We start from the raw sequence: 144,179 nt of genomic DNA, 5'->3' as shown, positions 1-144,179 counted from the left end.
GAGCTGCTGATTTTCTCTACTTGGCGGTGACTATAACCAATGAACAATCCTTCTAAGTACATAACTTTACTGGGCATTTCTTCCTGGACAGGTGAGCAGCAGCAGCAGGAGAAAAAAAGTATGATGATTGCAACAGTGGCATCTCTTTAATCCTCATCTCCTATCCCATAGTCCAAGAGCCCTGAAAGGTTAAGCCCCTGCCTGCAGACCACTAACGTGGGCATCATTTTGGACCTCAGCCCAAGAATGCCTCGTCTTCTCACTCAGGGAATGAGAATTTTGCTTCATCACGGTGTCACGACACACCACTTTCATCATGTCTTCAAAAATTCTTTAATCTCTCCCAATTTTGCTTTTTTTTCTCATGTGTACTTGTGAGCTCTCCACTTAAGTTTGCCAGAGGCAGCCTGCTGTCCCTAACATGTTTGCAGGAGTCACCACTGTCTGCAAAGACCCACAAGATGTCTAAGTTATAGAATCATAGAGTGGTTTAGATTGGAAGGGACCCTAAAGATCATCTGGTTCCAAACCTCCTGCCATGGGCAAGGACACCTTCAATTAGACCAGGTTGCTCAAAGCTCCATCCAGCCTGGCCTTACCTACATTTGAAGACAGCAGTGGAATGGTTCTCATGCATAGGTTTTGTGCTGGCTCTTCAGGAAGGGGTTTCTTCTCCCCAAGAAGGGTAACAATCAGCTTTGAGAATAAGGCACTATTTCCCAAGAAAGCAAGATTGATGGGAAATTATTCTGTTCTTAAAACAAACATTTTGAGAGGTGGAACAACAGCCAGAGGACTTATGGTGGTGTGCTTGTATGCCCTGACAAAAAACAAATTAAAGATCACAAATGCCAAAACACCATTTCCAGTTCTCCCCCTCTGCTGCATTGGGTCCATGAGCTTGTGTTCAGGGAAATCAGTAACTGGTCCTCATGTTGCAAGACCAGGGTCTGGGAAGCATCCCTCATGAGCAGTCATACCTCAACAGATGGGACTGCTTAGAGATAGATAGCCTCCAGCTGGAGCAGCACACCTCCTTCCAGCCGGGTGGAAGTTTTCCCCATGTTGAAAAGCACTTCTTTACATTATAACAGCATTTTATAATACATTATAACAATGCTTGGAGTCTCAGCCAATGTAAGATCCTGACCATATTGTTTGCATGGGTGGGAGGAGACTACCCTGTGGTGTTTAAAGACTGCATGCAAACAAGACAAAATACATTGGTCAGAGATCAACAAACTTTTCTCATAATATGCTGATAGCAATGGTTTCGCCTGATATTTTGGGTGAAATTATACAGAATTGTATCTGTAAGGATTCCTAATCTGCATCATTAGTTTTCTAAATAGAATCATCCACCGACACCACAAGCTGACTGGAAACTTCTGATAATTTTCCTTGAGAGAAAACAGCTGTTGAACAAAATGGAACCATTTCTGGTTTTGTTTCTAAAACAGACAGAAAAAAAAAAAAAAAGGCTGAAATTTTCATTATACAACTGAAATAACCAAGTCAAAAATTTACTGGTTTGCAAAATAAGGTTTACCAGGAGTTTCATTTTTCTCTTCTTTGTTAAAGCAGAGGAGGAAATGATTGCACATAATTTTTTAAAGGTAAGAATTTTTTAAAAGCTTTGTCTCTGTTCAGACTTATACATGTCCTCATCTGTGTTAATTTTTGGAAAAATATCCATCTGCATGTGATGTATTCCCTAGTGGTGCTTATGACCTTTCTGTAGGGAAGAGCTGGTGCAAACAGGAGCGATACAAGAGCAGACAGACCCTTCTCCACTGCTCACCTCTGTGTTTGCAGTCCTAGCATACAGCACTCAGCCCTGTCTTCCTCAAACCTTGCTGTGCACTGGAGCAGAGCTTCCAGACAGCCTCACAAAGGGCCCGCCGCAGCGTATCCCCATCTGCTGTCAATTATTGCACAGGATGTGCCAGCCTCATGTTGTCAGGGGCCAGCACCCTGGTGCTTCTGCTGCTCAACAATAATACTGACAGATCTCCAAAGCTGCTGAGCATCCTGCCTCCAAAAGGGCTCAGAGGAGTATTTGCTCTTTGAAGATACCATAGGTCCAATGATGGATCCTTGAGAATGGCGCTGGAAGACTTTGTGGTTTCTGATTGACAGTCATTGCCCAGAAGATCCCAGAGTTCACGGCATTATCAAACCGTGTCAAAATATTAGACGAATAAAGGCAGAAGGTGAGTTGGCACATGCACCTGAAATCTACCTGCAGTGTGGCAATGTATTTTAAAGAACCCACGTACACCACGTGGCCCTAGGGAGTGCTATCAATCAGGAACACTGCAAACAGGGTATGCAAACAGGGGTCAAGGGGGCACAGCAGCTTTGATGTAGAGCTCATGAGAAGGGCCATGCACCCTGACTGTAGGTCCACAGCTCAGAGAAGTGCTCTAGGTCTCTGCCAGGATGATGTGCACTCACATAAGACTTAAAACCATTTTTTCTACATAGAAAGCCCCTGAGATGTCTGATGTTTCCACTCACATTGAACAGGTAAGGAAGGAGACTTCATTACAGATGGGAGGTTGCAACAAATGCCCATACACTTCTCTTCAGAAATGGTAAGTCCCTGCAAAAGACATGCACAGGTTGATGATCTGTCGCAGCAGGAAGCCAAGTTGCAGTAAACAGTCAAAAGGCTGTGCAGTATTAGAGAGTCCAAGACAGAGAGATGGAAGTGGTTTCAGAACCATGCTCTTGTGGCACACCACAGAGAATGAGGCACCTTGGACCCTGGTGACCCACAAAAGCAGGACTTTTCTTCAGTCCCCATCCTCCAGCATTAGAACCAAAATCAGATATGAAGCTTCAATGGCTGTGAACACCCATGAGCAAGGTCTGCAAGGAGAAACTGTCCCAGCAGCACACAGTGAATACAGCAAAAAGAAGCAAATGTTTGTAGTGGGTAACTCTTCGTTAAGGGACACTGAGGCACCCACCTGCTGCCTGACAGGGAGGCATGAGAGGCATGCTGCTTCCCAGAACTAAAGTCCAAGGTGTTACTGAGAGGGTGCCACAACTTGTCAAGATCACAGCCTACCATCCATTGCTATCCTTCCTGTGGATTCAAATGACACTGCAAGTCAGAACCTGGGCAGTTTCAAGAAAGACTACAAAGCCTAACAGGCACAAGCGAAAAACATTGGTACCCAGCTTATCTCTTCTTCCATTTTACCAGTTCAAAGAAAAGGTGCAGCCAGAGATAAACATGTAATGTAAAACAACTTCTGGCTTAGTGGCTGGTGCTGTCAAGATGGTTTTGGTTTTTATGATAATGTGACATCCTTCCACGACTATAGCCTGCTAAGTAGGGATAGGGATCTGCCTGTCTAGAAGATGCAAAGGAATCTTTGGCAGCAGGCTGTCCAACCTGATGAGGTTGGTTTTAAACTGAAGGACTTGGGGGACAGGGTCCAAAATGGCAACACTTACACCATTGCAACCAACTGGTGAATAAACCAGGCTAAGCAGGGCAGTGATGTTTTTTAGCTGCGTCACAAGGCGAGAACCAGAAGAAAAACCACCTCAAGTGTATGTATACTGATGTACATAGCCTGGGAACCAATAGGAAAAAATGGAGCTGTGAACCCAATCAGAAAGAATAAGAATAACCAAAAGATGGTGGGACAGCTCACGACTAGATGATTGTGGTGAATAGCTATACAATGTTTGTAAAGACCGGCAGAGAAACAGTAGAGGACATGAGCCACTTCGTATGTTAAGGAGAAGACTGAATGTACAGAAGTCAACTACAGCAATTGTGGAAGTCCTATTGAATGCCTCTGAATGACCCCTCACGTTTAGAGGGGTCATCTCCAGGAGGAATTTTACAGTAGGCATCTGCTATATCCAAACCAAGGCATTAAGGCCAACGAAGTGCTGTTTGGGTCACTTAAGCATCCTTCAGGTCAACAAAACCTGCTTCTTATGGATGACTTCAACTACCCGGATCTTTGTTGGAAGAACAACACAGCAGCTCACACGCCACCTATCAAGTTCCTGGAATGTATAGAGAACTGCTTCCTCATACAAAAGTTAGATGTGGCAACCATGAGCTGGAATTGCTACTCACAAACCAAGACAAGTTTTGTAAGATCTCAGTTAATGAGAACCTTGGCTGCAGTGATCACAGTTTTGTGGAGTTTGGGATTCTGCTGAGTACACTGAAGGTTAGTACTGGGACAAAGGTTTTAGCTTTTAGAAGACCAAACTTCAGCTTGTTCAGATCTGATGGCAGGTGGGAAGGCGAGTCTGCAGGAAATTGCTGTGGAGGATAAAACAGCTAGTGAGTGCTGGGAGTTTTCCAGGAATGCTCTCCTAGAAGCACAAAACCAGTTCATCCCCTTTAAAGATAGGGGAAATAGAACAAGAGATCTCCTTGGCTTAACTATGAGTTTCTGAGTTTGCTCACAACCAAAAAAAGGCATAACAGAGATGAAAAATTGAAAAAATAACTGTTGAGAACTGTAAAGCCATTGTCAGTGTGTGTAGAGATGCAGTTAAAAAAGGAAAAGATGATCACCTACTCAGTGATCCGATGGGCGTCCTGCTCAGTGCTTGTCAGGCCACACCAGGAATAACTGCATCCATTTTTGGTTCCCACTATAGAAAAAAGATGGGGGCAGTCTGGAGAGAGTTCAGAAAAGGACCACAAAGATGATCAAAGGAGTGGGAAGCCTGCCATAAGAGGAAAGGCTGAGAGAACTGGTTTTGCTCAGCATGGAGAAGAGAAGGCTCAAGGGAGACATTATCACCATCTTCCAGAATTTAAAGGGTGACTACAAAAGAAATGGAGACTCCTTTTTACAAGGAATCACAAGGAAAAGATGAGGGGTGGTGGACACAAGTTACTCCTGGGGAGATTCCAGTTGGACATAAAAAGAAAATTTTTCATCATGAGAACAATCAGCCATTGGAATAATCTCCACAGGGAAGTGGTGGATTCCCCACATTTGACACTTTAAAGATTCAGCTGGACATGGTGCTGGGTGCTGGGACATCTTGTCTAGACTGCTTTGTCAAGAAAGTTTGGATCAGATGATCCTTGAGTGTCATCCTTTATATGCAAGCCATTTAACATCACTGGGGTTGGAATGAGAGGGCCTTTGAAGGTCTCTTCCAACCCAAACTATTCTATGATTCTTTGATTGATCATCTGGAGTTATTTGGCAGCAAGGAATGTAAAGAAGAGGAAAAGGAGTATTTCCAGCTTCAGAAAAATTATCTCTAATTACCTGTTTTGAGCCAACTGATCAAGGATAGGAAACATTAATATGGGTGAAAAAGTCTTAGAGAATTGCTTAAACAGTTACATTTACTTGATGAGGATGGGCAGTCATTTGAAGTCCGAGAAAATGTGTAGTGGTGGCTGATCCTGTTATCAGTTGAGTGAGAACCTGGAGCATGACTGATAATAGGCTCAACCATTCTTAAAACACTGTCCATCTTGTCTGGGACACTGACCTGCTTGTGCCTCTCAGTCCTGTTTTTATAGTTGATGAATTGCAAACAATGTCTGGCTTTGCTTAAAGCAACTGGAAATTGCACAGAGCCAGATTCAAGCAGATTACATCGACTTTGCTCCTTGAATTCCTGGCTCCCCACAGCGACCACGGTAGTGCTTGTCAGCAGCACAATTCTGAGGTTCTCCCTAACTTTGCAGAACTGAGAGAATATTAATACTGGAGAGGTCAGGTTACAACAACAAATGAACATTCAAATTCTGTTCAAAAGAATGAGCCAGATCATTAAGAAACACAGGCTGCTGTTATGTAGTCTGAGGATGACATCAGTAGTCAGTGCTGCATCTCATTTGTTGAAAACTGCCTTCATTTACATTTCTGCTAGAATTTCCTGCTTTCAGCAATAGGTGCTATAGTTTTGGTGGTGTTACTGTTGGCAGAGATTTGACAAATTTAAATACAGAAACCTCTTGTCATCCTAATTATTGCAGTTGCCACAATCTAGCTGGTTATGGATAACAAAGATGGGGACATCTCACATGTAAATCTTCAATGGCTGTTGAGTCCTGGGAGCTTGGAAGAATTTGCCTTTTTCTACTGTATCAGCAGAGAATTCCCAAATAAGACCAGTTTCAAAACCTTGAGCACTGTAAGGAAAGCCCAGTTGGCAAAGAAACACACTTAATGTGGCATGATCTCCAGTAACTCATGCTGAGCTCATTTTTAATATTTGTATTTTCAGTCATGTCCAACTTGTCTCAAGTTTTAACTGCTGCTATCAGGCGCAGAATCTACATTCTGAGGCAACATGAAGTAGCTCATAAGCACTGGAGCTAATCTCCAGTAGCCTCCTTTCAGGTGATTTGGTTTTTGTACATTTTGACATTTTGCCTAAATCCTGTCAAAAACACTGTACAGCTTATGCTGTGTGAAATACTAACATCTACATGGAAGACAGGTATTTTGCGTGACTTGTCTTCAGGGAAGCCCAAATATAAGCATAAACCTTGTTAGATACACAAGACTCCACATGACAAAGAACCTATGATAAAATATTTTTCTGCACATGTGGCTCAGAACAACTGTTCACTGATGACTCCCCTCTGTCCAAGGGGTGTGGGAAAGAGGGCAAACTGAATTGCTGCTTCTTATGTTTAAGAGGCAACTGAGTAGTGCTTTTTTTGCTTCTACATGCTGCATCTCTTCATCAAACCTGCAGGAATGGAGAAATAATATTTAATTAAGCTGAGGATGGATGACAGGCTTTAAAGTCATCTAACTGTTCCTGTCATGCACAAAGGGAAAGTATGTGATTGCATACACTCAAACAAGCAGTCAAACAAATGAGTTACTGGTTGCTGATAATACCTTTTATTTGTGCCAGGGTTGACATGTTAGAAGATGGAATTGGGGCTGCTTCTGCCAGTGAGGCCTGTACACTGTGGAAACAGTATTGTTCCTGACCCTTTTTAATGGATATCAAGTGTACACCAGGAACATTTCTTATGATACTTAATAGTATAATACTTAGCTCTTGGTGTCCATTATTCATGCCTGACAATGTGGTTTTAGGCAGCAGTAAGAGCTGAGGACACAGTATAACAAAAGCTCCTCAAGCATTCAGATTTTAAAACAAATTCACTTTGTCTCCAGCTCCCCATTGTACTAGTAAATATTTTAAGCCCAGATTTGGCAAAGGACTCGGGGACAAGCCTAAAGCAAAGAGTGTGTTTACTGCCTAGTATCCTCAGTCTTCTTAAACTTAACATATTTACCATAAAGTATAGGCATGAACTGTCCATGAATGAGGGGCTTAGAACTTTCTGCAAAGCCCTGTGAGTTAACAGAAAGAGTTACACTGACATCCTTGGTTTGAAACCAGACTTTTAAAGAGTGAGCCTTGCTACTTCATTGTGGAAGTTCGCCAGGAGACTTCAAACTGCATAACAAGCAAATTGCAAGTGTCAAACAAATATTTTAGTATGAGTGATTTGCCTGGGTCTGATCAGGGGTATGTTTCAATGAGCATGGTGGACCAGATCCTCATCTGTTTTTTATCAGACAGACTGCATGAACTTGAGAGGAGCTATTCATAACCAGGATAGATGAAGAACTAGTCTATTATGTATAATATTTCTGCTAGAATTAGTTATATTCTTGAGCCTCCTTAGCCAAGTAATCAATGGAAAACTGTCTTTTTGTGTGTAAATATGGACAGCTATGCCTAATCTTTCCCCACTGAACAGCCCAGGACACTACAACAACCAAAATCTCTGAGGTTCTCTGGCGAACGTAGGATAAGGATAATCAATAATCAATAAATAGATTATTTTCCTATAGAGACAATCCACTAGAGTGCAGGCTTTATCCACAACTTGAAGTAAAGGAACAATCAGCACCTATTCCTGCTCCTCTGTTGCATGTAGAGCAGCTAAAATTTATGGAATGACCCTACCTCCACAGAAGAGAACAGAGGACAGAGACACAGTGCACTTCTAGTTTCAGAAAGATGCTGCTGCTGGCAGGTCTTGAGGCTGCACACACGGCTGCATGCCAGAGAAACAGGCATGGTACCAGACCACAGTTCAGCATCCTTCTCCCATGTGTCCTCTCTGATTCAAGCATTTTGTACATTGTGCAGTGGGGTGCAGTTTTTGCAAGGGAATCATTTCTGAGTCCAGCTCATTCATAATTCCCCTGCTCTTGTCACCCTTGACATGGCTCACATGGGAGAGACTGTTAGCTATAGATGTTGAAAGCTTTGATCACTATTAAGGTTTATAAATATTTTTTTTTTTTTTTTTTGTCTCTGGGAAATGCTGCTTTGCCAAAACTCTTTGTTTTATGAAGGCATTTCCAATTCAGGAAAACATTCTTTTTTCCCATTTTAGAAAAAGACAATGTAACCTTTCATTTCTCTTAGCTTTTCAAAATAAGAGAAAAAAAAATTGCTTTTCATCTTTGTTCATGTTTTCCTTCCCCCTTTTTAATATATCTTTCTCAGAAACTGAGTAAAGAGCTTTGAAAACCAAGGAGAGGGACAGAGGTTAATAGAGAAAACTTCTCCTCCCCTCCTTTTACTTTCCACTCCCCTCTGTTTCTTCTGACCTGTGTCCTCCTAGTGGAAAAGTGGCAGAGCATCCTACATGTTTTTAATTTATGTCAGCTTTAAAATGTGAGCTCTCGTCTGCTTGCCCAGACGTGTGGGAGCAGGCAGGGCAGCTGTGTATCCCCTGCCAACTCCTGCCCCCAGGACCAGGGACATGGGAGTGCCAACACACCTGGTGCCCCATCTACCTCCCAGGCACATCAGGGTGCTGCTTCCTCAAACTTATCCTCAGCCAAAGCTCATTTGCTGCCCTGTTCTTACTCTTCCTCATGGAAGGCTACTGAACTAAGCACATCAGGCTTTATGTAATCCTATCAGGCACATATATAGGGTAGTTTGCTTCTGCACCCACTGTCACTGAAAGAAGGATAAATGGTTTTGGACTCACAGGTATGTCAGACTCTTGTGTCTGGCAATTAGTAACCCCAGAAAGAATATAATGTTCTGTGGAGCAAAACACCACATCTCATCTACAATTGTTTCCTGCAACACTGAAGTTCAAGGTGACCAGATTTAACAGAAATTCCCAAGCTCATGGGATTGAAATCTCATTTTTCATTTGACAAGGAACTAAGTACAAATGTGGGGGAAGTACTTAGAGCACAGTGACATGGTAAAATTACCTCTCTGCTTAGGAAAGCAATCGTTAACAGACTATCTTTATGGACAGCTTATAAGCCTGATATTACAAAGTAATTTCATTGGGTGGTGTGGTTTAATCCAACCTGGTAACTAAGTACCATGCAACTGCTCACTTACTAACCAATCCCTGGTGAGACTGGAAGGAGAACAGGAAAAAAGGTAGAACCCAGGAGCTAAGATAAGAACAGTTAAATAATTGAAACAAAATATAAAATTATAATAATATAATACTAATATTTGTAATGAAAAGGGGGAAAACAAAAAGAGAGAGAGAAATGAAACTCAAGAAAGATAAGTGACAAACAATTGCTCACCCCCTGCTGACAAATGCCCAGACAACCTCCAAGCCGTGATCAGCCCCTTCTGTCTAAATCCCCCCCAGTTTATGTACCAAGCATGGTGTCCTGTGGTATGGAATACCCCTTTGGCTAGTGTGGGTCTGGTGTCCTGTCTCTGCTTCCTCCAGACTTCTTGTGACCCTCCTCACCAGCAGAGCATGAGAGACTGAAAAGTTTTTGATCAGGGTAAGTGCTACTGAAAAACAGCTAAACCATCAGTGTGTTTCAGCATTGTTCTCAGACTAAAGCCAAAGCACAGCACTGCACCAGATACAAGAAGAAAAGTAAGAACTTGAAATCCTAGCCTCAAAAAGAGATTATTTGGGAGAAGCCTATACACACCAGTTTGTGGGGGTTTTTTTCTCCTTTATTTCCATGTACAGACTCCAAACATGTATTAGCCATCAGTCAATTTCTTGGATTTTCTATATTTTCTTTTGTTTTTTTTACATCCAAAGCACTTGCAGACCTCACAGTATCTGGAAGTGTCCTGGGACCTCTGGATTCAAGAAGCTATTTTGGGGAGGAAGGAGTTTATTTTTAAAAGAGAGACACGTGGTTGAAGATAAAGGATTAATAAATTACTTGCATCTAGCTTGTTTGTATCATTCATTTCTCAATTGTTTTGCTTCTGGAACATTTTAGTGGTTGCAGATAGTACCACTTACACATCAGACCCATGCGAGTTTGAATCTAGGTGGATAGTAGCACTGAGACATGCAGCAGGCTGATCTGTGGGTGTGGAGCTGGCAGCTAGATGTGAATTGCTACCATTTGTCAGTCATCTCATGGAAACCCCATTAATAAGAAGTATGACTGCACATCTTTTGCGTTAGGAACCATTCTTGGAGTCTTTTGTTAATTTCACACCTTGATTCTTTGAAACGATCAAGATGGCATTCACATTTTGTAAAGTGTGGTCTCTGTTTGGTGGTGCCACTGCTCATTTCAGCCCTGGTAGATAGATTTAAATAATTTATTGGAAAAGTGCCATTACTTTCAGTTTTGACAAAATCCATTCCCCCCATTAAGATTCTCTGAACCCACCTGCTGTTTTTATTTCTCAGTTTCCTCCTAGGTTTCCCTCACCTGGTTTTCAAGACCATAGTTTTATGTTAGACTGTCAATGAGTCTTTATTGTTGTCATTTCGCATAGTTACTGAACTCAAACAACTCTTCTTTGCAGTAGGGTTCTAAAATGAAAACAAGAGTGTTTCTCTTTGGACTAATGGCAGCGCTCACTGACATTTTTTCTGAGGTCCTGTTTGGGTTCAACTTCTCTGCTCAAATCTTCTGGCTTTGCAACTCATTGATACAAGGCAGGGAGAAAAGCTTCTTCTGCTGATGGAAAAGAAAATCATAGGAGTGGACTTTGCCAAAATTTAATGATTTTCTGGCTGTCTCTGATATTTAAATTTATAGGTACAAACAGATGTGACTTACAGCAGTCTTTAGGCTGTTCTAAATAATTTTGTGTCTGGTTCAGATCTCACATACACATAGTGTTAGGAAGAGGCTACAATGAAAATTGCCTTTGGACACCTCTAACTGTATTTGGTGTTCTGGCATAACTGAGGACTTGCAAAAAATAAATGTATCTTAAAATTTACTTTAGACTTAAAGCCCTCTGAGAACGATAATATGAATATTTCTGTCTGCTGTTTCTAAAGAAGTACCCACAGCTACAGTATGTATTGAAATACTCATTTCAAGAATCATAGAATCATAGAATGGTTTGATTTGGAAGGGACCTTAAAAATCCTTTGTTCCAACTCTCCTGTCATGGGAAGGGACACCTTCCACTAGACTACGTTGCTCAAAGCCCTATTCAAACTTGCCTTGAACACTGCCAGGGATGAGGCAGTCACACCTTCTCTGGGCAACCTGCACCAATGTTTCTCCATCTTGATGATGAAGAATTTTTTCCTAATATGTAATCTAAATCTGCCTTCTTTCAGTTTAAAGCCATTCCCTACCTTTGGTCATGGGGAAAAATATTCTAAAAGAATAGTCTGTAAAGACTACCCGTTAGTTGGGGGATTTGTGTATTTTTTTAACAGAAATTGTGGTTCTGTTAAAGTCAATCTGGCTAAAAACGATTTAAACCAGATGTTTTTACTACATCCTGTAACAAGAATTCCATGCAACATCCAGTAGCTGCTTCTCAAATTTGGACTTCCAGTGCTACTTTCTGCTCTGCAGGTTTATATGGGGGGTTCAGAAAAGTTACCAGTTTCATGTTTGCTGTGAACAGAAAATGGATGAATGGCTCTCCAAACCACTCTAGCTGAGTACTGGTGACCAAGCAGAGGAAGCACCACCACTGAGGATGCACTGGGGAATTTACACTGGGCTGTGCTTGGATGTTGGCTGCTACATGAGTATGGACAGGAACAAAGGGGCTGTGTGTCTCTCCCTGCTCCTCCTCCCTGCCTGACCTGCTATAAGTGCTAAGGGGTCTGCGGTGACACGTGCCAGCCAACTCCAACACCACGGCCAGAGCTCTCCCACCTGCCAAACCCGTGCAAATGCTGCGCATGTGCCAGCGCTGGAGTGCTGGGCTGCAAAGAGCTGTGGCAACAGAGGAGACAGACCTTGGGAGAAAAGGACAGGTTGTGTGTGTAGGGGGTCGATGTAAAGGGTTGGGGAACAGAGGGAGAGGACAGAGCAGGAAAGTGGCTGGATGCCTTTTTATTTTACTTCTTCAAATGGAAAACCTTGTCCCTTGCTCCCTCCTGCAGCATAAGAAGGGCCACTGAGGTGCTGAAGGGGAAGAGAGAGGCATAAATAGAATGGCAAAAGGGGCGTTTGAAAAAGAAAATGCAGACCAAGGAGGGTAAACCTGGAACTAGTTCAAAGCAAACTGCCTCCTAACTATGAGAGGGAGGCCTGTGAATCTAAACATGCTCTGCAATTTGCTGTAGGTCGTATCCTTTAATTTAGCCACTAGGTGTGTTTGTACAGAAATACAGAACTAAAAGTAATTCAGAGCATGTAAGGAAGTGAAGCTGAGTATGTGTTTACCGGGAGTCTTTCCCTGGTTGAAGTACTCTTAACTACCTGTTTGAGAAAACAGGTTTGGCAAAAAGCATAGCTAGAAAAAGGAAAAAAGGTTTGGTTTTTTTTTCCTTCAGAGCTCCTCAGTCATTAGTGAGCTGTGCTGGAAGTGTTAATGTATTGCTATTTCAGAAGTTGCTTTAAGGAGCTACCACCACAGTGCAGCAATGGAACTGCTTGAAAAGCTACAGAAAAGAAACTTTTCAATTTAGAAAAAGTCACAGCAATATTGAAATATACCTTGAAATACACCAATACCTATTGAAATGTACCTCTTTCATACTGAAATATGAAAAATATAAAATCTGTGTTTGAGATTTGCATTCATTCGCCGGGGTGGGGGGGAGGGTTTAGGGGTTTAAGGTTGTTTTTTTTTCTCTCTTCAGTGGTAATTCATAGACAACCTCATTGATCCTAGTGTTCATGATGTGGACAGCATCCAGAGACCAGTGAGGCTAAAGGCCTGATTATCCTGCATGAAATTAACCATGGCAGAGATGTGTGTTGGAGTGAGAGCTGAGGGGTCCTCTGGCCTGACGCTGGCTCTTCAGGGCCTGGCAGCATTTTCAGTCATCTGAGATGTGAGTCTTCTGCTGATGTCAGGGATTATTTATATAAAGTCAGTGCCCTGGAAACTCTTTAATGGGTTAGATACACAATGCTGGATGAAGCACATAGTGAAAATTGAGGTCAAGAGATAAAAATGGAAGCAAGGCAAAAGAAGCCAGAAATGAGCACAAGCAGGGGAAGACTGCAAAACAGCAAGACCACATTGGTCAGGACAATAAGCTGTGCTTTTGGCACCAATGACCTAACCCCTCTCAATGCCATTTCATCAAGAGGTCAAACTTCTTCACCTCCTCCTCACAGCATTTCACACACAGGTGCTACTGGTGCTTTTCCTGAAGAATGAAAACATGCTGAGCATTAAAATGAGTTCACACTTACTAGTCATCACAAGTGTGAATTATTAAGCACTATCACTATGTTAAATGTATGTCATTAGAGCTCACATGTGGTTTAAAGAGATGGCCCCTGAATCAGATTTTGAGACAGGCTTTGAATTGGCTTATTAGCTGGGGACAGTTTGTGCAGGAGTGCTGTAGCAGCTTTTCACTTATCTATGCATATAGGCATGGGATTTCTAGTGTATAATAGATGTGGGGTTTTGGTTTGTTGTGGTTAGAGCTATTCTGCCACCTTTTCTATCATTGCGCTGGTGATTGTGAGGGGGCAATGTTAAATGCTGCAGCTTGTGAGAGGTCTTGAGGAATTTAAATGCAAAGCTTTTTGAGGCATTATCTGTTCAGTTTGTCATATCAGACGGAAATGGATATCCAATAGATAATAGTAACATAGTTTGTATATTAATCAGAATGTAATTGTTAATAGTTACAGTATGGTTTATAAACTGTAATTGATACTTCGTATAGTTAATATATTAGTCAATAGTTAATAAATAAATTCCATGGTTACAATACCTGATAGTGCTACAAGAAGATCTGCAAATAATAATGCAATTTATAAAATGTAAAAGCTTTCATTTCTTTCATGTCTGAGCCAACCATAGTCACAAGGCACCTAATAGTCTGGAATGGGGATATCCACAACCTTGTGAACAGGACAGGTGAACAGAAAACTGATGCAGTTTCCTGAGGAACCCATTTCTGGCTGTTGTGCCTAGTTGTCAAAATCTCTCAACATGCTGAAAGGCGATTAGCTGCCATTGGGTATGTCCTGAAAATCCAGGTGGCCTCCTGGACATCAAAGCCACTAATTCATATTCAGAAGAATAAGGTTGCTGCTGTGACTGCTTCCCTGGGCTTTTGAGTAAAATTGTGAGTAGAGTGGGGTTTGCTGCAATGTGATGGATGATTCTGGGCTCCCACGGTGTGGACAAACCTGGCAAACATTATGGTCAGGGGCATGGGGTCTGACTGTTGTTCTCAAAATGTAGCATCCATGCCAGCAACAGAGACTAACAGCAAAAATGTGACACTTTTAGCTTCATTCCTGCTCTAAATGTGGAGACACAAAAGGGAGAAAAAGGATTTATGCCCAGCTGAAGGTATAATAGGCAGTAGCGCATCCAAACAAGCAGAAGTGAGCAGCAGAGCTACTGCTTTTGCTTTTCATCTCCATGATTGTCAATAACCATCAGAGGGTCTGTTTGCTGAAAATCTCCTAATGAAAAGATAATATTGTCATGACAGCAAGCACATATCTCATCCTGAATCTGCACACCTGATGGGAAACAGAGCTCTGTGTTTCCCATATAATACATGGAATACAGCCTGGGAGACACAGTCTCCACCTCTGGTTAAGTGCATGTCAGATGACCCAGTTAAGTATGGTCTCCGCACCAATGCTTTCTTGTCATATTGGTCTGAGGAAGGATTTTCTAGAGTCTCCAGCTACTACACTTTGTTTTGCTTTACTGAGATTAGGGGATTTTTTGTTCTGCTGTGAAACCAATTTTTCTAAATGTAGGTCCCATACTCATTAGAGGGGACACTCAGAATTTAATTCCGTTCTGTCTGAATTTCCCCTCTAACCTGTAGGCTTACAAATGCAGGATGGCATGAGCTGTCTGTGAAGGAATTATACCTGTCTAACCCATCTTTCACTGCTTTTGGTGTTTGCCTCCACCTCCTCTGTATCTGATTATTTGGAGGTGTGTGCCTATGCTTTTGCTTCCCTGAGCTTGTCTCAGGCAGCCAGCCCCTTTTTCTTACCACATTTCACATCCCATGGGCAGGGGGATTCTCATCAGTTCACAGTAGGTCAGCAGGCTGAGTAGCTGCTGCTTGTACTTGTTCATGGTAGCCATGCTTCTACTTTATTGAATAATTCTTCAATAAAACACCTGCAGCTTGGGCAAGAGTATCCTGGTATTCAGTTAGGAACCACTGTAACCTGGCTGCTAAAGTTATTTAGAGTAATGGTGGCTACAGCTAAAGCTTGGATGAGGGTGAATATTTGACATGGCAGACAATAGGAAGGAGCTATCAACCTCATCCCAAGTAAGAGTACCTCACTGGGGGTTGGTGAGGGGATAATTTTTGGCAGGTGTTAACAAAGTTGATCTGGGTATATTCATGAGGAGGGTTCATAGGGGTGACTGAGTTGAAGCTGGAGTCATGATCTGCCTTTTTTCTTTAAAAGATACATTAGTCTTCTCAAAGCCAGGTTTTGGGACTCCTGGCTCAAATGCTGAAAGCAGAGTCACACTGAGACCCTCTTACCCATGTCACATCCACCCCCACAGAGCTGCAAAAGCCAGTTCTCTGTGCATCCTAGTCTATAAGCCACTCTTCCCAACGAGCCCTCATGGAAATTCCTACTGTTGGCACCTTCCCCAAGTTTCCTGAGGTTGAAAGGGGGCTTGATTTACACAGAGTTCCAGACTAAGCACATTGACAACAAAGCAGTGGAAATCAGTCCCCAGTAAGTAGTTTATAAATGCAACCTAAGTTTTTGAATCAAAATATTTCTTTCAGCAATGTTGGAAGGGTATGTCTGTTGTCCTTATCATTGTTAGTTTCTGTCTTAAAAACACTGACAAGTCACTGACACTAAATCCACTGATTAGAAAAAATGTTTCCATTCCTGAAACACCAGTAGGTTTTTCCCATTTGTTTTTCTTTTTTGCATGATATTACTTGAAGAGGATAGTAATCTAAACAAGAAAAGTATGTACAGATTATATGAGAAAGGACCCATGGGTTGTGCTGTATAACATTAGGGGAAGGAACTTCAGCTCGTGCATGTATTTCTTGTCCCAGATGGAGAAGAGAAGGCTTGCTGTGCACAGCCTTTACAAAAGCTTTGGGACTGTTTCATCCCACTGAACAAAGAGCTTATGCAAAGGACCAGATGTCTGACTTTTAAAGTATTTAACTGAAATGACAAAGGTATATGAGTTTGGTGGATGCTTCTTTTAGCAAATGTGCTCATACCTCCAAACTAGCAACGACTACATTTCCTTTACTATCTGGGAGAACAGTGTCTCTTGCAGTACCGGCACATCTATTGGCTGCATCAGTTACAAGGAAGGAAAATTCAAAGGCTTTTGAAATAAACCTTTTGTGTTACTGGGTATCTGAAACTTCTGACATTTCTTGGAGCGCATGTGTATAAACACAGCACAGAAAAAGAGAAATAAGGCTGGAATAGATATTTTGTATTACAATTCATCCAAACAGCAGAACTATTTTAAACCCAGTCTCCATCCAGGTTTGACTTTTACAAATGGATCTTATATAACTGATCAGCCGAACTAAAACAAGCACTGCTATAACACAGGGGCTGATACACTGAGGTGTAAGCCCCGTGCCACAGAGAAATCTTATCTTCTGTCTTCATATGCCTGAAATGGCTGTGCAGGTGCAGTAATGGCATCCTGGCAATGGTGACCAAGACTGGAAGTAAAAAATTTCCCAAATGAAAAGCTTAGACTCAAACTGAGGAAAACAATAACGTCCAAAACCAGGGAGATTCTTCTGCCTTTGTGTACCACTGAAACCATTGGAGCTGGACATCATTTTACTTGATGGATATGAGCCTAAACGCAGAAGGTCATGCTTGCAGCAGAGACCCAATGCCAAACTAGAGGGAAGATGATTGCTGGACGCGTGCAACAATGTGCTTCCTCCAGGGCTGCACAGAAACCTTAATCTCTATTTCACAGGAAGACCTGAGACAGCAATGGTACATACTTACAGACTTATACAGAGTGGAGATAAATTTTCCCACATGCCATGCTAAGAGAAGACTCTTTCCAGATGGATGCTCTTTTCATCCGAAGAAGAAAGACAAGATCTACTCCTCCCAACATTAATGAATGAGCCAGGGAAAGTTTTGTTTCACTCTACCAAACAAACCTAGGTAGAGGCTCACAACAGGAAATCATCAGTTCTGATCCAGAATTATATTTCCTATGTATCTGTTCTCAAAACACTATACATTCGGTAAATTCTCCTTTTCAGTTTCAGCTTAACTTTTAAAAACGTATCATTTAAATAGGCCTTTTCCCTTGAACTTGATTTACAAGAAAGCCTCCAAACTGAAAAAGAGTGAGAAAACCCTCAGTCATCATTGAAAATCTTCCTTTGAGCAATGTTGTTACAAAAAAAAATATCACATTTTTTGTAACAGCTGTAGGCAATACCACAACCTTTTCACTGTGGTTAAAAATGGTTGGTAAAATGTACCTCACCGGTGAAGTAAGTGAAACTGTATAAATATTCTGCAAATTGCTCTTCAGAATGAAACATCTGTCTAAGCAAAAGCTTATGTTATTGTCCAGACAATGTTGGAGAACTTTCTAGCACTGACCTTAGAAAAGACATATTGCGTAGCCCAAATCCAAACATGAGCATGCTAAGTGTAGTAAATGCACGCAAACCAGGGGTGCTTTCCTTTCATTAGACTTTCTCTCTGACCTCCGGATGACAAGGGCATAGGAAAAGGAAGCAATTTTTCTTCTGTCCTGGGGGAAGGAACATTTGAAAGATATTTCCTGTGATTGGACTCCATCATCTTTCTGGTGCCTGATCTGAAAATCTGGAAGACCACCTTTACTTAGTATCCATTACAAACACGTATTTGTTTTTACCCGATGAGGTAACTTGCGTCAGTTTCATAAAGCTTTAAGTGAGTATTGCGTGTAGCTGGATAGGATCACTCAAAATATTTCAGCATTTCAGAGAAATAAGATGCCTTAGTGCAACAACTAATCCAAAGTAAATCCTTCTGATCTCCTTAAGTTTTAAACTATTTTCAATATTTCTCTTGCCAGAGGCTGTAAAGGTCATTTAATAGAGTTGAATGCCATACCCTTCTTCAAGCATTTGGTTGAAAATTTCGAAATAGGATGTCATTTCTACCCTATGATAAGTTCAAAAATACATTTAATACCTTAGTTTGTGTCACTTTAAGTTGTCATAAGCAACACAGAAGTAACTCTTCCTGTGTATTTTCAATCCTTTTGAGTTGTGGCTTGTTTAATTATGTCAGCCCATTATGTCAAACCCTTTGTTCTCAGAGACACAGGTTCCCAGGAGGCAGTTGAGTATGGCCAGCAAGCCAGAAATAGGTGCTGGACCTCTCCAGACTTCTATCTGTGCTGCTGTCCTTCTACGAGCAATTTATGTTTTCACATTTCTTACCAAAACTCCTTCCTGATGTGCAGCAGACCTTTCCTTTTGTTCTAGCTGGATGAATAGGATGCCTTGGTCTTCTTTCTTTGCCTTTTCACTTTGTGCAAGCTCCTGTACTGTAAGAAAGCACCCACCATGAGTATAATTGTTTATATAAATGGTTTACATGGTTATCACAAGCATCACTACATCATATAGAGCCTCGGTTCCGTGAAAAGTGAGGCATTGAGTGAGAATTTAAGGTAAAAGTGTGGGAGAACAATTGACCCCTACACTAAACAATTGATCAATAATACATTGCTGAATTCTTTTAGATTTGGCACTCTCAAATGTTATGAGATTTACTCTGAAGCTAAGGTTGAGGATGCGTTTAATCATCTTTCTCAGAGAAACGAATGTGTCTTACATTTGTAGGTGATGCTGCACTACGAAAGTTTGAGGATGTGTTTAGGCACAGGCCTCAGAGAAACAGGTCTTACATTTATAGGTGATTCTGGACTAGTATCAGGGTAGAATTTGGTATCAGTATTAGGGTTTCAGGGAAGCAAAACAGTGAAGAAATAAAAGCTAATACATTCACAAAAGTAGTATTTTTTTTTTCTTCTGTGCAAATTGGATAGGATAAGCTGAAAGTTTCACATGGTTCAGAGACCTAGTGTTAAGACTAAAACTAGGATGTGCAACATGGGTTGTAGCTCTGATGAGGGATCAAACTGGGAAATATGGATGGGATATAGGGGAAGCAAGGACCTGAGAGCAGATTGCATATGGGGCTGTTGCTTGAAAGTGTCTTAGGAGTACATTAACATTTTAAGTTTTGTATTATCACAAGTCCCTTGAGCTGTTTTTAGGAGTTAGGCAGATCAGGAAAAACTAGAGGTATGGAGAAATGGGGAATTCATGAAGGATCAGCTGTGCTGTAATGAGAGCTGGCATGAGTCTGGGTCCACTTCTTGTTCAGAAAATCACTGGTGCTACAGGACAATGACCAAGCATTTGAATGGGATAGAGGCAGCAAGAAATGAATGGTCACCTGTGATGGGGATGTTCAGGATGAGTTTCCTAATGGAGCTGAGAGGAAATAGGCATCAGTTACAGGCATGGCTTTAGGTCTTCCATTTCAGTGGTCCATAAGGTGTGCCTGGGGGTTATAATTAGGATTCAGGCTTCAAGAAGAGCCAAGGTGAGGTGTTTAGAGTAATCCCACAGTTTTTGTCTGGTTTTCTTTTTTTTTTTCTTTCATGTATAGACTGAGCTGAGGGTTGAGAAAGGGACACAAAAAATAAAAGCAAAAGAGGAGTTTAAAACTGCCAAATAATCTTGCTTTGGGACTGGTAGTAACACTTAGTCAACCAATTACTTTTAAGTCTGTATTTCATGTGTGTTGCTTGACTCTAGATTGAGAACAGTATTAGGTGTTAGTCCAGGTAAATAATTGTATAGAGGAAGAAATTCAAAATTGGAAACAGATATGTTGAAAGTTAGAAAGTTAGTATTATCATTATTCCCAAGCTATTTCAGCCTGAGGTTTATAGGTATCAATGGCCTATGGTTCAGATTTAGAGTATTGCTAGCGTTGGAATTAGTGGTATCATGGTATTTGAAGGAAGAAACAAGCACGGAAGTGTTAAGTTCTGCTTTAATACCACTGAACTAGAGTTTCAGTTTCTAAAAATCCTCAAAGCAGGATGATGTTGAGGTTTGGGTTTCACAGAGGTCACCAGACCAAATCTAAAACTGTAGCTAAAACAAGAGCTATGATTACAGTTGAAGTTCAGGCTGAGATAAATAGAAGAAAGGCTCAGAAAAGCCTAGCATCCTAAGTTAGAAACTTGTGTGGCTTACTGCATATTTTTAGATCTTAGGCTTGTGGTGTGGGTGAGGCAGTGTCCTAGATTATTGGTGATACTCTGTTAGGAAACTGAAAGGGAGAAAGTGAAGTGTGACAAAAGCCAAAATAGAAAAATATGAAGAGAAAAAGTTAAGCAGCTTGTAGGCAGTGCTTGAACCTGGCCTGATGGCTTTTCTTGCTGTATTCTCCTAAGTCTTACCCTGAGTAGACATCACCCTCCCAATCTCCATGGCTCTTCCCAAATCTTTTCTGCTGTCCTAAAGCTGTGCTGGCAGCATTGGCTCCTCCTATGGCGTCTCCAGAAGCCATAGGAGTTTATCCAGTTTATGCCACTCCAAATCCTAGCTACATTTCTAACTTCAGTTTCAGTAACACTCCCTGACTCCAATGACTAAAAGAAAGCTGGAGGTAAATGCTGCAACCAGCTGTGCTTTAAGTCTGGCTGGCTGTCTTGAATATACTCTGGTAGCGTATCCCTCAAGTCTGGACCCTGCTGCTACCCCTGGATCTTAAAAATAACGCTATAAGCTTCTGGCCTAAAAGAAGTAAGTAAATCCACATTAGAAGTTATGCATAAGGTAAAATGGCATCTGTGCTGAACCCACTTATAAACGTAGTTTATGGGTTTCTTTTGGCCCTGACTCTAAGTCCCTCCCAAACCTCAGTTTAGCTCTGCCCTGCTGTGCCTGGAGACCCTGGGGAAGCCTGAGAGCCAGACATGCACCATGGCCTCATATAGGTAGCAGCCTGCAGTGCATGTAGTCTCTGATCCTCTCCATCTTTCCCATAACTATATGGCCTTAATCATAACCAAATGCTAAACTGAGCCTCTTGATCCCCAGAGTTTTGTGGACTGAAGCAGTAAGAGGACTAGCTTTGGCACTATTCCTTAATTCAGCCTAATGACAATTCAGCATAAGATTTTACTTTGATTTCTGACCCTACTTGTAAATTAGGTAGCCCAGCATTAATTTAAACATATGTAAAAAGATCTTAAGACAAGTGCTGAAGGGCTTTTGATTTAATTAAATGCCTTTCAGGTGTGATACTGATGACACTGAAGATTTTTCTTTATCACAGTCTTAAACCAATACATAACATACCCCTAGATACAACTTTAGTCTCAAGACAGCTGGGAATCTCAAGCCTAAAAATACAACAAAGAGCCATTTGGACATTAGACCTCAAACTGTCATTGTAGACAACTTATCACTTTTCATTGCCAGAGCTTTTTAATAAGCAGAGCAACATTCTGATCTCCAGGCTTAATTTAACATAAACAAAAAAATTAATACGTAAAAGGGTTTAAAACAAATGTTAGGAAAAGCACTCCACTGTGCCGTGTGACCCATTTGTCCTTATCAGAGACGTAATTGACACTGAATGCTGGTTATGGATCAAAGCTTTGCCAAATGAATGACAAATTTAAAACTAATGCTGAGGCCCATGTTGTGATCAGTCACAAATTTCACTTCTTAACATCTTTATGTTTTATGGAAATATTAGCCCTTATCTGGACCTCATAACATAAGAAAACAGAAAGGTTAAAGTACTGCAAGCACTCTTGATGGAAACAGCCCCCAAGATATTAATAGCATTTCTATGCAGTATAATGATTTCTGAAAAGCAGACCTCTAATCTGAGGATTTTGTTATTTCTTCCACATTCTAATGTTATCTAGAAATTTTAATACATACAGCTGTTTTGCAAGCATCATTTTTTTTATACAGCAGGTGTGGTACTGTACAGGTAACATAATTTGGGGATTTCTGGTAAGGAGGAATTATTTGTCAGCCTACATTTAAATATAAAACCTGGGAGCTTAAAAAAAATTAAACACATACCAAACTCCATGCATGTGTAAGATCCCCAATTTATCTTTTTTAAACAAAACTTACCAGAACTCTAGTTTCTTTTAGACTAAACCCTAACTCTATTATGAAAGTTAGCTCCTATAACACCAAGCATCTAAAATCTTCAGGTTCAACATTGGCGACATGGACAGTGACATTGAGTGCACCCTCAGCAAGTTTACTGATGACACCAAGCTGTGTGGTGCAGTCAGCACTCTGGAGGGAAAGGATGGGATCCACAGAGAGCTTGACACACGTGAGGATTGGGCCACTGCCAACCTTATGAAGTTCAAAGTGAAGTGCAAAGTCCTGCACCTGGGTCAGAGCAATCCCAGGCACAGCCACAGGTTGGGCAGAGAAGAGATTCAGAGCAGCCCTGTGGAGAAGGACTTGGGGGTGTTGGTCGATGAGAAAATGAGCATGAGCCGGCTTCAGTGTGCGCTTGCAGCCCAGAAAGCCAACCATATCCTGGGCTGCATCAAAAGGAGCGTGACCAGCAGGTCAAAGGAGGTGATCCTGCCCCTCTACTTTGCTCTTGCGAGACCCCACTTGGAGCACTGTGTGAACTTCTGGTGTCCTCAACATAAAAAGGATATGGATCTGCTGGGGCAAGATCAGAGCGACATTGTCTAAGGTGAGGCGCCCCTGCCCATGCCAGGGGGGTTAGAACTTGATGATCTTAACGTCCTTTCCAACCCAAACCATTCTATGATTCTATAATCTTTTTAAAAAGAGAGAAAAAAGAGTGGCTCCTATACTGAGATGACTCCTAAGCCTCAGCCTACTGGACCAGGAGCACCAGCCAACGTGGTAGACCACCTCATGAAGTTGTAACATAACCACCTTACTGAAAATCAGGGGGCCAATGTTTCCTGCTGTAGTCAAACAGCCACCCTTGCTACCTGGACAGGGAGGTGTTAAATGTCACCCTCACTTCTGTCACAGCTGATTGAGATGTCCCACATGGACAGAGAGTGAAAGTTGAGGAAAACTGGTAAAGGATTCCTGTGGCCATGCTATATTACACACCATTTCTGTGACAACAGTCACAAAGAGATCTTTGAACCTCTGCACAAATCATGCAGGTCCTGCAAAAAAATGGGATGTCTGGAAGCAGCTCATCGGCGTGGCTGGGTTTGGCAGCAAAAGAGGTTAGTGTACATGCCCCTAACGAGCTGTCTAGCACTTCATCCTCATGGCAGAAAAATTTGGTAGCAGAGACTAATAATGCTATCTGGCATTAATGTCAAAGTGATTCACTCCAAAAACATACAGACATTTCTCTCTTAATCTTCTCCTCTGCAGGGCACTCAAAAATACTATGCTAATGGACCATGCTGCCAAGATACTGCAGGGTAGTTTTGGGATATTCTTGGTTATTCTTTCGTTGCAACACTGTATTTCTGTACTGTCCGCATGTCTTCTTTAGTTTGGGGTTGTCTGCTTCTTTAAAGTCCTTATTCTAAACTATAGCGTCATTGAAATGGCAGGCTGGATCCCAGGAGCAAGACTATCTAGGAGGATGTGACTGTATGGTTGCAAAAAGCAGGAAAGGCAAGGCTACGACATGCAAGATGAAAGGAGTCTTCTCAAGGTGCAAAAAGGCTGTAAAAAGTGAGATTTCTTTTCATTACAAGTGGTACGAGAGGAGGATCACGGCTGATTCTGGATATCTGAGAACCAAGATGGGTGAAATGTCATTGTCACTTCAATAAGCTTTGAAAGAAGCTTCTACATGCTCAAAGGGGTGAAAAAGCAACTTAAAAAGTCAAACCCACAAGATGCATTGCAGGAAGAGGTGCAGAAGATGAAGGGAAAGAACAGCACCTGGCCTAAGGGGGTTGTACAGCCCCCTGTGCTCCTTGCTCCCACTTTTATCCTACTAAACCATTGCATCCACCACTGGGCCCTGTGTGACAGCCAGCTCTCATCCCACCTCAGCAGGGGAGTCCCACTCTATTGGCTGCTGCTGTGGGTGATGCATGCTGTACTCTGCATCCCTGTAACAAAACACATTCCCGGCTGGATTACTCATACTCCACTGGCTGCTGTTTTTCTCCATGTGCATTCGTTTGCAAGCTGCTAAACATGAGGCACAAAGCCGTCTGTAAAATTAGATCACATGTGTTGCCCTGTCAAGACATTGGGCTTGCCAAAACCAGGATTTTCCTCACAATGGAGTTCTTAAAGCTCCATCCATGATAAAATAAAAAAGAAAAAAAGAAAAAAGGGGAAAAAGAAAACAAACCATCCTCTACACCCCAAAACCTGTGGTACCAGGTAATAAAGATGAAGTTAGTAACCTGTGACACTTTTGTGAAATACTGTCCTTCACCGTGACATTTAATTGCCAGCATAAGCAGATGTTTCTTACCACACTTAACTGTCTTCTCTACCAGCTTAGCTGCACGTGGAAAGGCAACTCTATTTTACACAGAGTATTGGGTTTTGTCCGGCAGCATCTCTTCCTTTCATCTGAACATGAACTGAACCCTGCTATCAGAGAGCAGATAAGCATTGACTCAAAACAGATGCCAAACTGTCCAGATGCTGGCATGTACCCAGGACTTCAGGCTCAGGATACTCAGCACTTCTGCCTTTCCATGAACTGCACATCCTTCCTGAGCTCAGGACTCTGGCTGCCTTTCAGGAAGAGCGTTTCTGGTTCAGTGGGGTGAGAAAGGGTGTGGGGTGAGGCATTCTGGGAGGCAGCCTAATCCTAAAGGTGTGCCAGGGAATGAGAACTTGCAAAAAGGATGTTGTTGGAATGTTTCTGTTAAAAAGCAGAACTTTACACCATGATAATCTCCTGATAATAGAGAAGAGCCAGGCAGTTTGGCTGAGTGCTGCTGGGAAGTAGGCAAGTGCCTCATACTGGGCAGAAGGGGTGAACTGTAGCAAGTCAGAGGCTGTCCTGAGCCATGGCTGGGAGATTTCAGTTTGGATGGAGGCAAAATATCAAGACAAGGACAGCCCTATAATCCCTGTGTATGGATCTAGATTTCATTAGAGTTTGCGGGGAAATCATATGAACCTCTAGTTCAGGTTGCTGTCATCCTGCACCAGGAGACTGAGATGCCAGAGGTGTGGTGAGAGTACCACATCTGGGCAGCAGGACTGGCACCAGTTTTCTCACCCAGGCTAGGATGAGGGCATGCAGTAAAACTCTCAGTCTGGTTTGCTCTGAACTGTTATGTACAGCCTCTGTGCTGACTGTGAATAACATCACAAAATTACTTTTAAGAGCAGTGGTCCAGAGCCTTTGCAATATCAAATGTGCATCTGTTGTGTAGCACTGAAAGCCACTAGTTTTTTGCCTGGCTGCCATGCCTTCTGCAGCACAAGAAGAACAGGAATACCAGCTTGAAACAGACAAGGTCATGAGTGATTTATTCTTCCTTCCTTCCCTCTAAATTTCCTTCTTTCTTTTGCTTGCACAGTACCCTAGCTGCTGGGACCAGAGAGCAAAAACACTGACAAGGTCTGCATTGTGAGCATGCTCTGGATTACCAGAGCTGGCTGTTTCACACTAACCTGGGCCAGATCACAACCACAAGCAGAATTCATCTGCGTGATAGAACTAATTAGGTTGGAAAACACCTTTAAAATCATCAGGTCCAACCATTACCCCAGGACTACCAAGACCACCACTAAATCGTATCAGTGAGGGTCTCATCTGCACAGCTTTTGAATACTTCCAGAGATGGTGAATCCACCACTGCCCTGGGCAGCCTGTTCCAATGCCTGAGCACCCTCTCCCCAAAGAATTTTTTTCTAATATCCAAACCAAACCTCCCATGGTGCTGCTTCAGTCCATTTCCTCTTGTCCTGTCACTTGGTACTTGAGAGAAGAGACCAACCTCCACCTTACTACAACCTCCTTTATGGTAGTGGTAGAAAGCAGCAAGGTGCTCCGTGCTCCTTCTCTTCTCCAGATTAAACAACCCCAGGCCCCTCAGCTGCTCCTCTTCACACTTGTGCTCCAGACCTTTCACCAGCTCTGTTGCCCTTCTCTGGACCAGCTCCAGCATCTCAATGTCTTTCTGGTAGTGAGGGGCCCAGAACTGAACACAGTATTTGAGGTGTAGCCTCACCAGTGCCCAGTACAGGGGGATGATCACTGCCCTGGCCCTGCTGGCCATGCTATTGCTGATACAGGCCAGCATGCTGTTGGCCCTCTTGGCTGCCTGGGCACAAGCTGGCTCTTGTTCTCATGTGCTTAATCAGCACCCCCAGGTCCTTTTCTGCCAAGCAGCTTTCCAGCCACTCTGCCCTAAGCCTGGAGCGCTGCATGGAGTTATTGTGGGCCAAGTGCAGGACCTGGCACTTTGCCTTTTTGACCCTCATACCATTGATCACAGCACATCGATCCAGCTTGTCCTGATCCCTCTGCAGAGCCTTCCACCATCCAGCAGATCAGCACTCCCAGCTAACATGGTTTTGTCTGCAAATTTACTGAAGGTATACTGGGCCCCCTCATACAGATCATCCTTGGAGATACTAAACAGAACTGGCCCTAACACTGAGCCCTGAAGGACACCATTATGGACTGGTTGCAAAATAGATGTGATGCCATTTACTATCACTCTTTGGGCTCAGCCATCCAGCCAGTTTCCAGCCCAGCAAAGAATCCACCTACCCAGGCCATGAGCAGCCAATTTCTCCGGGAGAACGCTGTGGGAGACAGTGTCAAATGCTTTACTTAAGTCCAAATAGACAATGTCCACCTCTTTACCTCATCAACCAGGCAAGTCACCTTATCACAAAAGGAGATCAAGTTGGCCAAGCAGGAGCTGCCCTTCATGAACCCATGCTGACTGGGCCTGATCCCTCCACTTTCCCACACGTGCTTTATGATGATCTGCTTCATGATATTTCCCGTGACTGAGATCAGGCTGACAGGCCTGTCGTAGTCTGGGATCTGAAGTTTGAACGGATATATGCATAATTGTGATGAGAAATACAGCTGCAGCAAAACTGAAGGTCTAACTTGGATCCAGAGTGTGCATGTGAAAACCTTCATTGGTATTAGCTGAGAGCCAGATGAAACAGCACCATCAGTTTAGTTTCACTTCTGCTGGAAGAGCATGGGCTGGTGCACCCATCAACAAGGTCAAGCTGCTCTGAGCAGGCATTTCAGCCCAAGCAGTGGAGTAGTAGTCTGCTTTGAGTACCATTTTAATTAGTATTAATAGTTTTGGCCTTCACTCTATCCATCAGACGTATTTTTTTCTTTTCAAGGTAGGTACATTAGTTCTACCTGCAAGATCCATGTAGTACCACACTCTCTATCATTTCTGGGTTGTAGACATATTATTTTCAGCTATTGTAGCTCTGCCTCCATTGGTTGTGGTGAAGCTATGCCAGGAATTAACTTCAATCAGTGTTTTTACTAGTATCTCAATATTCTGGTATTATTTGGGCGGCTGGGGCTAGAGGGGTGATAGTAGACATTTCATTTTCTTAATGATGATAATTTCATAATGTTCTTTTGCTAGACAGAAGTCTGGGGTGAGTAGCCTCCAGAAGGGCTGGATTACTCTCCCTTTTATCTCTCCATGAGAGATTTTGGAGGGACAACCAAACAGCTAGGCAATGCCACTTTGTCTCCACAATATTCTTGCTATCATCCTGGTTCTTCAGGCAGACAGCTCCTCTGGCTCTGGCACAGATGTGAGTGACCACAGACTCTTCACCATTGCTACTTATGATTCTTGTTTTGCAAAACCAAGCTTTGAATAGCCGTGTTGTTTATTATTAAAAATGTTTAAAGACCCCTTTTGTTTGATGAACTGTTCCACAGCTGCTCTTTCTCCCCAGAGAAGTTTTGCCTTATCTCTAGCATCTATGACAGGAGTCATCTTCCCCTTTCACCAACTAATAGGAAACAATAACTTGTTTTCTAGGAATGGAGGAGTCTGGATGAAGTGCTTCTGTATTTCTTAGAAATCTGGTAGCAGGATTAGGTTCTAACCATGAAAATACATATATAGCCTTAAGTGTCATTGCGGAATATCTCACGGATATTAAGCACAACTGATGACCCCAGCATGCAAATATTCAGAGGGTTACTGATGGGGCATGACCTTTCTTGGGAGAGGTTTTGCAGGTTGTCTTGCAGTTTCTGTGTTGCTCACTGAAGTTTGGATGTGTAACTGAAATATAGCAATATATTATTTGAGGAAAGACAGCATTACCTTATATGAGACCAACCAGTCTCATGAACACAGCTGAAATATCTTTACAAGGGGGAAGACCTTTCCTAAATATCTTACTCTCGTATACATCTTTTTTTTTTTTTTCTGAATAGGTCTGACTACCTGCATGCACACACATATACACACACAAACATTTAATGCTATTTCCTCTTGACATAACAGCAAATGTGTTATTGATGTCAATGGAAGATGATCAAATTTGCTATTAGGAAAAGGAAATGCTTTGCAAGTAGAAAATGCAAAATATACTTGTATATTTCACTTCTCATTTTGGTGTCTGTGAATGTGATGTCTGAGGTAATGAGCTCTGTGACACTGTAGAAATACTTGTCACTTCTACTTAGGGATAAATTGCGTATGTTTAGGTGTACCTGAAATATGCACATTTCCAGGCACATTTTGCTGTCACAGAGAGCAGTAGTGAAACTTCTGTTAATCCGAACAGGAGCAGGATCAGACAGTGATATCTTAATACTTTGCAGTTTACAATGTACAGGGTCTGAAAGAAAATAGCTCTTCATTACTGCTCTGAATCTGTTCATCATGCAAGCAACAGAGGCTTGAAACCACAACCGTCCTCTTGAGTTCAAAATCTGGACACAGACAGTCACCCCAGAAAAAATGCAGCCTTTTTAGGAGAAGATAGAAGTAAAAAGGTTTTGTCTGAAGTTTGTCCTTTGGTCCCCAGAGGATGATTCTGAGAATGGTTATGAGCTTTCGGGTCTTCTTCCAAAACTGGTCCGGAAAAAGGTTGATCATCAGTTGTTTGGATCTGATAGTGTTTGTCTGGCGTTGTGTAAATTCTTGGGCAGCTGACAAAATGCCATGGCTCAGAATAGAAATTAAATGGTCTGACAAGATGGTCTGTTGCCCATAACTTCTTTTGCAGTGCAGTCAGTGATAACCCCTGAAAAACCCACTGAAACCAATTCATTGAACTGACTACGCCTCTGAGAGCCAGTTTACGTTTAGGACTCTGGCCCATGTCTTGCTTACACTTCTTTTAGCAGGACGGTTTACTTGCAAAAACAGAAAAAATGTCTTTAGGGAGATCCAGTGTGACTTTCCAAGCCAGGTTTCCTGAAGCTGCAGAATAATGATGATGCATAAAATATGCCTGTCCATTATTAAGCTCATGTGTGATCTCTGTCTACTGCAAAAGTCTCTTACAGGGAAAGCTAGATGTGGGTGTGTTTGCAGAGCTCAGACACTTGAGCCTGACTGATCCATTCCCTGGGGAGGCTGTCAGGAGCCTCCCAAGGCATCTGAAGCTTCCAGGGGGAAAAAAATACCAAAGTTTTGTAAAAGCAGAAGAAAGGATTGTTATTGCTCTGCTGTTCTTTAGCTTATTTACCATCTGCCAGGGCAGAAAACTTCCTTTTTTTCTTATTTTTCTTATCTTGCAAATCCTCCTGCTATTTTTTTCCTTTCTGTGCTACTTTTTTGCTCTCAGACTTGGCAATTTTTATGGCTGTGGACTATCAAAATCAGTATTCTGTTTCAAACATAAGAAATGATACAGGAAAAAACATGTAGATGTAAAATGGACATTAATTTTTTCCATTGTGAAAACAATGTCAAAGAAATTTTTCAACTCATTAATTTTTGAAAAGGGATTCTCCCATCTTCTACTGACTCTCTCTGTCCAATGCCAAATTCAAGCTAGCCATCCATAAATCTGTATCTTACGTCTGAAAGATCTTCATTTTTGTATGTGAGACAAAAGAAAATTAATGTTGTTCCTTCTGGCTGTTCAGTACATTCCCACATATATTAAACATATGCATGCCATGTCCCACTGGTCAGCTCTCTTTCACAAAATCATGTGTGTTTCTATCCATTGCTGTTAAGTGTGTGTTACCTCAGCATGACTTTGCTGATGATTAAGAATGCAAGGTTTACTGGGAGGGATGTTACCTCCTATTAGACGAACTGATCCTGTACTGACCCAAAAAAAGATCAGGAGACAGGCACACAAACCTTTCTGTATGTCTGCAACAGGAACTGCAGACTGGATGCTAAATATCTGTGGAATTTAATTTAATGAACCTATTTCCACATTTTGTGTCTGTGACACTGGGCGATGTCAATAAGGTTATAGGACCCTTAATGCCTGGGAGAGGACACAGAGACTCTAGACCATCATTTCTGAAGTGGGGAAGGCGGTATTTTGTTGATATTTTTAACACAGCTTTAAGAAGAAAAATAGAGTAATGCACATTCTCCCTAGTTAGCTAGGAAGACAGCTCCCTGACAGCCTTCAAGGCCAGGTTGGACAGAGCTTTGAGCAACCTGGTCCAGTGGAAGATGTTCCTGTTTATTGCTGGAGGTTTGGAACTAGATGATCTTTAAGGTCCCTTTCAACCCAAACCATTCCATGATTCTGTGATTCAAAAAATTGAGAGGTGAAGCCAGCCCCAGGAACAGGGGATCTAGATAAGCTGACAGAGGGTCCCTTAGAAGCAGTAGGAAGGAAAATGTGGTTTCAGCACTTAGTATTAAAGGTACTGTGATGCTGCAGTGACTTCTTGGGGCTTTTAGAGGGTGTTGAAAATGGCCAAGGGTTTTAAAGCAAGTGAGGGTACAGCTGGTGTGGGTGAAACCCTACATCTTGGAAAGGTGGAGAGAAACCCCCAGTCTGAGGGAAGTGGGGTGAAATGCCCAGGAGTGGAGGCAACCTGAGCTGCAGCTAGGAAGCAGGAGGAGGGAAAGTTGGCCAGCATTGCCTTGTCTAAACAGAGGAGAGCACAGTGAGCCTAGGCAGCTCTTGAACACCAGGTTGGGTTCCTCTTTTGCCAGGACTGGACGAGGGACCTGTAGATCGTTTCAGAGTTGGAGAGTGAGAGCTTGTCTGCCTCTGAGGCCACAAAGTTGTGGTTAGCACCATGAAATGCTTGCAGTTACCCAGAGTATAAACCATGAGGTTTTCCAGAGTTGGTCTGTTTGCAGGGTTGCATCCTGCCAGGCATTCTGTGAAGGTGACTCGTCACTTCAATCAGTAGCTCACTATTATGACCTCTTATTTTTTTAGCTGCTTACTCAGTGTCTGTAGAAGCTATTTCAGGGTATAATGAAGAAGCATAACTAGTGTGCAGATTTCTCTAGAATTTTATGGTATTATCAGAGTCCTTAATGTTACAACACCTATTCAGAAATCTCAGGGAACTTCTAGACAAATCTTTCAGTGATGCAGATTTATACCTCAGTTGAACACTGCTAATAGCTTCAAAAATATCTGTCCTTGGCATTTTCAGCAGGTTACAATCAGCAATTACTTCAGTGTTATGATTCCTACCTGTTCAGGTTTCTTATGAGTTTCAGCTCAAATTCTGTTTTAGATAAGCACAAAATCCCCTGAGGAAGCTTTGTAAACACCAAGCCACATCTAATTGGTTCTGTTTTTTCATTTCAACAATGCAAACAGGAGCTTATGCTTATGCTTTGGAAAGACCATAAGCTATGTGTCCAACAAGAAGACTGTTTGACCCAAGTCAGATGCTGCTTGTGAACTTAGCAAAAACATTCATCAACATTAAATTCCATGGCCACCTAAAGTCAGGATATTTTTGTATCATCTCTGTTTTCCCTTAAATATTTCTTATTTATTTACATTGGGCTTTTATATCACTTGCAAATGAACTGCCTAACATTTTAGAATTTCTCTGTTGCTTTTGGGTGTTTCACTTGTAGGATGGGAACAGTTAGCAAAGACCAAATCTGTGTATGTCTTGGATATAATACTTCCATACTTATTAAAAAAGCAAAAGGTGTTTGAGTTATAGAAGGGTAGAGGCCCGCGAATACTATCGGCAATCTAGCAAGGGGTGAAACAAACCAATTATGATCATTGCTAGATGACCTAAATATCTTTTCAATATCATTGTGGTCTGTCCTTATTTTCCCTGCAACAAATTATGAAACCATGGAAAATGATACGAAACTGGAGTACAGGAGTTTGCAAAGTGCTTACATCAAAAAGTGTGTTATTGGAAACAGTGGTCAAAAAAACAGGAGATGCTGACATGGGACTTAAGTGTTACTGCTGAATTAATTATAGTGCCAAGAAATGGAGACTGGACATGAGTAATGCCAATGAAGTCATTAAAAGCATCTGCCAGGCTGACGTAGCCTATATTGATGTAGGTGTATTTTGACGTAGGCTGTATTGACTTAGGCATATTGTCTGTGGTGCCTTGCAGCATGTCTTTTCCTTTGAAGAAAATCTGGAGACTATCTTTGTTGATCTAAAAGATTTATGTCAGAAGCCTTTTGATGCTGAATGAGAGGAAAAATCTTCAGCCTGGTGTCACCTCTATGACATGTCCCACCATAAGATATCCCTTAGGTACTTTATGTTGCAGGTGTGCTCCAGCACAATGGCAGAATGTTGACGATAATGTGCAGTCCTCCCCTGAGACACCAAGATATCTCATCTGCATTAGACTGAGACTTTAAAAGTCTGCCTGATAGCTCTTGAGGAAGGAAACAGGGAAGGAAATAGAGCAAAATGTTCGAGGGGAAAGCACTAGACAGGAATTTTAGAAGCAGCTTAAAGCATGTTCCAACTACAATGGAGGTTTTATAAGGAAGTGAATTAAAGTAATTGCTCAAGCATTCTTTTGATATTCTGCTTTATTTAAGAAAGGATACAGTGAAACTGTTTATTTTAATTAAAAATAATAAGATTTCAGGGAAAGAAAACAAAAAATTTTAGCATCAGCAAAAAATGGAAAGGAGGAAGGAATACGCCCAGCCAAAGTTTATTATACAGCATAGCCTAGGGCTTGATTGCACTCATGGAAGACTGAACATAAGTTAATGTAGTGTATAATAACTGTTTCAGGGTTTCATAAAATAGTGGTTTGGGAATAAAAAATAATGTAAGCGTAGAAAGTGTGATGAAACCTTGGAGATCACTTGCCTTGAATTTTTGAATGCATTGAATTGTTTTTCAAATTTGTGCCCCACTGTACCCCAAATGCCCAAAAATATTTGCCATGTTTTCACTGTTATTACCAGTTTAATCTCCAGTTATGCTTTGTGCTTTCCTGTCCCTCAGATGTTTAGATCATTGCTGCTGACTGACTTGAAACCAGTAGGGAGGTCACACTTCCAGATGGACAGGTGACAGCTCCCAATATTTCTTCACATCAGTCCTTTGGATGAATCATTTCATAAATGAGTAATCAGTGGTAGTCCTCTTCAGGGCTGACACATGACCTTTCTGAAGACAACAGGTGTTATAACACCTGCGTGGGTATGAAGGATGTGATTTTGGGCTGTGTCATGTAGCTAAAACATTTGCCAGTATTTTTTTTCCCAATGTATTGCTAAATACAGTGGAACTGAGAGAGACATTCTTCAGCTCACACAGAAGCCTTTAGTGTCTGGGGTTACTCTTTATCATTCTAATGAGTAATAGTCCCAGTCATGGGAGCAGACCTTTCTGCGCTCAGTGGTAATTTCCTACTAAAGCCAAGTCATTTCTGACACTTTGAAAAAGGAAAACCCCAGACCAGGAGTACCCCTGTAACAGAACAAGCCCTTGGCAAATTATATTGCCCATCATGTCACAAAAGCCTGGGACTAATAAATAAACAAATAAATAAATAAATAAATAGATGATTATAGCAGTTCCCTAGAAACTGGTGTCTTGTCACTGGAGCCTTCACACCTTCTCCACGGAAGCATCTGGCTGCCAACAATGCATGCTGCCTTTCTTGGAAGCAGCCTGGTCTCAGCCTCATACAAAACCCCTCCATTTCTTTCATTAGTGCTGAAGTGGCATGGCGTAAATTGTGCAACAGGCTGTTCCCTTGGCCAGAGTCCTCACTTCACGTCACTTAACCAAGGCTTGTGTGGGTGTGTACCTCTCCAGCCATTTCTGCACTGAAAAGCAAAGAAGCCAACTCTTACCTCACACCAGGAATCTGGAAAGCATCTCTTCCCTCCTCCCCATTAATTGCTTGGAAGAGCTGCAGCTAATAGCTTGAGGGAATTCACCTAATTCACAGCTGACCTGGAGGCATTGTGACTGTGGAAGCTGGAAAATGTGTGTTTGAACCCAAAAGCTGTAAAGGAATCTTTAACTGCATGATTTACATAGAAGACTCTATCGATACTTCCTGGTGCTGATCACAACATCAAAAGCCCCTTAAAATTGCAGGAAAAAAATACAGCCTTCAGGCTGGGTGACTCAAAGCATCTTTGCAGACTGAACCCACAAAACGCATATTGTGTAGTCTGAGCTGTATAGGAATATACTGTAGCCTCACAGAAAAGACCCTCTTAACTGAATGAAAACAAGCAGGGACACTAGAGGGCAGGTAAAGCAAGTTATCAGTTGATCTGTTCCCTTAGTCTCCCCAGATTTTTCAAGTGCCACCCCATCTGACCTCCTGCAGTAGTCATCATTCTAAAATACCCCAAATCCATCACGAGAGCCTCAGGATGACTTGATTCAGCTTAGGAGAAAACATCCTGAACAACTTTTGGTACTCTTTATTTTACAGTTGCTAACCCTGTAGCATTCACTTCCCTCACATTTTTAATCTTTTCCCACTACTGTGAACAATAGAAACCCCAGGAAAATGCATTTCCTGAAGCTTTATTCAGGTCCATTTGTTCAATATAGCCTTGAGCAAACAGCTCAATAAGACACAGGATAAGCAAGAGAAATACAACTGTCAAATGGAAAAATCACAGAAAAAAAAACCAGCATCCATGTCAACTTGATATTTCTCTTTCCATTTTCAACCTGAATTTTAGAGCTAATTTATTAACCACTTTAGCACACTGCTGCGTGTCTTTAAAAAGGCTACAGTGGCAGCAGCAATACATGGTCTTGCTCTACAGCTGTCTGTGGAGTTAAAAAAACAACTTCATGGGCAGAGAGAGGCTCACAGCTGAGTATTTTGCTACACAAAAGGTGGCAAACTTACCATTTGTGATGATGGACAATGAGCTCAGGGTCATAGTGCACCATTGTACTTGTTGTGAAATTACACCAATTTAACCAAATGTATTTCATACTGTATGAAAATCAATGTAATGCTTTTGTGAGATATGTAGCTTTCCTTAAGAAAAGTGGTTCAAATAGACTTGGATCTAAAATAAGCTCTAAAAAGGATGTATTCTTGATTGGGATTGTTTTTTAGGATGTGATGTAAGAACTGCTGAATTTTCTGTAAAGGCTTCTTATTGACTCTGTTAAGTTTCAATCAAATAGTTTCAAAACTAATGTGCTGTGGGTTTTGGTGCCTCTATTAGTTTGTATTTAGCATATGATAGTTAAAGTGTGAAATTGATAAAGTGCTCTAGTTCCACGTGCAAAATTCAAGGACACTTTTTGGAATGTTGAATTTGGTGATAAATTCCTCTGAAAGCTTTGGCTTACACAAGGACTATCATGATTATTTTATTACTCAATGCCAGGTTTGCTATTCCCATAGCCCATTTGATCTTAATGAGATCCATGTTGCACAACCCCCATGCAGTCTGAAGGAAATACATACAACCTTGCATGTTTATTTAATGTTGCTTACTTCAAGACCACTTAGGATGAGGAGAAAGAAGAAGGCTTGGTTTCTGCATGTGCAAAAGTAAAGGCAGATATGAGCTGTGTCAGGAAATTAGGAACACACTTGGAATTAATTAGTTTCTGTATTGCTTTGAGAATATTATATGCTGGGCTTGAGGACTGCTGCTGATGTCATCTGCCATGAAAGCACAGCTAGAGCACAGCATGAGAGCAGCAAATCCCTGAGACAGTCACACTCTTGGTATTTCAGGCACAGCCACGTGCAGTTTTCTGGGAACTGATGCTGTCTTACAGACAAAGAAGTCAGTCTGGAAGCAGAGTTGTAGATAAGTCCCTATAGACAGGAGGGATTCCTGGCCGAAGGCAAGGTCGCCTTCAGAGCTGGTGTGGTAAGGCCGTCCACTGGCTTTCGCACTCAGCCAAACTGTGGTCATGCAGGCCTGCCTGCACTTACACAGTGATATCTGCATAGAAAATGATGAATACTTCCTGCATCAGGGTTATGGAGATGTCTCCATACCTCAGTGGTATGGAGGACCCTGCAAAGCAATGGGATGAGATCCAGGAATAATAGGATGAGGCTGTCAAAAGGTGAGAAGAAGGTGAGAAATCTTGTTCATGAACAGAATACACTTTTCCACTAGCTCCCTTCTATTGTGACACTGCTGTTTCCTGGGTCATTGTTGCATGAATCCCATCTGTGTAAGACTGGTTTTCTTCTAACTCCAATGCAAAGAGTTCTTTCTCAGGAGTCAATCCAGAATGAAGTGGTCTTTGCAGAACTGGGGGGCAGTTTCCTCCTGCTTCAGACCCTTTGTCTTCTGGATCTTGAGCTAAGCATTTTTTCATACTATAATGCAAAATACTGTTAAATTCATGATATTGCAGCTGTCTTTACTCATGTTGAGAGATGTACTTTTTCCCCATTCTTTAGTAAAAGGGCAACATTTCATCTGCATTTACAGCTCACTAAATGCAGTGTCATCTTTCAGTTGAAATTTGGCTGCACTGTGAATTGTTTTGCTCTCTTTCTTTTCTTGCACAGCTGGAAATGAATCTCTCACCAGTGCTTTTTGGGATAGGGTGTAGATGGAAGAGAGAGAAAAAAGAAAGTGGCAAAGAAAATGCTTGTTCTAGATAAAGTGAAATAAGTTGAAGTTAAACAAGGCAGTGTCACCTCTTCAGGGATAAGCTGACACTTGCGTCAACATTAGACTGTGATGCAGCAGCTAAACTGAGGGGAGCAAAAGCTAAAAAAGCTCAGCAGCTTGGGGAGTGACTGAGAACCGGTGTTTTGGGCACACACCCTGTGTTGGTCTGTGAAACATGCACATGCTCTCAATGCCCTTAAGTGGGGGGACAAAGAGAAACTATCCTAGTGTTTCATACAAACTATGCTGTTCCCTTGTTCACATTTAATAGATGTGGTGAAGCTGTGTCTGGGTGTAGTAATGCAGTCACTTTCCTCCCTCCTTGGGAACATGGAAAAAATTATAGCCCTCATAAGGCGTTTGACACAACTGCAAATGATGAGAGCACACTACTTGAAGTGAAGCCATGATGCACGAAACTCCTGAACCACAGCTTGATACTGCAAACAACTCAGAGTGTGACTCCAAGCCGGGTCTCCTCCTCATCAACATCATTAAAACTGTAGGATACCTCTGCAGGCAGTGGTAGGCAGATTCACCTTCTCCCCTGTATTTTATGCTGCTTGCAGAGGAATAAAGGTCAGACTGGGAAGCCAGTGAGATTTTATTGGGGTTTTGCTTCTGGAAAGTATGCTGTGGGTTTCTGTCAAGCTTGAAGCTTTCCCAGTCATCTCAACAGCTTGCCTGCTCCCTACTTCCACCAGGCTACTTACTGCAGACATCAGCTTCGACAGGTATTCTGCTACCAGCTTAGGAAACCTAAAGCTTCTTCCTAGAAAGATTTTAAACCTACAAGCATCAAAACCCAAACCAGAAAGCCAGAAGTACTGGCCTGATGATGCTGAAGATGTTTAGAGTAAATGCTATGTGACACCATTTGTGAAGCTTCATGAAGATTAACCATTGCTTTGAAATTCGTAACTCTCCCTACAGGGGAATTCAGCTCTGAAAAGGCTGATAGAAGGAAATGTGAGGATCCACAAAGCAGAAAAGGCAAGCTGAGCCTTGTTTCTCTTTAGACAACAAAATGGGGAAACCTTGTAGTTTGTGGAAGAAAGGATACATTACTCAACCAGAAATCCCTAAGGCTCTAGAGAACCCCCAAAATACCGACTCAGACTGTCAGATACAAAACCATGCTGTTTTCTTCTGTTTGGGAAGAAAATTCTTATCTACATTCTTATTCTGCATTCTTATCAGGGCAAATATCATATATGTAAATAACAATAATGTTGACTTGAAGCCTAATAAGAAAGTGTATTACAGCTGTTCACTCATACAGCAGCTGTTTAGACTGGGACAGTTTTGCTTCCAGTGAATACTTGCTCTTGGATCAGACACTCTTGCTCTGAGTGTATGATGCTTCCTAAGCCTGTTGGGAGAGAAATGGCACAAGAAAAGACGAGCAACCTAGTCTAGCGGAAGATGTCCCTGCCTGCCACAGGGTGGGTTGGAACTAGGTGATCTTTAATGTCCCTTCCAACCAAAACCATTCTATTTTTCTATTTCCAATAATGCAAAATCCTTTAATGGTCAAAACAGAGGTGGAATCAGGGAGGTCTTGAAAGAGACTGACATTTCCTCTTGAGTTTACTAGGCTACCAGGATGTATTGCACTATACAATACTTTCATAACCTTCATTAGAGAATTTAGACTCATAGAACCATAGAACAGTTAGGGCTGGAAAGGACCTTAAGATCATCAAGTTCCAACCCCCCCTGCCATGGGCAGGGACACCTCACACTAAACCATATCACCCAAGGCTTCGTCCAACCTGGCTTTGAACACTTCCAGGGATGGAGCGTTCACAACATCCCTGAGCAACCCATTCCAGTGCCTCACCACCCTTACAGTAGAGAATTTCTTCCTTATATCCAGTCTAAACTTCCCCTGTTTAAGTTTTAACCCGTTACCCCTTGTCCTGTCACTACAGTCCCTAATGAAGAGTCCCTCCCCAGCATCCCTATAGCACCCCTTCAGATACTGGAAGGCTGCTATGAGGTCTCCAAGAAGCCTTCTCTTCTCTAGGCTGAACAGCCCCAACTTTCTCAGCCTGTCTTCATACGGGAGGTGCTCCAGTCCCCTGATCATCCTCGTGGCCCTTCTCTGGACTTGTTCCAACAGTTCCATGTCCTTTCTATGTTGAGGACACCAGAACTGCACACAATACTCCAGGTGAGGTCTCACAAGAGCAGAGTAGAGGGGCAGGATCACCTCCTTCGACCTGCTGGTCACACTCCTTTTGATGCAGCCCAGGATACTTTTGGCCTTCTAGGCTGTGAGCGCACACTGAACACGGCTCATGTTCATTTTCTCATCAACCAACACCCCCAAGTCCTCCTCCACAGGGCTGCTCTGAATCTTTTCTCTGCCCAACCTGTAGCTGTGCCTGGGATTGCCCCTACCCAGGTGTAGGACCTTGCACTTGGCATGGTTAAACTTCGTGAGGTTGGCATCAGCCCATCTCACAAGCGTGTCGAGGTCCCTCTGAGTGGCATTTCTTCTCTCCAGCGTATCAACCAAACCACACAGCTTGGTGTCATCGGCAAATTTGCTGAGGGCACACTCAATCCCACTGTCCATGTCAGCGACAAAGATGTTGAACAAGACAGGTCCCAACACCGATCCCTGAGGGACACCACTCGTTACTGGTCTCCAGCTGGACATTGAGCCATTGACCACAACTCTTGTGTGCGGCCAGCCAGCCAGTTCTTTATCCACTTAGTGGTCCACCTATCAAATTGATGTCTTTCTAATTTAGAGACAAGGACGTAATGTGGGACAGCGTCGAACGTTTTGCAAAAGTCCAGGTAGATGGACTTGTGCAAAGTAGATAAACTGCTCTACCCCTGTCCATCAGTTCCGTAGCCCCACCATAGAAGGCCACCAAATTGGTCAGGCAGGATTTCCCCTTAGTGAAGCCATGCTGGCTGTCACCAAGCACCTTGTTGTTTTTTGTGCGGCTTAGCATGCCTTCTAGGAGAATCTGCTCCAAGATTTTGCCAGGCACAGAGGTGAGACTGACTGGTCTGTAGTTCCCCCGGTCATCCATTTTCCCCTTCTTGAAAATGGGGGTTATATTTCCCTTTTTCCAGTCATCGGGAACTTCACCTGGCTGCCATGATTTCTCAAATATGATGGACAGTGGCTTCCCAAATTCATTTGCCAGCTCCTTCAGGACCTGCAGATGGATTTCATCAGGTCCTATGGACTTGTGTACGTTTAGGTTTTTAAGATGGTCTCGAGCCAGATCCTTTCCTATGGTGGGCCTAGGGTCTTCATTCTCACAGTTCTGCTTCTGCCTTCCAAGGCTTGGGTGGTGTGGTCAGAGCCTTTGCCAGTGAAGACAGGCAAAGAAGTCATTCAGAACCTCAGCCTTCTCCAAATCCTGTGTAGCCAGTGCTCCTGAGAGCTTCCTGAGTGGGCCTACGTTGTCCCTAGTCTGTCTTTTATTCACTACATACCTATAGAATCCCTTCCTGTTATCTTTAACATCCCTAGCGAAGTTTAATTCTAACTGGGCCTTAGCTTTCCTAACCTGGTCCCTAGCTTCCTGGACAACATCCCTGTGTTCTTCCCAGGCCGCCTGTCCTTGCTTCCACCTTTTATGAGCCTCTTTTTACCTTCTAATTTTCCTCAGGAGCTCCTTATCCATCCAAGGAGGTCTCCTGGCCCTCCTGCTGCACTTCCTTCTAGTCTGGACACAACACTCCTGAGTTTGTAGCAGATGATCCTTGAATATCAACCAATGGTCTTGGGCCCCCCTGCCCTCTAGGGCTGTACCCCATGGAACCTTACTAAGCAGGTTCCTGAAGAGGCCAAAGTTTGCCTCACTTCATCCCATTGTGTTCTTTAATCAGCTCAAATGAGCCCTCCACCACTGTCATAGTATTTTAGTAGCTTGCCTCATCTGCTGCAATATCCCTATGCCAAATTCTACCTATGTATCTCAATGTGAGTGGCAGTGGGGAAACACTCACAAATAGGACAATGCAAGAGAGAGAGCTGTAGGTAGCTCTCAGCAACAGCAGCTTTGCGTCTGTAGATGATCTCCTTACCTTGGTAGTGCCCTTGCAGAAATTGGCAAGAAGTTTATTCTCTCTGTAACAGCCCCATTCACTCATGTTGTCTAACTATAATATCATTCATCCTTTCACCTGCATTCTCACAGTTAGTTTTTCCTGAGCAGAAAACTTCTCTTTTTCCCAGCGCTCTCAAACAAACCACTGTCTCCTGTTTGCAACCAGGCTGACATACCCACAACCCAGTATAGCCATCTAATGATGCCCATAACTGAAATGGAATCTGGCAATCGCTGCAAAGCCTGTGATAGCTGTCTCCTGAATGTCACCTGGTAGGAAGGGCTAGGTACTTGCTTCAGTGGCCCACATATGACTGCCACACCTCTTATTTAGGGCCAGAACAAACAAATTTACACTGCACCAGAGAATGTAAAAATGTCACCATGTGATGTGGGGTTTTTATTCTTTCCCCCTAAAATCTTCACAGTATTTGCAAGTGCTTCAGACTTACATTTTCACAGGCTAGTTCAGTTCCTGTATTATCACCCAAAATGGTGGGTTTAGAGGTGAAACTATTCAGCAGTCACAAAAGCAGAAAATAGTTGGTGTCACCTATGTGTGTGTGCGAGCAAATCTTTTTCTGGCAGCACTGCGTTTGGAGTTTGGCGTCAGTGTATAGGTGCCACCGGCTTTGTTTCCAGTAGAGGGCAGAAGTCGACACAAAGTTCACCAAGCACAAGTCTGATGTGCTTCGGTTTTGCCAAAGCTGCTCAATAGAGATGGACCCAGACCAAGATTTCACATCCAAAGGAGATTTGAGAGAGATCAATGTTGTATATGAAGCCAAATTCAAAGTTCACTGCAGTAGCAATGCTCTAATCAAAAATTCTGCATCCAAACACCACCAGCCTTTGGGGATATAGTGGTCTCAGTTTGAACTTGACCCTTGTCACTCAAGCCCCTCTCAGCTGTATGGTTTCTTGTTTCCAGAGATGTGAAAAGCCATTTTTTAAAAAAGTACATTTCGCATTATGCTTAGTACTTTTAATTTCTTAGACTTAATGCCATTATAGAGACTACACAACACACTGTTCCATGCCGTCCTTGAGGGCTGCCAGTACGTAGCATCTAGATCATGGAAAGACTCAGGAAACAAAGAGGGAATTATATTTTGAAAAATAGTGTAGGTGCAAAAAGGGTGATACAGGAACACAAGCATTTTCATGGAAATGACACCTCCTAGAAAGTGAAGTTACAATACATATGTGAGAAACTCTAGTTTAGGAACATACTGTATTTGGAAACCTTTCTTTTTCCTCTCCTTTCCCCATGGAACCTCTTTCTAATGTATCTTTGCTATCACATCCTGCCTGTCAGTTTTGCACCAACAACGATAAAATAGCCCCACTGAAGATGCTATTCCTATCTCCCAGGGATAGCTGATGGCCTCAGAGAGGCCCAAGATCCTCATAAGGTAGCTAGTTCTCTGATCCTGTTCCCTGAAGAAACCGTCTACTGTAATCTGGTTGGAAAATATGCACAAAGAGAAATATGCAACTTGTAAGTAAGTTTACAGCTCCAAAACTCAAAAACATGAGTAATTTAAATTCCTAAAGGTTAAGCATCACACTTTAAAAGTTTGGTTGTTTTTCATAATATTGTGTGTAATCTCTGTGGCCTTTGGTTTTATCTTCCCTGTGACCTTGCAAAGAAGCCTTGCAAGCTTCCTTTCACAACAGATCCTTCTTGCTCAGGCTTGGCAAAATATGGAATGAAAGACTAACCAATGCATTTGCTTTGCAACTTTAATTTTGTGAAAGTCTTAATCGGATCCATTTAGCTGTGGTAATGGTGGCTAATTAGAAAATCCTTAACTGAATACTTCTAGCAGCTGGGGCAAGAAAATGTCTTCATTCAGGAAGAGGAAAAAAAAAAAACCAACCTGAAATGTAGACTGGTGTCTAAAAAAATAAACAAAAAGGAACATCTTCCTGTTTCGTAATATATAGTGGGCTCCTTGGGGAAAATAAGGAGGAAGCATCACACCCTTCAATAAAAATTCTTATTTCTTTACATTTACAATAGCTTTTTGTTACTTGCACACACACAGCTACTCACTGAGTACCAATAGCAGCTATTACCCTTACAAATAAAGAGGGAAACCATGGTTCAACAAGATACTTTGGAAGGAAGACTGGGACAGAGATTGTCCTTTGGTTGTGTTTCTAGAGCCAAAAGCATATTCCTGACAAGCTTGATTGGCAGTGGAGTTCATCCTGAGGACTGCCTCTTCTGAAACATTTTGTGGACCTGTAGCCCTGGGTACATTTACCTATTTGAAAGGGCAATGCACGGAAATGAAGGGGAGGCACAGCTTCCTCACATCACACACCCTCCATCCTTACCCACGGCTTATAGCTCTCAGTGAGTGCAGCCTCCAGTTTTACCAGGAAAACTGCTTCTCCTCCCAACAGGTCAAGCAGTCAGTGGTGAGTGGGAAGAAACAATTTGCCCACATTGACTAACTCTTTTTTTTCTGCTGTTCTGCACTGTGGTGATTTCAAGGTTGCTGCTGTAAGTGTGCCTGCCCTGAGAAGATGGGCCATAGAAGCAATTCATACAGAAAACAATAACAACTAGTGTCACCCAAGCCCTTGAGAGCTCAGATGTATAAAGCTGCCTGGAGTGGTGCAAAATCTCATGCTGCAGCATAGGTGGGGGGGAAGAGGTGGGAACTCCCCAGAGGCCTTGCAATAACCATGAGCAATTCCTTGGTCATAATTCATTTTCATTGCAAATGAAAGCAATTTTTGTTCTCTGGTGTTAGTAAGCAAATAATATGGCACATGGTTTACCAGATGATGCTAGCACATTCGGAAATGTGAAATAGGCATATACAGTCTGAGAAAATCTAAAGAATCCATGGTAGGTGGCTAAAGGAGAGATTTGCATGAAATCATGTGTCTCTATCTACTGGACTCAAAGCCTTCCTTCCTCTGTGGTGACTGTTTATAAGTTTGATACACTTAATATTCCATGCATATTTACTTCCAAGGCTCATACCATGGGCCAAGCTGGTCTGTCCACAGTTCACACTTGAGTTGTGCTACCTGCTCCCTAGCTTTTCTGTTCCTGCAGATGGATTTCACACATCTTCTGGGCTTTTTCCTGAAGACAGATCCATGCCAGTGTCCGCCCAAGGAGGGAGTCCACCAGGATTTGCTACTACAGCTGTAGACTGCCTACCTGCCTTTAGGAGGCTGCCAGCATAGGTTGTGTACTGGAAAGCAGCCTGTTGTTTCAGGCTTTCAGGAGCAAGAGAGAGCTCTCACTTTCATTGTGACTGCCCACTTCCTAGGACAATTAGTACTGCAGTAATGACAACTGTAAGGATTAGCTTCTTAACAGTGCTGGAGTGATCTTTAGTAGGGACAGGCTTGATGACAGCAACCTCAAGATGTCTGAAATACCACAGGGATCCTTTAATGTGATTTGGGAATGCCTTTATCCTCATTTAAAGGCCACAACTGGAAAGACATGTGATTTTAATTTTAACTAGCTCTCCACTATTTCAGAAAGTTATTTACAAGAGTATAAGCTGGCAACAGCTCTGCAGAACAGCTCATTGAAGTACCACACAGCATTAAGACTCAAAAATGCCACAGTCTAGAACCTACCAAAGAAAACCTGGTGGAATAGACAAAAACCATCACAGCATGGTTTCATGCTTAATACGTGTGCTTTTGTGTATTTGTGTGCTTTTGTGTATTTTTTTTCTGGCTGTGTACGTGGATTTGTGCCTTTTCACCAACCAACCAGTGGAAGATAACTACAGGACTGGGCATCTACAAGTCTTCATTTAAAAAAAAAAACACATAAGCTGCTTTTCTTCTGATTTTTTTTTTTTTTTTTGGATCCAGTAACAGAATTTTTTTTTTTTTTTTTTTTTTCATTTATCCATTATCGTTCTGTTAGTAGGGTTGCCATGGTATTTGAAGGAGACAGATGAAATAACATTCACATTTCATGCAGCCGAAGAAATGATAGGATATGAGGAGTAAGGAAGCCCTACTACTGCAAACCTGAAGGTTTCTGACTACAATAATGACAAGAAGTGAGGAGTAAATTAATAGGATTAAGAGGAGGATTCCAGTTTGGAACAAATTAGGATTATTGCATTAGCAAAACAGCTATAGTGATGTGTCAGGATGCCTAGACAAAGACATAAAGAGCTATTCCAGTGACAAATTTTTCCTAGGACAGTCCTTACACATCAGGATTTTGTGTCAGGACTGTCCTAGGGGCAGTTTGACATTGGAATAAGTCTTAGTGTCCACAGCAGCAAGGGTACCAAATGCTTTGTGAGTTAGTCCTGTTAGCCAGGAGTAAAGCATGAAAGGGAAAGAGCATAAGTCCCATCAGACATTTTTCACTTTTTATTCAGTTTCCTTTTTTTTTCATCTGACTGTGTTTTGAATATGTAGCCAAAAGCTACAAAATCAACAAAGAATGTTTTTAAATGACATGTTGAAAGCAGCAGTCAGGCCCCTCACTGTAGGGGTTTCCAGCCTTTCAGTCGTGGCTGTTGTGTCTGACTGTAAATATAGTATGGCTTCCTTGTTATGAGCTAAACTCACTTGTTTTCTAAACAAATTCTGGACTCCCCAGACTCCAGAGGAACCCAGAGCTTCAGGAAAAAGAGGATGCTCAGTCTGAAATCTCACACTGGAGCTGGATGATGTAGGACTTTTCCTTCAACTGCTATCTTGTTTGGAAGGACATTAAGTTTTCCTTACGCATTTTATTATTAATAATATCTTGAAGCTGTGATGATAGAAAAAGAATATAGCAGGAGGAAAAAAGAAAAAAAAAAAAAGAAAAAAAAAACCAAACAGAGATAAAGGGGTTTTATAGGTCTTGAACTGCAAAGAGCTCCTCTTCTATCCCCAAAGCCAGCCTTGCCAGCATGCAGTTCTTTCTTACTTCATGAATATACCCGGTAACAAGAGAAAAAGAAATATCTATCAATCAACCCTTTGTCATTTTTTTCAACAAAGTACCTCTCAATTCCATTCCATCCCAGGCTTGGCCACAGCAACAAAACCTGACCTGATGCATGCTCAGCCACTCCATGCTATGCAGTGGTCCTGAGTCTCCATGCAGTACCTACAGAAGATGACACTTGGACTGTACATGGACAAGGTGCTGGCCTGCAGTGGACTTAAGCAGGGATTTTACACCCCAGTACTCCTGCTCTTGCTTGTGCAGGAGAGGCAGTGGCATTGTTCAAGTGCATGAGAGTTTGTGAGTTGAGTAACATTACAGGCATAAAGGCTTTCAGCCCCTGTGGTGACAGAGGTCACAGTGCTTCAGACAGGTCAGCTGAGCTGAAAGTCTTAAGGGAAATCTTGCCTCAAAGAGACTGACAAATACATGAATGGCCACAGTTTACTTAGATATATACAGTACCAAAAGCCATACCCCTACCTAAAAAGAGGGGACAAAGCACTAAAATACTCTTTGACATGTGACATCACTTCTTAGCTCAGAGTTCTAACTCCATGGAAAACGGGTTGTTCACTATGTGACTGTTGGCTGTACTTTTGTTTTGTTTGAATGTGCATGTTGTGAATGTCCTGCCTTGTGTACATAGGTACATGTGTGTGCATTCAAGAATACACTTGTGTTTCCAGGAATGCTGTGACTTGTCCAGCAGAGCTGAGGGGTCATCCCATTCCATTCCCTGTAATCCCATGTACATACATGCACGTACATACAGCAGTGATGCCAGAGGATTTGCTTCCTGGAAGTACCGAGTTATTTTTACTTCACATGTAGGCAAATTTCCCTAGTTGCTACTGGAAAAGTCAACAGAGGTGTCAGGAGTGGTGCTAGCTTATGTTCTTTTAAGGCATTATTTGGCACAGCACAGCACAAAGCAGATAGCTGCTTCCCTGATCCCAGTAGTACTGAATGTCAAGCAGGAAAAGATAACTGAGGTTAATCGTATACACTTTTCTACTTGCCATATTGGTAATACTTCAGTCACAATAATGCTTCATTTCAGCTGTTGAACTGCTGTGTTAGTACCAGCTAATAAACCGAAGGAGAAATTCACTTTAAGCTTTCACCACTCGAAACTGCTGATTTTAGCCATAGCAATCTGCTACCAAATGAGACCATAAGGCATAATCAGCAGCAGCTCCAGAGATACCATTGCTGTGCTCATGGTAACGGTTCACTGGGTGCTGCGACAGGGACAGTTCTGCTGACTGCAGAACCAGCTCCAGCTGCAATTGGTGGGTGGATTGCCACATAAAAGCACTGGGTAAAGAGCAACAAAATCACATGGGAAAGTTGCTTCTTTAAGGTCCTTCCTCCATGCCTGGACACAAATTTGCAAGGCACAGTACTACCAGGGTCCCTTCTGCTGGCTGTCCCTGAAAGTCGCTCAAGGGAGTTCATTTGTCCAAGATAGGAGGTGCCTAGATCTAGAGAATAGGGATTAATAACTTGTGCTGGCACAAATTTCCTGTGTAACTGTATGAAAGTGACTCAAGTCTCAACACAGCAGTGTAGGACCTCCTCATACTGTAGGAGGATAAATCCACTAGGTGGTCAGGTTCTGTACACACGGAAAACCAAAGAAGTGAGAGTCACAAAAGGAATGGCCCTCACCCATGAGCACAATGCCACTAAAGTACAGCATGTCTGGATCAAACTAAGTGGGCAGCTGGTAAGCAAATCAAATGCAGTTTTAGATGTAGTAATACCTAAAGATTTAAAAAAAAAATAAAAATTAGAAAACCTGTTGCATGAGTTATCTCCACAAAAGCAGTTTTTATGGACAAAGCAATATGTTTACAGCTAAATAAAGCAGAAGCTGTACAATGAGATTTAGACTGCCACTGCGTAAATGACCTTCGGTGTACTGAGGAGTGTATCCATGAGGTTTATCAGTGAGAAAATAAGGATTGTTGTTCTACAAGGAATGTAAATAGCAGCCAGGAGGCTGAGGAACAAGAAAAGCTGCCCAGCTACGAATGACCACAGAACAAAATTACATTTGGTGAGGATAAGTACAAACCACAAATATTGATTGGGGTAAACACAGATATGTCTTTCCTAGGGCCTTTCAAAATCAGTTCTTTTAAAGCAAATCACAGCATATTTCTGGGATAGGCAACATTAGGTTTCTCAGTGAAATAATGAGGATGTCATTACTTAGGGTATGGCTGGAAGATTAGTTTGCAGCTTGCAAAGGTTGGGGTTGTAGAGAAATAGTAAGTGTGCCACTGCAAAGCAGACCCACATTAAGTTTATGAGAACAGCTGCTAGATTGTGCAATGAAGAAAATTAAAAGTTTTGTTCCACACTGTATCTTTGGCTCTAGAACAAGCTTAATTTAGGAACGGAGCTCAGGAAGCAGCAATCAGCATGCCAGTCAGACTTCATAGCATAAGCTCAGGAGAGTAATCTTAGGTCTTACAATAACAAAATTAGGAGCTATAGTAGGAACTCCATTTGAAAGGTTCAGAATTAGGTTTAACATTATAGCAGAAGAGAGTTTGCCAAATAAATGTACTATGTAGCGGCTCAATTTCAAGAAAGAAACTGTGTGGAAAATGAATCAAACTGTAAAGCAAATGAAAACATTTAAGTCAGTAAAATATAAGAACAGCAGACTGAGCTTTTTAAAAATACTGTGTTAGAAGCCAATGTAAATTGTGTGCCACAACTCAAAAAGAAAACAAAGCAAACCAAGCCCTTCACAGTTCACAGTCTGCAGAAGTTAAGGAGCTTTCCAAGGGAAAACTTAGACATCTGAAAAAATGTAAAAGTTCCTTAAATGGAAACAACAGGAAAGTTTCCAAAAGGGGTTAGGGAAAATTCTCAAATGACAGGTCTACCAGTGGACATAGGAAAGGGCTTTCAAACATCCCCAACACATGCAAATACGTCGGGATAGTAGTACAAGGGAAGTGGGCTGCAAAGTGGGGCGAGGCTTGTATGTTCCCCCCAGTTGTGCCACTGCTCAAAACCAAAAACTGGGTTACTTGAACCACTGTTTTGAGCTGGTAGCATATTCTTTAAATTTTTATCTTACCTTCATTTATGTTTAAGTTTTCACTGTATTAAAATCTACTGAATGCAACAATAACAACAAATAAACCCCAAACCAATGGGAAATCAGTAGAGATTTTCTGTGGTAAAAGTGTGCCCCTAGGAAAAATGCTGAGTCTCATTCTGGTAATTAGTAATGTTTCATTGAGAAAAATTTTTCTTTAAAACAAAGGTAAAGACAAATAGTAACAATGGCATTTTGAGTTCCCCAAAAAAACCTCACACCAGAAAATGTAGGACAGTAGATTTCTTCCCTAAAGTTTCTGAGAAACTTCTGTTTTCTGTTTATGAATATTGACAGGGGTTAAGATAAGCATTAGAGCCAGTGAAGCTGAAGCAAGCGGGTGTAGTCACTGTGACATTCTGAGCTGCCCTGAGTAAATTTAGGTCAACAGCTGTTTGCTTTGCTGATGATAAAATTGGGAATGTCATTTTATGGGTTTCACTGGGGCAAGTCTGAGCCTAAACAAGGTACTGGGGCTTGGGTTCATGCTTGAGAAATGTTTGCCAGGGGAAAGCAGACTCCAGACTAATTTAGGAAAGGGACAATAGCCACAGGACTTCTTAGTGACAAAATTAGGAAAACCTTCCCCAGGAGGTTCCTAAATCTACTCTTCACCCAAGGATAGGGTTGGAGCAAGAGTGCAATAAAACAGAAGTCTAAATTATGAGTGGTATTTCAAGTATAGCCCACTGTAAACGCAGACCTCTGGCTTGAAGTTCCTTAAAGGAGGACAGTTGGAAACTTCATTCTGCAGGATACCACTTCAACCCACACAATGCTGAGCTTGGGACTAATGTTTTGATCTGGTACAGTAGGATCTAAAGAACTATGGCAGCAATGAGGAGCAATCAGTGAACTCAGGACAGTGGGTTTTAGCTTCCAAGAGACAGAAATACAATTCCACTGCATATCACCCAGCTAAGTCTAGTCTAGGTGTATTGGAGAAGAAGCAGAATAACAACAGTAAGCATGTCATGGGAAGGAGACCCTTAGATCAGCTAAAGTTTGGGATAAAAGTGAACTATGGAGAACAAATTATTCTGCCAAACTCATTTTGTTTACTAGTCCTCAAGTTACATTTAGAGTAAGCTGTTTCTTGGCATCCTAAGTTTGAATCTGATTTTACATTTGAGTTATAAAAAAGTAAAGAAGGTGTTCGAAAAAAAGCCACAAGGTTAAGCTTTGGCAGCTGCCAGGATGGTGTGTTTACATCTGAGAACGGGCTATTTGCCATGAGGGATTCCAGAAAGTCAAAACTCACAAAGCAGCAAAATTTTCTTTTAAATAACATGTCTTAGATGCATAGATTACTGTTGACATCCCATGGACACATTCCGTATTCCGCAGAAAGAACTCCCCACACAGCTTCTCTAGGACTTGAAGGACTACTTTTAAACTGTAGTCAAGGGATGGTGGTGCCTAAGTCCACGAGGACCAAACTTGGCCTCAGTGAAGCACATCTTCAATAATGTAAAATGCTACATACCTTTATAATGGAAAAAAGAGACAAAATTCCTAAATTACTTAGTATATGTTTTACATTCCCTAAAACTGTCTTCCTACTCCAAAGCAAACATTAAGATGGTTATGATGTGTCTGCACACAATTTTCAGAGCAAAAGGTTTTCAGTTGCTTCTCTGCCAGTCTGTGACTGCAAAAGTTTACCTTACCTTCATTTACATTTAGCTAAGACATGGAAGCTCCACTGCACTTCTCTGAAAGCCTGCTTGGTTATTTTGTGGGTTAAATGAAAGGAAAAGCAAGGTGTCTTTAACATACAGTATAGCTACAGGTATGCTAGAAGATAGGAATGCTTAGAGATTCATCTGTATGGTTTGTATGAGTGGAGATTATCGGTACCTGCATTTTTAAATGGAGGGAAGCCAGAGCAGACTCCAGCACGCTCTTTCATACAACCTTCTATTTTGACCCAAAAGTTTTGCATTTCTTCTGTGCTTGTTCTTCAACCTTTCAGTGTAATGTGACTGCAACAACTTATCGAGATCCTTCTTGAAAGCAGTGGTATCAAACACGCAAAGACCTTAATTTTTCACTGGGTTACATACTTTAAACGATTCTGCAAGCAACTGTGTCCTTTACCATATGACACAGTAGGTTAAACCCCCAAAATTTTAAATTCCTGAAGCTACTCTCTCACTGTCTTCTCTCACTGTTTTTCTCCATCAAAAAGTGGAAGGTTTAACCCCTTATCAATATTAGCATCATGAAACTGACCTATACTCTATAACTAATGCCTTTATTTGATACAATTGATAGTTTTTGTTGTTGAAAATTTTTCTCCTCTTGATTACATGGGGAATGTGAGCTGGATCTTCAGAGTAATTTTTTCTTGGCACTGAGGGAAAACTTTTTTCTAGAGATTAGGAGATCAGGCTGGTCAGCCTGGAGAAAAGAAGGCTGTGTGGAGACCTCATAGCAGCCTTCCAGTATCTGAAGGGGGCTTACAAGGATGCTGGAGAGGGCACTTCATCAGGGACTGTAGTAAAAGGACAAGGGGTAATGGGTTTAAACTTAAACAGGGGAAGTTTAGATTAGATATGAGGAGTTCTTTACTGTGAGGGTGGTGAGGCACTGGAACAGGTTGCCCAAAGAAGTGATAAATGCTCCATCCCTGGCAGTGTTCACAGCTAGGTTGGACAGAGCCTTGGGCGACATGGTTTAGTGTGAGGTGTCCCTGCCAATGGCAGGGGGATTGGAACTGGATGATCTTAAGGTCTTTTCCAACCCTAACTATTCTGTGATTGTATGATTCTGTGATAAGAGGGGTCATATCTACAATTTAAGGAAACATTCACTGATAGTTTATCTCTGTACCAACTTGAGCCTAGACTAGTCTAAAGGGGGGTTGACTCTGTAGAAATGATTTCTGTTGAAAAGGCTTGTGGCATACAAAAACGGCAATTTGAATGAAGCAGATTTTTATTTTCTAAATAAAAACCCGTCAGGTTTTTTTCAGGGTTTTGTTTTTTTTGTTTTGTTTTGTTTTTGTTTTGTTTTGTTTGGTTGGTTGGTTTGTTTGTTTGTTTGGGGGGTTTTGGGGGGGGGGTGTTTGATGGGGGGTGGGGTCTTTTTTGTTTTGTTTGTTTGGGGTTTTTTTGGTTTGTTTTTTTTTTTGTTTTGGTTTTGGTTTGTTTTGCAAAAGCACCCAATGTGACTGAAACTCTGGCTACAAATTTTAGGGCTAAATAGGGAGTGAAGGGAGATTCTAGAATATGTTAGTCATGAAGCTGCTCAGTTTTAGATTGAGCGTATATATTGGTGAAGTTATTATTTTCATACTAACAGTTTTCTCAGCACTCTCTATCTGAAGCATTTCTTAGATAGAGGCTGCAATTACATGCTCCTAGCCTACCTCTGGAAGACTTTAAATTAAAATTGGAGGAAAAGGACCCAGGGAAATAAAGAGGCATTTGGACTTATAATAGGAAGAAGAAATCAAATGTACTCAAAGGAGAGACATCCCATGCTGGAAATCAGGAATTCTCCCAGTTTTTTCATAATCTTTTGAGTAACTTCAAGATAGAGATATGAAGACAGGGAAGGGGTAGTTTTTATGAGAGAGGAGCAATTGGTGCTTCCAGACAAATTTGCCTTTTAGAAAAGCCCAGCACGGAATGATTTGTGTGCATCATCCCAATTGCACAGACTTAAAGGATCCATTAAGCATCTGGATTCTTTTGTGCTTTTTCAAACACAACTCAAACGTGTTGAGGCTGCAGATTACTCCAGTCCATTCAAATCTGTGCTGAAATCAGTAGGAAAACTTCAGCATTCACCTGTTCTGAAACTGCTTTATGTCCTCACTGAACTATGGGGGACGTTAAATGGCACGAAAAGCATTTGTGGAACTGTGATTTGTTACACTCGTTACCTCTGACCTGCTCATAATTCAGTGCTGATGGCATACAGCTCACTTTTACTCATGACCCTCCTGCGTGGCACAAGTCTTCTCCGCTGTTTTATTTGCATGTATCTCTGATTGTCTCAGTATTTCAAAAATGTTCTGACCACATGCAATATATCAGGATATCACAGTTCCAACAAGGCATCTTGTTCCCTGCCGAGGAATCAGTCTGAAGATTATCACATCATTTCTTTGCTTGGACTGTGGTTTTACTCTGCAACATTGAAAACTTGTCACCCCCATTCCTCCCTGATCTGTTTCTGGTCTGAATTTAGAGTGATGGCTGGATGCTTAGTGACAAAATTATAATTGTTTGTTGGCTTTTATTCTAGCCGGCACTCAAGAGCCACCCGGGGTAACTGAGGAGGAGCCGTCTTCAATTATTTTCTCTACGTTGCTGCACAATAGAAGTAGCGTGCATTAGCCCATATTTTGTTACTTTGCTCATGAAATCAATCAGATTCATACCAAAGTGACTGCATCATTGAGACAAACAATATCCAGAGAAACAGACTTCTAACGTTTTGTGCATGAAAAAAATTGGGCTTGTTTTCCTCTTCTCACTTCTGAGAGCACTGAGACAATTTTGGCTAAAACATATGCTCTTTAAAATACTATCCTTCTTAGCTGATGAAAGGAACTAAAAACAATGGCTTCTTTGCTGGTGGAAAATGACACATCATAAAGAAGGACATGCAGCACTTTGCTGGGTACAACCGTTCTTCATACTAGCAACTCACAGACTCTTCCTAACCTTCCTAGTTTTTGACTGAGTGTAGAAAACACTGCTAGGGCACTTGGGTAGTTTTCACATTTTCCTGGTGGCTTGGAATCTTGTTTCAATTCAGTCATTGCACAAAGTTTCCTTGTGAAATTTTGTTGTGCAGAAGCAGTTGAGGTCATGTAAGTACATAATAGTTCTGCATGCATGCAGTAGGTAAAGCTTTGCTCTTTGAGCTGAAGATCAAGGAAGAAACAAAGGAACAGCTTGCTTCTTCAAGCACAGGATGAGGCAGAGACATAAAATAATTCTGTGTACATACTACATTAAGTGCAGAGTCATGAGTGGCAAAAAGCATGGACTCCTGTGGTTCTGTCTGCATGAAAGACAAGCAGAAAGGATATTTAAATGACTTCTGCTTGCAAACTGGAAAAGAGCTTTTTCCTTTGAGAAACTGTATTGGAAGATACAAGGAGCGGCTGAGCAATTTAGACCATATTCTGTCTAAATAAGAGTTTCCTTCCGTTACTGACTGATTAAATACAATGGTTAAATATGGCAATCCAACTGCTTGGGGTTCTAAGGACTGCAAGGATTTAATTAACTTTGGGATAATCAGTTATAGAACTGCAGTGTATAACTGATAATTAGTCCTTGGCAAAAAGCAGTGCAGCAAAGCAGGAGTTCCCTTTCTTTCTCCCTCAGCTGCATCAGCTTCCACAAAGTAACAAAACTGAAGGCCAAGGAAATGTTCATTAGAAAACTTTCTCGCCTTTCCTTGTGATGCTGTGTCTGTCCCACTAAAGCCAAACGGTGGCTTATAGCTGTTGGCAATACAAATGGCTGCAATGGCAGCTTTGCTAGTTGCTTCAGCACAAGCAAAGCTTGCACTCCTATGCGTGGCCCCACTATTCCCACAGGGTCTGCTGTCTGTATCACAGCAAGCTGACAGAAGAAAAACATCCAGCACAGCAGAACCACTCCCCCAGAAATCCACATGTTCACCATGTGTTTTCCTGCCTCACCCTTTGAAGACTCTACTGGGAGCATCTGTAAATGTTTCCTGTCCATATTGGAGAAGGCAGTGGAGTCTTGTATCCTTGAGTCAAACTCTGCAAACTCTGCAAGAATCAAAACCTGCAACTGACTTAGACCTCCAGTGGCAAGCAGCACCAGCAGAAGGGTTGAGATAACCTCTCCCTAGAACTATAGACCCTGCTAAAAATGCTTGTGTGTTGATAAGGAGTTAACTACCCTGGTCCGCAGAAGCAACTGCAAAATTAATATGTTGCAAAATTAATATGAGAAGCTGAGCATCACATCCCATATCTGCTCTGAGGAATTACCAAAAAATCACTCAAAATGCTGCCTTGCAAAATGGATGAGAAAAGGAGTGGGATGTGTGCAAAGACATTGCATCACAAGTGACCAACCTGTCAGTTGCTTGTGAAGAAATCAGGGAGGTGTGTTTATGAGAGTGTCCTCTAGGAGAAGAATCAGACTCCCGTTGTTTCTGACAGATTAATGCAGACAACACAGTCAATAAAAATAGCTGCAATTTAAGTCTCATTTCGATTGGGTAATATTTTATAAGCAGAAAATGGGTCTGCCACGTGAATAAGGAGGAGTTACATGACTCCCTGCACAGGTAGCAACTTAGAGTGTGTTGCTGCCTTGACATAAATGCATCCAACCTGCTGTCAGGTGCATAGAGGTAACTTGCACTTTATTTTGGTGGTAGTCTGCCCCAGCTTTTCCAAAAGGCTTTTCAAAGCATTCAGGAACTTATTTCTGCATACGTGCAGCACAGTCAATTTGAGGCTGCACAGTGGTTTACACTCTTCAGGAAACTACTAGTTGGGTTGAGCATAAGAAATAGGTGTGATCACAGGTCACAGCCATGGCATAACAACTGTATTCTATCGCCTGGACAGGAAGGCTGGAAATTTTGTTATGGTTATTTTTATATCTTCCAAAGAACCATCTATGTAGGGTGCATGTGCTTCAAGCAACTACACAAATTGCTAGGCTTTCTTTCTTCTTCTGAGAACTTGGAGAACTCGAATGCTGTGACACATTGTGGCAATGAGCTGTATCTGGGGACATTTACGCTCTCACAAGTGGAGAGGCAGGTGGTGCTCAGTGTGTGAACTTGTGTCTTTAGCTTTGCTTACTCCTTAATTGCTGAATCTGTCTCTTCTGAAGATAAGGTCAGGTATGTGTCCTCCCTGGGAAAAATTCTTCTTAAAGGTTTCTCCTAAACACCTCCTTTCCTTGCGCCTTGGGAGACTGTGAAGTTAAGCTGAGTAAATACTGCAGGTGTCTTTCCTGTTCTTAACTTCACATATTTCTGTGTGCTTCTACGGTACTACTCAGGTAAAACTTTTATCTTCTTGATGTAGTCTACTGAGAAGCCAGTTTCTAAGCACTTGTTCATACTTTTATTTGTCACTCCCTGGAGGTGTCGTTCAGTAGCATGTCAGCAATGAAGTCTCAATGATCTTGGCAAGAGGTGTGTCAGTGCACACATTCATGGTCCATCTACGGCAGGTCCTAATATCAGTGGAAGGGAAATGCAGGCACATTTTGTGCATTCATGCCAAATCACTGCTTACTCTTTCTTCGATACAGCACTTCATATTATTGTTATTAATAACAGCAGCCAAGCTTCTCTAGGACCAAAAGACACTCCATAGCAAAGATTTCTTCAAGCTATTTTGGGAGCTCTGAAAGCCAGTAATCTGTTCTGTATACATCAAAAATGGGCTGAGTGAATATGCCTGGTCTACAAAGGGCTGAACCTATATCCAATCCCAAAAACTTCCCATCCACTGCTCCTTTTACCCTATGGGGTGCAGCACTTCAGAAAAACTGTTCAGATTAAATACAGCTCATAACTCATTTCCAGACATCATGGTTCCTGCAATTTCATTTTGGGGCATTTTGACAAGAATATTTTGTTGCCAGTGTGCTGGAGGATTTTCTTTTCTTTCTCGGGCATTGCTGCCTAGCTTTGCCACTGTTGTTTTAATGGTGGATGTCACATATCCTTAGCTTTACTGCTAGGACTTTTTTGACTGCTGCTCTATTGTTTTTCATCTTCTCAATTGCAGCTTGTATTTCTCACATTTCTATTGGAGTGATATTAAGGATATCTTGGCTAAGTTCCCATATTTCATTTGATGCTGTTTTAAGGTGGAACTAACTCTGTTTGGAAGTTTTGTGCCTTTTGCTTTATATGTTTATTTGTTGTTTTGGGTTTTTTTTTAATCTTTTCTGTGTTGTTCTGCCCAAATCTGAGGATGTTGCACACTTTTCCTTTTGACTGGCCCATTTCTTCTTCTGCAGCTTGTAATCTGGCAGAAGACTCTGCATTTCCCTGCTTTACTGCACTTTATGCTTCAATCATTAGGTCTTCCCTTACGATTTTTGCACTGTTTTTCCCTGCTCTTTAGTGCTTCCCGGCACTTCCCCTTCCTCCTCCCCCCCACCTCCAGTTTTTCAGTAAGCTCTACAGGAGTTTTCACTGCAGTGCTTTTCTTACCTGAAACGTTTTCCACATCACTCAGCTTCTCCAGTTCTTGCTCACAGGGTCAATATTGAGTTGTTTCACATGCAGCTTGAATTTTGTTGTCCCTGGATAATGTCAGTTACTCTTACAGTGTTCATTTTCTCCTTCCTCTCAAATCCATTCCTCAGTAAAGCAGGCGTTTCTTGCAGCAATGCCTTTCTTTTTTCCAGTACATGCTCTGCCTTATGTCACTATATCTGCTCTGCATTTTCCATGGTGTTTCCCCCGTCCCATCTCAAAAGTTTTCGATCCTGTTTGAGAAGAAAAGTTGAGGTCATCAAAGTGTTTCCCTTACTTTCAGTCTAAGCAGGTGGTTAGCACAGCACAAATCTGCTAGCACCTGCTTCGTCATTGTGCCTAGCAGGTAAAGTTAGTGCCCTTCATATTGTAGGTACAAGAAGGTGTAATTTAGGGTAATTCTGAATATTGATACCTGAAGCATCTCATTAAGCATTTTCCATGGCTGTGTCATGTGGAGATGTTTTTGGAGGTTAATTTCAAACTGACCTATGCGGGTGAAATCCTCACACAGACACAGCTGGCAGGTGTGCTACTCCCAGCCCCCTCCAGCTATATTTTTAAAGACCAAAGGGGCAAGAGGATCCAACCTTCAAGGTTTTTTTCTGATTTCCTTTGCAGGACCCTAGCTGCTGTATGAGCTCAGCTCTCTCTACCATGCAAAACTGCTTAAAATAAAATCACATATTTCTGAGAACTGACTGTTCCTCTTATTGTGACTGTAGGAACAACAGCGCAACACGATCTCCTTTGTCACAGAAATTATAATGCCTTCTGGCTGAAGGACAAGAGTTCTGTTTCTGCTTAATGGCTCCTCCTGCCAACTTTATTTGCACTGAGTAGTGTCTTGCTCGGCAGATTCTGCTCTTGCAACCAGAAGAGGAACCTCAGAATGAGGAAGGACAAAAGGATTGGTCCCACTGTTATATATATATTCCTAAAGCCTTTGCTCAAAGTGCTGGACAATCTGTGCAAACCTTTAAAAATAATAATAATAAAAAAAAAAACCCCAACACCAGAAACCAGAAACCAGAGCATTAGGAATCTGTTCCATTAGGAACTCAGCAGGAAGGTGAAAAGTTTAAACAACTGAATAACAGAGTAATAGACAACAGTTGGATTGTGGTGCAGAGACATATGTACAGAAATCTTAATGGAGTACATTGTCAGAGACATAATACCTCTAGATCAGCCGCATGTAAACAGGCACAGCTCCAGGGGAATAAACCAAACTTCACCCACTTGAACTCTGAATTCATCTTCATGTGTGTCTGTACATGGAATGTGGGTTTGAGAAAGGAGTGATTTTAGTTGTGCATGTTTTGATACATATCAAACCTAAAACCTTCCAATCTCTTTTATAAGGTATTTCTTAATTTCCCTTAATTAGAGCCAAACAAATTTTGCACAAGCCCGGTTTCTTTGTTCTGGCACTTCGGAGCTCCACAGTCCTGTTTTCAGTCCTCAGCTGTGACAGCAATTACAGGCACAACTTTGAGAAAATCACTAAATCCCTCATTTCTAAATGAAGAATATAACTCTTCATCCCCTTCTACTCTCTGCAGATTTTGCTTATCAAGATTGCAAGCTGTAGAAACTATGAATTTCTGTTTAGGCATATAGATACCTGGCACAATACAGTTCTGATCCCCATGAGTGGAACCTGGGAAGCAGAGAGAGAACAGGAGATGCTGCTGCAGTAGAAGCAATTTGCAGATCCACCAATGTGCAAGAGGACACTGGTGGATCTGGTGGTACAGTTGTCTCTGACTAGGATGCAGTGAAAGGTAAGCAAGCAGATGAGCAAGACACAAACCTTGGGTAGCCATGAATCCTAAGAACTTTCGTATGATCTACCAGTCACTTCAGCACAAGGCCAGTGCTGCACAGCTTAAACAAAGCATACTTACTTCCTGGTGTTTTTTCTAAGTAGACACAAACTCTTTAACATTGTTATGCCCTTTTTTTTTTTTTTTTCAATTAGTTATGCATTTATTTATGGTAAAGCAATGATGACTTTACTACTTGGGCTGATGATGCTCCATTCTGGCAACATCAGTACTACCTGTTTCTGTCATGGGTACACCTCTCAAAGCCACAAGAAGGTGGTCTTGCCTGTAAACCACCCTGAAGAACATATTACATATGATATTCAGTATGCTAAAGATGTTTACCAGGCTTGGCTTACAAGTCTTCTACACTGCCTAATCTGACTCTTATATTTCAGTAGACAGATGAAGAGACCAAGGAAGTCAGTGTCTATATGTACTTTGAAAAGAAGAAACCCAAATGAGGAGGATGAATATGTGTGTGTGTATTTCTGCTTCAAGCAGTCACCTCAAATTTTGAATGCTAGTCTGTGTTTCTTCACTAAAATGCTCAGATACACTAATTATGTGTTGATAAAGTCTTAACGTAAAATCTAAAATCAGTCCTGACTATAGAACAAACATGTCTTTTACTGCCCACAGGAGAGATGGACGGCTCTTTTGCAAATTTATTACATCACTGACAACCCTAGTCTTTATGAAAATGAAAGACAAATATGCTTGGTTTTAAAATATTCATCTTAAGGGGAGGTTTTCATGTACAGGGCAAACTTTTATTTGTTTTTTGTTGTTGTTGTTGTTTTTTGTTTTTTTTTTAATGTACAATTCATCTATGCTTCCCTATTATTTCTTTAGCATATAGATAACTGTAAGATGGAGACAGCCACAGCCACAGTCATTGGACTAAATGGAATGTTTTTCTGTTGTCCAGATAATGTTGTTTGCAAGGGGCAACAATGAAACCTATGGGACAATATTGCAGACAAAAGGCTTTTTATTATTATTTTATTATGGTAGATATATGTCTTCAAAAAGTTCCGGTTTCTTCCTGTGTGTTTGTCAATTTCTGCTTTCTGTTTCTCAGAACATGATACAGCCTTCCAAAACTTCTGCTCTATGTCCTGCTTTTTCACTCTGTGTAATTCAGTTAAGTGCATCTCGTTAGCATAGTTTTTTCTGAATGGAGGCAGTCAAACTGATGACAGTGAAGTTAGAAGAGGGTTTGTTAACCAGGTTTGCATCTTCGGTGTTCCCAGTCCACAGTCCCAAGCTGTCTGTATCTCATGTGCTTTGTGAACAAGAAGAGGAGGGACATTTAAAATCAGGCTGGTTTTAGATATGCTGCAGGGCAGAAGGGTGACTTTATGGGTTACAGCTGTGCTTATTTGATGGTTTCCTGGCTTTTTTACAGCTGTGCCACCCACAAGCCATCAAGTCTGCCACAGCGGTGGGTGGAGCTTTTAGAGAGAGGCTCTAAGCTGTGACATGATTGTTTTAAAATTCCAGCATGGGCTTTGTTTTGTTGTTGGAGATCGGCCTCCTTTTGTCATAAAGGCCCCTGTTTCACACCATTATTCCATGCTCCTGTACCACTCATGTTGTCTCCTGCATGAAAGCCACATGTGACATTTCCACTGCCACTTAGCAAAGTGAGGCAAGTGTCATGGCTCTGATGTCATCCAGGAGCTCTAATTCATGTCTGTGACATTACAGCAGTGAAATCTAGATTTATACAGAGCTTAAGTGAAACCAGGACAACATCTGCATCAAAAAGAGTGGGTAGTAAGGCATGTGGTTAGTAACAATGATACTCGATGCCAATGTAGCTTTTATACCTTTTGAAACTCAAACCCAGGAGTCACAAGCTTCCAACAGACCAAGATGTATGGGGCGGCAGTGTATGGGCTGCATTTCTGCTGGTTTGGTGGGGTTTTCTTTTTTTCCTTCTTTTTAACTATAAAACTCCAAGGTTCCACTCAGAAATTGTGTTTCATTCTGCTAGAGACTGTTGAAAACCGCTCTCTGCCCCAAAGAGTTTGCAATCCCTGCTACTGCTTTCACCAAGTTTTGTACTAACGCTTTTAAATGGAGCATCTGAAAAGAGAGTAAAAGGAATTTTTTTTTTTTTTTTGAATGCAGAGATTAATTTCAGATTTTTTTTCAAAGGTCCCCTCTGTACCCCATACCCTGAGGGACTCTGTTCTCTGTTTCACCCTCCTTGAAACTTCTGACACTGATCTCCTCCAGAAATCCTGGGAGCTGGTCTGGATTACAGCAGGTGCCCAGCTCACAGATTGACCACAGAGCTGTATGTGCTACTCTCATCCTCCAGTTCTTTTCCCTCTGGCCTTATTTTCATCACTCCCACTTGGTGGAAGTTTCTAAGGATGGTGATTATTTTAGAAGACAGATTTTTTTTTACAGGCAACCAACCCATCGTTATCCATCTGAAGATAATTCTGCTCCAGACAAAATCCGTATGTGGCTAGGAGGGAAGCATATTTCTTGGTCTTGGTAGACTCTGGGAGGCAGAGTGGAAATTAAAATGGGATGAGAGACAGAGAGGCATATCCTCATGATACTAAGGATGCTGAAAGAAGCTCTTCCTGCTCTGTACAGGGAGCATCCTTACCCCAAGAGAAAATCTGCTATTTCTTGTACCCAGAGCGTTATTCAGCAATGTAAAGCGAAGAAATCTTTGACATAACAAAGCCTAAGCTCCTGACTCAGTAAGAAGCAGGATGGGGGATTCCTGCTGTCTTTTATTCTTAAACTTCAACCCAGGGAGTATTTGTTCTGCTGAATGAGCAGTGCAACGACGGTTGCAATTTGAGGAGCAGCACTGCTCACTATTGCTGCTTGACTGACTGACCAAAAGAGCACCTGGAAACCACCTGCTTTGAGTCACAAGGAGTGCAGTGCTCTAGGCTTCCCACAGATGTGCTTAAATATAAGGACGTATTCCTGCTTTAAAGATGAGTGATTCTGTTGTGTCACATTCCCCCCAAATGATAATGAGAGTCCCAGACTATCCTGATTTCAACCATAAGACAGGCTAAGCTACACAGGTATCATACAGTGGTGTGGACCACTTCATGTAAAGCCACTTAACTTACACCCTTTCCTGACACTGACACTTGTCTTTGACCGCAATCTGAAATTAACTCATCATTGCGTACACAACCTGTGTATTTTGGGGCAGCAGCTGATTTCTGGAGTTCACAGAAGTCAGGTGTGTTACTCTATGAATGACTTCATGGACGTCTTCTTGTTAGGTATTACATCTCCACAAAACACAATCTTTCACTTACTGCGGTAAATAAAAGCTCAGCTTAATCACACTAGGGGCAAAGAACAGGTCACAGTTCAAATCGCAAAAGAGAATAATAGGATCCAGAAGTGTTTGGCTGACAACATATGCCCTAATGCAACAAATTCAAAAGCTATCCTAGCAAAGTTCATGAAGGTGTCATAAATCATGGTATTTAAAAGGCTTACTTAGTACATTATACAGATTGTTATTTAAAATGTAGAGACTCTACTGACAAAAGTCCTCTCATAAATAGGGTTTTCAAACACTTTGCCACAGGATTTTTCCACAGAGTAGGTAACTTTAGTTACTCAGTGCTTACAGGACCATGTATATTCACTGTACACGAGTTGCAAGAAGATTCTCTGCTATGCGCCTGCATTTACCCTCACCGGGAAGAAGCCAGGGTGAGGAGTGGATTTCACTCAGCTTATCCACTTGTTCATAATCCTTGAATGTTCCTTGAAGAAGAAAGATTGATTCTTGGCATTCACATAAAAGAAATCCTTCTTTCTTGTCCTTACAATCTGGTCTTTTCAAACACAAATATTTTTTACTGTATTTCAGAAAGTGAGATACACTGCTGCAATGATGGATCTGTGACCATAAAGCAAGTGCCTCAAAAACGGTACCTGGAGATTTTTTCTGAAAAGGAGGTGGATTTCTGGTCTTTTTCAGGCTATGAATCTTGTCCCGTAGGTGCCAGCTGAATCGAAAGAGTCACAGCGACATTTCTGTTTCCAGCAATTCAAGCATTACACAACCTGAGTCAGGAGTAATTCCTATGACCAAGAAGTTGTGTCAAACCCTTGGCTTAAGAAGTTCATCTTGACTAGCAAAAACTTTACGGTCTTCAGCAGAAAAATAGTCCAAACCAGCCAGATTTTAAAAGCCTCTTCTTTAAGTAGCCTAAGTATGTGACTGCAAGCATGTGCAATTTAGCAATAAAGCTCCCAGTATATAAGGCTGAACAGCTTTGAACCCTGACCTACTTCTTTCTGATCAAACTCAGCATTTTACAACTTTCATGAGAGTTTTTGTTGAGAGGAAAAAAAAAACAGAAAAACAAAAACCGAAACCAAATAATTTCAATGTATCTATTTAGATTTCTGGTCAAACATTTTAGCAGTGTTCTAACTCCACCTTCCTGCATGGCAAATGCTTCTGCAGTTCCCGTTAGCCTTCATCAGGTGTATGGACCTACCTGAAAGAAAGAAAAAGTCTTTATTTTGGCCTTCATGCAGAGCTGGTGAGACGGAGGCTGAATATTGGCTCAAGGTCTTCTATGAACAGGCTCCAGAACAGTTTGAACAGATCAGTCTCAGGTGGTATGCTTACATGCCTCTTATTGCTGCATCCACCTAGCGATATATCTCAATGGTGTATGCTCCTTTTCATTACCTATGCTACCAAATAACTAAAAAAAAAAAAAAAACACAAAAACCGCAACTTTCTTATTTATAATTGCCATTATTCAACTAATTTTAAGCTCAAACACCCAATTGCAAGTCATTCTTCAGACTCCTATGGGGGAAAAAATAGCGCTTATTTTGATCACTCGTTAAATTTCCAGTTGTTTATTCAGTCCCCAAACTAGTGGGTCCCTTCCTCTATTCTACTGTGTTGAATAGCAGTAGCAGGCAAAACCATACAGTATGGCCTGTTTCTAACTACAGTCTCATGTTTCCTCCTAATGAACAAAAAAAAATCTCCATTTTGTGCATTGCCTGTTAACCCCTGGAAAGGTCAGTGCCTTCCTCCTGTAATGCAGCACACTTTTTTTCCCTTCATTTAACACAGTTATTGCTTCTGGAAGGCAAGATCTTTCTTGCCTAGGCTGATAGAGAATCAGGCCAGCTGTTTTCACTGCACTGAGGTGTCAGAAGGCTCAGGGAAAAGTAATCAAGTCTGACCTTAAGTGTAATAGCTGCCATGGACATTGCCTTAGATACTCATCCTTTGTGTGAAAAATTGTTGACTGATAAAGCATGGGTTTCTTTTCCTATAAAAACATCTGCATACTCTTGGCTTGAAGATCTTAAGTCACATAGAGGAAGCACTTAAATTAAGGTATTGCCAGTCCTGAACAATCTGGCATGCATTACTTCCATCAACAAAACTATAGGAATCAGCAACCTGTATTCTTCTGCCTACCAGAAAGCATCTTTCTGTCACAGGCCAATAAAAGAGAGGTTCATATGAAGAAATTTCAACCAATTTCATTTCTTGCCAATTAACAATCTTCTAGTTACTGATTCTGGTATTGAGAAATAAAAAAAAATAAACACTTGGAGAAACACCTCAGATTTGCCCCTGACACCTCTCTTTCATCCTTTTTTTGCTCTCTTTTCCACACAAATTCAGCCCCTTGGTGGCATAGGGGACTGGGCTGATCCATTGCTGGCTGTTTGCTTGCTTTTTTCACTTCTGATTCCACTGCCCCAGCACAGAGTCTTCCACAGGCTGGTGTTCCCTCAGAGCTGTACACCCTCCTAAGCCTCCTCCTTGCCTGTGCTTGGGTGACTCTGCTCTGCCCTGCCTGGGAGGCTTTTCATTCCTGAAATCAAAAATTAATAAAACAAAATATGATGTGGCCCCATGTTTGGTTTATGACACAGCTCAAAAGTCAGAACTGGAGCTACTTCTGGTTTCTCTTAGCATCGAGGAGGTCAGTATCAGGGCAAGCATGTCTCCAAAGAGTTACCATGGAAATTACCATACCTCTTTCTGCATTTTGGACAGCTTCATACTAAAATAAATGAGATCTGGGCACCCAGAAATCTTTGAAAACCACAGTCCGAGCCAGCCAGCTTCTGGCAGCTGCTCGAAAAAGCAGATGTGATATCAGGGAAGGTGCGCTTGTCTGTTAAAAATAGGGGTTAGACTTTCATCATGTTTAAAGTGGCTTTAGCTAACAAGGTCAAGGGGTCTGTTCCCCCTCTGCTCTGCTGGCACGAAACAAATAGCTTACTACTTGGTTTTCATTGTAGCCCTTACTCTCTCTGCCCTGTGAAGGCAGCACAAAGGAACTACAGGCACATTTGCAAACAAATGCTGCGAATATTACGTGCGGTTTGTAAACACAAGCAGTGATTCAAACCTGAATGGCAACAGATAGTAGCAGGCAGCCAGGCCTTCAATTATTAACTAATGAGGCTGAGCTGACCCCAAGTCTTTCCTCTGTTCCTGCACGAGGTGGAGAGTGCAGCAGCAGCCTGCATTTTACCATTTCACTGAGAGCGCAGCATCAGCCTGATCAGAAAGTGGTGTTGTGGCAGACTGCCAGCAGAGCACTTGCAAGGGTGCAGCAGCTGGGTTTCTGGATTATGCAGGCTTTGGTCCCGTGGAGGTGGGCAAAGCCTTGAGGTGTCTCCATCACATTGGCTCACTCTTTCCTTAGCAGGGAACTGAACCAAACCTATGTATGTTCCCATCTGGGATGTCCAAGACTGCCCTCTCCCCCTATGCCAGAAAGACACACGAGGGCTTACCACAGCTCCCGTGTACACCCAAGGCCTGTGGGCTGGGTCATAGATAGCCCACAGTGACCCAACTGGAATGGGGAATGAGATGGTGGGGTAAATCCCATCCTTACAGCCTGGTTTCCAGGTTGGAGATAACCCTGAGACACAATGCTCAAGTCAAGAAGGAGAAAATCACACAGAGCACCCATCTGTGTCCTGATGAAGTAAAAGGGGTGCCTAGAAAAAAGGGCTGCCAGCTCTGATACTGATATCCCTGCCTCTCCCCATCACAGCTTGCCTTTGTACTCCTGCATTCATGCTAAGGAGGATGGACAGAGAACGGACGCCAAAATCTCCCTCTGCCACCTGACCTCTGCTTCTGCCCCTGTGTGACCCTGCCCCCAAAAAGCTGTGTAACTTCTATATAACTTTAGCTGATAATTAATCCCCACCAACACCAAGGGAAATTTGTGGGAGCTAGGTTAAAAAAGGGAACACAAAGGCCCCAGGGAACAGAAGAAAGCAGAGCTTGTCTCCAAAGGTCTTGTGAGCAGTCTGAATCCACACTTCTCTACTTCTTTCCCCTCATTTTCCTTATTTTATTTTACTGTATTTTTAGCTTGCTTAATAAGTACAACCTTAAAAGAACTAAAATAGAAGTAAAAGAAGAAACAAGAGACTTCGCTTCAGTTCTGGAGCTGTTCCAGCATTTCAAAAGTAGGTGTACAGCAGAAGCCTAGATTTGGTAGGAAGCCTTTGCTTGCTGCTAGCCTAATATTTAGGATTTATTTTTGAATTTTATTTTCCAGGCTCCCTGTCCATGAGCTCTGTTCAGACTTGGGCATCAGAGACAAACCACAGAGGACAGAGGTTTGTCACTGAACTACACCAGGTCTGTGACAAAGGGTGGCTGCAGAGCCACGGTGGAGATGCCGCCAGTGTTGGAGTTGAACGTGGGAGCTGAGGGCAAGTTTACAGAGGAGGCGTGTAAGCCAGGAAAATGAATGTGCCTGTGGCAACATACACAAGAAATTGATTCCTAGACTGTTCATTAAACCTAAGACCAGGAAGATTACTGTAATAGGTATTATATTTATTGAAGGAGGTGTGCACTCTGGGAGAAGAGTGTAGCTTCCAGTGCCTGATATTGTTCCTGTATTTTCACATATCTAGAAGGAACTTCTCCCTGTATGCACACACCTATGATTCTTTTTCGTCCTCAATATTCATCACTGGATAGCCCCATTGACTAACGGATTGTCACTTGCACTGAATTTTCCTGTGCCTTAGAAGAATATATTGTGCGTGGGTCCTGCATACATTAGGTAAATGGGAGCACTGAGAAAACAGCATGAAATGCATTCATCAGACTGACTGCCAGAGATGTTGCACACTTGCAGGTCCTTTTTAAGGCCAATGGAAAGTGGAGGTTGAGAGACATCTTCTCTTTTGTATTCTGAGGACTGAATAATTTATCAGGAGGTTATTGAAGGTTTTTAATGGTGCAATCAAATCATTATAAGCAAAAAGCTACAGAATCAAATTCAGAAGAATGAAAGCATTGGTTCATTAATGGAACAGTTCCAGCTGCCTGGCATTCATATGTTCTACATTGGGGCTGTCACTGTGCAGACAGAAATGACCCAATCTTACCTTCAACCAAGAGTTTCATTACCTAAATATATTCAAATTCTTTACTGTTCAGCTAACATTACAGGTTCTATTTTGTGTTTTGGATGGGGCCTTTTTTCAGTTTTGTTCTGTTAAACCTCAGTCCTAGACCACTTCTCCTTCACTGGCATGTGTGTCCTGCATCCCACTGTGGACACAGCACCTCTTGGAAAAGTTCTAGTGGTTCATGATGCCAAAGCTTTGGAAGAGAGAGAAATGGGAAAATTATATGTCAATGAAACTAACTTAGAAACTGATGGTAATATTGTCATTCAAATGAAATGTAATTCTAATGTAGGATGGAGGCTTTCACTTGCCATTACTGATTTTTCTCAAATAATAGCTCCAGAAACTCTTCAAAGATCTGACATATGAGCAGACCAAACTGAAAGTGCAAAGTTATATACAGTACAGAGGTATCCAGCAGAATTTATGCTGTAAAGAAGTATGACATTCAATTTATTAGAGGAAAAATATCATTCAGCTCCAGGTGAAAGGGCACTTACAGGGTAGATAAAATATTTTAGATGCTGCTAGATAGCAATATCAGGGCAGGATTTTATATTCACTGCACCCCTCGGAGCCAGAGGGACAGGTGCTAGAGAAGTGTGCTAAAGCAGTGAATCCACTGGCTCCTGCTGTGCTTGTTGAGGGTAAAGCTTTCCCTTGTCTCACTGTGCCCTCATGAGAAGGGGGATTTCAGTTCTTTCATGGCAGACTGAGGCCCTATGCTTGCTGAAGAGACAAATCAGAGCAACATGCTCCATGTAGTTTTTCATCAACACCTACAAACATGTGCTGTTTCTTAGAGAAACTGGAAAACAAAATGCTGATGGATCAGCAGTGTACAAGTGGCTGCTAGGGCTTTTAGGCATCTTGTGTAAATGCACAAATTCCCCAAAGAGCAGTGGTGACCCAGCGCCAGGCACCTGCCCAGGCACACCTCGGAGCCAAAGGACAGATGCCACATGGGGCTGTTTCTCTCCCACTTGAGACATACATCGCCGGCAGCCCCCTGCTGCTTCCCCCACATGGAACCTGCAGCCGCCCCCATCTCTGTCCTTACCCCAGAACTCCAGCTCCTCCTAATTGTGTCTCATCCCCACAGTGGTGAAGCTGTGACAGCCAGCTTCCTGGCCTCCCATCCTAAAAGGCAGCCTCCTGCCCCTATGCCCTTCTCCAAACCAGCGCTATATGCTTCACACAGCTGTCAGCTGTATGCTCCAGTGCCTGATGCTACATGAGTCACAAGATTATGAACAATAAAGCTGAGTCTTATGGTCCCATATGAATTATTACTGGGTTTGCCACTCATGCATTGAGCTCCTTTGCACTTCTGACAATAACTTGCCTGAAGCATCTTACAAATCCTGGTGCAACCACTTCAGGGCAACACAGACTATGCAAGTGCCAGGAAAAAGCCAGAGGCCCTTTCACAAAGAGCCAGCATGATGGTCACTTGAGCAGATGCTGCTCTCGTTTCTGGCATTAAGCTGCTCTAAACAGCCTGTTCTGACTCAGATTTTGCCATGGAGCCTATGGGAAACAACCATCTCCTCTGCTTTTGTGGGCACATCCCTAACCCTGAATATGTTCAGGCACCTGTGGGCTCCTACTTTTCCTTCAATCATGGACTTGCAGCCCTGCTGTTAGGGACTAAGGCAGAAAGGCATGAAAAGCCAAAGCCGGGATTGTAAGGGGTAGTAGTCATGTTAGCTTTTCAGCAACCAGCTACGCTGCAGAAGGATTAGGACAAACACAGGTCCGAGCAGCATGAGGCCAAGTCACAGGGAAAGAGGGTCTGAATGAAAAAAGATGCTTTCTACGTTGAGAGCTTTCCAGGTTTTGGAGGAGTTCATGGCTCATAGGACATCATGCGCTGCTGCTGTAAATACACAACAGGAGGAGAGAGGAGACTGAATGAGGGCAGAAACACTGCAACAAACAAAGCTGTGGCTTTATGGAAAAGGCTGATTTCTGTCTGTGGGACTTCTGATATGTCTGAAGTTGCTCCAGAGAACAGTGTGTTTTCTGATTGTGGGTAATGCTGTTATTTGTTCAAATTCCTCTGCATCCTGGTCTGAACAGATCCCCTACATGTGAGCACTGGGCTTCGGGTAGTCTGTATATAATAGATGAGTAACAAGCCAGACTCCAGAAAGTGCTTATTCTGCATGCATTGCTGGAGCTGTTCTTAGTAATGTAGCACGTGCTTTAACAATGGACTATGGCCGGTGTTATTTTAGGAAACTGGAACGTACTTAATAATGATCAATAACAAATGTACGTACACTGAAGACACTTTTCAAGTTCTCTAATTATTCCTATCTCAGATAATGCTGAAGCTTGACACTTCCCCCTCCCAAGGTACTATTAATTGTGGTCTCATCTAACAGCTCCTTCAAAGCATCTACTGCACTGAAAGATTCGGCACATTTCCAGTCCAAAATGAAATTATCCATTGGCAAAAGAACACCACAGTACGCTGCATAGAGAAGTGACAGAGTGAAGAGACATCTTAATTGCGAATTCCTTGAGCTTTTTTTTATTAAAAACACCAGAGGTACTTTCCCAGACTGAAGAGGAATTAACTTTTCTGTGTCTGTATGACTAATCTTACAGACACTCGGTTGAAACTGTATGAACACTGAGAACTAAATATAAATATATCAATGTGCGTACATGTTAAGCATACGTATGATTTGAATCGATTCACAAAATTGAGCACATGGAACTTATGTGGCTTGTTCTGGAAACAGACGTTTTTCCAGACTGAAGGATGTGAAAACTACTTCCCCATCTAATGCGATCTGCTACATCTGTGTGTGATTACTTAAACACGTTTCAGACAATGGAGCAGCACAGCCAAGTCTCATAGAAGTTACATTCATTAAACTATATCAGACATGTGATCTTCCCTAGACCCTCAATATTTGCCTTTTTCTAGGATTTACTAAAGATTCCCTGTATTTCCTAGTTAGAGCAAGAAAAGAGGACTGAGAATTAATTACATTGGCCTTGAAGAAATGAGAAGTGACTTCATAGTTTCAGGGCTGAGCAAGCATGTCTGAAGTCACTAACAGAAATCAAAGCAACTGAAAACAGTATTGCTGCTCTAACTGCATCAGTTCTCTGAAGGTGGACTCAGAAATACTGGGATTTTTTTTTTTTAACGTGTGTCATAATTTTGCTGTCATAAAATTCCATCTCATGCACAGATCAGCCTTTCCTCATGAGCACAGGACTGCTATTTTCCTTCAGTCATCAGTAGCTACAGTCACCACTGAGATGGTCCTAACCAGCCAACCTGAGTAACCATGCTAGGTGAGATGTTTTTACAGAAGCTAGGTAGTGGTAATTACCAATTTGCAGATGCAATAGCTCTTCCCACCAAATGTCTTAATTCCTGCACCATCCCTCTGAAACATGCTCCTGCATGCTTGAGGTAGTAGATATCACCATGGAGACATAAGTCCTTTCAGCTCATCCTTTCCTTGAAGCTTTGGTAATTTATAAATTATTTATAATTTATATATATATTATTTATAAATTGTTACAGTGATATCTGAGCAACTGGCAGAGCAAGGACAGGAACTGTGGACATGGGCGGTCAGTTCCTGCCCGAAGAAGCTGTGTAAAATCTGCTTATGATGAAGCTACATAAGCAAAGCATATTGCCATAGCAATAAATTCTACATTCTGAAGACTGGCTTTTCAACCAGCAGGTCGTGCAAGTCACCCTATTTCTGCCACCAGGGGAGGGCACCGGTGCAGTTTGAGCGTGCTGCATTAAACCCGAAGTTGGTCTTCAACCTGATGCAGCCTGTGCACAGGCAGAAAGCTATCAAGACCTATCACAGTACTTGGTGTATGGATGTTTAACCAAGTATTAGAGCTTGTAAGAGAACATGTTTCTTGGTTACCCTTGAAAGCATGTGGTAGCTTAATTTGAAACCAGGTATGAAATAGAACATTTTCCAAAGTTGATGGCCTGCTTAATAATTAACAAGACTTTTCAGCATGTTGAAGCCTAGTCACTGTGCTATATCACAGGGCTGAGTCAAAAACCAAGGACAAGTATTGTGTGGGGACAAAATATCTGTCTTCTTGAAACATGTATACATACATACATAACCATTTTTGATACATACACACAAAAAAAGTATTTGACTGCTCACACTAAAGCTGAAAACCCTTCTAGTAACAATACCTGTGATACAGCAGATATGGTCAGTAACTGTGGAAGCCAGTGTCACTACTGTTGATGGCACACAAGTGAATATCTGACTTGAGGAGAACTGTATCTGCTGCTTTCTGGTTCCCTGGGAGGCTTATGAGTATTTTAAATGGGCTTTGTCTTTCATTACGGTTTTTTTGTACTACTGGAGGCATTGCTGGCTTGCCTAGCTGTAAGCAATCTCTCTAGAAATCTCTCCAGGGGGTTGAAGCACCTAGCCATTTCAGCTACTGAACACTTAAGCGCGGAACAGCATACACTGTCTTTTCACTTGACGCATGCACATGCAAAAGCGGCCTCTAGATGCTCCTGCAATCCAACTAAATCAGCTTATTCCAAAGTTAAGAACTGAGAGCAGCTGGCGGGAGGTGGGGGACTGGGGGAAGAAGTAATTTGAACCAGGTTTTGTATAATAATATAACTCTTCTAAGTCTGGAAAAGTATCCACTGTGCAACCCTGCCTCTTTACAACTATACGGGTTCGGTGAGCCTACGGACTGATGCTTCCTGTAACTGTGCCTGCCGAACTGTCTTTGCCGACATCAGCAGGAGGTCGGAAGACTCTCACGAGAGAACTGTTTGCTCCAGATCCAACTGCACACCAGTGCCGGGCAGCCCTTGCCCCGAAGTCCCACACCGCCCTTCCTCGAGGTACCCTTCTCCACGGGCCGGGCTCCGCTAGCAGCCGGGCAGCCGAGAGCAGAGCGGGATGCCGCAGCTCACCGCGCCCTGCGCGCCGCTCTCCTCCCCCTGCGTCTGCAGCGGGGTAGGAGCGCGGCCCGCCGGGGCGGACCGGGGCGCACCTGGGCCCCAGCCCGGCGGAGGCGGGCGCAACGGGGAGGAGGGAGCCCGTCCTTCCTCCCTCCCTCCCTCCCACCCTCCCTCGTTCCCTCCCGTCCCTGCCCCCTCCCCCCTCATCCCTCCCTCTGTGCGCGCCGGCGGCGGCGCCGCGGTCCCTCCGTCCCTCCCTCCCTCCATCCGCGCCCGCGGAACCCCGCGCAGCGCCCGCAGGTAAGCGCCCCGCGGAAAGGATGGGACGGGACGGGGCGGGGCGGGGGGGGGGCGGGAGGGAGGGAGGTGAGGTGAGGTGTCCCGCCTGCGGGAAGCTGCCCGCTGCTCTCTCCCCGCGGGGTCTGTGTCCATGGCGTCTTTTATCCCTTCCTTTTTTCGGCGGTTTCTTCAGTATTTTGGACAGTGGTGCGAAGTTTGACGGGTGCGCGGCAGGGTAAGGGGGAGGCGCAGCGGCGGGGGTCCGGCAGAGGACGCGTTAGAGACGGGCTTTAACGGGCTGCTGGCGTCGGGTCAGGCAGCTGTGCCTCCAGGACTAGCATCTCCGAGGCTGGCGTGGAGTAAGTGATGGACACTTGTTTGATTAAGGGACGCTAACAGTACTGCCAGTGTTCGCTCACTCAGGGGCTGTCCTGATTTTTAACTTGATTTATTTATTTAATTCCTCTTCCGTGAAGACTCTTTGGATTTACATACACCAAATTAGGGCAGTGGAAAATGTCCTACCTAAAAAAATGGTTGCCACCTCTCTCCTGACTTCCTCAGTCCTCCGGACGAATTCCCTGCTAAAGTCAGATGGGAACTATGTCCCTGTATCTGTGGGGTTCACAAAGGCAAAGGACAGGGAGGGGATGAATGGCTAGGACAAGGTATGGAGTATTAGGGAGAGACCGGGAGAGTGGGGAGCAGGGTGGATGCTTTCGGACAAAAGCCATTAGCAAACTGAAGTGAGAAGAGAGAGGTGGAACCGGAGGGACCAAGTTTTTCCTTTCATTCCTTTCTGCATGTTCTTTTTAAACAGTTCTACAATGGGAACCACCCCCCAAACCCTTCTTCCTATGGAAATGAGGGGAAAAGATTTCTGCATAACCCTTTATCAGAAAGCTGTTGCAATGTCTAAACTTTTTTTTTTTGGTGGAGTTTCTCTGTGAAACAGCTCACACCTTTCTGATTTCAGTTGTCTGTGAATAAATGAGAAGCTGCTCAAATCCCTCCTTCCTTTTCCGTTTTCCTTTTTTCGTTTTGTTTTGTTTTGTTTGTTTGTTGGTTTTGTTTGGTTTTTTTTTTGGGGGGGTGGTTTATTTTTTTTTTTTTTTCCTCCTTTGCTGTAGTTTTGGGGCTTTTTTGGAGAGTCAAGGCTGAATAGCTTGCAGGAGTCCTTGTAGGCAAGCTGTGCCCTCGAAGTTTTGGGGGATTGGGGTAGCCACAGTCCTGCACTGTGAAAAACTGCTGCAACTATCTTTTCAAAGAAAGCCTCTTGCATGCTAAGTCAGAGTTGGTGTGTAGTACCATTTGGTCTAAAATGAGTCACTCTCAGGTCTGAGAATCAGGTTTCAATTTGGCAGCCAGGACTGCGTGCCATGTAGCCTGTTACTCTTGTGCGAGAATGGGGTATACGGTAGTACTAAAATAATGTGTTCTGGCAATTTCAGTGGTGAAGTGGTGCTCTGTGTGCACAGGCGTAAGTGCACTTCTGTCCTGCAGCTTGCTAATGTCGGCTGTAGGCGTGCCGTGTGCTTCTCCTTAACTGATATGCACTCGAATTTACAAGGCGACTTGATAGGCGTGTGTTCTACTGTTGTTTTTATTAAATATTAACTACACAAAATCAGATGTTGTCTTTCTCCAGAAAAGATTGTCTCTGTCTTTCACCAGAAAAGATTGACACTGTCTCATCCTGTGGAGTTGTACATGAACTGTGGTTGTTCTGGATTTTCAGAAGCAAATAACTAAGGAAGTGTTATTTAGGAATGCTGGGAAACACTGTTTCATGCTCAGTATAGTGTTGTCCTTATCACTCTCTATTATAGGTTGCACTAATTAGACCCTTGGCTGCTATAAACCTTGTTCTCAGAAGTTACTAGAAATGGTGCTGGCTGGAGAGAGGAAAATACTGACTGGTGCCTGCTTTCTTTTTCCTCCCCTCTTCCAAATACTGAGAGTAGAATGGTTAAACAGCTTTTGAGACACAGCATATGGGAAATGCAAAATTGAAGTAATGCTATACTGAGCACCTAGCTATAATACATGAATACAATGAGCAAGTAACAGAAGATCTTACAATTGTGTGCAAAGATACTTATGGCTGCATGGTTTTCATCAGTAGCTGTGGAAGACTGTAGCAACTAAAATATCATTCCTTCTCTGCTAAGAAATGGGAAAAATAAAAATCTGTCTTTAACTTGGTCTTGTAGTAGGTGTCACACAGTGGAACCATGTGGGAATCCAGGAGGGAGTGTTTAAGAAAGTGTTTTGCTCTGGAGCTGAAACTTAGGTGGGACTTAACATTGCTTTGATGAGACATTAGTAACATCTTAATGAATAGTTAATTGTTTCTCAGTAGCCTCTCCATATTGAGCTTGCTTTGTCAATATTCAGAGGCTTAAACAAAAATATTAATTCTGAGTAGCTTTTGTCTTTGGGAGGTTACCACCATTTTACCTTTGACTACCCAGCAGTTTTGTGCATCAGCTCCTAGAGGTAAGCTTCCTCCTCCAGAAGTCCTGTCTCTGAGCACCTCTAGGTGGTGACCTGCCAGCACTTGCTGATTGTTGTTACCTTGTCGATTGCTTTGCATGGGGCTTCTTTAGTGTATGGGCACAGAGGAAAACCGAAAGCAGTTCTGTTGTCAACAGGGCTGCCTGAGGAGCTCTCACATACATTGCTCTTGATCTTGGTGATGTCCACGGACACCTAGAAATTTGAGAATGGGAACAGGTTGTACTGTGAGGTTGTTGTCCTTTCCATTCCAAAACTGGAAGTTGTTACATTTGGAGGATTTCTTCCATTTCATAAAGGAAAGTGTATGTAATTTAAGGGACACTTCAGGTCAGTTTACCATCTAAATGGGTTATTTGAACTGCAGCCTCTACAAATAAAGCCAGGGAGAAGACACATACAAGTGTTTTACTGAAAGGAGCATAAAGCAAACAGTATTTTATCATGTATTTCACTGCTTCTTCCCTAACAATGAGTATTATTCTTTTGTACAGTGTAGTAGTATGAAAAGAAGAGCAAACAAACTTCTAAAAAAGTAAACAGTGTGGTTGTATTAAAATATTAACGCACAGAAGTTATCAAAAGGCAGTGCTAATAGCTGAAAAAAATATTTGCTTTTTTCTTTTTTTCTTTTTTTTCTTCCTCTGTTCTTTTCTCTCAGGTTGCTTTCTCTTCAGGTAAGAACTCATTTGAAATCTTAAAATTTAATGATAATTGAGGTGGTAATGGCTTAAGCTGGTAGTGATTATGTAGCATTCCATGTGTGTGTTTGACTTCGCTTTTCCATGTGTTGTGTGGTGATGCTGTAGAAATGTGACGCTTCTCAGTTGTGCAACATTAGGGCTGAACTTACATATTCAGTGTTTGCTCTTGAATTTCCTTCACAGCTAACTCAGAATCTTAAGGCTTCATTCATGGCACATAGATGTCAATGGCAAAATCTGTACCAGCATGAGCAGCTTTGGATCAGGTGCATTGCTGATATGTTGCTTTGGTAGAAGACAAAATTATTCCCTGGACAGGTGAAAGCTCTATTGAGGGAATAAGATCTGCTGTTCTGCTTACATTTCAGGGGACTTTTGGTTTTCTTCATTTATCTTTCAAGCTTTGTTACTTTAAAACAAGTAGAACCATTACCTGTGTGTATTCTTATACCGAATTAGCATATTGAAGCAAATGAAATTGAACATCTGAAGCAGATCAGGTGCCTTGTTTTGATTTTTGAAGATAGAGGAGAATTCTGACAAGTGTCTGCCTTTGTATATCAGGATGTCTCCTCCTCTCATCTATTGCTGTTTCTTGACTGCCTTCTCCCGCGCTCAAGCTGATTAGCAGCACACCTGGTTTGAAAAGTCTTGGTCATGGCTTGGCTGATGGTTGCATTCTAGGATCAATTTTCATTTTTTAATGACTGGTGCCTCTTATTCTTGAAAATGTGGTTTTCATTTGTGCAATATTTCGCACCAGTAAGGAAAAGAGGCTATTTAATGCCAGTTTGGGTAGTATACACGCATCCGTATCCCACACAGCAACTCTGTGATCATTGCTTTTTTCTAATGAGCTCTTGAAAAAGACCTTTTGAGGTGCCTAAGGCATTGCATTTCTCTATAGAGGAACAATAGCCTTGCTTGGATCACTGCATACTCTCCAGAATTTTCTGACAGGCACAGACTGGAGTAATTTGTTAAACACATTTTTCTCAGTCCTGCATCTCCTTCCTACTGGATCTGGCTCCTTCTTGACCCACATCATGTAGGCAATAATGTTAGTGCACATCAGGTGAGAGCTGGCACATACACCCCCAGGTAAAGAAACATTTCTTCTTTAAAAGAAAATGAACCTTCTTGCTCTCCTTCTGGCAGATGAAGCCAGCCACAGATGTGCATGGCTTCTCTGGTTCAAGGAGTCTGGCTAAGGCATGTGTGTCCCTGCCAGCAGCACTGCTGGGGTGGGAGGAGCTGCATCCCTCCTCCTCAGGCCACTCCTGCAACGAATAGCCTGCAGGGTGTCCTCCACTGGTGCATGTGGAAAGTGTTCTGCTTTCCAAATGCTTGAAGATTATTGCTGGTGGAGTTGGATGAGGACCTGGCAGTTGTTGCTACTGGGAAACAGAAGGTAAGTGTTGCCCCTTGCCAATTCTCACCTGCAGATCGCAGTGTAGTCTGCTGCTGAGGTGGTGGTAAGTAGTGTGGATTGGTAGCAAAAGAAGTGCTTCCAGTTGTGAAAGTGGGAAGGCTGTATCTATTTTAGGAGGAAACATGTTGGGGGGGCACAGGTACTGTATTGGTGAGAACTTCATTACAGTTTTGTGCCAACTGGATTATTTTTGTTTTAAATTAGTTTAACTTGAAAGACATCATTTGGAGTTGCTTTAACCTTCTATTTAAAAATACAAAGGTGCCAAGTATGCAAGCCTAATACTGTTTTTCTGCTTTTGCTTCTACTGTGAATAGCAGGCAAACATCTCCTGACGTGGCTTTATGAAACTGCTGGAAAAAATGGTGATGAGCTTGATAGTTGATACAATGAACTTCAACTCTCTGTAATATTCCAGCATGAGACCTACACACCATTTAGCCTTTTCTCTAGGAATTTACATGCCACAGTGACCTTCTGAGTAGGGTGAATTTCACAGGCACTCTCTAGACAGTACATCCATTTCTTTGCCAGCTCCAAAATGTATTGCATACTGCAGTGCTTGCAGAAGCCATCAAAGAAGCACTGGATTGCCATCAAAGGCAACATCTTTCTGTACAAAATGCTGGAGATTTTAAGAGTGGTAAAAATCTGGCAAATGAAATGCAAACTGGTTTTCATTGTAAGCCCTTTTCCCTCTCTCCTTCCCCTCTTTTTAGGGTGTGTATGTCAAATATGAAATAGTGCCAGTACATTATTTATGGGAGCAGTTTATATAGACTGTTCTTAGAAATTCTTTGGCCATTTGGGGATGATTGTTTTCAGCCTGGATGGAAAAATGTATGTATAACTATAGCAGTATCCTTTTTTTGATTGTGAAGAAGTCAGCTGCAGCTTTATTCAAATTAAATAAAAAGATGTGTTGGATGAGTATTTAACTGCATAGAGAATTTTTTCTCTTCTTTGGATGGGTAGGTGATTATTTAGGAGCACTGAGCTTAACACAAGCTCCAGCAAAGACTTCCTGGTAACTGAGAAGTCAAGGGAGATGATGTACAGGTCATCTGTATTTTAGGTGGTTATACTTCAGGTTGGTATTTGAAGGAAAAAAGAGAGACTGCTAATCTCTAAGGAGGAAATTGGCTATGTACCTTGCAAACATGGCAAGTGTTGATTTGTTTGTTGCTGTAGGGCATTTGTAGAGGTTCCATAGCTGCTGGATTTCACTAAATGTTTAGTTGTGGATAGCACAATCTGCTTTTGACCCGTTGTGGACATCTCACCTGCAGGATGGTGTCCCGAAGCCTTGAGCTGCTGCTGGTGGCTGAGAGAGGGAATGGGTTGGTGCTGCGTAGCTGAGGTGTGAGAAGAGCAACATGTCTTCCTTTTCCCATCCCCAACCAGGCTGTAGGTGTCACTGGGAGGCTGATGCAGACAAAGGCCAAGCTTGTCTGCTGCTCATTTCTGAATCAGATTTGCTGGTGGCAGACAAGGTGGAAGGGCTCTTCCTGGCGCTGGGGATGCTGCCGGTGTGGCAGTCACCATTCCTTCAGCTTGTGGCGCTGCAGCCTGCTGGGTGGTGAGCACCTCCGCTCTCCTGCTGCTTTGGGCAAAGGCAAAGCAAACTGTTGAGTAGTAGCACCAGCTACAGCTGCTGGCCCTCAACTGGCTGACTGAACACAGGAGACCTCAGTGGAAGACTGCAGGTAAATATATCAAGGAAACAACTGTGTCAGGTCACCTTGCTCCTAGAAGAATGGGCTTTCCACTGGGAAGAACTGTGGCAGTAATTATTGTGGTCAAGACACAGTATTCCTTTGATTCCCATGCCTGCATCAGGTACTTACGGACTTTCTTGGTGGGTTCTGTTTTCTTTTGGTTACCGTGTCTAATGTTCAAAGAATAACATCTTAAATGTGACATCTTGTACTTGAAAGATACTGTTATAAATGCCTATCAAGTTTAGTTGTCTTTCCTTTTGCTTATTCTCCCTCCTAAAATGTGGCAGATATGGAGAGTTGTGGAAATGAGTGAGGATGCCTTTGACTTGCCCTGAGCATGGTTTCTGCTTAGGGCTTTCAGAGCTGTCCTGATGTGGCTGGCAACACATGAGGTTCATTTTGCTTTTTCTAAAGCTTTGGATGGAACTGATGAAAACTTCATCTCAGAGCAGTGTGTTTCCCCATACAGTAACCTTGCAAATTAGGTAAGACTTTTCCAAATTCATCTCTTTGCTTCACTGGTCTCTCAGCTTCTTGTTTACAGCAGTTGTAGTGTCCTAGTTCAAATAGCCTATGCAAGGGAGACTGGAAGCTGACTGAGACTTTAGGTTATTACTATGATCAAAGCAACTCTGGTAATTAGTGAATAGGCTTAAAATAGGGCTCTAGAATTATTGAAATTTTGAAAACAGTTGGTAGGAATAACATGGCTTAGTGCCTGGTTCTCCAACAAGCATGGTATGTTTCTCATACAAGAGGTTCAGCCTACAGAAAAAAACACGGGGAGAGTTGTGCAAGGTGATGACAACCCAGTGACAGGAGGGAATTACGTGGCTGTAGAACACATAAATGTCTTAAAACTAGTATGGCTGAACAAACACTTCTGCCATGGTCCTGCATATTTCCAACCTCTGCATCTCCACAGAGTTTCTTATGAAGCCAGTTGCCCAGATTTTAATGACAAAGTTCTGATTGAGAGACTTGTTTACAGTTTTTTCAGTTGTTTTTAAATTTTTCCTAATGTGCTATGAAGGCTCTGTGAGGGGACTCTTGATATGATTATTGTGGGAAAGTGGTTGCTTTTTTTCTTCAGGAGAGTGGCACAAAACTGCAGGAAAGGCTTTGGCGTTCAAGATGCATCCTGCTTCATCATGCTTTGACATTGACAGGCGTGTGGAAAAAAAAGGGAGAGAAAATACTCACTTTCCTTGGAGTTACCAGGATAAGGGGATATTTCTCAGTTGGTAGCAAACTCAAATGTGAAGCTGCTCTGCAGCTGCCTCCTGGAGTTGTGTCAGAAGTCATTCAGTGCCCCACACCTCCCTGTGACCATACCACTTGTGGTTTGAACAACTTCCCCTGTGGGACCCTGCAGTGGGGACTCTTGCTGGTATAAGCTGTGCCTCCACTAGAGGGGGATGCCAGTATAGCTATACTGGAAAACTTTGAGGATTTGGTTAAATTGCTTTACTCTTTCCAGCTGGCAATATTGACTGCTGGGTTAAGTGGAACATTCTTGGAAGGAGGCTGCTGTGGGACCCAAGGGAGTCAGGACCCAGCAATGGGCTTACACAGCAGCTCACCAAGTAGCAGGCATTGGTTTTATCAAAACCAGTATCAGTTCTGCCAGTGTGCTGTGCCACATGTTTGTACAGAATCATACAATAATAGAATGGTTTGGGATGGAAGGGAACCTGAAAGCTCATCTGGTTCCAACTCCCTCTGCCGTGGCCAGGAGCACCTTTCACTACACCAGGTTGCTCAAAGCCACATTCAACCTGGCCTTGAGCACTGCCAGGGATGGGGCAGCCCCAGTTTCTCTGGGCAACCTGTGCCAGTGCCTCACCATTTTCATAGTCCTTATACCTAACCTAAAAACACTCTCTTTTCAGCCATCCCCCCCTTGTCCTATCACTACACATGTGTATAAAAAGTCCCTCTCCAGCTTTCTTGTAGGCTGCTCTTAGTTCCTAGAGGGTTGATATCAGGCCTCCCCTGAGCCTTCTCCACGCTGAACTAGCCCAACTATCTCAGCCTGTCTCCAAAGCAGAGGTGCTCCAGTCCCCTGATCATCTTTGCGACCTCCTTTGGACTTGCTCCAACAGCTCCACCACATCCCTCTTGTACTGGGTGCCCCAGAGCTGAACACAGCACTCCGGGTGAAGTCCCACAAGAGAGGAGTAAATGGTGACTCTAAAGTTGGCCAGCCTAGGAGAGGCAGCTCAGCAGTGGGAGAGACTGCAAATCAGACCCAGCATGCTTAAGTGGGGGTCACAGGAGCACTGCATGGGCCTTCAGCTTTGGTGTTGTGGACACAGCTGGTGGATTGCAATTGTGGGATGCCTAAAAAATCTAGTTTGTGGGTGGATTTCAGTACATTCTCCTTTTGTGGCCTGAATCCTTTGCACAGCTTAGTTTATTTGTATAGCTGCAAAAGAAAGATCTTAGTGGTTCCCAAGTAATGGTTTATGGCTTATTCTTTCGTTACAAACTGTCTTAAAGAGGCTTTGAAGTGTGTGTGCATTTAATGCTTGTATCCATGCTAATGTGCACTGAGTTCCAAGGGGAGAGTTTGAGGCAGGCTACTACTTTTTCTTATTTTTTAAGAGTCCATTACTATTCAGTTGCATTTTTCTCCAATATGATTGTTTTTTCTTCTTTCTTGCTCTTTAAAAGATGGGCAAAAGGAGCGTATCTGAAAAGCAGCAATGCATTTAAGTAGTGCTTGAGCACCAGCGTTTCTGTCATTGTATGTGTTAGATTTTGTTGTTGTTGTTGTTATTCTGTTTTTAACACTGACTGCATTCTGCCTCATGGCTTTTAATTTTCCACTTGAATCCTTGGTATCTCCCAAATATTCTCATAGAAGTATTTGTAGTCTCCGTTGGGTGGTATGTATGCTGGGGACCTAATCAGAGAAGCTGAGTAATCACTGAAGTATGGTGTGAATTTACAACAGCCTACTTAATTCATGTGACCTCTTGTATGCACTAAAAGCTTGTCTGCTAAACACAATTTAGAGTTAATCCAAGTAAATTCTTAAAGTGAATTAGCCAAGCTGCATGCTAATCCCCTGTGTTTACCTGCTTATTCAGATAGGCAGCAGCTCAAGTTTTATTAAACTTCACCTGATAATTGAGTAGGGAAGGGTCAGAGAGAAAGGTGGTGAAATCTCAGTGTTTTCTTCATCTGTGTCCTTTCAGGGCATATTTCAGAACTGCTTTGCGTTTATAAATCTTGAATTCATGGAATGATCAGCATGAGCTACCTGAGGCCAAAACCCAGTACTCCAGTGGAGCTCTCTTGCTAAGCACTACTGACAGCTGCTGCTGCTGCTCCCAGGATGTGTTGGGGAGTGTGTTACTTCCTGATTATCCTTAAATGTTGTTCCTCAAAATCCCCAACTGTTTGAGTTGGGATGCTTTAGATGGTGGGGAATATGGTTCAGACTATGGAGATAAGGAAGCCCTTTCAATCTCTGCCAAGAAACTAGTAGCCAGCCCTGATTTTATAGCATAGACTCACAAATTCTGGGTGATTGTCCCGAGTACACCAGGGACTGACATGGTGGGCAAGAAGCAATTACCATTCATTTGTCAACATTAGGATTTTTGTTGTTTTGAGCTACTGGGTTGGCTTACTCTCCAACAAGGCAAGATCAAAGGTAAAATCTTATTTCTGGGTCACTGCTGTCCGTTAGGTAAGTTTGTTTGTGGCCTTGGGAAAAAGCAGTGACGTGAGAACAGCGAATTTAAACCCTGTCATTAAGATAATTCTTTCTTACTGTCAATTCTAAATTCTTTCAAACTTCATTCAGCTCAACTATGCAAAATACAGCACTGCAGAAATTGCCTGGAGAACAGTCAGCTGAACTGATGCAGATGTTACAAAAATATTTCTGAAGCAGCATGACTGTTATTTCTAGTTTGAGGGGTTGGTAAACAGTTACTGTGTCTGCATTGTCGCTGGCCTGAACCATGTTAAGCTGATGCCTTGCAGTCTTCAGTGTAATTTTTTTGTGGGGGGTGGTTGACAAATTTCTATTTCAGATAAACTTAATTAAACTCCTGTTTGTGCACCATTGGTCAGGGTCCATGTAGGGCTATATTAGGATGGTACATTTGTAATTTGGGGTTTGGCATGCTTAATTATGGACTTCCTTGGCTTCATCATTTCCACATTATTGTATTTTGTAGTGGTTCATTCTGTCTGAAGATTGAACATCTGTTTCATGGATCTGGGGAGGGAAAAGAAGTATTTGCTTTAATGCTGGCCCCCCGAAAGCTGTTTAGAGAATTGTGACATTCTGTTATCATCCAGATGTTTTTTATCTAGTGAAAAGGATAGTGCCTGAATGTTTAAATACAAACTTGTTTCAGAAGAATGCCAGCATACTACTTATTTTCTGAGGTCTAAACAAAAGGTAGAGTTAGCAAATGGAGTCTCTGTTGCTGATCCTTGGAAGTGTCTAACTATATCACTTTGTTTTTTCTTCTTGGAAGTAAATATTAAATGTCTGTTTGTAAGTTGTTGAGAAGATAAGTTCTTTCTGTCTTTCCTCTCGAGGAGTCATAGCTGGATATCATCCTGGTATTTTATATGGTGATTTATACCTTGATAGAAGTGACTTTATGTATTGCTATTGTCTTCTTTAATGATACCAGTTAGTAAGCAAAATAGTGATGAGAATGCGCCAAGTTAAATTCTGTCAACTACCAGTGGAAGGCAATGTGTCTGCATTGGCTATCTGTTGTGAAAACCACTCCTTGCAATTCCAGCATTCAGAATAATTTTAATGAGCAGCTCCTTGCTTGTTTTATTTGTTGTTGCTGTTACTTATAATGGAGCAGGACAAAAGCATGCACATTTGTTTCTTTTAAACATGCACATGCACTCACAATGCTGGCAACAGCTAATGATGCATCTGAAGGGATGAGCTATCCATGGTGACTTTGAACTTTTCTCCCTGCTAGTTAACCTCTTCAAATTTAATGCTCGTCGTTAGAAATAAGCCATTTTAAAAGAGTTTCAGAAACTATTTCAAAATGACTTATTTTAGAAATATTTGGTACTTTAGAAGTCATTACGATGAAAGTGCAGATTATGAAAACATTGTCATATGACAGCAGCTTCCTTGTGCTTGTGCTATGAGAGACCATCCACATTGTAGTTACTTGTTTACATAAGCCTGAGCAGACTGGTATTATTTTCCAGCAGTCTGTGTCTAGCTGTATTTTTCTTCTATTTTCTGGTGATTCTTTCTTGAAGTTCAGAGTAGTAAAATAATGTTGACATTGGATGATGGCATGAATTATTACTCTGGAGCCTTCCTGGTTCATTTGTTTTTACTTAGAACATTAGAAATACACTTTCAGGGATATCTTACTGTTCCAGTACCCAGTAATTTGAAAAAAAAACAGTGGAACTGCTCCCGCAGTTGTTTCTTGAGCCTGGTACTGTGGTTAGTACAGATGCTTTAAAGCAATTAAAGGTTATTTTATCCTATGCCAACCTGATCATTTCATTGCAGAAGCTCCCGATACATCTCAAGAAACATTCATGTACCACCCAGAACCCCTTGCATTAAGGCAGAAGCTCACTCATTTCACTAAACAAGAGGGGGAAGAGGCTCTCCAGACTTGCTGAGTAGAAAAGCAGGGATCATCTCTACGCAACCCTTAACAAACAAGCATTGATGGATGTCATTAGAGAAGCTACATTTCTGATAGATAATGCTTGAAGTAAGTCTAGAGGTTTAGGATGATAATGGGAAGATAATCTGATACGTTGGCTTTAAAACTGAAGCAATTCAGATTTTTCAGACAGAGCTCAGAAAGCTTTTGAGAGAAGCAGTAGACTTCAAGAGAAGATGAAGTATCATTTTTGGATTTAAATACACCCCAATAAAATGCTGCCCTAGAGATGGGAGTGGAATAGATACAATATGGAAATAATTGGGAAAAGAGGCAAAGCAAGTGAGAGAATTGCACTAGATGCAAACTGAGCTAGGTCAGAGAAGTAAAGAAATAATTAAAAAGGACTAGTACACAAACCAAATGGAAGTTTCTTGCTTCTCTTTTTTCTTGAGGGTAAATAGGATGTTGAGTCCTTCAGTGTATAACAGAGAGAGAAAAAGTACCCTGTGTTTAATGGGGAAAAGGAGCATGATTAATATGTGGACAGCACAGTAGTGACACTATAAACAATAATGTTGAGATTTGAATAGAAAATGATGCCTCTTTGTTTTTGTGCTGCTGCATGCCTTGTGGGTTAGCCTGCTGGCTAACTGGTACAATTTGTACCATAATTTGCATGACTTAGCATGAGAGTTTTCATGGTTTCACATGTTACAATGTCAAATACTGTAGGTTTGTCTTTTCTAAATATGTTTTCTGCTTATTATTAAAATGTGGGATTTTCTTCTGTTAGCATATATTATAGTTAAGATATGAATCCCCTAGAATGTCCTGAGGGAAAGAAGTTAATTGTTTTGGAAGCAAGACTAGAAAGGTCAAGAAAAATTATTTTTAATCAGATATGGCAATGTTTAGTTACCTGCCTTCATGATGTGATGCTTACATGCCTTAGAAAAGACCTTTTAAAGTGAGCATCTTGCTACCACTGACACAGATGAGGGAAGATGTTCGTTATTTTCCCTTCAAGATATTCTTGGTCATTTCCATTAGTCTATAAAGAAGTGTCATGATGGGCCAAAGAGAATCCATTCAGCTTCCATCAACACTGCCAACATAGTCTCCTCAAATACCTCTTGCCATGAGTAATCAACAAGAGGAAATTGCATGGGTACATGTTGCAGAAAGAACGGCATCAGGACTTTCTGCATTCAGCAGGGTTGGATCTGTAGCAAATGCTCGGGGAGGTAAGAGTCCTCCTGCCTTCCTTGTCTGCCATTGAATTCATCAACAAAATGCTTTTGAATTTCATGGGCACAGGTTCAGACTCTTGGTTTGTCAGAAAAAAATAAGTGAACAGCAGCAACAAAAAAACCCAAAACAAACCATGCCCCCAACAAGCAAACAAACAAAAAGAAGTCTAAAATCCCAAGCAACAAAAAACACAACCCCAAGCCAAAACAATACCAGAAAGAATGAACAGCTCATAATTTTGGGAATTATCTTCTCACTGAAGAACCTTCATTGTAGTCACAGTTAAATATCCAAATGATATATCCAATAATGTTTATCCTTTTGGGGATAAACATCAGAGTAGGTAAAGGAGAAAGGCAGACATGAATAGGTTAAATAGACACTTGAACTGTCTGCCCTTTGTTGGAGCCCAGTGCTGCATAACTGTGGTCAGCCTGCTTTTGTCATCCTCAAAAAGGATATGAGGCAAAATTGAGTGGCACATGGAAAAGATTTCCCTGCAAGATAAATGCTTCAGGGTAGCACACTATTTGTTCTTTTTTTCTTTTCCATTGAAAATCTGTGAATAGAGGTGTTTGTTTGTTGTTTTTTTTTTCTTTTGTATAATCCAATTGATCTGCTTTTTGGTGGGATGGGTGGGGTCTCTGATCTTGCCCTGGTGGGATGACTAGGAAGATGTCTCTCCTGACCCATGTGGTCTCTGTGCAAGCAGATGATTTCTTGGAGGGCTTGCCACTCCACAGTGGTCCTATTTTATTGTTGTAAATAAGCTCTATGTGTGGTAAATGAATAAGGTGACTGATTGTTTTCTTAATCTTGCAGTGGGGAAGAAGGGACGAAGAGACAGTTCCACACAACACTGCCTCTGCAAAGTTCATGAAACTGTTTAACTGGGGTAAGGAGGCTCCACCTGACATGTCTTTGCTGAACTCCTTTGGGGCTGTATTCTGTCATGGGAAGATTTAGCATGGGTTTTGTAGTACTCTTAATTACTGAGGCCAGAATAATGATCTTTCCCTGATTATCCACAGAGCTCCTATTCAGACAGGTTTGACTGATGTAATTTTTTCTAGTTTTTTTTAGCTTTTTTTTTTTTTTTTTTAAGCAGAGGCTGTGCTGTGAATGCAAGTAGTAGATTAGAGATCCTCTGTTGATTATTGTGTTGTGGAAGAGTCCTACTGAATGTGAGGGAAATGTCTTAAATTTGTGTTGCAAGAATGTTCTTTCTAGCCTCAGATTATTGCTGTAAATTTCATCTCTTTTTCCTTACATAAGGAAGACTAGCAGCTCTGATGTGCTCCTAAGAGTGAAGACTTAGCAGTGGAAACTGTAAGTTTCTTTTAGCTTCAGGAAGTTGCAAACTTCCCTGGAGCACCTCTTAAAAATGTTTGAGTTGTACAGGTGTGAGCTGGTTGAAGGAAGAAGGTAAAGTGGGAAAGATTAATTTGATTTTTTTTTTTTTTTTAAACTTTAATATTATGCTTTTGGACTTCTGTATTATTAAATGGTCTCATTAAGTTACCTGTTTTATTCCTTATTTATCGGGAGTTTTTAAGATGCTTTTCAGGTGGCTAAGCAAGTTGGTGTTTGTGGTATTTTGATTTGATTTGGCTTAAGTAAAAGCCAAATGATCTGGCCAGCTGTTGTTATCAGTAAAGCAATCTGCAAGGTGTTAATAGCTAAGCACACTGCTGTCCTACTTTTGATGCTATTAGTGGCTAAAAGGTGTTTGCACTGTATGTTACATGGAATGCATGCGTTGGCTGACAAAGAGCAACCAAAGTAGGCATCATATGAACATAGAAGCAGACGCGTTATGTGGAACCATAGCAATAATAAAATCCCTGATTCTGTGGTGTATCTCTGTGACACTGAGTCATTTCCAAGAGAGTTGTTTACGATATTGTCTCTCTGAAGTTGGAACAGAAGTTGTGTAGACAGCATCTGCTTTGATGTGTTCAGTGGCTGGGTTAAATCCGAACTTGGGGAAGTTTTTGTTGTTTTTTGGTTGTCAAAGTCTCAAGTGCTCAGACTGTTTAAAAAAGAAGGGGGGGTTGTTACAAGATAAGCTGTTTTATTAGGGTTAGTTGTAAGCTTTGTGATACTCAGTCTTGCTAGTGGGAGAGGGCAGAGACCATCAAGTATGTTTTACTCTGGGTTGTGGGCGTGTTTTTAGTTTTGTAAGGTTTGTTGGGTTTTTTTCTTTTTTTTTTTTTTTTAAATACTTCCAAGGTAGAGATTTCCTACTGTTATGTCTGAAGCTTTCCATATGCTAGCAAACTCCAGTAAAATGTATTTGCTAGACAGTGAATCTGGACTCAGGAAATGTCTAGTTTTACCAGCAGTGGCTGTTTCCAGGGAACAGTGGTACAGCCAGCACAGTAAATAGAATGATGCTGTCCCTTCATCTGGTACTCCCTTTCCAGGTTTCCACAACCCCTTACTAAAACCTCATGAATCCATTTTCACAGTGAAATTATTCTTATGAAGAGCTACCAAATGGGTGAGATGGTATGACTCCATTGCTCTTTAGAGCAGTCTGTCCAGTGACTAGAAGCAGCAGACATGAAGGCTTTGGCAGGAGGCATGTTTGCATAACTGGTCTTCACTGGTACAGCTGAAGGGTGGTATTGCATGTGCAGTAATAATAGGTAACTTGTGCAATTTGTTGGTAGTTGGTGTGAAGGCATGCTGGAGAATTGCATCCACTTCCTTCTCCAGGGGTATATATGAACAGTGGTACAACCCAGCCAGTGTTCCCGTCTGCCCCTTTGATATCAGAAGTAGATAATTTTCTTCCATGCTATTGACAAAATAATTTCCAAATCCATCAGTGTAATTTGAGGTTCACTGCTATTAAACCTGCTTAATCACTACCATGTACTATTCCATATAGATCCATTCCATATAGATCTATTCCAGTACTTATTGCTATAGTAATAGGCAATGGATGTGATGGCAGCCTTTATCGTGCTTTCTGAAGAGGGGTGTCAAGAGCCAGGCTGACACCAGCCAAACTGTAGAATTTGTGCAGGAAAATGTGTGTATTAAAATACACATGCTGTCAACAAGATTTGACAGTTAATTTTGCGCTACCTTCCAAACTGTATTAGTGCATCTGCTGAGATCTGCTTGGAAATCTCTTTTATTTCTTTTCTGCTTCTTTCAGTCAGTACTGAATCACAGCTATTAACTTGTTGCAGCTCTTTTAATTGTTGAGCAAGTTAACACAGTGTGCAGGAGTTTATCTACATTTGCAGACAGAATGTACCCTGGAACAGAGAGAAAGGACATAACTGGGAGGAAATACAGATTCTGGAGATCATAACCACTTAGTTCAGCTTGTCCTTATGCTTTGGTGGGTCATCCAGTAAATTTTCACATGCTTTATGCAGCTCATTTGGCACATTTATTTGTTATAAGATACCACATACCAAGCTCACGTCAACAATCAGCAGTCTGCTCCCTGACAGAAAACAAGATGTTTGCTGAAACAGCAGTCCAGATGTGACATGTGAGGAAAGAGAAGGCAAGTCCTGAGGTGACAGGACAGGGAGCTGACGTGTGGCTTTTCCCTTCATTTTAACCAATAGTGAACTGAATAATGAATAATTAATAAATAAATAAATAAAATAACTAAAGAGTGTTTATGAAAAGGCTTGCTGAAACTGTTTCAGAGAACTCAACACTGACATTAGAGTTTGGATTGCCTTGCAATTTCAGAAAAAAACAAAAGTTTCTTATCTGCATTTCTGCAGCATGGTTTGCCCTTTGCCAGTGTGCTGGGGCTGTTGTTTCACAGTTGTACCTCTGCTAACCTGCAAAAAGGATGTTGACCCATCCTGGGGTTTTCATGATATTTTATTTTTTTTTTTAATTATAAACTTTGTTAAGAGAAGTTTCAGTGTTTGAAGAGTCTCTATTAAATAACTTTTTCAACAGTCACAAGCTAGTGAATTGCATTTGCAGTATTCAAAGTGGCAACACTAGAGGTTGTAAAGACCTTAGCTAAAATAATATAAGGACTCAGAAGAGGTAATATCTTTCTGTTAAGAAAATCCACTGCTCTGTAACTTGCAAAAGAAAACCCCATTTTTTTTCAGTAGTTCCTAGCAGTCACTGTAGTAAAAGAAAGATTAACAGGAAGGCCTCTTTTTTGACAAGCAGCATGAAACTGAAACCAGTTTTTACTGCCCTTCATGTTTATTTCGTTACATGCCAGAAAGTGTATCCATAGTTGTTCTTTTATTAACCAAGTGATTAGCGGAGAGCAGAAAAAAACCTCTACGAGTCAATAGTAAGTAGCTAAAAATCCGTTACCACCACCACTTTAGGTAAGCGGTAAAATGAAGTGGTAGACAGATCAAGTCAATGCTGTTACTCCTCCCTGGATGGCCTTTGCCATTTTGCCTTTTAAGGCTACTGTGGTGGGGTCATGCTTTTGTTTGTTTGTTGAGCAAACTAATGCTTACAAGCAGCTGTAGTTTAGTGAAAAAGGCTGGAAGTGAGTGATGCCAAATGATTATTTCTGGATGTCAAGACTTAAGATGCCACATGAAATCTGGAATGTCTCTGAAGTGATAACTGGAAGTGGAACCCTTATGTGAGATCTTTTTCTTGCTTTCTCGCCTTTTTACATGTTGTCCAAATGTTTTATTTTCCTTGACGGGTTTATGGGTCCTGTCCATCTGAGATCAGTTAGGACTTAAATCTTTCCTCTGAGTAACCATATGTCAGGCTTTTATTCACTTGAGCTGTTTAGTCTTGTTTAGCTAAGTCACATTTAACAGCTTCAAGGTCATACCAAATCAGCACCCCCTGAGTCATGTAATCCAGAAAGAAGTTTGTGAAGTCAAGCTGTGGTACCAAAAGATGCTCTGAGGGGGGTGCAGGAAACCAAAACTGAAAGATGTCAACAACGCAGGACACCTGAAATTGTCTGACACAGACAGCCACAGATTCTGAAAAAACATTTTGCCTGTCAGGGCAAGCACTTATGCCATAGCAGAGGCACTTGTGGGCCCAGATGAGATACACAGTGATGCAGAAGTTGTTGATACTGCTGCATTGCTTCCAAATGGCAGATCATGGTGAACTGAGGAGGAGAAAGGGTCATATTTTTTTGTCATTGTAATGGGTTTTCCAGAAGCAGTTCTTTCAAGATGATGTTTTTATGATACATGATTGAACTTCTAACTACTTCAAGTAATGACAGAACTGCTTGGTTCTTCATTTCTGTGGTCACAGACAGCTGATCTGGAAATCATGATGTTTAATCACAATATGTCAGGGAGCAGTATGTTTTGTTTGGTAAGGATGCATCCCTGCTTCACATGTTAGAGACGTGCTACTCTGCCGAATGTCAACTGGTCAGGTTTTTTAATCAGTCAAACAAAAACTCAATGTGTCACCATAAATGACTTTCTGAATGTCGTAATTTATGGTGAAACATATTTTTGTAGATATGAGTCACCTTTGCAGAGGGTAAGAGATTCTATTATCTTTGTTGTGCAAATTTTACATACAGATCCAACATGTTTCCCTAGCTTACAGTTCTCTAGATGCACTCAGTAAAGACAGCAGCATCTGTCAAGTATTCACAGAGTGGAATTTGCTATGACACCTGCAGTTGCAGTGTTTGGAAATGGTATATGTGGATCTGCTTCCAAATTTAGCAGTTTTTTTCAATGGTTTGTAGTGCAGGAAGCCATCAAAATCTCACTCCTGTGCTTTTGTTTGAGACTTTCTTTTTAATAGAGATTACCTTTTCTGTCATAATGCCCTTCCACAAAGTTCATTTGAGGATCCTGTTCCCTTTATTTGCAGTTCTTGAAAAAGACAGGGCTGCACCCCGAACTCACATGGGTATTAAATTAGGAGCCATCTTTGTTTGGTTGAATAGAGTCGGCTTGTTTTTGCACTGCTGTGAAAGCATAGTTCCCTCTGTACTTTGTTACTGCTGAAGATGATGAGATGGGTTGGGAGAGGGGGGAGAAACCTTTTGTACTGTCCAACCTGTTTTCAGCTGGAATGCTTTTAGGAGCCTAACTAGTTGGCAGAAAGTCTTAATCGTTGTGTATGTTGGGCTCTGGAGTTTGAGAAGTAAGGTGGATGCAGAAGAACGTTCCTTCTCCTGGCCAAATTGAGGGATCAGTGCAATACAAGCACTGAAGATGTATCTAGGAGCAGAAGGGGAAATGTCAAACGGTTGTAGGCTTAGGATTTTTTACTAATCCTGTGTTTTCTATTTCTTGGAGAGATGGTGAAAAATAAGTACAGGCATATTTATCCTCTCATCTCTTAAAAATGCTCATTGGATTTTATGGGGTCATGCTTTCTCTGACGTTAGTGTTCTACCTGGAGTACACAGAGCTAACTAAAGCTAACTAAGGACTTTGTCCTTAGTTTTCACTCTTCTGGTCTGTGATGATCCCTAGCAAAAATTATCATTTTCTGTCCTTTTTACATGTCGCAAACAGGACTCTAAGCACACCTCTGGTATTGGTCTAGATAGTCTTTTTTTTCCCCTATAGTTCTGATTCATCTATAACTTCTTCCCCATCTTCAAGAGTGGCAGCATTTCAGGATTGAGAGAATAAACTTTAAAAAAAAACTAACAATGAGCTGCTGTAAAGTAGATGCAGTGACACTGCTGCTCTTAAGCATGTTTTGAGAAGAACAGAAACAAAGGTCTTCTGAGTTCTTACTTAAGTTACATTTGTGACAGCTCATAAGACAGTGATGAAATGTGCTGGTTAAGGATCTTGAGGTCATTGATGGAATTGTACTGAAAATCACTTTGCTTGGTCAAATAGCAAAGCTTCACTAAGCCAAAAAAGAGCAGTAGTTTCAAGTTAATACTGTTTCCTTTATCCGTTATTCACAGTGGAACAATCAGTGAATTTCAGACAACAGACAAAACTTTATTTTTGAAAAAGAAAATATGGAGCCTGAAGGATGTGTAGCTTGGTTCTTTGACTTCCAGTGAAGGCTTTCTCAGAGGAATACTAAATCCCCATTTTCTGTCCTCTCCATGAGTATAGTAGTAGAAATTTGGAGCAAGGAGTGGAAAAAATGAAAGGTTACTAGCAAGAAATCAGTAGGAAAGAATAGGGGTCACAGGAAAGCTGTATAAAGATGGAAAAAGTGATCCTAGAGCTTGGCAAATGAGGCAGCTGCATGTGACGTAAGGTATGTGGGGATGTGTTAAAATGGGAAGCAGGCATTTCAAGATGATGCTTTTTAAGAAGGAGGAATAATTTCCACAGTGGCATGCAACTGCTGAGTTAAATGAACAAAAATAAAAGAAAAACAAACCCACAACTGACTCAGAAAAGTCTGTGGAGTACAACTTTCCTACAGCACTTATCTGTTCCTGGCTTGGGAAGTAGGTGCTGTGTTTGAAACAATGAACCAGTGGCCATGAAAGTCGCTAGCATTGTTTGTATGGCTACACCATGGTCTAAGTTTGAAAAACACCAGGTAGGTTTGGGCTCATTTATTGGTATATTTGTTGGATACTGAATGCACTCAGCATGAGAGGTTTTCCTTTGTGACTCAGAATAGGAAGTGGTAGATAAAGAGAGCATTAGATGAGTCTCCAGAATCCTTTCTGTGATGGCTAATTTGTGGGTTGTGTGGTGTATGTCTGGCCTGATTGAGGGGAAAAATATGCAGTATCTTCTTACGGAATTTTTAAACAGGATTAATTTCTTAGCCATTTCCAGTTTTCTCCTGTTTTGTTTGCTTTTCATTGGACAAAACAAACATACACAGAAGCTGATCTTTACCATCTTCAGGTTATGGAAATAACTTGATTCTGTTGATCATCTGGTCAGACATCACACAGCAGTTCAGTATATTCACTTACAGTAAACTGTGCTTCTCTGGCAGAAAGGAAAAAAAAAAATTGTTAAGGAAATAAATGTATCCGAAATTCCAGAAAAAAAAAAAAGTAATCTATGAGTACTCTTGGGGGGGGGGGGGGGGGGGGGGGAGATTAAAAAAAACAAAACAATGTAGATAGCACAATTCCAATGCTGTGGAGGTGACTGTCTTTCCTTGCAATGTTTACATGGTCTGTGCATTGCCTTCTTGCTGTATTCAGTTTCTGTGAATTTTAGTTTCCTTGGTCAAGTGAATTGTTTTGCTGTTCTGGACCAAATTCCAGTGTACGCTTGTTATTCTCAACAATTACTCTTTTTCCTTCCTACTAGGAGCAAATGCCAGCATGACTAGGGTCTAAGGAAGGACTTCTGTGTTCCTACCAGTTGTTTGCAGCTGCAAAGGAGGGGTGCAAGGACAGGAGGGACATTTTGAGCTACCATGGATATCCCCACTGATTTAGTGCCATCCTCCATGATGTCCCAGCCTGAGGTTATTGAGGTGAGTAGATCATGATGAAATTCTGGCAGCTGAACTAATTGAACCTTTTTCATTGAATCCTAGCTTTTTCTCCTGTTTCACTTCTGAGCCATCAAGGTAAATTTTCCTGAAATACTGTATTAAAGACATTCATTGTTTGCTATGAATGTTATTATGCTTTGACACGACATTGCTGTATAAGCAAATACATGGCAAAATACGGTGTTTATTGACTCCATGTAGGTGATCCTGCATTATGGTTTGTTTTTCTTGTGCCTAATGAATACAGAGTAGAAGGCCATAATGTGTTTCAGTGTTCTTACCAGAAAAGCCAAAGTTCTAAGTGAAAAGCAGTAATAAAATGAATAATACACTTACAACTATTAACACATTAATCTTCATCATTCAAAGTGTGTGCTTCAGATATGGTATGTATAAATACCTAAGTGATTTCTTCTTCTCCATATACTTAATGCATACTTGCGTTTTCTGGTGAAGTAAAGATTACAAATGGAAAATGAGATATCTCAGAAAAGCATTTTTAAAGTCCCTTGAATTTCATAAAAAAAACAAGTATCTGTTACAATTTGAAGTTTTATAGGTGTATATTTTACTGAAGAGGGCACCAAAATTGATTAAGTTAAATGACAGAAAACTGGAGAGCTAATGTTTATTTTCCTTTTTTTTGTTTCCTAGAGATTCTTTGGCTCAGGATACTACACCTCTTAGCAATATGCATTGAGAAGTGCAGTAGTTCAGAGATCTCTGGACCCTGTGAAGCTACATAAATCATGTACACTAATGGGTGGTGATGTGAAATGAGCTGAATCCAAAATCTGCTTTGGAAAAATTCCTTTGTGCTTTTTTTCCTCCTGTGTTTCAAATGAAGAACTAGTATATTTTAAAAGTATTTTTGTGCTTTTCAAGTGTCTTGTCTCTCTGTCCTTGTTAGGGTCAGAGAAGGATTTTCTATCTTTACAGCAGAGTAGGAGGTGGGTTCTGTATGCTTGTGTCCCAGGCTGCCTGACTGCTGCCAGACTCTTTTTACTCTCTGAAGAAAAGCGCTCAGGCCATTACCTTCTTTACTCTGAAAGGCAGTTGCATCCCTGTCCCCATGGGTTCTCTCTTCAGAGCCTTCTTTGTGTATGAAAAACTTGTGTATCTAAGAATGTTGTTTAGGATAAATGTCTTCTTGAAGGGAAAATAAGGTCAACTTTGGTGCAAGAATGAGTGGAAGAAAAGTTATCACTTGTAAACAATTTTGGTGATCACCCGTCACTATTCTGTTCTACTTACACGTGAATAAATGCATGTGTCCTGTGTCTGCAGGGAGTTTCTACTGAATAAATCCAGCCTTAGACTTGCATCACTAGACCAAAGACTAGAGATGAATGGATAATTCTTGTCATTGACTGGTAATCCAGACAGCTCTCCCTCCACTCTTGAATTTTAGAGACTGTGCTTCAGTGAGATTTGACTCAGAAGCCAAAAAGAAATAGCAACAGAAAGGAAAGACAATACTCAGTGTGGGAGATGGTGGTAGAAAAATAACATTCTCTCAACCTCATGTTGTAAAAATTTGATACCCATACAGACAAACTTACATACATGCATGAATTACCATAGATTTCAGTAAACTATTGTGGATCTGATGATTCCTCTAAGTCTTCAGTCCTATGTAAAGAAGTAATAGCTCCAATCAATCTGCTGGGAGACGTGTATGTTTCTAAGGGTAAGGAAGGTTTTTTAAAAGGGAAGAACATAGTGAGAGACATAGCTAAAGAGATAAATCATTAGGTGGAAATACTAAGGTAAGGAACTTTTCAGACTGGAACTGCATGGCTTGCTGTTAGTGTTTGTGTTGACATACAGATTAATTTTGTGTATAGTTTAGAAAACTATGTTCATTAAAATACGTTGGTTTGGGTTTATTTTTTTTTCTGGAGGACATTATTTTGCCTTTTAAAAGTGAGCAGATGCCACAATGTACTGTGGAAGACATTTAGAAACTAATGTATTAAGGATTTTTTTGAACTTGGAAGTAGCCTTGCATGCCTTCTGCATGAGCTAGGTAGCATCTCAGTTACAAAAGAAGTATCTTGCTCTATACTTTAAACTCTTATCTTTAAGCTTTTGTTTAGTATTGCCAGGATATTTGGTTTCTTTCACACTCAGTTTAGTCTTTAGAAGTAAATAATATCTATTTTGTTGTAGAAATGGATGTATATGTGTGTATACATCTCAGTAATAAATATTCCTCTGCCTTCATCGGTCCTTTAACTGCACAGAGCAAACAAGAATAGGCGCTTATTTACCACAGGGAAGGATTCCAAAGACCACAGCAGGGCCTTTTGCGACCTGAAGCCTACCCTAACAGGTTTTACCTTAGGTTTGAATCCTACAGATGCTCATTGTGGTACCACAATGAGGGGAGTAACTGGTAATTTAATTGCAAATTTTATCTTTGTCAAGATATGTCTTCTGAGTCAGGTAACAAAAGATTCAGACTTTGAAAAGGTTTTTGAAAGTCACTTCTTGATACCAGATGTGAAATTGTCGTTACCATTTTAAAATGTTCTTGTTGCTAGTGTGTCAACAGGTAAAGAATACCAAAAGCAGTTTCTGACCCCTCTACTGAAGCGACATATTTTTCATAATCATACCTTTCCTATGCATTGAGCTGTTTGAAGTTCTCTGCTCCCGTCTTCTTTCCCCCCAGCATCCTGTTGCCAAACGTAAGTGGTGATTAAGAGCACAGATTTAAGGCATCTTGGTCATGTTTAAATGTGAAGGATAAGTAAAGTTTCAGGGCAATTTAGCTATCCATAACTGAAATCTGGAATGGACAACAGTTCTAGGACATAATTCATAATATGTCCAAAAAGTCAATAAAATAAAAATTTTCAGAATATGCTTTAAGTTTTTTCCAGAGGAGTTTTCTTGTAAGGCAGAATCTAGTGATTTCAGATTAGATAAGCTATGCTGCACTTGGAAACAAAACATAACAAAACTTTCTGATTTTTAAGTTGGGGATATTTTGTGGTACATGTGGCAACTTCATTCCTCAATGATGTATAAGCAAAGTTATATCATAGAAACTTGATTGGTCTGATTAGTGCAGTAAGTGGAAAGTTAAATAATTCTGTAAGAAGCATTAAGCATCCCAGAGGATTTTGCTGTTTTCAAAAAGGAAACATAACAAGTGGTGACCTAAACTGATTAATGTGCTCTGTGGAGTGATTCGTATCTTCTCTTTGAGAATGGCGTGAGATGAATTCTGCAGTAAAAGCTTTGAAGAAGAAATGATAGGAGCTCCAGTTGCTTAATGAACCAGGGACTTCAACAGTGCTTCAGAAATGCTTAAAACAAGAAAGCAACAAAAATTCATCATTCTCTTTTTGCTTTTGCCAGCAGTGGATCCTATCAGCCAAATACTAGAAGTAAATGAATACGTTCAAATAACTGCCTTGCAGCTATTTAAAAAGAAATCCAGAGCAGTTTCCATTATAGTGGCCTTTCATGGCTGTGTGGTTACCAGAGCCAAAAAACACTTCTCCCACTTAGTGCCATTGAATACTTCTCTGTTTTCCCTTCTTTTTATTTGAATTAGAGTGAAAGAGACTTAAACTATCCTTGCTGCAGAATGGTCATCATCAGTAGCTTTTTCCTCTTTATAATGGTGCTTGAGAGCAGACTCCTGGGGGGAGACACAGCTGTTGTAACCCCTTTCCCCAGCAAAGCTCAACACACTTTGCATTTCAGATTTAGTGCCCAAATTTCTGCAGCCGACAAATGTGGGGATTTTTTTTCTTCCCCTTCTAGGTAAGTAAACAAATTAACCTCTTTAACAAAACAGTCCTCTGGCAGTGGTAAATAAGGTAAACAAGAGAACAAATGGAAATGGTAAGACTGGTAGAAACAGTTTGTAATTAGAAGTACATCCACCCAGTTAGACATCATAGGGAATCTTAAATACCACCATGCTGTTTTTTTTTTTAATTGGTATACTAGATGAGATTACCAGGGCCTCAAAATATGTCTTTGTTTTGTTCAAAATAGACCAATACTGCTTTATAAGCAGCTGCATAGTACTGTATGAACAAGTTACTGACAGAGAACCCATTGTTGCCAGAGTCCTAGGAAAGATTTTTCTATATTATGTTTATAAATTTCACAAAGCAGTGCATGTAGCAAAAGAAGCCCAAACTGTCTGATGTATATTTCACAAAAAAAAAAAATTATTTGCAATGGTAAACACAGGATAGTCTTATCCCACTTGGAAATCTCCATTTTCAGCCCCAAATGAAATTTGCTATGCTCATGAACACAATTTTGAATAAGCATATTTCTTGTAGGCTAAACTCTCCCAAAGTGCTCACTTTCCTGGTTTGCTTGGTGAGGAGAGATGGAAGGTGTGCCCTGGAGATGGAAGTTGCCCAAATAGCCTGCAACATCTTTTCAGCATAAAAGGCCAGTCTTTCAGCTGCTGGAGCCAAGAATTAATTCCCAGCTTGGTTCACTAATCACCAAACTGTGCCCAAAGGATGCGTGTTGCTATTCATTATGAGCAGAAATTCTCTTGTTAGAGTTGTGGATTTTTTTTTTTCCTTTTTCTCTACTATTTCTTCCCTCTGATGGCTTCTAAAGTGTCACAGGTAAGGGACTGTGTGCTGTGCCTCCCTGCAGAAAGCTTTTTCTGGGCCTGGGCTCTTTGGTCTGTCCTGAACAGCAGCTTTCAAGGACTCATAGCAGGTCAGATGTGTGGCTATGATGTTCAGGTTGAGGATAAGACAGGTAGGCAGTAGGGAATGAACTGGGTGAGATAGTGGAGAAAACTACATCATGACACAGGCTGTTTTTTGCAGGCATAAAAGGTGTCAGTCACCTTTTATATTTCAGTCACTAAATTAGATAATGGAATATAATTGCCTTCATGTGTCTCCTGGAAAGCCAGGAGGTGAGCTTATACCCATGTCTGGCTAAAGTCTCTGAAGCTCAGCTTGTCATGAAAGCGCCTCCAGAAGAAAATGAAGCTTGAAGAGCTTTGAAGAAGCTGTTTCTGTACTCTGTATGGGACATTTGGGCTCAACATGCTTGATTGCATCTCCCTTAGGGGGAAAACCAATTACCTTATATTTTCAGTACCTTCACATTGCAATGATTCCCTCCCTTTGAGATAAGCTTGGAAGGCGGAGATGGGGAAGCAGAGAAGTACTCTGTGGTCTGGGAACAAATCTTTGATAATCAGTGTTTAAGTCATCCTAGCAATGTAAAGGGGGTTGTGATGATGTAGAACTCTGCCCTGATTCAAACAGTCTTCATTTCCTCCTGAACTGGAAAGCATTCGTCAGAATACATAGGTAGTTCTAGTGAGAGATGCAGCTCGTCTGAAAATGCTGTATCTGTGAAACAGGAGCAACAGTATAGCAGTGCCTGAATTACTGGGTAGGTTGCTGGAGGGATGGGTTCACTCTTTGTCTTTCCCAAGATATTTTTTCTAATTCTTCTAGCTTTTCAATTTCCTATATCTTCTTTTGCTTGCAGAATTATGCAGTGAAAGAGACTGCATGTATATGCACACTTCCTTTCTACAGCAGTAGAAAGTGGAAAAGGTTTAAACCAGAGAGGTGGTAATCTAGGGTCCTGCTGGATCACTTCAGTATGCTCCTGACCATCATGGCTCTTCACTAATCCTCTGGTGTCCACATAGTGAATTGCATGGCTCATGATTTATCTATCCTGAAAATCTGTTGATGGTATTTCAGACCTAATAGTTAGCAACCCAGGCATCTTCCAGAAGAAAGGTATTTTTAGAGTAAGCTGGACTTTCTTCTCTTACCCATTCTATTTTTAGCCCACAGAAGCTATCTTTGAATTTGCCTTTGTAGTAGTCAACAGTGAATAAGCACTAAGGTGAACACCCTCCCTGATTTTATAGACAATCTGTGGAGGTCATAATCATAATTTCCAACAGGATCTGTCACTTGAGAATTATACCTTCCAGCAGTTTAACTTCTGCTTAAAAAGAAGTTTAGCTTCTTTTTCCAGTGTTGCTGGTAACTGGGTCTCTTTCTTTGGTACACTGAGTATCTAGATATGTTGGGTTACCCTTTCCAGGTATAAACTGTAGGAGGCAAATAACTTCTTGGTTCCATTTCTGGTAGTCTTTTCAGCTATGTGAAGTGCAAAATGAGTTCAGTGTAATGAAAAAATTGCCTGCTGTGACTAAACCATATCTCATCATACAAGGTTTTCTTTAAATCCATTGAATTATTATTTTAGGAGATGCATTTTGGAAAAACGTATGTATGGAGCCATTGTATCTTGGTGGTAGGGTTCCATACTTTCATTGAACAGATAAAATTATATCTGTATATGAGGCAGAGCAGGCATAAGGCTATAATGTATTGGGACCCTTGTTTTGTGACTTTTTTTTTTTGTCTTAAATTTTGGTGAAATGCCTCTTCAGCTGCTATTTTTATCTTTAAATGAAATACTGACTTTCCCCTTTACTTTTAAACATCTTGTTTCTTTTGTATTCTGCAGCTTGAATGATAGTTTGTGCTTTTCGTTACGTAATGGAGAAATTTTTGTTGCAAATTGGAATTTTTTTCTCATCTGTTACAACTTTACTCTTATAAAGCCCACAGTTTTGCAGTTGTGGGTTGATAAAGTATTTACATATTGATTCAATTATTCCTATACTTCCTTGCTTATGCTTATTTTAAAGATTTTCTTAATTAGTACCCTTATTTGGGGATTTTGAAGTTGGCAGTTCCCTAAAGTTTTTCAGCTCAAGCCTTCCTGGTATGTTGGTAAACTTCAGAGTATTTACATAAACTTAAAGCAGTGCTACTGCTTTTCCATTCGCTGCTGCAGTAAATGTAAAGCTTTAAGGCACCTATTCCTGTTTGGGAGTCCTACCATTCCCAAGTCTGCATTTCTTCTGAAATGTTTTTGGATTTCTGGCTGACACTGACAATGATAAATATTGTTTTGGGGATCCAAGGGTAGCTACCTGATGATTAAAAACTCATCTTGGATATCATGAGCCTCCTCAGAGTCTCTCAAACTTTAGGAAGAGCACAGGCAAAATGCATGACTCCTGCAAAGTTGAGGTCTCTGGCTTGTAGTTGGCATTTCATTGTTTGGAAAATGGTTGTATTCCTTCCTTGCCAGATAAATTGGTTTTCATCTCTTGTCTGTGTTCTCAGTAAGAAATCAGCAGCGTGTCGAGGTTAGTTCAGTAAATGAAAAATGAGAGGAGCAGACTATGTTTGGAGAGCTTAGGGTTAATTTTTTTTTTTTGAGTTTTCTTGGATATGGAATCATTTTTGTGGCTTCCAAGTCTTAAAAGCTCTGTAAAAGTCAGACCTTAGTATTCTAAGAATGCTCAGCTCTGTTCTCTGTTTCTCTCAGTGAGAAATAAATGAACCCATGAATGCCGGAGGGGAGGGGGTCCTTTTCTCTTTAATATTTTTTGTTAAGTGGACTGGGGATCTCTGCAAACTCTGATTGCAGCAGGATTTGTAAACTGATCATTTGCCCCTGAGGCACCTTGTGCTAACAAATGCTTAGTTTAGACAGAATCTATCACTTGGTATTTGTTTTACACCCTAAGCATCTCTCCATGCACAGCCCTGTCCAGGTGGGCTGTCACTCAGCACCAAGCTGGCAGGACCCAGAGATCCCCTCTCACCTTCCCTCTCCAGGCAAACAGTGGCTTCTTCACTCCGGTCAAGACAATAAGAGGCTGCTTACCTAAGGAAGTCCCATGGGCAAGCTCTTCCTTGCCTTAAATCCAAATCTTCACCTCACTCCTCAAGCTCTGATGGAGACTTGGGGCAGCAGCGTGATGAATCAAGGATGAAACACTGGCAAATTGCTTACACAAGCTTTTCTTCCAGTCTCTCCACTGCCACCTCACTGGCATGGTTTCTTACCACCAGAGTGGAGGAGCCAAGAGGACAAGTGTAGCAGATAGCAGCTGGAAAGCCAGTGACAAGGTGGTATTCCGGCTACAGCATGACTATGTGTTGACAGTAGAAGCAGAGTGAGTTTTATTTACTAAGTCCTGGTATGGGATTTCCTGGCCTGTGTGTATTGTGTTGTGGTTATTACTGTGTCTCATCATATTAAGAGATTTAACTCCATGTACTCAGGATTTTCTTGTTCTTTGGTTTGGGACAGCCATGTCTTGAGTATTCAGTCAACCTCACATGATTAGAGGAGGCTTTGCTTTTAGCCTGCTATTACTCCATTTTGCTTTATGTGTCTTGCTGGTTCATAATTCAGATGTTTTCTTTTTCTACAGAGACATGTCCTAGAGGTTTAGTTAACATGGGCAATTTGCAACTCAGTTTGTTTTAAACTTCTGTTGAGATATACTAAATGGATGAGGTAAATCTCAGGGCACTGCACATCTGGCTTACCCAGGCAATGAAACACACTGAGTGAAACTTCAGGAAATTAAAATATAAACTTCCCTGCCCCTTTTCCTGCAGGGCCAGAAGAAAGGGATGGGTCTGCCCGTTTGCATATCCCATTATGGTATGTTAACACTTTCAGTACTCAGAGATATGTTGTGTTGCCCTGCTGCTTGAGCCTTTCCAGTCAGATAGCAGCAGTAGGGGTAAATGTGATGCCTTGGGATTTGTACGTTCATGACCTGGGAGGTCAAAACCTTCCTGTAATATATACATTGGCATGCAAGAAAGCTGATCATCTGGGAAGTCCCCTGCTTGAACTTTTGTCAGCAGTCTCTTCTGCTGCCGTTCTTTCCCTTGGGACTGAAAAAAATCTTTTAAAGGCAATCCCAGGTTTTAGATTAGCACACTCTAAAAAACAAAACTTCTCAAATCCCTTATGTGAACAGTGTTTTGTTCCTGTGTCTTCAAAATCAGAGGAGCTAATGAGCCTCATGCTATTCCTCCAAGATTGCTCCAGCGCTGTCATGCTTTGAAATTTAACAAATCAGACTCTATACTGTTTTACATGTTCTTATGTGCATTGCATATGTTCAGCCCTGGCTTGGCTTTTTGTGATTGAGACTGTTTGTTTTTAATCATATCTGTGTCAGATTTCATGTGAAAAAGCTGAGGGATAAAAACTGGGGTTACAAAATAAAATCAGGATTACAAAATGGAAGGATAATTCACATTCTAAGCTGATGTGCAAAACAAAGACGCACAAAAAGTTAGATTTACCACATTTCAAATTTCTGAATTAAAAATTATATTCTGCCAGGTGTAGCTGTAGAGCAACTGTGGATCAGGGATTGTTACGTATAGGCAGCAGCCATCTGCAAGAAAAATTTCCATCAATAAATTTATAGACAAAGAGAGAATTTATTCAGGATCATGAAAGTCTACTAGATCCTGGAGTCCTGACCTCCTCTCTAAATTAGAGTGTATAACTGCATGTAGATATTCCTACAGAGAGAAAAAACGCAGGGCATTCACATAATTAATGCAGGTGTTGGCAAGCTTTTATAAGGGCCACTAATTCATTCATATGACTTCCTCTCTCCCTTAAGGGTTCCTATACTTGACCTGTTATTACCACATGGTCTTTAACCAAAGAATTAAAGCCAGATGTCTTGTAGCTAGGTTTCTCTTTGTTAACTATCCCTTATAAATCATTTTTTCTATGCAACAGAGAGATCCTACTGAAGAACTTTTAAAAATTCTTAAATAATTAAGGCTGAAATGTTTCTAACCTAAGAGTTGATGAATCCTAGAGGAACAATAAAAGTTTTATAGTCACTGTGCTGAGAAAGACTATTTACTCTAGCTTTTTATTATCCTGGGTCTGCAAATGTTTCTAATCGATGTTTAGGTTGGAGGTAAAATCATTCTGAAAAGACCTTTTTCCTTAACATAAATCTAAATGTCATGTAATGCATTTGGGATATTGGTGAAAGTTTTGGATATTGCTTCATAGGAATTAGTTTAATTGTGTTGACAAACAGAGGGAAAGAGAAATAGCTTTGGATAATTTTAAGGAAATTTTTGTCAGATACTATTTTCGCTTGAGTTCAATTACTAATTCTGTTTTCCAATTCTATACATTTTTTGTTTCCACATAAAGGTTAAGTTGGGTGTAGCATTTCCTGCAGAATGATTGGAGCTGTCCAAAGCATAGGGTTTTTGTTTGCATGTTTTAATGAGAAGAAATTCTTATCTTTTAGTATTGTTGATCTGTTCTTTCATTGGGCTTACTTGTTTCTTACTAAAACTGGTCCTCTTCTTGTGAAACTTCAAGTTTAGTCAATAGAGTTTCACAGCCATAAAAGGGTGTCAGAGCCACATCTCATGGGTGTCTTTAGAAAGAGACTTTTTTTGACATTAGTTTCTTGAGGGCTTTTTTGGTGGGTGTATTTTCTGTGGTTTTATTCTGTTTCATTTTTGGTTTTAATTATTATGATTACATCCTCATTTTAAGCCATGCTAAAGAAGGAACCAGGGTGTTGTTCAGAGGGGTTCTTCCTACAGTTTGCCTTTTGGGAATTGCACCTTGAGTAATTGATTATAATTGAGGAAGGAAACTCACTAAACCTTTTTTTTTTTGTTAGCCAACACTTCTATGCGAGAGTTCTACATTCTGTTAGAGTATGGGTCTTTGTTGCACCCATAGCTGTGCTCAGCTCAGTACTCTGCAAGAAAATGATTTACATATTCCCTGACAATACGTAACAGTACTTAATACAAGAAATAAGATTTGATGTTTTTAGCATTAAAATACTACTCTTCTGATTTATTGCCTCACTCCCAATTCAAATTGGAATAAATTGGTTCACACAAATTATACTTAAAAGCATGATTTATTTCAAAATACAGAAATGTGGCTGATAGAGAAAGAAGAATGCTCATAGAAATACAGTGGCAAGCTTCTTTTATTGTTTATAAATGTACTTTACGTTTTAAGGATATAGCCCCAGGCCCTGGCAATTCTTAGTTTTAGAACACACTGACAGTCTTAATTTAGGGTGTCCTTCCCAGTTTTGAAGATGGGACAAGAAGGAATACCCCTGATGGAGATCTGAATGAGTCAAAACCTACTGGGAAATGTAAGCTTTTCCTCCTTTTTGCAGAGCTCTTCACAGTGGTACAACCAAACAACAGTTTTATGCACTGATAATGTAAATAAGGTGTCCTGTAAGAGAGCTAACTTTTCTTAATTATGAATTGCATGCCTTTCACTTTAAGTGAATTTTTCAGCACATCTGGTTGGCCAGAAGCTCATTTGCTATGAATTTACGACTACATCAGGAATCATGCTAGCTCCCAGAGCAGATGGAAACATTTCTGGTTGTTTCTAATCTGGCTGCTGTTAGTAGACTCCTCAGAGCATTTGTTTGCGAATTGTGGAATGCCACTTAGTCTGAAAAAATAAATTTGTTCTGAAGCTTGTTCCCTTCCTGTCCCACTCCCCACTCTCTGTGTATGTCTTGTCCATGGAGACAATCATATTTCAGTTCTGATGTCATTCTTCTTTTTCTCTTTTTTTTTTTTACCCTTTTTCTTTCAGTCCACAGCCATGAATGAACCACAGTGCTACTACAATGAAACCATTGCCTTCTTTTATAATCGAAGTGGAAAATATCTAGCCACTGAATGGAATACTGTCAGCAAGCTTGTAATGGGACTGGGGATTACAGTCTGCATCTTCATAATGCTGGCCAACCTCTTGGTCATGGTGGCTATTTATGTCAACCGCCGATTCCACTTCCCTATTTATTACTTAATGGCCAACTTAGCCGCCGCGGACTTTTTTGCAGGACTGGCCTACTTTTACTTAATGTTCAACACAGGACCCAACACTAGAAGACTGACTGTAAGCACCTGGCTTCTCCGTCAGGGTCTTATTGACACTAGCTTGACGGCCTCTGTAGCCAATTTGTTGGCCATTGCTATTGAGCGGCACATTACAGTTTTCCGAATGCAGCTACACACTCGGATGAGCAACCGGCGAGTGGTGGTCGTAATTGTTGTTATTTGGACAATGGCCATAGTCATGGGCGCCATACCAAGTGTTGGATGGAACTGTATTTGTGATATCACTCACTGCTCCAACATGGCACCGCTCTACAGTGACTCCTACCTGGTCTTTTGGGCTATTTTCAACCTGGTCACCTTTGTGGTCATGGTCGTCCTGTATGCTCATATCTTTGGGTACGTCCGCCAAAGGACTATGAGGATGTCCAGACACAGTTCTGGACCCCGCAGGAATAGGGACACCATGATGAGCCTCCTGAAGACTGTCGTCATTGTGCTTGGTAAGTGTTTACTTTGCCTTCCCTGTTCCCTCCGCTCTGTTTATCAGGTGATTTAAGTAATGCACGTCCAGCTTATGGGAGGGTGAGAGGTTGGTAGTGTTTGCAAGACATTAGAAGAGGTGGGGGCAATAAGAGCCCCCAGCATTCATTACTGTGTTGGGACTGTCAAGCTTATTTATGGAAGAGGGTCTAAGAGACTTGGTTACTTAGCCCTAGATGTGAAACTGATGAAAATTCAGGACCTCAGGATGTAAGGTGATGGGATTTTGCACCAATGCAGGTTTAATACCTGTTGAGCATCCTATGCTGTGCAGTGTTTGCCCTTTTGCCTTTGAACATGCCAAATGGCTGCAACCTTTGATAGTACAGGGAAGGCTCAGTCTTCCTCTGAAGTATCTCTTGTCTCCTTTTTGCCACCCAAAAGGTGTTCTGTGCATTCAGGCCGTACTCCCATGTCTGAAGACCAATGAGGGACTACAGGGTATTGATGAAAAGATCTCACATGTTAAGCAGGACTGCATGTACATTTTACTCAGGTGTATAATGTTTGGCACATCTGAGCATCTACCAATTTGCTAATTTAGAAAAGTAGCATGTGAGGCACTGGTGTGCTTGAACTTATTTCTCAGGAGGTGCCCAAGCTTCAGCGCTTGGAAAACAGGAGGCAAATACCATGGCACACTTAGAGTCAGAAGATTTGTGTCTTTTTGTAAATGGCTGTATTTGGTTTTTGTCAGGAACTCTCAAGTTTCCTTATGCAAAAGCACAGCCTAGATACTGGGTACCACTGGCCAGTGATGTTCTTTGTAGTTTGTTCTGTTTGTCGTTGATGACAGTAAGTTAAAGGCAGGCAGGGATGGTGCCAATTGTCTGCTTGTCCCAACCTGTGTTCTTACCCATGAGGTCTTCCAGCACAGAAGACGAGTCTCTTGGGATCCTAGTACCCTGCTGCATCATGAAGATACCCTAGTAGTCCATAAATGCACCTGTACAAAGTCTGCAAAGCTCAAAACTTAACCCCAGTTCTTGACATCTTGATTTCCGTTGCTCTGTTTTGACTTGTGCTCTCTAGCAGTTAATGTCTGCACAAACACAGCAGAATAATTGCAGAGATTTGATGTGAATCACAGTGTCAATTCATACTTTAGTTCAAGAATGTAAATCTAGCTGTCTGACCTGGTGCTTAGCTTTGTAGCCAGAATAGGAGCTGTGTAGTTGACTAACCTGTTCAGCCATTGAGAAGTCTTATTCCTACATGTATTGCTCTCCTCTTTGGGAAAAGAATGTTTGAGTTTTGGGAGGGAGGCTATAGTGGTGGGTAAAAACTTTCCTGACTGCCTGGTGGTTTGGAAATCTGTCCGTCCCCACTTCCATCATCCTCCTTGCAGAAGGCAAAATGAGGTTAAGGACAAAAGGAATATTCAGATTTTGCAGTTGTCTTTTTTGGAACTAAATCCTTGTTTTCTCTACCTACAGCAGTGGGGTATTTCCTTTGAGGTGAAAGACTGCCTCAAACTTTAAAAAAAGAAATGTGGGTGGGAAATGGCCAGTGCTTATTCCAGTGAAACACAGAGCTGAAGGAGTAAATAGTCACTGAATAAATTGTACATGGCAGCTCATGCCAAGCATATATGGGGACTAGAGGTGTGTATGCAGCTGTAAGGTGAAGTACTGACTGCACCCTCCTCTGTTCTCTTATGAGCAGAGGTCACAGGGGAGATTACAGGCTACCCAGTATGGCTGCAACAGTGTACAAGGAACATGAAGTAGCCCTTTTTTAACCCCTGTAAGTACCTTATTTTTTTCAAGGTATTGTTCTGGAAACAGTGAAACAAGTCCAGAGGTTAAGTAGCACTAGCCAAACTGAAGGTGACTCAAGTTTAGCTGCTGATGTAGTTCAGTAATATCCCTGATTCCTCACTGGGGTTATTTGAAGTGAGAATTTTTCAGGTCTGCAGGTAGTACGCATTGAAGCTTTCTTCAGAATTCAGGCAGAACCATGTTTCTTGTTACTGGTGCAGTTATTCATTCAGTGTTGTGCACACACTTTGGTTTAGCATCTTTTCTAATCTGCATAAAGTACCATTTACAGAGAGAGGCATTGTAGTATTTGTTTTGAATTAAACATAGGAACTTCCAGACTGTGACACAGTTCATCCTGTATTTGGATCTCCCACTTTGGTATTATTTTGAAAAGGGTTTGTTTTGGGGTTTATTGGTTTTGTTTGTTCTCCAAAGCAGTGTGTTTTCTTTGGTAGAAGGAGGTCGGTCAGAAGGTTACAGTGTAAAGAAGCAGCAATGCTTTCACCTCCTTACAATCTGTGAGACACAGTTGCAAGATAAAAATGGTTGGAAGAGAGCTGTGGGTTTGTTTTTGGTTTGTTGGGTTTTGTTTGGGTTTGTTTTAATAATAAATGAAAAAAAAAATAGCCTGAAGCCAAGAATTGGGCCTGGGGGCAACCGCAGCGGCTTTGGGAGGTTAAATGTTTGTACATCAGGGTGTTAAGCAGACTGCTAGATGAACCACGAGAAATTTTCATTATTTGTCATCAGCTGACAAATGGCGTCCGATATTACTGAATTTATGCTTCCAGTGGAAGATTGTTTTGGGGAACAAAAAGAAGCTAAGCATCACTTTGAAGGGCTGGTTAGGTGTTACCTCAGCTTGGAGTAGGCAGTGCAGTCAGCCTATTGATCAGGTGAGTGTCCTTGTGCTTTGCAATTGCTTGCGGGCTGCTTGTAAGTCTGGCTTAAAAATTTCACAAGCAGAAGATTTAATTTCAAGTGTTATACTCCCCAAGTGCCTTCCTGCAGACACAGCCAGTAGACAGTGCTGCAAGTTTATCTGCTTCAGCTTTGGCAAAGGCAGAAAAGGTGGGTGTCTTAGGCTGCCTGGAGCAATTTGATGAACATTTATCTCATGCAGTCTGGAAATCTGGCTTTTTCTGCATCAATAAACCCCAATAGCACAGCAGAAAAGACTCCCTGCTTCTGTTAATGGTGAAGATCAGGGTAATACATTGCTATTTGAGGCAGAAACCAACTTTCTGCTAGAGGTGGAGATGGGAAAGGAAGCGGTTCAGTTTGTGTTATCAAGATCCCTCTCCCACCTCTCCCTAGCTGAGTGAGGAAGGGAGCTGGTGCGTGTCAGCCCACTTACCCGTTTTGGAGAGGAAGTGTGCCCTGAAAACCAAGGAAAAACAAAGCTGGGACTCTGAGTAAACCTATAAGCATTGGTAGAGGGAAGCAGTACTCATCTTAGGAGCTTTGTTAGAATGCTGCTCATCTGTAAGTAACCCCTTAGTGATTTGGGCAGCAATGAACTGTTCGTTTGACTTTTAAACTTCCATAAATGGTTCTTCCTGAAGTTGTCCTGCTGGCTGTGCTCCCAGGCAAAGAAAGCCTCACTGCTGCAAGCAGAAGTTCATCTTTTCCTCTGTCTCCATCCACACTACATTTCAGGAGGCAGGAGAGGGAGCAAATTGACAAAAGAGCTTCTTGTTTGTTAGCTGCCTAACACAGCCTGGCCTCCAGGTGCCTTACTGCCTTGCTGCAAGAGGAGAAGAGCTGCCCTGAAGGGGTGCAGTTGTTGCAGCAGCAATGCTGTCAGCATGTGCAGGGCGCATGCCAGCCACCTCTGACAAGGGGTAATTGTGTGGGGAGGGCTACGGCTGCTTGACGCGCTGGCTGGAGCAGTCGGGATCTGGCACACTGCGTCATCCCATAAGTGGGTGGGATGCTGAATTCGAGGAACGAGCCAGAAGCAGAGAACAGATTTTTTTTTTGTTTCTTTTTTTTTCATGCCCTTTGGGGTTTTTCTTTTTCCTTGGGTAAAATATTTTAAACAGAAGGAAGTGATGTCATAGTTGAGCCCTTTTTTCTTTTAACAAGGCTGCTTTTGAAATCTTTCGAAAGTAACAAGGAACATAAAACTCTTTCTCTAGAGCGTGCCTTTCCTCTGCGCAGGGGCTAAAGCAGGACTGATCAGCATAGGGCACATAGCCATAAAATCAGGTCTGATTCAGCTTGTAGCTCAGTAACACTTTTGCCTTTCACCACCACCATGTGTTACATTTAAATGAGCGATCAAGGGAACAGACAGCAACAAGAGCTGAAATTTGGCATCCCCTCTTCCATCCTCCACATTATCTTACATTTAAGGACAAAGCTGAACATTTCCTGATGGAAGTCAATGTTAGACTCTGAATGCATTTGGCTGGAACAAATGCAGGTTTGGCCCAAAAATGGATGATATCTACTGTTTTAAGAAGGAGTGAAAGCACTGAAAAAGGATTTCAGGTCTGGAAAAACTTAGCTCTGCTCTGGATTTCCATGGCCTGGAATAAGTTGTGAAAGGCTAGGGTCTTTAAGGGTTCTTATATACCTGCATTTGTAGGTAACTACCGGATTAGATTATTAGTGTTGGAGAGTTAACCTGTATATTCTCTTGCCTAAATGCTGATTAAACACCCATTCTTAATTTGTCAGCTCTTGTTTTTACAATGCGGATAACACTCTTCCCTACAGCTCCATACACATCTTTGGCCATTCTTCTCTGTAAGATTATGATACTGAGGTTTTATAACTGAACTTTGTTTAACAGTAATAGCGGAAAGCCTTTTCATATGTATTTAACCAGTCCTGCCAATTAGCCTTACGTGTTGGGCGAGTTCTCAATGTTGTTTGGCCAAAATTAGGCATGCCTGTTGAGCCAAGCGCTACAGCTAACCCCCAGAACATAGGGAGAGCAAACAATGAATTCATGATTGCTTACCCTTTATGTTCCTGGGAACTAAACAGACACTTAGGACTTTCCCGCCTGCCTGTAAAACCATCCACTTTGTTTGGAAGGAGGAATGTAGTTTATTCTGTAAGATCTGGAAACTAATGTGGGCACAGATTAAAAAAAAAAAGTGAAGGTACTTTTTGTATAAACTGTTTTGATTTAAAGGAGCCTCACTGTGTTTGAAGACAGTCACTTATTGTAGCAAAGCAATAAATGCAAGAAAAAACATCTGGAAGTTCAGTATAAACATCTGGCAGGGTGGAACTGCTCAGCAACAGCTTTTTTGCTGCCTTCTCTTTCTGTCGCAGTTATGAATTGCATGAGAAGCTTATTTTTATACTCTTGTAGTTTTTCGTTCACATCTAGGTACCAAATGGGGATGGAAAGCAGCAAGTAACTATGCTAATGCATGTGAGTGCCAACATATGCTGTAGCTATATAGTTAAAGCAAATAAAGTTCCCACCCCACAGTGAAAGCTGTCCCTGCCCATGGCAAGGGATTGGAACTGGGTGATCTTTAAGATCACTTCCAACCCAAACCATTCTATGATGCTGTGATTAATTATTGATAAGTTTAACCTTTTCTGGGTGATGGATTGATATGCAATATTTCATTCCAAGATCAAAAAAAAAGGTCTGGAGGGGCATACTTTTTAAAGGATGTTTTCAACATCTATGCTGTGTCTTCTGCTGTGCAGTCTGTATCTTTTCCTTCTTCCTCCCCTCATGCAGTAATAACACTTTATTCTCTGTAGAAAATAAAAAGACTGAAATAGTGCTACACAGCACCCTGTGTTTTGCCAGATGCATTTCTTTATTTCCATACTCCTCATGCAGTGTTAGGTGGTCAACTGGGATAGCCTATATTCATCAGCCCCCAAATTGTAAGGCTTTGATATACCCAAGCCTTATTAACTATATTTCACCAGTTACCAAGTGGTTCCAAGCTGAGATGATCTTATCTAAACAGAACTTGCTTATGGCATCATTTGAACTTCAGAAAGCCCTTCCTGCCCATAGAAAGTTATTCTGGTAGGCCAAAGCAAACATTAGCCTTGTCGGGCAATTCAGGCAAAAGAATGGTCTTTTGGAGAAGCCAAGATGTAACTGTGAGCCCTGTGATGAGAAGGAGAGAACTTCACCTATTCACCTCTTCCCCAAGACGTCCTGCTTGTGTGGGAAGAGCTGAGCTCCTCAGCAGCATTTTCTCTGAGATGACTGAAAATAAGTATGTCCAAGCTTGGAGATGTCCTTCCAGCAGGTAACTGTGGTCCCATCCAGTTGGGGTTTTTCCTTGACATTATTACATTTTCCTTAGAGGGTTGGGCTGGGCAGTGAGATCAGGCTGGAGTTCAAATGAGACCAGCACATTTCACAGCTGCTTCTCTGGGACTGGGGGACTGTGAAGTCATAAATACTGGGTTACCCTGTGGCCAGCACGGGGAGCTCATTCTGAGTCACCAACCCTGCCTGACCCCTGCATCACAGTGATGTCGCTTGTATATTGATTTAGTCCTGACGGAAAAACAGGGCAATAAACTCTGGTGTGGGCAATACGACTCTTAGCATCAATGACTCTCTGTTCTTCTACACAGGGTACAGTTATGTGCAGTCCCAGTGTTTTTAGATAAGTATATTTTAAAAGGGCATAAGCTGTGAATTTAACCCACAGTAAACTGGGAAATGATGGCTGCTGACTGTAGTCTAGATGGAGTGTTCCTCATAGAGTTTATATGTTTAATTCTTGTTACCATTGTGTGGAGAAGGAAGATTTATAATAAGCGTTTTCAGAGCTGCAGTGTGGTGGCAATACTTCCAAGTTGTATCATCAAATATTTGCTGAAGAAGTGATTTTTTTTTTTTTAATTAAAATTTTCCTACAAGATATATATTCTGCCTGTAGGATTTCTGATGGCTTGGGTTTCTTTCTCTTTTCTTAGTGGAAATCCATGGAAGTCATGATTGTTCCTCAGAAGCTTCCCTGGGGGAAAGTAACACATACAATTTGGGGTGGAGGTGACATTCAGGGCTTTCAGTAACTACTTACAATGCATTACCTAGCACTGTTTTAGAAAAGGGAGACAAATTTTCACAAAGAACTATTAAAAATTAGTTACACCTTATCAGCAAAATGAGTTTCTGCTTTCAGTTAAAATAATGGAGGCATGAAACTTGCTAATGATCTAAACTGTAATCTGTACATAATTATGCAGTGACTGGAGTGTGTCTTAAATTTAAGACCCTTTGGACTTCCATAGGATGTTTCTTGCTTGTGTTTTTTTTTTTCATGCAGCTAGTAAAAGCAATACTATGTGTGCTCTCTTACAATCTGTCTCTCTAAATCTCACTCACTGATTGTTTTTATTGTCATTTGTAGTTCTGCAAATGAATTCCAGTGGATCCTTTTGAATTTTGTCTAGTAGCCCTAGGTGAAATCTCTTCCCAGTACTGCTTGGCTGGTGAGGATAAAGAGAATAAGGAAGCACAGCATCTGGAAATTACACTGTGGTCAGTTTGTTTGTGTGATAAACTTGATAAGTAGGTTTCTTTTTCAAAGCAAGCCGGTGCAAGCTCTCCTTGCTGAAGCAGAAGTTTTTGACGCCCTGGATCCAGGCCACTCTTTCTCTGAACCTAGGGTGTGGCTGGGTGTATTGGGAGTCTTGTTCTAAATGTTTTACTTAATACCTGTACTGGCTTTCCCAATTAAATTTATTGCATCCCCAGCTAAAGCTGATATGCCCTGGGTAAATATCTTCTCTATAAAGTATTCCAGGTATCCGTGTGTGATTCATTGCTTCACCACGGGGAAGGTATTTGGAAGTTTTCCTCCTCTTTCCCCCTTCAATTAAGTATTTTTCATTTTTATTTGGGATCCTTTGAAACTGTGCATTGAGGAACTTAGATCATTTCCCAAGGCAGGAATGTGGTTTTATTTTTTTTTTTGAAGGGGGAAAATCTCACTAGTAAATCCATTCCTTTACAGATGATGGAAATGAGGCCTTATTTAATAAAAGTCTTTCCTGGGCTTTGGGATAATTTATTACCTTTTCAGGGAAGAGATAAATTTGAAGAATAAAGGAAAGCTGTTTGCATTCTTCTGAGAATGGCCAGAGTGGGATAAACATCCAGAAGTTCTTGGTTTGCGCTCATATTCAGCTTCTGATTAAAAAATAATTAAAAAAAAATAAAAAAAAATCTAATTCCTTGCATAGGTTGTCTCTCGTTTCCAGAAGGTGTCTAAAAATGAATTGCAATGTCAAAAATAGCTATTCTTCTCAACAAGGCCAAGGGAATTGGTTTTCATTCTTTATGTATAATAGGATTTGGAAGTCACACCCTTATCTTACCGCAACTAATAGAATCCAACCTTTTCTGTTGGATCCAGGTGAAATAACAAACTGCTGGCTAAGGAGTGAAATTCACTTAGTGAAAATCCTCGCTGAACCAGTGAGTTAGTACCACATCTTGCTCTGCCATCTGACTCCATTTAGCAGTGCTATGGCCGTGTGTGAGTACTCATCAACTTGGGCTTCCCCAAAATAGTGAATGTGGGGATATATTGTGGGGCATTTGCCCCAGAACAGACTCATGGTAAACTCTGAGAAAGCTGAAGGCTCAGGGTAGAAACTGTTACCAAGGAAAACATTTGAAAATCAGTGTGGGCAGGAAGACTTACATGTAAAATGTCAGCGCATGACCAAGGCATACTGATGTTACTCTTTTTAAGCTGAATGTTTTGGAACAGGAGACGGGAATCCATCCTTTAGAAGAGGCAACAGTAATGCTTTTACAAAATGGCTGCTTGTGAGGTAACATTTTTGTCCTCTAGAAAGCACATAGTTACATGAGGAGTTTGGTTCTAAATGTTTTGCTTAATTTCTTCACTGATTTTCTGATTTAAATTTCTTGCATCCTCAGCTAAAACTGATACATCCTTGGTAACCATTAAAGAAACGCATTTGCAGTCTGGAACATCTGTGGTTATGTGCAGCCTCTGGCTTGTGTTTTCATCTTTGAGATACCATTTGTCCGTTCCATGTTTCGGTGAAAACAGCTCACTAATACAAACTTTCAGCTAGACCTCAGCTTGAGAAACTATGTGAACAAAAATGCCAGTTGTTAACTTGTCACATTGTAAAACTGCATTCAGTGAAGCACTGAACAATCATTTGTTTCCACCAGTGGAAAACACTGAGAACAAGAGACTTTTGTGAGAGAAAAGTGTTGCTCCTTCTTGTGCATTGCTTCATTGCACATGAGCAGTGTGAGTAAGTATTCTGGGTTGTCTGTTTTTCTGGGGTAATCTGTAAAAACAGAAGAATACAAATTTAAATGCAAATTATTTTTACCTTTATAGTTTCAATAAAGCTAATGGCTCTTAACATCAAAGCTTAACTGAGACATCTGAGGTACAGCAGTCGGTCACTGGGGTGGGAAATGGTCAGCAGTGAGTAATAGCTTTCAGACAGCAGCTTTTGTGCCTCCCTCTTAAATCTACGTATGAAAAGCATGTTCAAGGAAAAGGCCTATTTTCTTTTTTTTTCTTTCCTGCTTTTTCTTTCCTGCTTTTTCTTTCTTTCTTTCTCTTTCTTTCTTTCTCTTTCTTTCTTTCTCTTTCTTTCTTTCTCTTTCTTTCTTCCTCTTTCTTTCTTTCTCTTTCTTTCTTTCTTTCTCTTTCTTTCTTTCTCTTTATTTCTTTCTCTTTCTTTTTTTTCTTTCTTTTTCTTTCTTTCTTTCTTTTTCTTTCTCTTTCTTTCTCTTTCTTTCTCTTTCTTTCTCTTTCTTTCTCTTTCTTTCTCTTTCTCTTTCTTTCTCTTTCTTTCTTTTTCTTTCTTTTTCTTTCTTTTTCTTTCTTTTTCTTTCTTTTTCTTTCTTTTTCTTTCTTTTTCTTTCTTTTTCTTTCTTTTTCTTTCTTTTTCTTTCTTTTTCTTTCTTTTTCTTTCTTTTTCTTTCTTTTTCTTTCTTTTTCTTTCTTTTTCTTTCTTTTTCTTTCTTTCTTTTTTTCTTTTTCTTTCTTTCTTTTCCTTTCTTTCTTTTTCTTTCTTTTTCTTTCTTTCTTTTTCTTTCTTTCTTTTTCTTTCTTCCTTTTTCTTTCTTCCTTTCTCTTTCTTCCTTTTTCTTTCTTTCTTTTTCTTTCTTTCTCTTTTTTCCCCCATTCCTCCCTTCCTCCCTTCCTTTCCCTCTTCTTTCTTCCCCTTCCCTCCTTCCCTCCTTCCCTCCTTTCCCTTTTCTTTCTTTCCCTTCTTCCCCTTTTCTTTCTTTCCCTTTTCTTTCTTTCCCTCTTCTTTCTTCTCCTTCCCTCCTTTCCCTTTTCTTTCTTTCCCTTTTCTTTCTTTCCCTTTTCTTTCTTTCCCTTTTCTTTCTTTCCATTTTCTTTCTTTCCCTTTTCTTTCTTTCTCCTCCTCTCCTCCTCCTCCTCCTCCTCTCCTCCTCCTCCTCTCCTCCTCTCCTTTCATACAGCTGGGAATGCTGTCACTGAGCTTACAGGTGGGCTTGTTTTCCTTTTTTCTTTCAGACAAAGGTGGTCTTTTATTTTTTAGTTTTTAACCTTCAGCCCTTCCCTGAATAAGTTTCTGTCAGTTACACATTTGATGACCTTCTTTAAAGCTGAAAGCAGTAAGAGCAACAGAAAATTCCCATGCTTTCTGCAGTTCTCAATCAAGAAACCTTTTTGCCACCTTTCCACTTTTCTCAGCCTAAAAATAATCTCTGAAATTCATTTTCCTTGAATCCATATGGAGGATAAACTGTTACTATGTCCAAGAGTGCTTCTTATATATGTGGCGGGTCCACTGGTAGACACATATCCTTTCCCATCACTTCCTGGAGAGCAGGCAAAAGGACTCAGAGCTTGCAATGGAAAGTCACAAGACTTCAGAAACTATGACATCATTTGTTAAGTGAAGTGTTGTCCATCAGTCTGTGCTGCTTAATGAAGTACTTGAGCAAGGGGAAATATTGTAAGTGAAAATACTTGTTTTCCAGGCCCACTATCAAACAGGAGGTATTTGAGCAGTCAGGAATAAGTGCTTTGAAGTTTATGGCCAGGGTGACCTTAAGTTCTGCAGCTGGGAAGTGAAAATGCAGTTTGTAAAACTGTCCCAGACGTACCTGCACAGGACTGGCCATCTGCTGCTGCGGGCTGATGTTAGGAGAGCACCCTCTGTGTGCTGCAGTAGGTTGAGATAGTAATTCCTTCATGTTAGTGCTAAAATCTATGAGTTTACTTTAAAAAAAACAGGTTTCAGATAGTTTTGAGGCAAGTGAGAGAGCGCAATTCTGTTCCATTTCATTGTGTTGGAGTAAGAGCTATCTTCTTGGGTCTTTCAGCTTTACTAAAGTACTCTGTATCCCAAGTACAAATTTGCTAATGTAACCATAGATATGCAAAGACAGTTAAGATTTTTGAAGTATCTTCTTTCATGAAAGAAATTGTCATCGCCTGAAGAAGATGAAGGGAATTTAGCTATTACAAGCACAAAAAGCTGCCAAGCTCCCTGCACTTATCTTATTTTCATGGAAATCGTTTCCTCTGACCTTGGACTCACTACCTTCCTTGCTCACCTAAAAGCAGTTTTATGAGCTGTTTCCCATCTTCTGATATTGAACCTCAGAAAGAACTTTTTCTGACATATGGCACTGATAACTCTCATTTTCCCTTGTTTGAAGTTGCTATTGAGTGCCCACTTTTACTTTTCTAGAAGTGTGAGGAGTAGCGTAGAGATTAATTTTCCAAGCAGAAGCTGTGCATGTAGAGAGGAAAAAAAGAAAGAAAAAGAGCTGAAAGAAAAAGAAAAAATTGATTGCATATTTATGCAAAATAGTTGTCTCTTTCTTCCATTAAACAAAAATTGAAAACTTCAAGAAGATATCAAGCACATTTAGATATATAACTGGATTTCCTTGATGATGTGTTGGATTTATGTATTTTTTTTTAGTTGGTTACCTTTGCTAATTACCAAAATAAACACATTTTATGACATTTTTCTACCATAACTGCATCCTGCTCATAGAAAAAGGTTCAGTGGAAATTGTGCTCACCTTTTCCCAGCTTGAATCAGTTATTATAACATCTCAGACCACCACAGGCCCAATGTCATCTGCTGGTCTCCCATGTGGCACAGTGCCCTTCACACTCCATGTGCTTCAGTGCCAGTGCTACTGCATGTGCATTTTGGTTAGCTCACGTGAATGGGGAGGAAAAACTTCTACATAATTACAAAAAAAAAGAAACCAAAACCCAAACAGTTGCATTTCAAACCTTGAACATCTGAGGAACAGACCAGTTTTATCTGTCCCTTCAGCTGGGGTGCAGGGTGAAGAGTGGTGGAGAGTCTGATAAATAACAGTATTAAAAAGCCAATCCTGTTGTGTCTGTTAATTAGCAGCTGGTGCTACAAGGTCTAGTTTTGGTATAGGTGAGTTACAGTTAAAGACTAGCATAGCCATGAGTTTGGATACATACTTTAAGCGGTGTCTGCCTTCAGATTACAGCCGTTTCAATACGTAGTAAGAAACTACCAATTTTAAGTGATGTGTAAAACAGCCTGTTGCTCAGAGTTAATTGGCAAAGGGACTAGGCCATGAAAAGCCTCATGAATGGGGAAAGGCACAGACTAAAGTAGTAAAGTCATGTCTTCTCTGCAAATAGAAATGGATACAACTCCCATCTGCTCATACCATGCTGTGGAAAGCAGGGTGGGAATGATGTGTGGGTGTTTCTAATCCCTGCTTGCACAGGTCAAAACAGAAATTTGTGATAGAAAAACTGTCTTGAGTTGGCAGACCAGCAGAGTATGTCTGCTAGTGCTTGATGTTCAAAGTCATGTCAGCAGGGCACTCAATGTTCTGGTTCCTCCTCTGAAGGCTAATAGTGAAATGGAATTCAGTGCTGACTAGCTCATTTTCCAGGAGATCTCTTGCCTTTGACATGTATATGCCCAAAGAAGAAAAGAGATTGCATGTAAGCAAAAGAATAGGAAGGGAACTGCCCCTACACCCTTTAAAAAGTAATGTATTTTTAGTATACAGTGAGTGATTTCTGAATTAGTGCCAATGCAGGCAGATACCAGTTCTGAATCAAAAGCCTTTGCTCTGTCTGGGCTTCCTACTGACATTATCCAGTGTCTTGGAGTTCTCATTTGAATCAGATTTTGAGCTTTCCAAACACATATTAACAGCTTGCAACTTCAAAACTTTGCCATTCCTGCTCCCCGGAAGAATGGCAGAGTGTGTCTGAGGAGACCACGAGCTGTTCTTCTAACTTAAGGAAAGAGGTCAGTGTAGTATCGTACAGTCCTGCTGACATCCTCAGGTGTTTCAGTCTCATCCTTCATGTGAGATAGAAATTTCTTAATCATCATTACTATCTGTGAAGGAGATGGAGAGGTCATGCTCCACATTTTAGATAGCTCAGACTTAAGCCTTGATTTCTGCATCTACTGCTTTACTTCAGGCATATGGTTTGTTAGCTGGATATGAAGGGGTTTTATGTAATTTCAGAATAGCACCCATTGTAAACTTCATGGTCAGCTACTCCTTTGCTGTAGGCTCGCAAGCGTATGCCGTGTTAAAGGCATAATCTTCATTTGGTAACTGCACTAGCTGCAAATGAAACCTTTAGGTTAACCTCCGTTGCAGTTGTGAGTGTTGAAAGGAAAGAGGTTTTTTTATTGAGATGGTTGTACCTTTCAGGGCCATGGAAGATACTTTTTTAAAAAGGGTTTCAACCTGGCTTTCTGACTTCAGCCAGAAATTACCAGAAATGTAGGTTGTACTACTAGAAGCTACACAGCGCCAGTAGGTTACTGAAAGGATTTCCCATTTTAATGCGCAGGATGGATGTGGTAGGGTGGTGCACAAGCATTAAAGGCTAAAAAAAAATTAAAAAGTATTACAAGGTTGTGTCTTGGAAGCAGGAAGTAAAGATTTCTATCCAGGCAAGGTGAATAGTAAATTGCTTGAATTTTATTTGATATATTTTGTTTTGGAGGTTGACTACCCGTAAGGTTAATTTAAGTATGCAGTTGCAAAGTGTTTACCTTTTTTTATTGGCCAGTGTTTACCAAGTGGCATCTAGAAAACTGAAGAATCATTTCCCACAAAATGTGCTGACTAAAATTCTTGTTCTGAAGCTAATGGATAAGTAATTCATATTGGAGAAAAGGAGCTAACTCTCACTGTTAGCTGAGGGTGGAGGAGATGGTCACTGAAGCTCATCCACGGTGTACCTTGTGAAATACAGGAAAAATTGGCATATCTTATAATGCTTGGCATAGTTTCTGGAACTTGTGTGAGTGTTCCATGATGATTTATGAATTTATATTAACAGTGTGTCTTTTGGAAGTATCTTTTGTAGTATACAGTAGTGGAATGTATTCATTGTTCCTCAGAGATCGAAACATTTTTGTTATTATTGCAGTATGCATGCTTGTTACCTAACACAGCAAAACAGGAAATGAAGGAAATTGACTTTTGCTCACTCTAGTTTTGTTCTGGTGCCAGAGTGTAGGGTGATCTGCAGGATTAATCCTGAAGACATGAAATGGTTTCTTCCTTTTCTTACTCGGGCTTGCCTTGGGCTTAATGAGATCTCTCTTGAAAAACCCTCTCGGCCTCAGGTGAAAAGCGAAGACAGAGACTCCTGGAGAGAGCTGTTAATCCGGCAGATGACTCTAGTCCCTTCTGCTTAGGTTTCTGCAGCTCACACCTTTCCCATCCCCAGGGAGGCTGCTGATTAATATGACTTCTGTAGACCATGAGGATTAAAAATGAGAATAATCAACATCACTGGTTATTCAGTGAGAATAATCAGCATCAAATCCTTGGCTGCATTAGCTAGTATGCTGTATGAAAGGAGTTGTGTCTTTGCAGCAGAAAAGCTTGGCTTAGTTCAGTCTAGAGTGAGGAGGGGTCAATTTCAATAAACAAACAAAGGAAACTAGTTAACTGGCAATAATTAACAGCACTCTTTAGATGAACACTTCAGCTTCCAGTCTATTAATCCATCAAATAACCCGAGTGCTGCATTCACGATGTGCTCCTGTGTGGAGTGTTAAAGAGCAGCAGGCTTTCAGATAGGCAGCACTGGCCATACCTGCCCCATCAAGTGAGAGGTGTGCACAAAGCCATATGCAGTCAAGAGATGTGACCTTTTACACGCGTTCCAGAGAACACAGTAGTGATTGATGCTCTTTCCCAGGAGATTGTCCTTTTATTTAAATTTGTTGATTCTTCACCCACCCTTCCTCTGCTCCCTCTGTTCCCGTCTCTTCACTCCCTTTATTTATAACTTTATCTCTGTGGCCTTGCCCCTATCAGCTGGCAGGCAGGAGCAGCATCTCCACAAGCCAGCCCAGCCTCCAGGATGGGTTGTGGCAGTGTGAACTGTTGGGGGTTGTTGCAGGGCCAGTGGTGGTCCCATCTCAGGTGTCTCTGAGAAGGACTGGGCTGATGGGCTCTCTTGGCTTGTGGCTTGGCAGAGAAAAGCAATTCCAGGCATATTTCCAGAAAACAAAGTGTAGCAGTGTTCCTTCAAGCTGTTGTTACAGGCATAAATAACCCATGTACGGAGATTTACTCTCAGAAGAAAAGCAAATAAATTTTTTTTTCCTGAGTTTTTGGAACCAGGCAGTGAAATGGAAGAAGCATGTGCTGAATTTTTACCCTGACAGTGACAATACCATGTTTTCTCCAGGGTGAATTAAAAATAGATGCATTTAAACCATAAGAGTAGTCTAAAATAACTGTTTGTTTACTGGTAATACACATTGGTTACTGGTAACCTTTGACATTTCTTTCGTGGATATGGATGTTGATTTTACAAGCAAACATGATTTAATTAACAGGGAGCTCTCAATTCACTATGCTTTTGCTGAATTGTTTAATTTTTTTTCTAGTTTCTGAAATGTTTCAGGATTGGATTTTTGGTTTGTGTTTTTTATTTTGCTGAAATTGCCTGTTACATACTCTGCAGTACATCTGCAAGTTGCTTACATTCAGAAGAAATTCTGAATTCCCTAGAAACTTTGAGTTGCTAAGAATTAAAGATAAATAAATAAAATTCCCCCATTAATTTTGGATATGGAACTTTAAAACTTTTTCCTTGGAAGGTTTGGAAAATAGTACAATTAAATATTCCCATTGAGCCCTCTTGCTGATTTATCTCTCTGAGAACAGAACTACCTCAGTGGGAGGAGTATTGAGTACTTTGGCTGCAGAGCTGGGTTTGCTTCACAGCTTCCCCACAATGGGAAGGTCTAAGGGCGTGGGGGGTACAGCACAGCTCATTTTACTGTTGCTGCTTAGATTTTGGGTGTTTCTTGCCTCAAGTAGCTCCCTCTGCGTCCAGCAGAGCCCACAGAAAAAGCAGGGCAGGGGCATATCCTCCTATGTGGCAGTGGTTAGAGTTGCAAAGGATACATGTTTTTTCCAGGTTCCCCAAAGTTTTGCTCATTCTAGGGAGGCTATCACCCCTCCTTAGTGCTCTGAGAAGCCCAACACCAAAACCATATTTTTTTAATTATTTTATTTTGATTTAAGCTAGTTGTCAGACACTTCTAGTTCCTAACCTCAGGACCTGATTGAGCACCAGTAACTGAAGAAGTAGATTCTACAGAAATATGGACAAGTCAAGGCTTGAGTGAGAAAGAACTTGTGCCTTTTTGAGTATTTCCCTTTGGGAGGTATGTTCAGCCAAGACACAGCAATTTTCCAGTTACAGTGCATATGACAGTGCCTCAAATTTCTGACATCTCCTTCTCAATTGAAAACAAGTGGCAAAAGCTGGATCCAGAGCTGGCTGAAGCGCAAGTTCTGCATTTGGCTGTGTTAACACTAGGATTTCACTGCAAGTGTTGGTGTAATCTTAGCAGGGGCATGAATCAGACTTTAAAACCTGGCCCTGACTTTAAAAAATGGTGACAAAATGTATTGAACTCTGAGCGTAATCTGTTCATAAGCTTTGTGCCTTCACACTTCACTTTGAAACAGTGTGATCTGCTCCCAGATTTTTTGAAGTGATATCCTGCATCCGTTAGGCTGACTATCAAGAATTACCCTTGACTCATAGAGGAGCAGGAATCTTGTAAAGTGTCAGTTACAGGATGTCTCCAGTGCATATTGCATTGCTGAGTGCAGATCCCCCTCAAAATACCAAAAAAATAGCTAAAGAAAATATACTTGTCAGAGGTTTTCTTAGAGAAGCTTTGACATCCTGTCCTGGGTGCTTTCAAACGGGACAGAGAAAATATCTGTAAGATGCAGCAATTTCATCATGCATCTCTTCAGATGTATGTAAGAAAGCAGAAACCACAACAAACCAAAAAAGTCAGCCCAAGCAGAAGGCTTCTGCTACTGTTTTAGAGTTAAATTTTTGTTGTTGTTAAAAAAGTAATCTTAGTAGAGTGCATTGAAAAGACAGTAGATACAGATATAACTGCCTATCAAACTGTATGTATGCAATTTTGCAGGCAGCATTTTGCAATAGTGTGATATGGTAGAGTTCTGTGTGTGCTGAAATCTCTGATAATAAGAGATGTATGTTGCCACATCTTGAAACCATCTCCTCTACTTTCATGACATGGACTGACCACTTCAAAAAAAAAAAAAAAATCTACATGCTTGGAAATGCATTTTCTTTCTTTAAACACCTTTAAATACCCCAGGAAAATAAAACACAAAGTGCTCGGAAAAGGCAGGTGCATTGCCAGCTTTTTGAAGAGCTGTGACAGAAAAGTTGCTAGGCCAGCTATAGGTTCAGTGACTTCCTGAACCAGCATGAGAGATATCAGTAACAGAAATATCTGGAAATATTTAATTATTTCGTAGCTCATTCCATGTATGAATTGTTCTTTCTTTAGATGGAGAGGGACTTGTATTATTTTCATCATTTGAGATTAAAAGGCACATATTGCAATTTGTGCTCTTGGTGTGAGGTTTTCCCAGGGCACCCATCATTGCTGTGACTACAGCTGCCCTCGTTGGGGCAGCGTCAGCTCTGGCTTCAGGACGTGCTCAGAGTTCATAGGTGCTCAAGAGCTGATAAACATGCCTTTGGTCTGCACGTGATGCACTGGCAGGAACTGCCACATGACCTGTCTCTGAGCTATTACAAATGCTTGTGAAAAAAACAACATTTGTGTAAGGGGTGGATCTGCACTGGGAAGATAAGTCCTCGAATTCTGGTCATAGCAGTTGCCTCTGAACCCCAGCAGATGGATGGGGGACACAGGCTGGGTTAGGGCTTGAGACTGCCTCTGATGAGTGAGGTTTTGGGCTCTCTGGCAATTCTGTGATACCAGGGAGCATTACTGGTCCTTCCAGGTCTCCCTGGGGGACCACTGTGAAGTTCTTGGACCTTTTCTCTGAGGAAGCCAAAAGTCTAGGCTGCTCTGGCTTCTTCAGGTCCGTTTCGGGCATCTTCCAGCAAGGTCTCCCAGAGAGGCCTGTCACTTCCCCTGCCATGGAGGTACACCAGTGTTTTTGTTTTCACCACTCCTCAAAACAAAAAATTACCAGTTAAATGTCCTTGAAGCCAGGCAACACAAACAAATGCCATGTGATAACACTGTGCTTCTGAAAAGCAATGCAGTGCTAAATAAGCCAGAGAGAGACATTAGTACCATTCCTCCCTGTTTAGCATCTTACAGATTAAGTATGAGTGTTCCCAGAAAAATTAGCTAAGAATTGTGGCAGGGAAGGGTTTTATCAGCAAGTTTGTGCTGCTAGTTATTCAGCACAGGAAGGAGACAGCTCATGTTCTTGTGATGCCAGCTTAATGGGACAGCTTTCTATAGTGTCATGAAATTCAAAAAGTGCAGCTAGAGAAGAGGATGAACTGACAGGCCTCATGTGGCCCTCTTCTGCTCTAAACAACTTCCGGGATTGTCTCCTTTAATCTGTTTTACACGTGTCGATAGAATATTTCTGGGGAAAAGATTAAGTTTTAAATCGCATGTGTAAATATTTACACGCATCTGTTGCAGTGATATGTAATGCTGTTGCAGGCATTGATATACTTCCTCTGCCTTGCCTTTCCCTGTGCTCATTGTACTGTATGTGGTCGTCTTGTTCCTTATCGTAAAGCCTCCTGACAGTGTGTACCACATTTCACAAACAAACTCATTTCCTTGCTTTCTGATGTATTTGTTCCTGCCTGCGCCCTGCACCATCTACTATAAATGACTGAATTTTTCACTCAAAATGCTTTCATTGCAGCAACATTCAAGCTTAGATGTGTTTCTAGCAGCAGTGTTTGACAGCCACAACTGAATCCTGGAAGATCTCTGCATGCAACCCTCTCCCATCCACCCTGAACTCCTGCCCAAAGTAAGCCTGATGAATGCAGGTATTATTCTGTGATGGAGAATAAGGAGGAGGAAGTGAGGAACACCCAGGCTGTGAATCCATTAGAGGCACCTTTTTTTTTTTCCTTCATTTTTGTCCTGTTATGAATGTTATGTATACCAAATTGCAGTAACATACAAAGCATTGATGTCAGTGGACACTCACAGCGATGGGCAATAGAGCAGCAAAAAAAAGAAGCCAGCAAATCTGAAGCTTGTTTTGCTGGTTGGTTTGGCTATGTATTGTTTGAGGCACAGCACTGGTAAATCCCCTGGCTGCAAAGCCTGCTTAGTAAAGACAAGCAGCTGAAGGCATGGACTTTTCTTACAGCACAGATATGGCCTGTCTGCCTTGCTACATTCATCCCTAGCTTTGCTAGCCTGCCTGTGTTACGGCCACTCTTCTGAGGCTGTGGAAAACTGGTGAGAAGCTGGCAAGTAGCTTGAAATGAAGTCCAGCAAAACCTAATCTGAGTTTGCATCGGGGCTTCCGCTTTATGCACATCCCCTACACACTGCTGCTGTGTTGGAGTTCACCTCAGTGTTGCCTCAATATTCCTTTAATTTTTAAAACATCTTTAAAAAAATGAGGTCACCTCTGACTGGCTTCTTCAGTGTATTGCTAAATAGTTCGGGGGGTTATTTTTTTTTTCTGAATAAAAAAAAGAAAAGAAGCTCCGTGTTTCACTTACAGCAGCAGAAGTACTTCTTGGAAGCAATTACTGAAGGATTTTGCAAGCACTTTGCTTACAATGTACTAATTGTGTTGTGTTTTTTTTTTAACCTAAACATTCCTCAGTGAAGGGCCTTTTCCTTAAAGGTCTCAGTTTATTTCATGCAGCTTCCCTTCTGCTTTAGGCGCAAATCCACAGATATCTGCTAAAAAAACAACTGCACGAATCTGGCAAACTCATATATCAGTGTGTCTCACAGAATCATAGAATCACAGAATAGTTAGGGTTGGAAAGGACCTTAAGATCATCAAGTTCCAACCCCCCCTGCCATCGGCAGGGACACCTCACACTAAATCATATCACCCAAGTCTTCGTCCAGCCTGGTCTTGAACACTGCCAGGGATGAAGCATTCACAACCTTCCTCCTTATATCCAATTTAAACTTCCCCTGTTTAAGTTTGAACCCGTTACCCCTTGTCCTATCACTAAAGTCCTTAATGAAGAGTCCCTGCCCAGCATCCCTATAGACCCCCTTCAGATACTGGAAGGCTGCCCCAAAGTAATCTGATTTAAACTACTGTGAAAAGTGATGAATTAACACATCTGAATGATCCTGCAGGCACTATTTTGTGTGTGTTCCGGAGGAGGAGTTTTCAGCGTGGGTGCTTTAATTTGCCAGCACTGAAATAAAACATATTTCAAGTGGCCCCAGGTTTCACCTCCTGGACATGTGCTGGTGCCGTTGAGTAATGCTGGTGGGCACAACCTGGCTGCTTGGTGCTGTAGGGTTTTTACAGTGGAGCAATTCAGAAGCTGGCAGCAGGAACATGGAGGTGTCTTGTTTAATGATCACAGCTCTGTTTCACCCCTTTTGCTAGTCTGTCAGTTTGCTGCCCCTCAGCCTCATAGGTGAACTGCAGATCTCAGGCTGAAAGTTGCCTTTATGGTTCGGTAGCAGTCTTGGTCCTTCAGTTCCCCTTTCACTGGGGCACAGTAGCTGATGTTCTGCTAGGTAAGCTTTCTATTTCATAACCTGTGCCCATGATTACAAGCCTTCATTGTTTAAAGCAAAATGATGCAATACAGTAGATGGCCTAGATGTACTAAAAACTTCTTTTGAGGACTGATAATGGTGCAGAAACTTCTTGTTTTCCATGGAGAGAGTGTGGAGGAGAATTTTGTTTTTGTTTTTAAGGCCTGCTTTCAGTGCAGCTACACCATTTGCAAATGTTTGTTTTTACAACGGCTTCTGAAAGTCAGTAGGCTGACAATTTCTTTGACAGCTGGCTCCCTGCTTATATGCTGTCCCCTTTCTTTAAGGAGACATCTAGAACCTGTTACCATGGAGTGGTCAGAGCATCACGCTGTGCAGATGTGACTGGTGGGCATAGTGTGCAGGATCAATCAGAGGGGATTAGATGGATCCGAGGGCCATCAGAGCATGCAGAACAAATTGGGCTTGCTTTTTGAATGGCAGTGCTTTGTCATTCTGTGGATGCAGTCTTAGGCTAAGTGTGAAACAAGTGCTTTTCACAGTTATCTTCTGCCTCTGGCAGGCATTGGTGTGGCCCCCACTGTACGTAGCTGATCTGCCACATCTGGTGGAACTGTTATTAGCACCTCTTTTAAAAAGTGAAGTACTGCCCTGCTGTACATATTAGCGACATTAGTTATTACTAGATAGCTCGGTCTGCATCTCAGAGAATTGTTTAAGTTATGTTTTGTATTTTGAAAACTTCTAGATGGTTTCATTTTCAACTGCTAAATATATTACATTGTGCGGCATTTAAATCCCTTATCCCTTGAGGGCTGAAGTCCCTGTCAAGCAGAGGGTGAGCAAAGGAAGTATTTTCACGTTCCTGCCCTGCAGAAGCAGCATGCTGCCCAGCAGGTCCATGGGGAGAGCTTGCATGAGCGTGGCCGCAAGCTCTGCCTAGGCGGCAGCGTGCCTTCTCTGTCTGAGAGATGAGTTGGCTTTACCTCTGGGCCTGAAGACAGGTGACAGTAGAAAATAATTAGTGTGGTCTTTGTCAGTCTCATTAGAGAGGCCAGGATTTCAGTGGGAATGGAGACGGCTCGCTCATGCCCAGCAGCAGAAGACCCAGGACAAAGCTGAGACATGCTACAGAGAAAGCAGCAATGTTAATGCCTCTTCCTTCCTTGTTTGGTAAATAGGGACTGGATTTATAGAATCATAGAATGGTTAGGGTTGGAAAGGACCTTAAGATCATCTAGTTCCAACCCCCCTGCCATGGGAGGGACACCTCACACTAAACCATATCACCCAAGGCCTCGTCCAGCCTGGTCTTGAACACTGCCAATGATGGAGCATTTGCAGCCTCCCTGGGCAACCCATTCCAGTGCCTCACCACCCTAACAGGAAAGAATTTCCTCCTTATATCCAATCTAAACTTCCCCTGTTTAAGTTTGAACCCGTTACCCCTTGTCCTGTCACTACAGTCCCTAATGAAAGTCCTTCCCCAGCATCCCTATAGGCCCCCTTCAGATACTGGAAGGCTTCTATGAGGTGTCCACGCAGCCTTCTCTTCTCCAGGCTGAACAGCCCCAACTTTCTCAGCCTGTCTTCATATGGGAGGTGCTCCAGTCCCCTGATCATCCTCGTGGCCCTTCTCTGGACTTGTTCCAACAGTTCCATGTTCTTTTTATGTTGAGGACACCAGAACTGTACACAATGCTCCAGGTGAGGTCTCACAAGAGTAGAGTAAAGGGGCAGGATCACCTCCTTCGACCTGCTGGTCCCTTTTGTCTGGCATTTCTCATGAGCACCCCAGAAAGAGATGTAGGTGGCTGGGAATCAGCTCAGTTTGGGTGTTGAAAGTACTTCAGTATTCAGCTGCAATACAGCTGCCCTTTCATGAATAGGTGGGAGTAAATGAAGCGAATGAGAAGACTTAGTGCATTTTTTCCTGTCTTTATTTCATTATTATTGTTCCTTTTTATCATAGTCAAAAATCCATGGCCTTTTGGGGTATACTGGAGCAAAGTGTGTGCCAGAGATCAAAGAAACATCCTCAGAAACATGCAAATTGATCAACCTTCAAAATAGCATGATAGTTCTCTTATTTTGTGGTTTCAGAGGCTGTTTATATAGAAATCTTCAAGCCACAGTGACTCAGGATGTGGCACTTCAAGCCACAGTGACTCAGGATGTGGCACTAGGACAGTGCAAGCACTATTCTTGGACACTTCTAGATGTCATACTTTGCTTAGCAGGGGTAAAATTTAGAACACTACAGCAGACTGTCAGAGGTAGAGCGCTGTTCCCAAATACCAGCTGAAACATCAGGATCAGTTCAGTATGCTGAACCAAATGCATGAAATTGAGGGAAAACTCAGTCGTACTGAGAGGACGCATCACTCACCTAACCCAGAAACAGTTTTAATAGCTAACCCTTTAAGTGGATGACATTGGGATTCCCTTGTTTGTAGTGCTGAGGGTGTCTTAATGCATTCTGAATTTTTGCCCTTCTTTGTTTTTTGCCTGCTTGTCCTCACCTAATGATATAAACCAGAACTGTGTAAAGCATCACTCACACAATAGCTGTGTTCCCAGGGTTTTCCACAACTGTGTACTGATGAGAAAGGGCTAGCTGAAGACACACCTGTTTCGCCCAGTATAATGTGTGGTTTGGCAGCGTGATTCTTGAAGCTATGAGTTGAAATAAAGGCTAAATTGTATCAGTGCTGTCTTCTGTGTTTGCCTGAGGACTTTAAATCAGTATAGATCCTGTAGCAGTAAATACAAAGGCAATCACAGAGAAGCAGCCACTGGAATTTAGGTATTTACTACCAGCAATGAAATATTTCCAGACTTGTTCACTGTCTTTCCTATTTTAAGTATGGGAAATATTGTCATTCCCACAGTAAAATTATATGCTGCAGGACAGTAAACACCCTTCTCACGGGGAAAAAGTACCCAATGTACACTGTTGCAGTGCTTCTTTCTGCATGATTATATTTTAATGAATCCAGAGACTGGCATCATAGAAGTTGATAAAATACTAATCTTTCATTCTTCCTGACACCTGAGGTTTAAGTTACAGGGTGATGTCATCTTGTCTAGACAGGGAAAATTAGGTATTCTGAGAGAATTCAGAGGCATCTGTGAGAATCAAGAGCTAGCTGCATCTTTTTAAACCGTTTCTCATCTTCAGTGCGGAAACACAGACCAAAAGCTGTGTTTTCTGCCCAAGTTATCACCCTCATATAGACAGATTTAAATGAGTACATATAGAATTAAGTGCTAAAACCTGGAATTCACCCTTCTCATGAACTGTCAGTATATGCTTATCAAAAGCAAAATTTCGGTGGCTCTTCACTCTGCTTGTCTTGTGAACTGCAATGCCACGTCTGTCTGCTATCACTCTGTTTTATCATTGCTATTTGTAGATGCCTCACTGTGTAGACTCACTGTGTCACTGATAGCCTGAGCAAGGACCATATGGCCTTGACAGTGCTTGAGTGATGAGGTATACAGGAGACTTACCCTACTGTACTTGTTTGTGTAGAGTCTGTCCAAGGCTGCTTCTGCTTTAAGGCAGTATTTTCATTTGTTAACATTCAGATGAGGAGTAGAAGGCTTTGCTGCGAAGGAGGCTATCCTAACATATCTAAAAAGAGAGACTGAAGATTTATTCTAGAGTGACATTCCTTTAACCAAGAGGGCCCTTCCCCTGTTGTACACATCACTGTGGAGCTCGTGCTCTGTTTTCCCAGAGGAGCACAGCTTGCACGGTGGATTGTGCTTCTTAAAACTGTTTTGTGTAACTGTCTTGATGCAGTTCGCTTGAGAGGTGTCTGCGACAGCTTAACCAGCTAGCTGTTGACGTAGACCTGGTATAGAATACAGTCATTCTAAGTATCTCTGTGTTGTAGTAACACTTTTTCCTATTCACAGTCTGCTACTAGCACAGGAGAAACAGTTTTTCCTCCTCTAGGGAAGCAGATAGAGTCTAGTATTTTTCTTCTAGTATTATTAGTTTCATCTTGTGTAAGAATCAAAGCAGTCCTTTGCATATTAAATTGCATCCACCCATGCTTCATTTGGAAACTCATGTTGCAACTGGAGCTTATCCAAGCATAATACCAGTAACACTTAATGTCCCTAACAACAAAAGAAAATACAATTAAACAATCTCTTATACCAAAGTTGTTTGAAATCTGCTAAACAAATTGTATTGTTTCAGTGTAGCATTGTGACCTTCCCTGGGAAAGTACCAAGGTACCGCATGGGTGTATGGATTTCCAAACGAAAACTGGGCAAAACTAGCTTTTTCAATGTGAACAATTTTTCTGTGATTGAAAACTGAAGGTACTAGAGAAGCAGTGAAGCACCCAAGTCCCAAGCATGCTAAATATACCCTTGCGGAGGCAGGCAAAACAGAGTCCAGTTTGTGAGCCCTGCCTTCAGGGTGCCAGCTGGACTGCTCCTGCCTCAGATGACATCTTGCAGTGAGCTTTCACGCTTGCGTAGGCATGTTCACGTTGCCACCAGACCTGGTTGCCCTTTAGCTGCCAAACATCCCGAACCTGAAAGCCTCTCCCAGACCCCTAGGATGGGGTCCTCTTGCCACTCAGGGATGGGTCCGTCCCCCACCTCACACCCCAAGTCATGACCATGAGCAATCAGAGCCTGTAAAAAAGAGCCTGGCAGAGTTTGGACTAGAGGATTCAAGTAGGTTGCTAGGTGCACACTGAAAGGCAGTTTCTTGCTTCTAATTCTCCCCAGACTTCTGCTGCCTACTTTCTTTTGTCCTGTGTCACCATGACCCAGGGGAAACAAGTACCATGAGCCAGCCTTTATCAGCTGGGCTATTCTGCTCCTTTTCCAGCCGAGCTACCACCAGTAATTTGGGACTGTTGCAGCATTTGTGACCATAACAGAGTATAAAGGCTCATCTAGAATGCCTGGAAATTGAAAAAGACACCAAAATTTCTTCTTTGTCTCAGCATTTTGGCAACAGCAAAATTCCACAGGGACTCCTGTTTGTCTTTACCCAGAGATAAATACTCAAGACTGCTCTGGCAACAGCCAGGCTTTTATTCAGAGATTAGCTTCACATATCTTTATGAATTTAGAAGTCAGTTGGAATCCTGACTGTTGGCATTTAATGACTTCCTGGTTTTGTCTAAAATGCTTTTTATAGATAAAAGGCTCAGTTTCTTCTTTTGCGGGGGATGGTGGGCACAGCACTGTCTTTTTCCTGGTCTCGGCGTTAGTGGCAAATTCCATTTTTCTTTAACAGCCTTTTAATCTGAGAGATTCAAATGGATGCAGAAAAACTACCGTGGCTCAAGCTTTTGCTTTTCTTTTTGGAGAGCAGTTTGCACATGTTGTCTTTGTAAGGTGTTTTTTAAAACCACAACAACCCTATGTTTAAAATAAAGAGGTATTCGAACACCTTGGTTTGCAGGTGTCAGTTGAAAAACAATCCTGGTCTCCATTTGCATTAGCACTTCAGAGATGTCAGCCAAGGAATGTTTGAAGACAGCTGGATCAGCAGGCCTGAGACCAATGAACTCATTTTGCAGGGCTGCAAGCAGCAGGCAGAGAATGACACCAAGCAAGTGTTAACCTGGGGTAGCGTTTAACAAGCACCCATGAAATAAAACAGGTCAGTTTTCATGGCTTGCTGATGCCTCTTCAGTTTGTTTTGTTTCATTACCATTCCTCCTCAGATGTTTCTCTCTGTTGCTGTTTCAAAAGCTTCCGATACTACAGACATATGCAGGGGCTTGGAGACCCGTGCGGTTTCTGAAATATCCACAGCTGGTGCCAGGCTCTGAGGAAAGGCCATCTAGGGTCGAGGTGGGAAGACACCCAGCAGGTAGGACCTCCAGAAGGAAAGCCAGGAGGCTGCCAGCATACCCTGCCTTCAGCCCTTGGCAGCTAACACCTAGTGGCAGTGAGCACAAAGTGCTGCAGGGAGTGAGCTCATGAGGACTCCCATGGCTGCCATTTGTGAGGGAAACCTCCTCATCATTATCTACATCTCTTTAAACTGTGTCTCATCTTCAGTATGCAAACTGAAGTAGGAAGAGAAGACCAAAGCCATCAGCCACCTTGAGAAGCAGGACGGTGTGATGGCTGTAGACATAGCCCCACCGACCACAGCTGTTTTCTATCTGAGCATCTCCATGCTCAGAGACAGCAGCCGTGTGACTACAGCAGTGGTGCCAATGGTGTTATTGGCTAATGGTTGTTTCAGCACCCTGTGAAACACTGTGGTGGGTCAGGTGTATCTTTAGTTGGCCCTACATGAAAGTGTAGATGCCAAAGCATGTCTTGTTTAAAAGGAGGGCTTTGACCTAAAGATGTCACAGAGGAATTTGTAGACGTAAGTATTGAAATGGTGAATTTACAGGAGCAATGCAGTGATGCAAGCATTAAAAGGGAACAGAGAGCACAGAGACCAGCCTGTAGCAAATGAGTCTGTATGCCAGCAGGAGTGTCAGTTGTGGTCAAGACTGGATGTCTATTTAGGAACAGTTTTTTCCTTTATTTTATTCTTTCTGAAGGGAAAGAAGCTGATGAGGATTAAAGGGAAGAGCAGACCTTTGTGGACAAGGTTTGCTGTTCCTCCCAGCCCAGCTAGAGAGCACAGGCGGAGCCCCAAGGAAGCTTTCATGTTAAGCCATTAGCATGTTTTAGACCAGATAAATGGTTCAGGAGGGAAGCAGTCAGGTTCCTCAGAGATGAGGTGATTTGCTGAAAAAGTTAGCCATGCCTTAAACACCAAATAAATTCTCTGCACAGGAGTTCAGAAGTGAAGTCAGATGTTTGAAGTATACACATACTGTATTCCTGCTGGGAAGGGGAAATATATTTTGGAGCAAGACATGATTCCTCTGTTCCTACATGATCCAGCCATTATTTTGTGCAAAGTCTGACCCAACTCAACAGCTCCAAATCCCAGAACAGGATTCAGGAAAAGGTTCGAGTGTGCATGTGCATACAGCTGTTGAGAAGGTAGGAAATTGGGGAATGGATGCAGTACTAGCAGAAACAGTTTATTTTAAAATGCCTTTGCAAACCATGGCTGCAGTAGACTGAAAAATCTGGCAAACCTGTCAACTTTTCATGCGGAGTACAAATACTTGGAAAAGCTGAGGTCAGGATTTTATAACCTGCACATTCAGAGCTGTTCAGCTTATGGGAGACGAGCAAGGGTCCCTGGGGATAGGACACATTTAGTGTTGTGGAAGACAGGCTCTTAGGTCCTATCACCCAGCTCCTCCCTTGTACCCCCCTAGTTGTGTATTTTCTGTTACTAGCTTCAACCATCTTGCTCCAAATCTTCTTACAAGAAGTACATGTAAGATGCTGTTGGATGAATATGAATGTAGGTCTTACTTAGCTTTGCTTTGTTTATCGTTACCTGTTTTACACTGGTGGAGATATACCCCCTTCCTTTCACACAGAGTCCCACAAGAGAAATTTTTGACTTGAAACCCAAAGAGGCCATTGCATCAAAGTCTCCCAGGTCCATGTCAGAGAAAGCAGCATTTTACACTCAGTCAGAACCTGCAGGAGTGTGCTACGAATCTCTTATTCAAAATTCATACATCTTCCTTAAGTAAAGGCACCTTAAGTAAGTGAAGGAGGTTTTATAACACCCTTTTCAGCAAGGCCATTGTTACTGGCATGCTGCTCTCCCCTGCCTCAGGTATTTTTCAAGGACGGTCTTTCACTGTCATCCTCCCCAAACCTTTTGAAGTCTGTGGGTGGAGCGGTAAGCCTCTTGTATCTGAAGGTTATGAAGAATTTTCCATATTTAGCATAAGATTATTTTACGTTTGTTGATCTGGTCCATATGTGGTAGTCATATTTTTGCACGTAAAAATTCTATGGGTGGAATTAAACCAATGTTGACTGTTTCCAGCAGAAACTACAAAAACCAGCAACAACTGTGTTTTCATCCACCAAGAACTGTAAGTTGTATTGTACCAATGTTGTGGCAAAATTTGGGGAAATTATGTCAGAACTGCTCCTACACTTTATAAGTTTACAGTGTAATAAATTATCTTCATGGAACTTTTGAATATGTAATTCAGCATGCAGTTTAGATTTCATTCTTCAATATTTGTATCTGTGGAAAACAATACATAGTTATAAATAAGCACTATTTCATGCAGTACATATCTCTAGTCATGCTATGCATGAGATAATACACAATGTGATGAGGATTATTGATACAGCTTTCAGATGTCTAAGGCACAAAGAAATGCAGTTGTGTGGCAGCTCCACAGCTAGCTTAGCAAGTTGCTTTCCCTCCTGAGTGTAGGGTTGTACTGGGACATGGAAAATTCTTGGCTATGGTTTTGTTAAATAAATCACCTCTCCATAGCATTGGTTTCAGCCTACAGAAAGTGTGGCAAAACTCTTCTCCTTGTTGGTAACTGGCAGTGATGCTCAGTGTCCTTTCCTGTCTTGGTCCCCATTGTCCCAGTGGAATAGATAGTGTAGCCACCTATCACAAGTGTCACTCTGAGAACAGGAGGGGATTTGGAGAGGACAGCAGGTGGACAAGGAGAGCTGGGCAACTGTGGCAGAACATAAATGTCCCTGAAGTTCAGCTGGAGTGGGTCTTTTCTGTCTTTTATATCATGGTGCTTTACTGTCTGTAATCTTAACAAAACTGCAAACACAAGAGAGATCTTTTTCCCCCTTCTCTCTTTTCTATGGAAAAACTAGCTTGTTCCATATTTTTCCCCTCCATAGAGTTCTCTGTGTGAGGATTTTGCAGGGTGAGCATGAGGCCATGTCAGAAATCAGTAAAGTCTAGGTCTATACCCAAGATGGGTGGAAGAGGGCACACAAAAGGGATACATTATGGTTAGGCAGGAGGAAAGGGGTGTTTCAGAATAGGTGTGCACTGACAAGAGCTGCATCCCACCAGAGCCTCTGAGGGACAACTGTGTGTGACTTGCAGGAGCAGAAGTGCTTATTTTACTTTACTGTTGTGAGTTAGAGGAAAACAGAAGTTAATGGAATAAATGCAGACTTACGCTGTCCAAGGCAGAAGGCAGCAACAGCAAATAAAAAGTGCTTGCTTAGAAAATTCATCTACTAACATAAGAAGTTTCATGAACTAACATGAGAAGTTTCATGAGTAGCCATCTAGTGTGGTATCCTAGTAATGAGCAACTAGTTTATCAGTGTTCATTCTCATGTAGCTTCTTTTCTGCTGCTGTTTTTTGTTGCTTACTTTGTTGTGATTTATCATGGCTGGTTTCGTATGCCTACTGCCTACAACAGTTTTTACTCCCTTGCAGTCAAACCTTGCTGTGAGGCCATGCCATGCTTACCCGAGGAGTTCTCAAGAATCCAGCTTCCATGGAAATATAATCCCCACTGCTGCATCAGATAAGGACAGAGGCAATGTAGTTATATCATAGTCATTAGAAAGCCCCCAGTGCACTTTGACCACAGTGCAGCAAAACAGACTGTGCACAAGGAGCTGGGGTTTCAGACCTGGGTGAGAGTTATCACACAGCAACAGAAAACGAGATTAGTGTCATGACTGTTTTACTGTAACTCCTGATGTAAAAGCGTGCTAGAAAGGTTTCCTGCTGTAAAACATGCTTCTCAGTTTATAGAGACCCCTCTCTTCTTGTATCCTTAAATGTTTTTAAAAAATGCAGTGTGATTTCTCTCATTCCTTCAGACTTTACTGTCTCGTAGCCTGATTCTTCAAACAGCCCTGTCCTGCCAGACACACAAGGCAGACCTTGGCCATACACCACAGGGATGTTCCTCTCTGTGATTGAACAGTTTGGTCAGCTTCATGCAGTGCCAGCACCTCTAAGGATTACCAGGATTGGAAGTGTCACCCTGAGGTGCTATTTATCTGTCTAGGCAACAGTGCTCTTCAGCCACCCAAGGGCATACCGTCTGTGATTTTATTCATGCATGTTGATGTCTCCTAGTGCCATGGCATGACAATGTCATATCCATGAAGCTGAGCAGATTGATTCATTGCATGCAGTAAATCTGCTTTGTATGTCATTTTAACACGGGTTTAACCAAAGCCTGTAAAATGTTAAGATGCACCTGGAAATTACTCACACTGTACTTCAGGCTGCTCTCAGTTCTGTTCGTAGGCAGAAAAATACATCAAGAGTTTGGTGTATGCTTAAGGCTTTTCAGTATATGGCAGCAGAGAGCTTTTGGATCTCACTCTTTTATTAGATGTGATATTTTTAGATCTTCATTCTTGGTGAAATCAGTGCACAACAAATTTCTGGAAAGGGAGGAATTTAACCTCACTTGCAGCTAGTATCACTTTTCTTTGACAAGTACTCCAAGTAAGAAGAAAAAGAAGGCTTTTTTTTTCCTTCCAGAGAAGTAATTCCATGTTTAACAGATAATGTTTCTTAAATTTGACGTAACAGGAGCCTGACATTTTAATGTTCCTTGCATTGTACCTAGCTCAAATATGCCCTTACCGTAAGTGATGCTTTCCAGTGTTTTCCAGGGTACGGACAGTTAAATAACAAGTGAGAAAACACAAGGCATTGTTTTGTCAGCATTTGCAAACGCTTAACTTAATAAGCTGGAGGACCATGGTGGGAAGTTTTGCTAGGAAAATCCCAGGGGCTAAAGGAAAACAAAACCCGCTAGATTAAATGGGGCTGGCTTCAATGGCTTTTATTTCCCAATAACAAATGAGCCGTCTGTTCAGACGCTTGAAGCTAGCCCTGTTTGCACAGAGGTGCAGTCCTGGGTGCTGTGTGCTCCTCTGCTGCCATGTACTCCTCTGCTGCCACTGCTGCTGCATGGAGGAAACAGGTTGAACAGTCAGCCTGGCCTGTAGCTGCGGACCAAGGCAGCTGAAAGCCTACATTACCAGAGCAGGTCTGTAGCTTGGCGCTGGGAATTTCTTCTCCCCTCCACTCCCTGGCTGACAACGCATCACTGACCCAGTTCCAGGCCTGGCATGAGCAGCAGGGTGACAACTTGCAGAATAGTGACTTCGATTTGCTTCCAGAGCTGGGTGGGAAGACAACCCATTGTGTTTGTCCTTTGCTCAACCGCAGTCCTTTTCTTGAGTGCAGCCACATCAAGCCTCAGCGCATAGGTTATTGGACCTATTTGTGATACTGAGGAGCCCAGAATGGCTTAGAAACTCCACCCAAGACCAGTGTTCAGTACAGTGGGCTGCATATGAACTTTTGCCGAAGACTTTGGGGCTTTCTCAGGGACAAATGGCTACCTGCCTCACTGTACTGCTTCTTGTCGTTGCTGCTTTCAACATACCCAAAAATGATAGCAACAGAATGTTCTGTTTGGCATACTTAGTTTCTCAACAACAGATCTGGAATGGGAAAAAAAAAAATGTTGGAAAATTGGAAGCTTTCAATTGCAACTTTAAACAACACTATGAGAGCTTTCCTGTCAGCTCCATTGTTCCCACATTGGACTTCTCTGCTACAGGCCTGGTGAGGATGCTGTCATCATCTTTTGTCCTTGACTGTAGATCCCATGACTTGCAGTGTTCCTGTCTCTGATGTTGTTCCCCCAAAGCAGCCTGTAATGAAGAAATTACATGCTGTCATGGTTTAAACCCTAGCCAGACAGCTTGTTCACTCACTCCCAGTGAGTGGTGCTGGGTAGAGAGGAATCGAGGGCTCTCCCCCCTTCCCCCCAGGGCTTTCCCCTTCCCCACTCCCGGAGGAATGGGGAAGAGGATCGAAAGAGTGCAACTCCCATGGGTTGAGACAAGAACAGTCCAGCAACCAATGTACAAAACAAATCACCACCGCTACCACCAACGACAACAATGATAAGGGAAAATAACAAGGGAAGAGAATACAATACCACCGGCCAAGAAACGAGTCCCACCCGGAAGCCCGTGTCCTTCCAGGTAACTCCCAGTTACCCCCCCACCCCGGGCATGACATGCTGTGGTATGGAATACCTCCTTGGCTAGCCTGGGTCGGGCACCCTGTCTCTGCTTCCTCCCGGCTTCCCCTCCTCCCTGGCAGAGCATGAGTCTCACAAAGTCCTTGGTCAGGGTAAACATCACTTAGCAACAACCGAAAACATCGGTATCACCAGCACTGTTCCCAGGCTGGAAGTCAAAACACAGCACTGCACCAGCTACCACAAAGGGGAAACATGACTGCTACTGCTGAACCCAGGACACATGCTCAAGCTGGATCAAAGTCCACTGCTGCCTCTCTAGCTAGGAGTTTGAACACAACATGCTCAGTTCCAGCAGTGAGTAGCTGAATTTGAAAAATTGGCTTGGTTTCTGCGGAAAACAGCTCAGCAGAGCTGTTCTGTGCAGAAGACAGCCTCTCTATCAATGTGAACAGTTCTGCAAATAAAGAGATGCAGTTTTCTACTACCTGGGAGCAGGTACAAAGAAAGGACAAAAGATCATGGTCCTTTGCGTGAGTTTCAAATACTCTTTTCTAGGACAGTTGTAATCTGAAAGAGCAGCAGACAAAAGCTATGAAGTGGATTCATGTGTTTGATGCCACCTCGGTGTGGGAGAGTTTCATCCCTATGCTGCAAAATTGCTGCCAGCCCCTAACAAAGTCATTTGGCTAACGCCATTGGTGCTTTGTAGTGGCAGCTGGCACTTCGCCTCCCATCTTCTCCTTTGCAAGCTTTGTTGGTCTGCAAAGCAATAGGCATTGAGTGGCACTGTGGCACCACTAGTTGCAAGCAAGCTCAGTTTAGGGATGCTTTTTGGTACAAAAAAAGCATATGTGTGGTTGCCTGGTTGGTAACCAGTGTCTGTAGCCTGGCACATCCTGAGTGTTTGCAAAGCCCTTCAAAAAACATTCTGTTTAATCTAGGTGGGTTTGACATCCAAATAGAAAGGTGTCTGCACAGCTTACAGCTGGCACTGCTCAAGCTGGAAATAGCTGGCACCTTCTTGGCAGGCACAGCAAAAAGTCTGTGTGCTGCGGAGACTGACAGTAGTGAGCTGCTAGATCTGCAGAGAGCATCACTGTAATAAAAATAGAGGCAATATGTTAGCAAATAAATACCACAGTGACAGGAGAACCTGTCTGAAAACAATCCTCACTGGGTAGTGCTGGGAAGCCCTTATTGCTGCTGCGTCTGCTAAACCTGACCACTGATGACAAGACTTTGGTTTCCACCTCAGTCAAGCATGTCAAGTCAAGCCTGGAAAATCTCAGGAGCCCTGTCTTCGCTCTGACAAATACAATTTGGTGTAAGGGCTTTCCCAGTATGTTTAGAACCTCTTTAACCTTTCAAGGAGCAAGCATCCTTTAACTCAGTACTCTCACTAAAGCGAAAAGCTTTCATTTCTGCATTGAACGTTGAATTTTATTCTGGGCTTTATTCCCCTCAGAGCTTTGCAAAGCAGAGAAAAGAGGGGGAAGCATTTTAATCAGGGTAGGGCTCTTCGGCATTTACGCTATTGAAGCCTGAGGAGTGTCTGAATTTCTATTGAATAGAGACTAAGAAAAGAAGTAGATCTGGTGAAGGATGGCATTTCAGTGCAAGAAGGATGTGTGTTTAGGACTTTCCATTACATAATAGGGCTGAAATGGATTAACAAGACCCAGGCTTTCTTTTTCTTGAGAATTGTTGCCTGCACCACTCTTTTTCTATTACTGATGCTTCAGTCACAGCACTCATAGAAAGGTTTTCTTTGTTGTTATTAGTTTGAGAAGTAAATTGCAGCATCATTTCTCCTGATCAAGGGATTGATTAGTCAGAGGTCTCTAGCTAAATGGAAAAAATGTTCCTCATTATCAATTTTAAGTGCAAATGGATTTGCCAAGCAGTGTTTCAGATGGTGTCAGGAGGGGGAGAATGCCTTTCTCTTTTGATGTGCTGCCCGTAACTATTTACAGATCTTTGAAAGGCATCCCTCTCATCAGGTCAGTGAAGAAATAGTGTGGGAACAATACTTTTGAAAGAAAAAATTAACCATTGCCATTTCCAGTTGGATGGTTCTCATAGTGTTTTCTCATAGTGTTGGTGCATTAGTATATTTATGGGTTATGTTGTGTTTTGTCCACTCTTTGTCTTCCTAGGTGCTTTCATTATCTGCTGGACCCCAGGATTAGTCTTGCTGCTCCTTGATGTTTGCTGTCCCCAGTGCAACGTCCTGGCATACGAAAAATTCTTCCTGCTCCTGGCAGAGTTCAACTCCGCCATGAACCCCATCATCTACTCCTACCGGGACAAGGAGATGAGCGCAACCTTCAAGCAGATCCTCTGCTGCCAACGCAGTGAGAATGCCAATGGCCCCACTGAAGGCTCAGACCGCTCTGCGTCCTCGCTCAACCACACCATCTTGGCAGGCGTGCACAGTAACGACCACTCAGTGGTGTAAAACCACAGACAGCCACATGGCCGATGAAGAGCAGTGGGGGATTATGTGGAGCGGGATGGATGCACGGCCTGGGGCAAGGTAACCCACTCACAAGGTTTTCTCAGACACTAATGGACTAGAAGTATTTCTCTTCCTGGAAGCTCCACACACCGGTGCAGTCTGTCTTGTCTGCAGGACTGTCCTTGCTGCAAGGCTTTTGGTTTCCACTTTCAAAAAGCAGAAGGCAGATGCCTTGTGGCGGAGGTCATCAGTAGCCCATGGAGAGCCTCGCTGAGACTTTGTCGGACTTTGCTGCATCTTGGTGCCAGTCTGAATCAACCCTGATTAATTAAGCTTATATCTGCTTCACTGCATTTACATGTAGCCACTTAGTCTTTTATAAAGGGAGTAAAGGGGATTAAAGTATGCCTATCATTTAATAGACATGTAATATTTATCACCATCAGCATGCTTGTGATGAAAATTTTCTGTGCAGGGATTAAAACTGTGCTCTAGTCTTTGCGTCATTAGCCACACTGCCATAACTACAGTGAAAACAGAAGTAATTTTTCTAGTACAGGCAACAGGAAGATGATGAAAACTGACTCTTCTTACCTTCATTACTGATGTTAGAAAGCATGCATGTTCTGTGTGTATGCAGATTGTTTTAATTAAAAAAATTGTTGTAAAGTCTGCAAGTAGAAAAGTATAGACTGTATTGCAGTGTTTGTTTAGATTATGAAATAAACAGTACTCTAGTCACAAGGTATTTAATGTTCTTCTTTGAAGTGCGTTATGGAATGTGTAACATGTAAGGGGTCCCAAGTTTTTCATGGTCAAGTTCTTAAAGTAGGGCACATCCATAAGGCTCTTAAAGGGGTACAGTCAGGTTGGCAGAATTTAAAAAACGATATTTATGGCATTGGAACATTTTTCTTGTCCATGGCAGAACGCAGAAGGATTTTTTGATGTATACGATTGTATTTTGTATTTTATAAAGTCAAGATAAAGTAGGTAGTCATCTCTTGCAAATGACAGGACTGTGCTACATGTAATAGCCATGCATGGATATTGTTAAGACTAGCTGAGCTAACAGATGGATTTTTTCACATATGTGTATTTTAAAGAGAAATATCAGTTGTGTGAATCTCGGTTACCAAGAGTCAGTGACATCAATCACACAGGTGTAAATATGGACGAAGATGAGACCTTGATAATGAAAAACTTGGCACCTTTCTCTAGGAAACTCTGTGTTCTCCTAACAGTATAAAATATATCAACAGTAAAGTCCTGGGGCCATTTTCATCATTGTAATGTGCCTCTATAACAAAAAACAAAACAAAAAACCCTAAAAAAAAAAAAAAAAAAGAATGACATAAAAAAGGGAAAAAAAAACAGAAAAAAACGCACAAAAAAGAAAAAACACAAAACCCACCAAAACAAAAACAATACCACAAAAAACCACAAGAAAAACTTAAAAAAAAATAAATACAAAACCACAAAAAAACTCACAAAAATTATCAGAGGTATATCCGTCTATGTACTGTACTGGAATGTAACACAAGGGACAATATATTCCCATTTGGGCAGGGAAAGAATGGAGGGGAGAGTATAAGCCCAGGAAAAAGCAGAATTTTTAGCATCTCTCGCTTGGAAGATATACTTAGATTTCCAAGTATAAAATCACTTGGAAAAGGCAATTCCTTGCGGGGGAGGGAGGGGGGGGGAAGCAAGTGAGCAAAACCTGTCTGCATTGAATAACATGAGAGTTTTGCCACTGTTCTCAGTGAAACTGAAATTCACCTGTACTGTCAAGCCAAATTTGTGTGGACACTGTGGA

The 144,179-nt window shown here is 41.7% G+C and overlaps 1 protein-coding gene across 2 annotated transcripts; it reads left to right on the top strand.

The window, feature by feature from the left end:
• The first annotated feature begins 73,221 nt into the window (after nt 1–73,221).
• Nucleotides 73,222–143,626, top strand: LPAR1 (lysophosphatidic acid receptor 1). Of its 2 annotated transcripts, none has more exons than XM_061455150.1 (4): nt 73,222–73,327; nt 94,784–94,952; nt 106,461–107,208; nt 142,059–143,626. In XM_061455150.1, exons 2-4 carry the CDS (start codon nt 94,893–94,895, stop codon nt 142,358–142,360), a joined length of 1,110 nt encoding a protein of 369 aa, XP_061311134.1. In that variant the 5' UTR covers nt 73,222–73,327; nt 94,784–94,892; the 3' UTR covers nt 142,361–143,626. The 2 variants fall into 2 exon arrangements, with proteins under 2 accessions (XP_061311134.1, XP_061311135.1); XM_061455151.1 differs by lacking the exon at nt 73,222–73,327 and adding an exon at nt 87,334–87,462.
• Nucleotides 143,627–144,179: the final 553 nt, after the last annotated feature.

This window comes from Pezoporus flaviventris, unplaced genomic scaffold (genome assembly GCF_033815535.1).
Source record: "Pezoporus flaviventris isolate CSIRO_AGI_PZ_B2104156 unplaced genomic scaffold, CSIRO_AGI_Pfla_v1 ptg000018l, whole genome shotgun sequence".
Classification (NCBI taxonomy): domain Eukaryota; kingdom Metazoa; phylum Chordata; class Aves; order Psittaciformes; family Psittacidae; genus Pezoporus; species Pezoporus flaviventris.
Note: the sequence above shows the minus strand (reverse complement) of the source record. Positions and strands in the feature narration are given on the sequence as shown.

Coding starts and splice junctions, on each gene's coding strand:
- LPAR1 (XM_061455150.1), top strand. CDS start 94,893: ATGGATATCCCCACTGATTTAGTGCCATCCTCCATGATGTCCCAGCCT. Junction 94,953..106,460: donor CCCAGCCTGAGGTTATTGAG/GTGAGTAGATCA, acceptor TTTTTCTTTCAG/TCCACAGCCATGAATGAACC. Junction 107,209..142,058: donor GACTGTCGTCATTGTGCTTG/GTAAGTGTTTAC, acceptor TTGTCTTCCTAG/GTGCTTTCATTATCTGCTGG.